This window comes from Caretta caretta, chromosome 4, assembly GCF_965140235.1.
Source record: "Caretta caretta isolate rCarCar2 chromosome 4, rCarCar1.hap1, whole genome shotgun sequence".
Taxonomy (NCBI): domain Eukaryota; kingdom Metazoa; phylum Chordata; order Testudines; family Cheloniidae; genus Caretta; species Caretta caretta.
In genome coordinates, this window is record NC_134209.1 from 123630029 (window position 1) to 123774207 (window position 144179).

The 144179-nt window shown below is 44.0% G+C and overlaps 1 protein-coding gene across 2 annotated transcripts; it reads right to left on the bottom strand.

Annotated features, from left to right (window-relative positions):
* Positions 1 to 1715: 1715 nt before the first annotated feature.
* Positions 1716 to 60720, bottom strand: C1QTNF7 (C1q and TNF related 7). 2 transcript variants are annotated; one of them, XM_048848834.2, is made up of 4 exons: positions 60482 to 60720; positions 8418 to 8751; positions 6158 to 6403; positions 1716 to 2947 (listed from the first exon to the last, which is right to left on the bottom strand). In XM_048848834.2, exons 3-4 carry the CDS (start codon positions 6393 to 6395, stop codon positions 2316 to 2318), a joined length of 870 nt encoding a protein of 289 aa, XP_048704791.1. In that variant the 5' UTR covers positions 6396 to 6403; positions 8418 to 8751; positions 60482 to 60720; the 3' UTR covers positions 1716 to 2315. The 2 variants fall into 2 exon arrangements, with proteins under 2 accessions (XP_048704791.1, XP_074984128.1); XM_075128027.1 differs by lacking the exon at positions 60482 to 60720 and adding an exon at positions 10258 to 10630.
* Positions 60721 to 144179: the final 83459 nt, after the last annotated feature.

The following is a 144179-nucleotide window of genomic DNA, read 5'->3' on the forward strand; positions in this document are numbered from 1 at the left end:
AGTGTCCATGCACTGGGTGTGTGATCGCTGACTAATTAGAGTCCCAGAAACCTTGTCTACCTAGGAGCTCTTCTGATCTTCTAGCTGTTCAACCAGCCCATTCATCCCACAAGCATTCCAGGAGGGAGGGGGAAGGCCACTTCACAGGTATTCAAAGAGGGAGCGGAGAGAAAATGGGGGGGAAGTGTAGCAGACTTTTTGGGCATACAGGTTATACATAGCATAGTCATACAGAGCATACAGATCACTGCTGCTCCTACAGTATTACTGTCATAAATATAAAGGGAAGGGTAAACACCTTTAAAATCCCTCCTGGCCAGAGGAAAAACCCTTTCACCTGTAAAGGATTAAGAAGCTAGGATAACCTCACTGGCACCTGACAAAAATGACAAATGAGGAGACAAGATACTTTCAAAAGCTGGGGAGAAGGAGAAACAAAGCCTCTCTCTCTGTCTGTGTGATGCTTTTGCCGGGGACAGAACAGGAATGGAGTCTTAGAACTTAGTAAGCTAGCTAGATATGCGGTAGATTCTGTTTGTTTAAATGGCTGAGAAAATAAGCTGTGCTGAATGGAATGGATATTCCAGTTTTTGTGTCTTTTTGTAACTTAAAGTTTTGCCTAGAGGGATTCTCTATGTTTTGAATCTAATTACCCGGTAAGGTATTTACCATCCTGATTTTACAGAGGTGATTCTTTTTACTTTCTTCTATTAAAATTCTTCTTTTAAGAAACTGAATGCTTTTTCATTGTTCTTAAGATCCAAGGGTTTGGGTCTGTGTTCACCTATGCAAATTGGTGAGGATTTTTATCAAACCTTCCCCAGGAAAGGGGGGGTAACGTTTGGGAGGATTTTGGGGGGAAAGACGTTTCCAAACGGACTCTTTCTTAATAAAATAATACCGGTTAGATGTTTAGTGGTGGCAGCGAAAGTCCAAGGGCAAAAGGTAAAATAGTTTGTACCTTGGGGAAGTTTTAAACTAAGCTGGTAAAAGTAAGCTTAGGAGGTTTTCATGCAGGTCCCCACATCTGTACCCTAGCGTTCAGAGTGGGGAAGGAACCTTGACAATTACCAATATCTTATTTTGAAGTGTTGACACAAGAACTGGACACAGTATTCAAGAAATGGTTTCATCGGCATACAGAAGTACTACAACCTTCCTACTCCTATTTGATATTCCCCTGCTTATACATCCCAAGATCACATTAGCCCTCTTAGTCACAGCATTGCCCTGGGAGCTCATGTTCAGTTGATTATCCATCGTAGCCCAAAGTCCTTTTCAGAGTCACTACTTTCCAGGAGACAGTTCCCCATCCTACAAATGTGACCGACCTTCACACACACACACCACCGCCCCAATTTATGACACTGCATTTGTCTGTATTAAAATGTATATTGTTCAGGTAAGCCCAACTTATCATTGGATCCAAATTGCTCTGTAGAACTATCCTAATCATTATTTTTACTGTACTGATTTTTGTGTCATCTGCACACTTTGCCAGGGGTGATTTTATATCTTACATTTGGAAAGAACAGATCCCTGTGGGCCTGAACTAGAAACACCCACACTGGATGACGAGTCCCCATTTACAATTACTTTTTGAGTTCACTAAGTTAGTCAATTTTTAATCAATTTATTGAATACAGACCCTTGGTTCTGGTCTCCTTTTAATTAATGTAATTGAGCCAGATTCTCAGCTGGTGTAAATCTGCCTGGCTCCATTCAGAAGTCACCTGGCTCTATATGTCTTTTGTTAGTGTTGGTATGTGACTGAAGTGAAGTAATGGTCTTTCCAAGGTCCATCACTCTCAAATGGCCATTACTGTATTATTTCATTCTACTTTCTAAATTTCTTATCACATGTATCTCTTAAATAGTTACCTCCCTAGAATGACCAAGGCTGTTAGTGATGTCAGGCATTCAATTTTCCTTTAATAACAAATACAAAGTATCCAGAGGTTTAATAAGTCAATATCACTCTATCAGTCACTTCACAACTCAATATATTTTTATATAAAATTTGATGTACATTATCTTAAATTTGTTTAAATATTATTATAAACATAATCTTTAAGAGGATGCAGGTCTGGAGTGACAGTCATTCATTAGTATATTATTAATTTTATTATCCCTGCTCTTTGGTAAAATGTCCTGCATAGAGGCTGGAAACCTTCTTCCACATTCGATTTGTGGTCCCATCAAAACAAAAATAAAATTGCAGTTCATATCATTATTGTTTTGTCTCCTATACACTCCAAATCAAATCCTGTGTCAGATTGTCTAGTTTGTTTGGAGAAGTTTTGACATCTCCCATATCACAGTTCATCGTCATCAGATAAGGCATCGAGATAATCTGTATCAACATATAAGAGAAATCCAGAAAACAAACTGTCTGACCAAGTGGGATCTGCAAAGAGACCATTTTGGTCAGTGTAGAAGATCTCAAGCCACACTTCATCTTCTGCCTGAAGATAGATCACCGTGGATCCAGAAGCTACGTCATGGTTTCCTGTGTTAGCGTCAAATGTCTTTATTCGGTATTTCCCATTATGAACCAGCCCAATTGCAAGATGCTTATTTGCTAAGGTGATCTCATAAGAGAAGTAATAAATCCCTGGAAAAGCACATATAAATTTCCCCGTGGAAGGACTGTAATGCTCACCCTCATTGAAAAGGACTTTATTGAATATGATTGGTAATCTTTCTTCTGGGTAGCTCGTGGTGATGCCAACAGAAAAGGCAGATTTCAGCACTATCCTTCCACACTTACAGATCCCTGGTACACCTCGTTCTCCTCGTTCTCCTTTATCTCCCTTAGGCCCAGGTGGTCCAGCGGGACCCACTTCGCCTTTGGCACCAACCAATCCTGTAGGTCCTTTTTTACCAGACTGTCCTGGGTCTCCTTTATCTCCAGTTGTTCCTAAAGGTCCAGTCTTGCCTCTTAAACCTTGAAAAACATTTTATATTAGTTAATTATTACATACACAATCTCTTTTGTAGGTGGCAAAGCAAATGATTCCATGAGCTCCTGGATATGTTTGAACAAAATTAAATATATAATTAAACTGGTTTGGTGTAATCCTTGTCAGATTTTCAAAAACACCCCACACTTAGAATGGAATTTGAGATTTAAAAAACATGTCTATTTTTGTTTTTGTGTGCACTGACAATGCATAAAATTCATCACATGTCAAACAAGGGTGAGACGTTATATTAATACTAAGGACCTTAATCTGGCATTTATTTATTTAAAGGTAAAACTCCATTTATTCTTAATGGAAGTTCTGTGTGCAGAACAATGACAGGATATAGCCATAAGAGCTTGAAAATTCTATTAGTAAGTTATGTCACTATTGACAAGAAATAGCTTATATTTTTTAGACTGGAAATTCTTTAAAACTTCCAGTTACTGTATGGCAGAGGTCCCGGCGTGCCCCCAGCAGGGAGTGGAGGAACATCTGAGATGGCATGGCGGGACCCAGGCCAGCCCCCACGAGATGGGAGGAAGGAGGGAGCACCACCCAGCCTCCTCCCCGCCTCCAGCTCTGTTCTGGTCCCATCTCCAGACACATTGATGGCTCCTGGCCTGGTGCCCAGTCCAGTCCTCAGCATGGCTCTGCTCCCAGCTCCATTCCAGCCCACAGCCTAGGCTGTTGGCCACGGCTCCATTCCTGGCCTGGGGCTGAGGCTGGGGGCCAGGCCAGGAGCAGAGCTGCATCTGGCCATGGGCCCGGCTGCCGGCCCTCACCATAGCCTGGCTGCAGCTCTACTCCAGCCTCTCCCACCCTGCCCCCAAGCCACGGCTCCGCTCCTGGCTCTGGGGTGGGTATGGGGGGTGTGACCCTCAAAAGTCTGGGGACCGCTGCTATATGGCATAGACATTTGACAACCAAAGTATTAAACAGTACCTCTCAACTGAACTCAATCTATTAAACTGTACTTTTCTTATGTCTATATAATATTATACGTATTATACTATAATAGTTACCTATGTTTTCAAAGATGCCAGAAGGGACCACTGCGATCATCTATTCTGACCCCCTGTATAGCACAGGCCATAAAAAAAAACAAATTCCTAGAACAGATCTTTTAGAAAAACATCCAATTTTGATTTAAAAATTGTCAGTGAGGAAGAATCCACCACAACCCTTGGTATATTGTTCCAATGGTTAATTACTTTCATTGTTAAAGTATTATGCCTTATTTCCAGTCTGAATTTATCTCGCTTCAACTTCCAGCCATTGGATCATGTTATACCTTTCTCTGCTAGATTGAAGAGCTCATTATCAAATATTTGTTTCCCATGTAGATACTTAGAGTCTGTAATCAAGTCATCCCTTAACCTTCTGTTAAGCAAATAGATTGGGCTACAGAGTCTATCGCTATAAGGGATGTTTTTTAACCCTTTAATCCTGGTGACTCTTCTCTGCACCAGAATTTATCAGCATCCTTCTTGAATTGTGGGCATCAGAACTGGACACAATATTCCAACAGCACTTACACCAGGGTCAAATATCGAGATAAAAATAACCTCTCTACTTCTACTCGAGAGTCTCCTATTTATGCATTCCACTATCGCATTAGCCCTTTTGGAAACAGCACCTCAGTGAGAGCTCATGTTCAACTGATTTTCCACCATGACCCCCCAAATCTTTTTTAGAGTCACTGCTTCCCAGGACAGAGTTCTCCATCCTGCAAGAATGGTCTACATTCTTTGTTACTAGATTTACATTTAGCCATATTAAAAATACATATTGTTTGCTTGCACCCAGCTTACTAAATGATCTAGATCACTCTATATCAGTGACCTGTCCTCTTTCTTGTTTACCATTCCCTCAACTTGTGTCACTGCAAACTTTATCAGTGATGATTTTGTTTTCGTCTAGAACATTGACAAAAATATTAAATAGTGTAAGGCCAAGAACCAATCCCTTCAGGACCCCATTAGAAACACATCTGCTCATTGATGAATTTTTAATCCATTTAATGTGTGCCTCGTTAATTTTATATTGTTCCATTTTTTAAAATCAAAATCTCATGAGGGATGTCTCCAAAACAAAGGATGACCTTATGTAACAAATAAGAAGCAATACCACCACAAATGTGGTGAGATTTTATATCAAAATTTAAAAAACAAATATTGAAAAATGATTTAAAGCAACAAGAAAAGGGGTAATGGTGGGACAAGTTTTGGAGTGATTCAGTAATAAAGAAAATTGTACATTAATATTGACCATGTCCTTTGGCTGACCAGGGATGTTTTAGAAACAAATAGGGTAGGAAGTTTTTAAAAGGGTGCATGCATTTTGAGGAACATGAATTACACATAATAATTTACTATTTGTAACTATGAAAACTTTTTTTTCTCACACACACACACACTCTCCTTTCCTCTTATCTTCCACACATTGTTTGCCCCTATTACTTATTGTGTTGTGTGTTCATTTAGGCCCGGATCTTGCAAACAGTCCATCCACATGAGTAACTTTATACAGGTGAGTGGACCCCCCAAAATTAAACATGTTAAGGTCTGGAAGTACTTAATTAGGGCGCACACACACAAAAAACCCAGAATATCTAATGTGTCTTTAACATTCAGTTTAATCTAATCTGGAACTACAAAACTATGATACGCTAATCTTAATTGAATGGTTATTAAATGGTATCATTTCAGGATGAAGTTAATGTCGCTTGGGTGCACTAACTATTTATTTTCTTAACTTGTTTGGATTTCTTTTAAGTTTCACCTTAAGTCTGAATTTCCTGTGCTTATAATTGTTTTTGGGATAATTACAACATCTGTAATGTTTTAACTTTAAGTTACTGATAGATAATCTCAACCTTAACTCCACCTTAACATTTTTAATTTTTTTTCAGCTAAATGAATAATAAATTGTAAATTATAATAAATAATAATAATGAAGTTTCACCCTGGAGATTCAGTGTTCTTGTTTTATGAGTTTAAATCTGATATAAGTTGTCATTTTTTGTTACATACATACATAACAGTATCTTACATTTATATTTGCTAGTATTTTATACTCAGGAAGTCACTGATAAATAAAATTTAAAAAAATACAGTAAGTTCCAGGAGAAGATCCTGGTTGTTGGTTTCTTTGTTTTGTTTTTTCCATTAGTTAGCACAAATATTCAATACCTGCATTCCCTTTTTCACCCCTTTCTCCTTTCCTGCCATCTCTACCATCTCTTCCTGGAAGACCAATACGCCCATGGGGCCCTGGTGATCCAATAGCTCCAGGGAGACCTGCAGGGCCCGGCAAGCCAGGAATGCTACAAATATATCTCGTGTAGTAATTTTCTCCTTTGAGCTGGTTGTGAAGAGATTGTCCGCTTGTATAGATGGCAAAACTTGTAATGTAAAGCAATGCAAACATCCTTGGCTCTGGAAAAAATACATATGTACAGACCATGAATGCATATCTTGTCATTAAAGCCTTCAGATGGTTTTGATTTAGACTATAGGCATATATACTTCACACTTTTAAAATCCTAAACATAATATGGATTGAGCCAATACAGGGCAGCACACTGAACTAGCAATGCTGTAGTGGCCCCACCAGTTTCTGAAGAATTTAAAGATTTCATTTAATTTTCAAGCCTTCTTTATGTAAAGAAAAATCTTCCACATCTGAATGATGCAGTGTGTCACACTGAGACTACAGACAGATAAAAACAATATCCTTAAAAGAGGTGTGAAGTCAGTTAAGAAAATGGGAATTTAACTCTGAATCCTCATGTTTACAGTACAGTTAACTATTTCACTGTGGTAACTGAGGAAGAATCAGCCAGCTACTCTGGGATTGTGAGTCAAGTCTGAATAGAATAGACTGTTCACACTTTTCTCCAGTCTGCTTCTGAATGGGATACAAACTGATCTACATTGCATAGTCTCCCAACATGCTTTCACAAGAGTATTCTGGTTTTTATTAGTTGTCGGTCTTCATGATTAAATAATCAGAGATTTTTAAATTTGTGCCTTTTGGTTTTATAATATACCATATGATGAAAGAAGAAACAGCTTACAATAGTAACCTGCTGCCAAGAACTTGCAGTTCCTTACATACAACAATGTCCTAAATCAGTGTTACCCACGATTGACTGGCCTGAAACTAGTGTGAGTTGTGATTCTGGAAATAGAGTTGTATTTTTTCTATTTCAGTGTCCAGATCAGAGTATTTATGTGGAATTATCTATCTCTGCAGTGCTAATTTATAGCTTATAAGAAAATCACAGTTTCTGGCAAAAAAAGGAAATGGAATGACGGAATCAAAGAAATCCATTTATATGCTATCTATGGCTTTATTATAATGAAACACTCAGGCAAATTGCACAAAGAATCAGACTACTTCCCCAGAGAATCCACATCTCACTCACTTCTCTCCACAATATCTAGGCACCCTATTGGTCATACTAGTTCGTCATGTGATAATTTATTTGTAAAACCAGAGCCATTTACAGTCCTTTATAATTCATGAGTTTCCATTTGGTGTATAGCAGGCCCGTATCAGCTCCTTTGGGAAAAAAACTTTTTCACTGAGTCACCAGATAAATACAAATTTTACTATGCATCTTAGTTATTTTACCAAATATAAATGAAATGGAATGGCAATGGAGAGAGAGAGAGAGAGAATTTGGTCAGGTGGTAGTGGAGACTGACAAAAGAACCAAATACAATGTGTTTTGAGCAAAAGAGAAATGCTCCAGATCCTTTAGGGCTATTGTGTCACTTGATTGTCATACACAATCCCGTACCAAAAATGACAAGGAGACTGTACTAATAACTTTATTGAAATTTGATAGGCACCTACAGTATGGGTCAGCCATTGCAGACACAATTGATCTCTAACAATTGGGTTAAGAGATAGGTGCTTATTGCAAGAGCAATAAGTGACAACTGCTGATGGTAGTTAGCAACCAACACTTGAGACTTTGGATGAAATTTTGTTCTGATTTCTACCACTTGCAGCCCTACTGAAGTTACCAGAACCATACAGGGTCTAAATCAGGGAAGAATATGACCCTTTGCATTTAAGAGCAAGGTATAAATATGAGCGGGCTTTCTTTTATGTTTGAGAGCAGCTGGATAAAAAGGAACAACTTTGCTTGTCCAATTCCCAGAGCTACATGACCAATGCATCCTCAGCATGTAGAACTAAAGAAGCCCATGAGACGACAGAGTGGCGGCTTTGGGAGTGCACGCACAGCATCTCTAGAGGGCGAGGGTAAAAAAAAGCAGTTACAGAATGGCAAATGAGTATTTGGGGACAGTACAAATAAACGTGTGTGTAACGAATTGGCGAGAATGTATGTATGCTACTGCTCTGTACTGGATGGAATCAGAACTGGCTAACTGTGCTTTAGTCCCTTTACTGTTGACAGCTAATAGAGAGACTCACCTTTAGTTTAAGTGATTGGTTCTTGTAATTTTGGAAGGAACACAGGACGACTAGAGTGTTTGATCACAGCTGTTTTACTAGAGTACTAAAATTGGAACTAAATCCGTGAGTTAGAAGATGCACTTTGCTTTTCATATCTGGTATCCCTCTTCCAAAGAACACATATTTGTTAATAATTTAGATTAGGAAATGATGTCAGTCATCTGTGCCAAATAATTTCTGTTCCATCAAGGAAACAAACTTCAGGAGTCCACTCTTTCTGCATATCTTCGAAGCCAGAACAAGTGTAACGTTTGGGTGGGCTAGAGTTCACTTCATTTCCCGTCTCCAGTACCTTAAACAAAACAAAACAAAAACAAAACAAAACCAACTTCCACAGAAAGTAGCTAGAGACCCAGAGTTCAGTCTCTAAGGATTTTCAGCAAGGATCGTACAGGGTCAACCTTCCAACATCCAGGTCCCAAAAGGAACTAAAGAAATGAATTTAATTAAATACCTTTATAAAATCTTATGATAAAGAATAATAACCTAATTTTTATAGCATGACATGGCTATTTTATAATCTACAGACATTACCTTCACAGTTATACATAAACATAAATTAAAAAAAACAAATTTAAATCTGAACAGTTCAGTCCCCACAGAAATACAGCGAGAAGAAATTGAAAGTTCCTGAAAGCTTAGGTTTTGTTCATCTAAGTCTCAGGGCTTGGTTACACTTGTGAGTTAGAGCACATTAAAGCAGCCCCAGGCGCCCTAGCTCACTACCTGTCCACACTGGCAAGGCACATAGAACGTGCTGACTCCACGGCTACAGCGCTCCTGGTACTCCACCTTGATGAGAAGATTAACGTTTGTTGCGCCTTGGCTGAAATGCCTGAGCATCAGTGTGAACGAGGTGTTGCATTACTGAGCTCTGATCAGCCTCTGGAAACATCCCATAATCCCCTTAAGTCAAGTGGCCACTCTTGTCATTGTTTTGAACTTGCTGTAGGAATGTGGATATGCCCTTTGAAAGCTCCGTTTCTGACAGCCGGCTGCTTATCTGCTCCGAGACAAGCAACCATTACTGTGAAATGCTGTGTGTGTGAGAGAGAGGCGGGGGAGGAGGGGAGTCTGCTGCTGTCTGAACTTACAAGACAGTAAGCTGACATGCTCTTAGCCCCCCAAAAACCCACTCTCTCTCCCCCCACATACACACAACATACTCCCTGTCACACTCCACTCCACCCCCCCCCCATTTGAAAAACACGTGGCAGCCACTTGCATGCTGGGATAGCTATCACAATGCACTGCTCTCTGTGGCTGTTGCAAGGACTGCTGATGTGGCCACACCAATGCTCCTGTAGCTGTCAGTGTGGGCAGACTGCAGCGCTTTCCCTACTGCGCTCTCCGAAGGCTAGTTTAACTCAAAGTGCTCTACATCTGCAAGTGTTGGCATGCCCTCAGTTAGAGTCTTTGATCAACAAATCTACACAGTCTGCTGAGTCTAAAACAACATCTTTCCTCCACGTGCTTGTAGGAATCTCTTCCGCTGCTGAAACCACTGATAGCCAGTCAGCTAACTGATTAAATCTATACACTTAAGTGAGTGCTTGGTTAAAGAAAACCCTGTTACAAAAAAATAGAAAACTGAGAATAGCAAAACTGAAATGACTTTTTCCCCATTTCTACATTTAAAGAAAAGTTGGTGATTCAGACTAGTTGAGACAATTTAACTAGAACAGTTTGGCTAAAATCAAGACATTCAAAGCATACAATTAAAATAGAAGTTATTTTTCCCTCCCTATAATTAGCATTGCCCATGCTTCCCTGTTAGAGGGTTAACAATATCACTAACCTGCTGCAAAATGCTTCAGAGTTAGGGACAACAGCCGGCTTCCTGCTCCTGGGCTTAGCTTCTCCCAACTCACCCAGGGCACATAGCCTTTTGCAAAGCAGCTGCCCCTACTGCTTGCCCTCATGGAGTCTGACCCCAGCAACAGGGAACCTATTGGAGCATACCCAAAACTACCGCACCCAATTCCAGAAGCTTCTGGATGTGGAGTGCTTAATCTGCCTAGCAACAATGACCTAGACACAGCTCACTCCCACCTCCCCACCGAAAGGGTCTCTTAAAGAGATATCTCCATATTAGGCACATGGGTTACACAAGCACACAGTGTTAATGATAACCCCTTTCATCCCAATGTGGGGTTCATATACCCCATCATACAGACACAGGAACAGACAAACTGAAGCAAGACTTAGAGATGGACACTCTGGACAAGCATGGTGTATGACCCTGGAAAAATCTAGAGAGGGGGCTTCTGGGTCTCGTGCTGGCTGAAAAGGGGTTGTAAGGAAAGAAATTCTCTCCTTTTGGCTTTGGTTTCTCCTGCATTTGGAGAAGCAGAACTTTGTACATTCCTAGTAAATAAACAAGACTGTATCAAAGAAAATACCAGACTCTATTGTCAATTTATACTCTCAACTGGAACACCCTCAGGGTTCCGAACACTGACTATTCGCTCAGGTCAAAAGGGATTAACAGTATTTTACACTACTCACAAATTGTGTCACAAAAATTTTGCATAGGCATCGCTGTTCTACATTATAGAATATGTTGGAATAGAAAGTTGGAGGTTTGCACAGGATGCAGTTGAGGCTTCTGGCAGTTTAGCATTCTAGCTTGCAAGAGGCAGCAGAAGTGTGATGATCTCTATCCATGCACTGACAATTGAACCAGGGACCTCCGCTGCTGAAAGCATGAGACTCTACAGCTATAGGATCCAGACTCCAGAGCTGGGCACTGTAACAGACTTGCATGCTCTATGAATCAGACACAGTGGGAAATGTGCAATACACACAGACCAGTAGATTACAGAAGCTCTGCATTTTCTCTTTACTTCCGCCTTGTGTAATAAGGGGAGAGGTGACCTGAAACTTTTTGGATAGAATGAACTTTTGTTTCCCACCCCAATAATGCCCCAATATCCCCAAAGATATCTGCCACTAAAGATAACAGATAGGCACAGTAGGTAAATCTTTCTGAGAAAGTGATCCGTAATGGCAGTTAACAATGCTGACATTTAAACTCTCATCCATGCTTCAGTACACTTTTTTTTTAAAAAGAATGAAAGTGTATTCTGCAGCCAGATTCCGTGACTGTGTGTCCAATTCCATGGCCATGGACACATGGAAAACATGGAACATAAAATCAATTTGCCCATGGTTTCACTGTGCGTGGTTTGAGGAGCATCAAGGTGGGGTTCATTTTAGTTTTCAGTCTGACTCCAAACAATCTGGCTCTTTCTGGTCCCAGCTATTTTGCTAAAAGCTGCCCGACAAGCTGTTCTGGATCCCTGCTGTGAGCTAGGCTGACTCTCTATGTTGGCCTCGATTGCCTCGTGTATTTGTAATATTTGGGCCGGCACACATGGACAGTTATTTTACTGCCAACACATACAAAAAATTAAATCATGCTGTCTTTTTGTGCTTTTTTGTTCCTGACACCAAAAAGCTCAGAATCTAGGAAAGTCACTCATGCAATTTGCAGCAGCCTTGTGGGGAAAATGAAAGTGTCTTACAAAAAAGAATGTTCATTATCTAACACTAGACAACTCATGACACAAGTATGTGTCTGAAAAGAGCTGCTTCTGAAGGGTTTCCTTCACCTTTCCAAAAACAGAGATAGTGCAGATCGCCAGAGCAGAGCTCTAGGATGCCCCTCAGTTTGCAGGTTTAATGACATATCTGGGGCCCAGGTTTACAAAGGTGTTTAGGTACCAAAAGATACAGACAGGCACCTAATGGAATTTACAAAAGTGAGTTAGGCAGATAACTCCCATTGCCTTCTTTTACTTCAGACTGGCTTGATCCTTTCAGGTTTCCCATAATCACTTTTCTATACTCTTGCCAGAGTCCATCAGATTGAGGGCCCCTGCACTAGAACATTCTTCCTTACCAAACAAGATACATTTATAATCCTAGCCATAATGTCACAAATGGGGCAGAAGGGGATAATACGGTCAAGGAAAGGGAAGGGGAGCAAGGGAGATAGAGGTAGAGGGCAGGAAAGAGAACGTGGCAGAGCCTGAAAGGCATAGGAAGAGACAAAAGACCAAAAGTAATAGAAAATGCATGTGTGTGAGTGTGAGTCACTCACACACAAGGGCTGACTTTCCACTGCTTTACTTCTTGTGCCACAGTACCACACCCGTGCATAACAAGAGCAAATACGTGTGTATGTAACCCTTCTGCCCGTCAGAGTTGGGAGCAACAAGGGCCGGGTTCAGTATCTAGGGGTTCCATTTCAATAACATAATGCAAAACCAGCTCGAGCCCCCACCCAGTGACTTGGGACAATTACATACCATCCCCCTGCGCGCCTCTTAAGAGGCAATACTTCCCCTCTTGCAAGCGCAGAGTCTGAGTGTAGCAAAAGCCTTTTAATAAAGGAGGTAAACAATACGGCATTATGTTGGAGAAACACCACAAACAGGATTCATAACACAAACCATGAGCAAAAGACCCATCCCCAATTAAGTTTGGCACTATCCTTTTCCCCTCAGAGTCTTAAGTCCAGCAACCCAAAAGTCACCCCTCCCACAGTTCCTATTCTAGGTCAGTGCAGCCCCAAAAGTTTAGAAGTTCATCTGCAGAGTTTACCTCCGAGCCTGGGTGGAAGTAGGGGGAGGTATGGTGGCATCTTACATGCTCTAGTGCTTGGGTCAATGACTAATTGCCATGCCTCTCCATGGGGTTCTGCTGCAGTCTTCATCACCAGCTACGCCTCTCCACCAGCCACCCTGCTGGCTACTCCTCTCCGCCAGTCATCCTGCTAGCCACTCACCAATATGCCTTCAACCCCTCCACTTAACACAGCAATTTCAGCTCTGAGTAACTTCAGCTCTTTAGTGATTTCAGCTGCTAGTAGGGGAGGGCCCAGTACTAGCACAAGCAGAACCATAGCCCAAAGTAGATCTAATGCTTAGACCTAGGAATCAGTGATTCCAGCTCTACAGCATAGGACAAGACTTCTAATTGAGTCAAACACAGCTCTGTTATTACACAGTGGAAAGACAGAAAGGAGTCAAAATAGTGTTTGGGGCCCTCAGGAGGAACCCCACACTACCAAGTACATATACCTGTTCCCAGTCTCTCTGAGTTCACTGGGCTTTGGAACCCAAGCCCCTTGCCTAGCGAGTGCTACTTAGTTGAGGGTGAGTCCCTCCACCATAAAATGCCAAGTACATTTCTACCGTCCTTGATTCCATAACCAGGATAACAACACTTTATTACTCCTACCCCAATAACAAAGAGACTGGGGATCCTACAGCAGCCAAACTGACTATTTAGGCAAGCAGTCCCATCATGCTAGGTGGGTGGGTGTGCCCATGCAAATGAGATCACCCCCTGAAGTCCTTTTCCACAACTCACCACCAGATGTCAGGGTAGAGCTCATTCTGACTCTGCTTACATGTAAGATGCTTCTCTAACAACCGGGTTGCATTTTGTACTCACTTTGCATAGGTACAAATGCGGCAGGGCAGAAAGGGAAGCAGGCTGTGCATATAAGGCAGGGAGGAAGTGGGGGATTTCCTTGCTGAATGTATCCCTATCTCCAATATTGCTCACCTCCTATTCCTGTCATGATGGAGGTTATTAGAATGTAGAGACTTCTGAAGAGTTATTTTTTCCCCATTTGCCTTTGGAAGGCACCAAATACCAACATTTTAAAATAAAAAAATACCAGGAAAGGATACTCCCAGACCCCATAGAAGGGATTTATTCTCCCCCTTACAAATTATTCAGTTCTGGAGGCTGATCAAATGGTATCACCCAGGCCACTATGTGTGTGCTAAAAAATCTCTCAAAAATGAACATCTAGCCAGAGACCTATGCCCTCATTTCAGCCACAGCAAAGATGGAAGGGGATAGGAAACCATTCTGATGAAGTATGTTGATAAATTGGAGAGTGTTCAGCGAAGAGTCACAAGAATGATTAAAGAATTCGAAAACATGTTTTATAGTGACAGACTCAAGGAGCTCAATCTATTTAGCTTAACAAAGAGAAGGCTAAAGGTTGACTTGATCACAGTCTACAAGTATCTACATGGGGAACAAATATTTAATAATGGGCTCTTCAATCTAGCAAAGGAAGGTATAATACAATCCAGTGGCTGGAAGTTGAAGTAGACAAATTCAGACTGGAAATAAGGCATGGCTTTTTAACGGTGAGAGTAGTTAACCACTGGAACAATTTGCGAAGGGTCATGATGGATTCTCCATCACTGACAATTTTTAAAGGAAAATTGGATGGCTTTTCTAAAAGATCAGCTCTAGGAATTATTTTGAGGAAGTTCTATGGTCTGTGTGATACAGGAGATCAGATTATATTATCACAATTGTCCCTTCTGGTCTTAGAATTTATGAATCTATGATTAAACTGAGAAGTGTTTGACTAAGGAAGAGGTCACCCCCAGGTTTAAGACCTTTGAGAATCATTGGTCTGGTGAACTCAGTATGGAACTAGGAGCCAGAAACAGCTACTGACTGGCTCTTTGGCCACTTACCTTCTCTGACCCACACTAGGGCTTTGTCTACACTAGAAAGGATTTCCTGGTATAACTACGGTGCAACCCCTCCTAGTGGAGACATACCTTATACAGGCAAAACAGTTCCCCAAGCAAAAGCATTTATACAAAAGAACTTTTTTGCTGGTATAACTGGTACAATACTGGGGCTTTTGTTGGTATCATTATGTCAGCTAGGAGTGTGATTTTTTCCAAACAGGTCCCTGACATAGCTATCTGCTGCCAAAACTGTTTAAGTGTAGACCCGGCCGAGGGACTCTTTATGCTTCTCTGGTATCATAAAAAAGCTGTAAATCTGACCCAAAGGGATAGCTGGAGATTTTTCTGCATTGGCAAATTCACAACTAATGTAGAGTTGGCATAGCTGGCCCTTGAGGGTATGTGCACACTGCAATTAAAAACCCACAGCTGGCCTTTGCCTGCTGATTCAGGTTTGGGAGGCTTGGGCTAAGGGGCTGTTTAATTCTGGTGTAGATGTTTGGGCTTGGGCTGGAAGCTGGGCTCTGAGACCCTATGAGGGAAGAAGAGTCCCAGAGCCCAGGCTCCAGCCTGAATGTCTACACCAAAATTAAAAATTTCCTTAGCTTGAGCCCCATGAGCCTGAGTCAGCTGCCATGGGCTATCCTCAGGGGTCTAATAGCAATGTAGACACACCCTTAGTTCCCTAGTTCAGGGGGAGGTTGCAAATAGATGCATTTCAGCCCCAGGCAGATTGGGAGCCCCAGGCAGCTGCACCACATGGACCTTTAAACACAGCTGAGGATCTAGTCCGCTATGCCTTAGTTTACCTAGCTACAGAACTAGGACAAATACTTGTGTAACCCAAGGCTGTTGTAGGTTAACTCATTAATATTTGTGCAACACTTTGAAGATATAAAACACTCTACAACTGATAAGTAATATTCTTACTGATTAATCTGATGGTATCATCTTAAACCAAGCTTGATTTTTTTAAATCTTTCCCTCAGGTTGACATTTTATGTCAGAATTGAATGGTGGGAATTTTCAAAAGTGCTTGACACTGGACTTACCTATGCTTCCAAGAATGGCAAAGCTTCCTTTGACATCAATGAGAAGAGAGAGTTAGACCAGTACTGAGGACTTTTTAAATCCCATTCTAAGCAAAGACTATCCAATTGTCTTGCTGAAACTCCCAGAACTCTGTATGAGAACTCTCAAAATGTGTATTACAAAACGCATGACAATGCATTTCAAAACAGATATTGCCAAAGAAAATGGGTGTTGTGGAAGAAAAAATTTCTGGGTAAGAAGGAATCTTTACACTGTTAAGAGTTGTGGATAAAATTTTATGAAGAGCCTAAAGGGAGCCGAAGTCCCCATTTTCAAACATGATTTAGACACTTAGAAGCCTACGTTTTATTGCTAGTCTTAAGTGCCAAAGTCACTTTATAAATTGGGACTTAGGCTCCCAAGTCATTTAGGTGCTTTTGAAAATTTTACCCTGTAACACTAACTGAAGTGTTCTGAGATGTTGATCTCAGATGTCCCAGTCACAATACCCACCTGCGGAAGTGAAGAAACAGATTGATAGAGCCAGAAGAGTTCCCAGAAGTCTCCTACTACAGGACAGGCCTAACAAAGAAAATAACAGAACGCCACTAGCCGTCACCTTCAGCCCCCAACTAAAACCCCTCCAACACATTATTAAGGATCTACAACCTATCCTGAAGGATGACCCAACACTCTCACAAATCTTGGGAGACAGGCCAGTCCTTGCCTACAGACAGCCCCCCAACCTGAAGCAAATACTCACCAGCAACCACCCACCACACAACAAAAACACTAACCCAGGAACCTATCCTTGCAAAAAAGCCCGTTGCCAACTGTGCCCACACATCTATTCAGGGAACACCATCACAGGGCCTAATAACATCAGCCACACTATCAGAAGCTCGTTCACCTGCACATCCACCAATGTGATATATGCCATCATGTGCCAGCAATGCCCCTCTGCCATGTACATTGGTCAAACTGGACAGTCTCTACGTAAAAGAATAAATGGACACAAATCAGATGTCAAGAATTATAACATTCATAAACCAGTCAGAGAACACTTCAATCTCTCTGGTCACGTGATTACAGACATGAAAGTTGTGATATTACAACAAAAAAACTTCAAATCCAGACTCCAGCGAGAAACTGTTGAATTGGAATTAATTTGCAAATTGGATACAATCAACTTAGGCTTGAATAGAGACTGGGAGTGGCTAAGTCATTATGCAAGGTAACCTATTTCTCCTTTTTTTTCCTACCCCCCCTAGACGTTCTTGTTAAACCCTGGATTTGTGCTGGAAATGGCCCACCTTGATTATCATGCACATTGTAAGGAGAGTGATCACTTTAGATAAGCTATTAGCAGCAGGAGAGTGGGGTGGGAGGAGGTATTTTTTCATGCTTTGTGTGTATATAAAAAGATCTTCTACACTTTCCACAGTATGCATCTGATGAAGCGAGCTGTAGCTCACGGAAGCTTATGCTCAAATAAATTGGTTAGTGTCTAAGGTGCCACAAGTCCTCCTTTTCTTTTTGTGAATACAGACTAACACGGCTGTTACTCTGAAACCAGTCACAAGTCTGTTACAGATCAAGGGTTAGAGCCTGATCTTATTTAGACAAGTGTAACTGTAATAGCTCTATTAACTTCAATAGTGTTTTTCTGGATTTGCAGCTGTGTCACTAAGGAGATAAAAATCTAGCCCCAAAGCTTTATGTATAGTTCCCAGATTGTCTGGTATAGTGGACATTCTGGGTCAAATTCTACATACTCTTAAACACCAGAGACAAAGTAGTACATCAGTACAAGTCTGGAGTAACTCCATTTATTTCAGTAGAATCACCCCAGATTTACCCTGGTATAATAGAGAACAGAATCTGGCCTGGTACATGCTGTATGTAATCGTTATGGCTCATGTCAAATTCTTAAGGTAACAGCCAGAAAGATATAAAAATAGAATTAAATCTACGTAATGTCTGCTTTTTGATAATAGCAGGATTTTTAACTACGTCAGCTTTAACAAGCTGCTTAAATAATGCATCTTCCTGAATGAAATCATACCTTTGAATAACATCATGACTTTCAATGAGGCTGACCTCTGTGTCTATGAAACTGAAGTTAAAGAACACTTGTGTTTGACAAAGATCTAGAAGCCATTTGGACTCAAACTACAATTAAAAGCTTGGAGGTGGAGGGAGGAAATATTTTTATTCAAATGAAAGACTTGAGTTTCCACATGAAAGTCAAAAGGATGATGTCTCTGCTTTTATCACACTTCTTAGAAAATCCAGCTGCACCTAGGCCTACCCTCAATTATCTCCATTTGTAGTAGGGTCTGGTCCACGTTCCAGCAGCCCAGAAGAAGAGCAATGAGCTAAGTGTGTTAGCAGGCACAATGGAATATTCCTTCTTTTTCAGGAAACCTGTCCACCTAGCTACAGCAAGCCATTCTCCAGCAGTCTCTGACTTATTACGCATTCCCTGACACAGATTTCTTAATATTAAGTAAATATATTAATTTATAATAAACACTAGTTTGTGTGTTTCTAGTTTATGGGGCCGATTTTCCATTACCTTATACTTTGTGCAGATGTTTATTCTTGTCCAAAGTGGGAGTAAAACTATACCATCCTGATCTGGGAGTGTTTTACATCCATTTTACAATGGTGGGAATAACTACATAAAGTACAAGGCAGTCTAGTCTAGTTAGGTTCTTATTCTGAACTCAGCATCATAGTATTAGCACACCTTCCAGTAGTGCACTAAGTGACATGACTGACATTTGTCATATGTGGTTTGTTCTTTTTTTCATCCACTCTCAAGGGGAGAAATGCATGTGCACTGGTGTGTTTTGTTTTAGTAGAGTTTTGGTTTGGGGGATTTTGTTTTAAATGTATATACTATGGATAATAAAACCCTAAATAGCTAACTTGCTTCTTTGACCAAGCATAAGAAGTGTTCTTGAATACTGTAGTGGTTCTGTGGCTGTCCCTCCCCATCAGGCTCAGAAGGAGGCAGGCTCAGAAGGAGGCCACCCCACCTCACTACATTTTACAATACTCAAGAGAGGAATTAGCAATCTAAGAGCTCTGGTCCTCTGGGCATAGCAGATCAATAAACCATCTAAGGGCTCTGGCCTTCTTGGCAGGGAGGAGGAATAAGCCATCTAAGGCCCAGTTCTCTGGCTGTGGAAGACAGCAGACAAATGCAGGCCATCCGGCCTATGTTAGATAGGCTGCCACCACAGGGGTGGGGCTGGCAGCAGGGGGTAGAGGGACCCACGTCTACCCTACTCCACAGGGTCCCAGCCCAGACCTAGACTTTGGCAATACAACCAGACTAATGTCTGGTATCCTAGGGCTACTTCCTATTACCCCTTCTGAGTGTACCTCTGTCTCCCCAGGGTACACAGCCAGTGACAGACCCAGTAGCTCCTCTGGGTACTGACCGACTGGCAGTCCCAGCACCTCCACTGTGTCCTTGACACTGTAGAGCTCAGTCTCTAGCACAAAGCTTGGCAAGGGACATCTGCTTCCTTCCCTGGCTGTCACACAATTGAGCTGTAGGGCCAGCCTTTTAAACTTTCTGTCCTACCCCTCTGCTTCAGGCATGGGGGGCATGGCTTGCCTGGCTCCACCCACTAGGGGCTGGAGAGTGGTTCCTTCCTGTCAGGCTCAGAGGGAGGTCACACGACCTCACTATAAGTACACATTTTAAAACTTAAAAGCCAGTTTAAAAGAGCTCCTCATTTATTCAAGCTCCTCAGTCTGGAGTTCATCTTTTCTGTGTGTGTTTATAATGTACAGACTTGGACAGAAGATAGCATTTCAAATAGACAGTGTGGCAGGGTGCTGCTAGAGAGGCCTTAATTAGCTCCTGCCACTCCAGCCCCAATCAGGGGGATTGTATTGGGGATGGGTAGATAGCCTGATGCTTGCCTCGTTAGTAGGAGCTATAAGGCTGGGAAGAAGTGAGAGCAAGGGCGGGGGCAGGTCAGAGTCTCCTAGTCTGTTGCTGGCCTGCTCTGTGGTAGGCCAAGCTGTTGTAAAAAGCCCATATATAGTTGGAAACTGGTAGTGGGGACTCGATCACAAATAAAGAGCATGGGTGTTGCACCAGCCTGTGGTGTCTCTGAGAAGAGAGGGAGAAGGGCTGAACCGAAGGGGCACGGTGTGTGCCCCGTTACATATGGGAGCTTGTCTGGGATCACAAAGCCACCGCCAGCTACCTGAGGATGGAGGGAACTGAGCAATGGCTAGCTAAACGGGAAGAGGAGCTGCAGAAAACCCTGCAGCCCTTCCAGCAGTCCCACCAGGCAGAGCGGCAGGCCTTATGCCTGGCAGGCTGAACAACAGAAGATTCTCCAGGAGTTCATCATGGAGCAGGCCAGTGTACAGCAGCAGCTCCTGCTCTGTTGGGTGAGTCCCCCGGGAGGTGATGGCAACTGTGTGCCAGGGTTGGGACTCTGTAAGATGGGCCCCGCAAATGACCCCAGCGCCTTCCTGTGTACATTTGAGGGGGTGGCCACGGGTGCAAGCAACCTGGACCCTAAGACTGGCCCCCTATCTGTCCGGCGAGGCACAGGCTACCTGTATGGCCTTAAGTGATGAACAGGCCAAAGATTATGATGCAGTGAAGGCGGCCATCCTAGACTGGATGGGACTGTCCGCGGAAAAGTACCAACAGAAATTTCGGGTGCCTGGTGGACAGGGTGTTTGCGGCCCCAAGTTTTTGCCCAGAAACTCATGGACCTGGCCATTTGGTGGCTGAGGCTGGACACTCAGACAGTGGGAGAGATTATGGACAGGGTGATCCTGGAACAATTTGTGTAGGGCCTCCGGGAGTCTGGCTCTGGAGGCACCAGCCGAATACGGTAGAGGTAGCTGTCAAACTGACTGAGGAATACACAGAGGCAGATGTTCCTCGAAAGGAGGGTCAGACAGGCTGGGACCTGGACTGGGTGAAGAAACCCCGAGAACCACCATCCCCAGGAGAAGCCTGGAGAAAAGAAAGGAGAAGAACAAGGCAGCCCCTAGTCCCCCAGGACAGTTGGTCTGCTGGTGATGTGGGCGGCCGGGACACAAAAGGTGGTAGAATCTCCTTCCTTAGAGGTTTTTAAGGTCAGGCTTGACAAAGCCCTGGCTGGGATGATTTAACTGGGAATTGGTCCTGCTTCGAGCAGGGGGTTGGACTAGATGACCTTCAGGGGTCCCTTCCAACCCTGATATTCTATGATTCTATGATTCTATGAAATGCAGAGATTGTCCAGAAATGGAGTGTGGGCTAACTGAGTTTTGTGGTTGGACGAATGGTGGAGGGAATGAGCAGGGGCAAGGACTGGCCACCATCCCCGTGCAGGTCAGGAGGAAGCCCCAGAGGGGCTTAGTGGACACGGCCTGAGACCGTTCCCTCACTCAGAGAGGGCTGGTGAAGCCCCAGTGGTTTATCCCCAGGGCAAGAATGATGCTTGAGTGCATCCACAGAGACTGGAGACCCTGTCCTGTGGCCCAGGTGCTCCTGGAGGTCGGTGGCTGGTTTGCCTGTCAATGGGTGGGGGTGATAGCGGGGTAGTGGGGACAGATTGGGGCCCCATCCCAAAGGGGAAAGGAGGCTGTGGAAGGGGACCCCCAGCAAGAAGGAAGGGGAAACCCCTATGCCCAGTGGCCCCAGGGAGACGGAGGACCCAGATCTACACAGGACAGGAGAGAAAGACCTTAGACAACCCATCGAGAGCAGGAGAGGGTGAGGGACCGAAGGAGTGTCCTATTATAGAACCCAAGGGGAAGGAGCCTGAGGACAAAAGGGGGGAGGGCCGCAAGGAATGCCTGAAGGTGGAGCCTCCAGGCAGGGAGAGCCAGACCCCCCTGGGCAGGGTAACTGCACCTGTGGCCCTGGGTGGCCAGGGCAACCCGGCTCCCCTGCCAGCCAAAAAGGGGGAGCAGCAGGGAAGATGACCATGAGGCTGCAACTGGTGTGAGGACCTGTGGATAGCAGTATACTTGTGGGGAGGTCCGTCTCAACTCAGTGCACCTTTTATGGCTGGGGGATAGATTGACCCTGGTGACCACCGAATGGGCGGCAGCGGGCCTACCCCAAGCAGCCTCCCAGGCAGGGGGAGAACGGGCTGGATCAGGCCCCCCCGGTGGTGGCTTAAGGTGGGAGGTGTGTAGCAGGGTGCTGCTAGAGAGACCTTAATCAGCTCCTGCCACTCCAGCCCCAATCTAATCCCCCTGATTGGGGCTGGATAGATAGCCTGCTGCTTTCCTGGTAACTGACCACGCCTGCCAGCCTCGTTAGCAGGAGCTATAAGGCTGGGAGGAAGTGAGAGTGGGGTAGAGCTGGAGACCGGGAGGGGAAGGTCAGGTCAGGTCAGGTCAGGTCAGGACTGGACTGGACTGGACTGAGGTGGGGGTCTCCTAGTCTGTTGCTGGCCAGGCCTGAGGTAGGCCAAGCTGCTGTAAAAAGCCTGTATATAGTTGGAAACTTGTGGTGGAGACTTGATCACAAATAAAGAGCACAGGTGTTGCACCATCCTGAGGTGTCCCTAAGTCTCTGAGAAGAGGGGGAAAAGGGCCGAACCAGAGAGGCATTGTGTGCACTCCGTTACAGACAGATTTAAATCTCAGAGAAAGAGAAGTCCAGGAAAAACGAAAAAGCTGTATCTCGCTTACATAATTATTTCTTTTCTTTTCGCACAAACATTGGAAGAAACAAAACCACATTGCTACATACAGCTCCTACAAGTCTGTAAATCTATTTGGCCATCTACCATAGTTGCAATATATCCCAAAAACTTTCACAAATCGAAGTCTGAGTGTATTAGCTTAGAAAAACAGAGTGCAAAATGGAAAGCTAAGGAAGCCATATTGAGAAGAGCACTAGTTGCCCCTGCTATATCATAACTCTAACTTTGGACATGTAATTATTATTGCATATTAGGCCTGATCCTGCACACATTTAAGTCCTATGCATAGCTCCCATTGACTTCAGTGTTGCAGGAGAAGGCTTATCCAGAGGCAAAAAGACAGTCCTGTAGTTAAAGCAAAACAGTTGATGTCGGGGCTTTGAGTTCTATTCCCAGTTCTGTCAGATGCTATTTTTTTCGTGACAATCACTTAACCTTGCCGTGCCTCAGCTTCCTCATCTGTAAGAGGATGATAACAATAATAATAATTAGTGCTGATATTACTCTGCTAATGGAGAAAAGGTGTCTTATTTCCCAAGCAGCTTTCAGATGCTCTTTGTTCTTCACTCATTGAAAGCAGCATTCAGCAACAGTTACTGCACAGTTATTCCCTATATGTAGGGCTCTGTGTTTGTCACGGAGGTCAAGGATTCTGTGACTTCCTGCAACCTCTGTGACTTCCGAGGCAGTCAGTATGGCTGACCCCAGGGCCGCCCGAGCAGTGGGGCCAGCTGCTCGGGCAGCTCTGCAGCCAGCCACACCAGCTGCTGCTGGAGCGTCCCCAGGGTTAGCCTCATCGGTCACTGTTCTCGTGGCCCCAGGCAGCTGGCCCTGGGGACTGCCCAACCAGCAGCCGATGCAGCTGGCCCCAGGGACTGCCTAAGCAGCAATCCTGGGGGTGGTGGGAGCAGCCACAGCTCCTGGCAGCAGTCCCGGGGCGGCCGAAGCAGCAGCTGGCCCTGGGGCTCCACCCCCAGTGGCGGCTGGAGTATCTGCTGGCCCTCCGGGGCTCCCTCCCCAGCTGCTAGTGCTGCGAGCTCCCCCTGGCAGTGCCCTCCCCTAAGGTTCAATCAGGGGTATTTATGGTACAAGTCATAGACAGGTCACGGGCTGTAATTTTTTTTTTCTTGCCCATGGCCTGTCCATTATTTTTACTAAAAAATACCCATGATTAAATCATAGCCTTACCAGTACATAAAGCATGAGAGGTCATGTGTAACAGCTGACAGATTTTGACTTTCTAATGGCATCACTTGTGTCAGAGTACACTGCTGAAAGCTAAACGCAGTCCTAATGCAAGTGGGCACAGCGTCACTGCAATTAAGTGATGTGCAACTCCTTACACCACGGCTGAATTTCACCTTGAAAAAGGTTTAGCTGACTTGCTGTAGTAATACTGTGGTTGTCATTTGTCATGCAGTCTAACTTGTATGAATATCTGGCTAGAATTTGTTGTGTCAGGTTCCCAATATTTCTTTATACAGGGCATCAATATTTGGTCCAGTTGACTTAACAGTTTTCAATAATCGTGTTCTGGCGCTCAAGCACACTGAGGAAGGGGTCTTTGCTGACATTTATTTGATGGTTTGGATTGATTCCCAGTAAGGCCATCATGTTGGAATGACTGTGTAGTGTCTGGAAGATTAGCAGTGTCAAAGTCTACAAATTCCTTCGAGGAAAACAGGGATTCATAGGTAAAACTCCCACAGATTCCACCAGTGGTCAATATGACTGTCAGATGGTGGATTATTGTAGTATCTTGGGTACCTACTGCAGTAATCCACAGCAGTGATAAAGTCTGTGTTAAAAAAACAAATCAGTGCCAGCTGACTGCCATGGTTTTTTTTCTTAGAAAGACAAGTAGGTGAGGTAATATCTTTCATTAGACCAACTTCTGTTGAGAGAGACAATTTTTCGAGCTTACACAAAACTCTTGGAAACCAGTTTCCCAGACTTGATGAAGAGCTCTGAATAAGTTCGAAAGCTTGTCTTTCTCACCAACAGAAGTTGGTCCAATTAAAGATATTATCTCATCCACCTTATCTCTCTAATATCCTCGTACCAACATGACTACAACAACACTGCATACAACCATGGGTCTTTTTAGGTATTTCAGTAAAACCATGAAAAGAGAGGTTAGCCCTTACAAGTTTCTTTGCACAGTTATACACACAATTAAAGGATGAAAAGAGAGGAATCAAGGCACATACAGGTTCAAGGCACATACACCTCAAGATTCCAAGCTGAGAAAAGATTTTTGCAATTTCCACTTCGATGAAAATCTACAGTGAGTGGAAAAATGTATGGACTTGCAAATGTGGCAAAAAATACTAAAAGCACTAAATAACTTTCTACTGCGTTTGTTAGAAACATCCTTTCCAGTCATAAACCTGAAGTTATAAGAAGATGAATCAAAAATATAAACCTGACAAAAAGTGAATTTCTTTACATTTGAATTCTTTCAAACCTGCCCAAGCAGCTATTCCGCCCCACCCCAAGTGCATATTTTTGTCTGGATATTTAAATTTTCACCAAGTCAAAGGTTTCCTGATTCTCACTTAGTGCCTCTTTAAAACCCTGAAGCTCATTTGGATGTGTTTTCCATCAAAGGTATTATTAAAGATTCTAAAGATCTGACTATGAATAATAGAGTTAATTTGCTCCAATATAAATTTATTCTCTGATGGCCTAAATAAACTATCGACTTAGATTTGTTCTCTAGCTGATTAGCTTTTTTCTTTGTTTTATCTTTGTCAGATATTTGCATTCCATATTGCAGAATATGGTATCTTTTGTGATTTTATTTATTGCTTTAAATACAGATTATGTACTGAATGGGATAATTACATTTATTGATGGAGAACTCTCCCCTACTCAAACCTAATAGAGGGCTTACTATTATCCTGCATATCTATTTTGCTTAGAAGTCTCATTTTCTTTCTGTAAGATACAGTGATTTATTGTGTGAGTTCTATTTTCTCTTCTTTCCTTTGAGAAAATTTAAATATATATAAACTAAAAAGTTAAAAAATAAACTAAAGTTTTATAGACCCACTAATACCTAATGGGGGGGGGGCACCGTAAAACCACATTCTATTAGGAGACAGTTCTGTTTATACAGAATCTCTCCCATGTATTTTCCTTATTCTGTTTGTTTTATTACTGGAATATTTTCATGAAAATAGGTCTAGGCAAAAGTTCATCTGTTCCTGTTGCCTATTCCTCACCTAAACCCATCGATTCCTGTGACATCATAATTGGGATGGTTGTGATGCCACAAACAGAATAATGCCATCAAATAAAATAATAGTTCTACTTTGCCTCATTTTTATATTAATCGTCCATGTTTGAAAATGTTTCTCTTCTGAAAACTGGCATTGAAGGGCTCCATGCTGTTGGCACAAATATTTCCAACATAATACATCAGACACACTCAATATACTAATAAAAAAAATTTTTTTCTAAATACTTCAAGGTCAACCCTAATTCCGAGTGTAAACTGTGCTCTTTCTACCATGTAGCATCATCACCAATAATGAAGGTTCTGCAGATCTCTGTAACCCCATTGTCTTCAGATTATGTTCCCATTTACACCTCTGCAAACCCATGTGCATTCTCATTGAAACCAAAGTATAGCAGATTAGGATTCTGTTGATGATGTGCGAGATGGAATAGAATCCAGTTGCCTCAGTCCTCATCTTTATTCTGCAGCGTTAACGTGAGTGATAAGCAGGGGAAACTTATTTTTATCACTAAAATAAGCAAGTATTACTCTGAATAAGAAAAAGAATCGATCTGTTGGGCAAAAAGCTACCATTTATATAGTTACTTTCTAGAGTAAAACTGCACTTTAAGTTAGGAGATATAGATGAAATGAGTTGGTGCTCTCATCTCACCCCATTCGTGGTGCGTACCAGTCCACATCACAAAAATCACTAATTGCAAGTAATACAACAAAAGGCATTCCCAGCTGACGACTGTCCTAAGAGAATGGAATAGGCATGGAGCTTGTTATGCTACTCCTTAGTGTATGCACAATGTGCCTCGGGTGGCCTGTGACCAGGATTCATCACTGAATTTGGTCCATTGGTTGGATCATTAGTTTGCCAGGCCAGGCACTAATGGGGAGCATGACATGAACATGGATCCGTGCCCTCCGTTACGCCACTATGTGTCGGGGCTGTCAATCCTACACCTTTCGCAAGTGGACGCCGTCCAGGTTTCTCTGCTCAGTGTCCCTATCTATATCCTCTGTTATAAACCTATGACCCTCACTCTCATTCCTGTTTTATTGTTTGTTGCCCTAGTAATTCTGTTGTCTTCCAAATTCTATAACCCTACAGCCCAGTTGAGAGGTTACTTACTGTAAAAAATCAAGCTGTGACAAGCCTCCTAGGATTCAAATAGGCCTGCAACTTTCCAGGGTTTTCTACTAGGGAGTCCCCTCTGGTCTGATTCCCTCCTTTTGACTCTATAATCTTCACTCCCATTCCCATTTTTTTCATTTTTTCTCCCCACATTTGGTTAAGTCCTGAGTCCTATGGCCCCTTTCTCATCTGAGGCAGTAGGCCATTTGTTGTAAGAGGGCTCTGCTCACCATCCCAGGATTTAAATAGGTTTGCATTCAATGAACAATGAATTAACTTAAAAAATCTTTCTAAACTTCCCAGGAGAAAACAGCACACTCAGATTTGTTTCTAAATAAAATGTTTTCCAGGAGACATGAGTGACTTTTAAAGGCAGACTTCCTTTAGCTGATAAGAGCTGTGTGAATACCCATGGTTGCTCTGGATCACTGAAATGGAAGTTCAGACATTCTGTAGCACTTTGCTTTAACGAGTACATTTCTGACAGCATAATTCAGGCTTCAATTCCCCATTAAAGTAGTGGTTAATCCGTTCAAAACTAATTTGACATTTTTCACAGCAGATGGCCAAATGGTCTAGGTTCATCCTTCAGTCAGGATAAGTTGTCAACTGAACCCAGGTGCGTTACTGAATATCAGTGCCTTCCTGTTCTCCCACTTCTTCTGTACCAGGTAAGGTACTGTACTGTACAATACTGTAAAGAACCTCTGGGAGCATTGAGGCTGGGAGCATACTGGACAGCAGTGGCATCTGCTACACCCTTTTATAGGGTGCAGTATGTGCTTCCCTCATTCTCTGGTATCTGTCCAGTTCTGCCTCCTGATGCACAGCCCTCCAACTCTCTATCCTCTTAGCACTGTTGTCCTTCAAGAGCATCTTCCCAGGTCTTTGAGTGCCAGGAGGGCAATGACCAAGTCTTGCCCTGACCATGCATAGGGCAAAAGGTTGGGAAGGATCTTACCACCCGCTCTCCCCTGATCTATGTGCACATGTTTAGGTCTAGGCACAAACTAGCCTTATGAGCGACAGGAGCAGATGTCTTTCTGACAGATCATTAAAAAAGTATAGATTGGGTGAATGGACTATAAGGTGGATAGAAAGCTGGCTAGATTGTCAGGTTCAACAGGTAGGGATCAACGGCTCAATGTCTAGTTGGCAGCCAGTATCAAGCGGAGTGCCCCAGGGGTCGGTCCTGGGGCTGGTTTTGTTCAACATCTTTATCAGTGATCTGGATGATGGGATTAATTGCACCCTCAGCAAGTTCACAGAAAACACTTAGCTGGGGGAAAGGTAGATATACTGGATGGTAGGGATAGAGTCCAGAGTGACCTAGACAAATTGGAGGATTGGACCAAAAGAAATCTGAGGTTCAACAAGGACAAGTGCAGAGTCTTACACTTAGGAAGGAAGAACCCCATGCACCGCTTCAGGCTGGGGACCATCTGGCAAAGCAGCAGTTCTGCAGAAAAGGACCTTGGGATTACAGTGGACAAGAAGCTGGATATAAGCCAGCAGTGTGCCCTTGTTCCCAAGAAGGCCAATGGCATATTAGTAGAATATTGGGCTGTATTAGTAGAAGCATTGCCAGAAGATTGAGGGAAGTCATTATTCCCCTCTATTCAGCACTGGTGAGGCCACATCTGGACTATTGTGTCCAGTTTTGGTCCCCCCACTGCAGAAAGGATGTGGACAAATTGGAAAGAGTCCAGCAGAGGGCAACGGAAATGATTAGGGGGCTCGGACACATGATCTATGAGGAGAGGCTGAGGGAACTGGGGTCATTTAGTCTGCAGAAGAGAAGAGTGAGGAGGGATTTGATAGCAGCCTTCAACTCCCTGAAGGGGGGTTCCAAAGAGTATGGAGCTCGGCTGTTCTCAGTGGTGGCAGATGACAGAACAAGGAGCAATGGTCTCAAGTTGCAGTGGGGGAGGTCTAGGTTGGATATTAGGAAAAACTATTTCACTAGGAGGGTGGTGAAGCACTGGAATGGGTTATCTAGGGAGGTGGTGGAATCTTCATCCTTAAAAACCTCTAAGGCCCTGGCTGGGATGATTTAGTTGGGGTTGGTTCTGCTTTGAGCAGGGGGTTGGATTAGATGACCTCCTGAGGTCTCTTCCAACCCTAATCTTCTATGATTGTATGATTATACATCATAGGCACCGACTGTGCAGAGGCAGTTCTGGTAAAAGTTCTGGGATGGCTGGTTGAGTTGAAAGACCACTTACAAAAGCCACTAAATGAAAAAGTCTCATACGTGGAACCAGAGCCAACTTTATGGGTGGGCCACCTGGGCCATGGAACTATTTCTACAGGAAATATGTTAAAATGTGGTTTACTTACTGTAAAAAATCAAGCTGTGACAAGCTTGGATCTCATAGTGGATCCTCTGCATTTGGGGCCTATCCAGACTCCACAGTAGGCATGCAATATGCCAGCAGTTGCGCACCTCCCCCCCCCAACAAACAACAAAAAACCCACAACAATGAAAAGCAGCTATGGAACAAAACTACCACTCACATACTCTGTCCTGTCCACTCTGACAACTAACCTGTAAGAGACTAACTCTCTGTTGTAGACCAGACATGAAGTAAAGATTTTGCACTTGTACAGTTGTAATTGCAGCCAAAACAATCTCCTTTTCGGAGCCCCCAGCAGCGGAAGAAGGGTAGAGTAGCCAATAATGACTCATAGCGTAAAAGCAAGTGTAGTGGTTTTGGCAAAAACACAAAGCCCATAATGCAAAGAGATTGTTATATCGCATATTTTCATCTGTAAGCTGCAGGATTTTTTACTTTTCTCTCTCCACCTGGCTCTGTGCCCCATCCTCAAATCAGGGGACAGCAGGGCTAATATCCTAAAGCTTTTCTTCTTCGATGACCACCACAAATGCTCAGAGGCTGCTAAGCTGGTTAAGATCCGGCGCCTATGGAGAGCACACATGAGGAATGCAGCTGCCAGACATTTCTAAAAGCCGCAAAGAGTCTGTTTCACAAATAAGTCAGCACTTATGTATGTGTATTCAGGGAGGAAGGTCACTTTGGTATCTCTGAAAAGAGAGCTCCCCCTCATCCCTCTGGCTTGGGGGAGCTCTGCTTCCCCTCTCTCTTGGCTGATTAGGTGAGGATTTACCAGGTAGGGAAATCTAAACTGGGAGTACCACAAGGTGCTGGTTCCTGTCTGAGGACCTTCCACGGCCCCTCACCATTGGTAGCAGCTGCAACACTTGACAGGGAAAGAGGAGGTGACCCAGCTGGGAGTTCCTTATTTACCTTCTTTCATTTAAAGGTAGATCTGCTCTCTCTGCCCCTCCAATGGGAAAGGGAAGGAGGAGACCCATAGCTTCTAACTCCCTCCCTCACTCTTCCAGAGGAAAGACAAGTAATGAAAACACACTACAGAGATTCTGCATGAAATGTGTCTTTCAAAATGCCATTAAATCTTCAAAAAGGCAGAAAACTGTATTGGATATTTCCGACTGTTCAGAGAAGAACACACAGACCCCACTATTTGTGTGTGTACGCACATCTGTGTATTTACATGAAAACGGATTCACTCCCTGGTCAAATCTAAATGAAAGCATTTGTAGAAAAAGGGGTTAAGGAGCACCAGTGAGGAGAACTACCACTTCCAATACACACACACTTTTGGTTGCTGGGAGACACAAACTTATTCCATTCTTCCCCATTCTCTTTTCTGTGACCTATCAGTACAGAATGGTTCAACATGACATCACTAAACGGTGTGCTCCCCCTCTTCTTTGATTTATTTTCACCCCTGGAGAAGCTTATAAACCTGTGAGATTTAGGCCTAGCCTACACTAGGAAATTAGGTTGGTATAACTACGTCACTCAGGGGTAAGAAAAAAAATCGACACCTCTGAGCGACGCAGTTAAACCGACCTAACTCCCGACGTAGATAGTGCTAGACTGACGGGAGAATTCTCTCATCGAACTCACTACTGCTTCTCGGGGAAGGGGAGTATCTATGCTGACAGGAGAACCCCTCCCATTGACATAGGTAGTGTCTTCGCTGAAGTACTATTTCAGCATAGCTGCAGCTGTGCCATACTAGCTGTTTATATGTAGACAAACCTTCATTCATAAATAAATATTGTAACTACCACCAGGGAACATGAACAACCCTGTCTCTGAAAAATTTACAGCTGTCTCTTCACTAGGAAAAAAGGTGTATTTTCAACCCCTGTTAACTAACCCGTGAAGACATAGCAAGTTTACCTTGACTTACCAACAGTTAAAACTACAGTTTCCTTGACTTCACTAGGATTTTAACACAGTATAGTTAACATAGGCTAGGTTAAAACAGATTATAAATGTACCTTTTCCCCTAGTGAAGACAAGGCCTATGGGTGAGCCCATTAACCAACTGACTACTTAGCGAAGTTCAAAGCAGTGGTGAAAAAGTAAGTGGAAGTCTCTACCACAGTTATTATTTCTGAATTTATCTGGATGTTGTGTGTTTGTAAGGCCTTGCCTGCACACAAACTTGAGCTCATGTAATTTTAAACTCATGCTATGTCTACACTGCAGTCGGAGGCATGATTGCAGTTATGCAGGCATACAGACAGGAGCTTTAATTTCGCACAGCAGCACAGACTTCAGTGCAGAACCCTAGGTACATACTCACATTGCTAGTCCACACCAGGGTTTGTGCTGCCCTGTCTTCACAGCTATTTTTAGCTGTGCTAGCTAGATCAAAGCTAGCACAGGTATTCCTAAGCAAGCTGCAATCACCCTCCGATTTCAGTGTAGACATACCCTAATTTAGTTAAATCAGGGCAAACCCCTGTGTGGATACTCAAACTGTTTTTTTAGAAATGGCTTATTTTGGTTTAGTTTAATTCAGTAAGGGATTGATATAAGCTAAATCAGAGTGAGCTATTTCCAAACTGATTTAAGAGGGTCCACACAGAGGTATGTACTGGTTTAACTGAATAAGTTTAAAAAACACACCTTGTGCTAGACTGTGTGTAGACAAGATGGAGCATACTGGACTGGTTTGGGTTGCATAGTAAACAATCAGCTATTGAAACACATTCAACTAATGTGACTGGTTGCAGGAAAGGTGATTTTTACCAATGTGTTAGTGAGCACATTTTAATTAAAGACTGTTCCAAAGTGCCTTGTGTAGAACATAAGAATGGTCATACTAGGTCAGATCAATTGTCCATCTAGCCCGGTATCCTGTCTTCTGACAGTAGCCAATACCAGCTGATTCAGAGGGAATGAACAGAACAGGTAATCAACAAGTGATCCATCCCATATCGCCCATTCCCAGCTTCTGAGAAACAGAGGCAAGGGATACTTCAGAGCATGGTTTTGCATCCCTGCCCATCCTCGCTAATAGTGACTGATGGACCTATCCTTCATGAACTCATCTAGTTCTTTTTGAAACTATTACAGTCTTGGCCACCACAAAATCATCTGGCAGAGAGTTCCCCAGGTTAACTGTGCACTGTGTGAAGAAATACTCCCTTTTGTTTGTTTTAAACCTGCTGCCTATTACTTTCTTTGGGGGACCCCTAGTTCTTGTGTTCTGAAGAGTGTCACAACCTCAGGGGTTCCCCTGGGGAAAGCAGATCAGCACTGCATGTTGCTAACACTGTTGCAAGCATAGCAAAGCATTTTGGGGAGGGTCATAGGTGTGAGTGGGGAGTGGAAGATTCTTTTGCAAGCTCCAAGAGGCCAAAGGGGGAAGGAGAAAGTGAGCAGAGAACAGGTTAACTCAACACTGCAGCTAGCCAGCTCAGTCCAATGATAAGACACTGGCCCCAATCAAACTTCTCGTCTAGTGCTGTGACCTTGATCTCTCACCCAGCCACAGCCAGCCATGAGAAAACCAGGCTGCAGAGATGGAAAACACAGGTGAGACGATGGGGAGGGGCGGGAGCAGAGCTTTGCGTCCCTGGAGCCGTTGTGTTTTGGGAAAGAGAAGAAGACCACAGAAAGCTGGTTTGGACTGGCACAAAGAGCACCAGGAACAGAGGTTGCAGAATGGAACACCCCCAAAGGGACCCAGGACTTAAAGCCCTCCTGAGAGCTGGAGTAATTCGGAGATCACAGCAGACCCCGGATGACCTGGGCCCAGGACAGAACTCCCGTCCACCCTTCCCCCTCTCCTGCTTACGTTACACCCAAGCTTGGCCAGCCTCGGGTAGAATGTGTGTGAGTATGAAAGTGGGTTAGGGCTTGGGGCACGAATGCCTTCTTCCTTCCTCTGAGTGACGTGGGGACCCCCCCCCACCCGCCCTCAGCACTCTCCGCTGTTATTTTATTATTTTATCAATAAAGCTTTAAAACTTAGATACTTGATGTGTTTCATCATCTCCCCCCAAACAATCCTATGGCCTCAGCCTGATCACCTGACGCCCCAGGCAGATTGGTAACATAAATCTGTCACAGTTTTGGTGGAGAATGCAGTGGGGGAGGGGGGAGCCCTGCGGAGCGCACCAACTGTTCTGCCCTTGGTATTTCATGTTTGCTCTGTCTGGCACTGTTGCTATTTCATGTTGAGGATTTTATGATTACAGGTGTGCCCCACTCTCAGTCGTAGCATGGCTGAGAATCAGAGAGGGGTTTAGCATTCCTCTCTCCACCCTGGTTGATGGGGGAAGGGTGCAGGTGGGTCAACCCCCAGTCGTAGGAGTGCCAAGCAATAGGAGATGGGCTTAGAGACCGTCGCTCCACGTGACAGGTGTGCTCGGTGCATACTCTCTCAGTGTAGCATGACTGAGCAAAGGAGAAGAACTTAGGGTTTCTCGTTCTGCCCCTGTGAGGAGTTTTGTATTTGGTGTATGAACCTTTGGTGGTAGTAGGCCGAGTAATACAGAGGGCGGCTTAGCGTTCTTCCCTCTGGCCCAATGGGGTAACATGGTGAGCCCCGGTGCCAGTGTGGGCAGCATGACATCTCAAGTGATTAAAAGGGGATTGTGTCAGCATGTTCAGGAAACAGAAGAGTACAACTGCGGACTCAGGAGTACTCAGGAGTCCCGCAGTCATGGGCAACGGCATCAACAATGGGTTCAAGGCTGGACACACGGGCGTTAGGGAGTGTGGACGCAGAAGTCCAGCTGCCCAGCCCATTGGTGTCATGGGAGGCTGGTGGACCTGATGCCTGAGCCACGGGAGAGGCAGAAAAGAGGGATGGGACCCTGCTGCCTATTTCAAAGGGGGGTGAAGACCTTTCCTGGCTGGAGAAGGCTCTCACCAAAGTGGGATATAATCCCTGGGGTTCCATGGTGGAGCTTCAGAGAAGAGTGCAGACTTGGCAGACCTATGTGCCGAGTATGAAAAGCAGAAGGGTAAGAACCTAGGGGCAGCTGTGGGATTAATTTGGACTGCAGCAGCCATGTGGTATCAGATGTTGTCGGGACAGAAAGAGGAGTCGGGGGGAAAAGGGAAGAGGTGTGTACCCGACACCTGGTGGAAATGGAGCAACTGAAAGTACAGATTACTAATGAGGCTGCAACACAAACCTATACTCAGGACAAGTTGCAAGCCTTGAGACAGGACTTCCAGGTGGAAAAAGCGGAACGCACCCGCCAGGAAGCACCGGCTAAGCAAATACTGGGCCTTCAGGGGCTTGTCAAAGATTTGACTATTCGTGCTCAGCAACACCGCAGTGGCAGTGTGTCCACCAGGAAAAGGAAATTGAGCAGTTAAAACGTCAGTTAACCGTGTGTGTTCGGTTCAGGTGGTGACCCTCATGGGAGATGATTCGGGTGACCCTTGTGAGGGCTTTGATTTCTCCCTTTGTGAGGATCCTCAATTTTGGGCGGAACCTTGTTGCACCTCTATAGCGGCCCTCATTAAGACAGAGGAGAAGTCCAGTGGGTGAAGGGGGAGAAGGTTGTATGTACGGCACCCCCAACTACGTGGAGAGCACTCCGAGGGGTGATTATGAAGAGGAAAGGAACCAGGAGGGGTGGGAGCGAATTAAGGAGCCCACCTTCCTTGCTAAATTGGTAGTGGAACAAAGCCTGTACCCATGGAAAGGGACAGTGCAGCGAGAAAAAAAGCATCAGGCCCAGACAAGCAGGCAGTAGCAGATAAAGAAATTGGAAAACAGGTTGGAAGCCTTGAGGAGTAAAGCAGGAGTAAAGGAAGCAGTAAGTACAGGCATGGAAAATTCAGATCCCTGAAATAGTATTTGGAATGGTAAAATCTGAGTTGATGAAGGTGTCAGTTTGGGAGATAAGCAAGTGATTTAAGGAAAGAGAATGAGAAGTTAACTCTGCAGAGGCTGGAGGAAATTAAGCAGTTAAATGTTGTAACAGTGTTAAAAAGGAAACGTGTTATAGAAAGATAATTCTTGGTTTCTTTGCAGCCATTCTGAAGGACAAATGGGCCCTTTTCCAAAGAAATGTCTGTAAATAATCCAGGCAAAGAGACTATCTAATTGAAATCATTTGACTATGGACAATTTAGTCAAATTTGCTAAAAGAATATAAGGGGTTCTACTGGAACTTAACTGCCCCAAATGTATAAAGGGAATGTAATTTATATACAGCTATGTAAAAACAGAGCAGTGTATATTGTAAAAGGGGTAAAAGAAATGCAAACATACCATGCTACTTAATTAAAATACTATTAGGGCTCCAAAGGGAGCCACAATAGGTTGTGTTTTCTTTTTCAAATTTTTGTATGTTTTAAAAGCAGGAGTTGAAAGTGAACAGTAATCAGAACTCTGGTGAATGTTGATTGTGTCCCTTGTAAAACAGAGTCTCTGAGCTGCGAATGGCTTTGAATCCAAAAGCAAGCCAGAAAGCGTCTGCGTTAATGCAAATTACCTAATTGATAAAAGTACTGTAGAAGCCATTGAAACCTCGCCTACCTATAGAACAAACACAGGAAAATATGGGGGTAATTCCTCTGTTTTGTCTGCAACCAGTAAGGGTATTTGTAAAAGAAAGGAATATTTTAAGCAATAATCTGCCACCCCCAAAGGGGTAGAAATATATTTTTCTTTTATTTCAGAACAACAGGAAAAGCTGATGCCAGCTGAGGAGCAACCCAGAATACCATGAATCTATTGTCACAATAGAAATTGTGTTTTCTGTTCTATGTTTTGTTGTGTGTTGTTTGTCTTGTTGCTAGCACTGTTGTGTACCAAATGCTGCAGGGAAACTTCCTCAGGTAGCAGACACCATATTAGGAGAAATTGGTTTTGAAGCAGGGATTATAAATACTGTAGACCTGGAGATGATTAAGAATAAATTAAGCTCTCTGTCCCAGCTACAGGACAGCCTAACACAGAAACAAATGAAAATAAAAAATCATACTGCTATAGTTATGGGATGTTCTGAAATGCAGATACTTGCTTTGTTCACATTGAAACATAAAATGTTTTGGGAAATATCAGGAAACACTAAGGTTTTGATACACTTGCTAAAGCAAAGAAAAAGATCACTGTTTGATACTTATTAATACGAATGGATGCAGTATGTTTCTGGCATAGTAAGGCCAGACCTTTTAATTGGGAAAATTGTTAAAAACACACACCAAAAAGCTCTGGAAGCAAGGATATGGAAAGTTAATCCACTCCTCATATGGCACATGGAATCTTTCTGGCTAGCCCAGACCTCGAGCCAGTGGGCTGGGGAGGGAGGGAAGCTATTGGACACCAGAGGTTGTACCGAGTGGACTCCTCAAAAGTGGGTGTGCTTGTCCTTGCCTGTTGCTCCAGAGCCATGTAGTAAAGACATTTCACTAGAATTCTGTATGTGGGATAAATTGGATAATAAGACCAAAGTACTGTATAATGGGCAATGTGTATGTGTTAATTCCTGGGAAAAAGTATTTTGGGAGGATGGAAGTGTTAGCAACCCGCTAGTAGACAAATATAAATATAACGTACGTACTATGTTTACCAATAATCACATTTACTATTTGCCACAACCAAGAAAGTCTCAGCTTTGCCCAGTTGAGGGAGGAGCTATGTGAAACCTGCAAAGCCATAGAGACCACTTTAGATAAGGAAAAGGCCAAGCGTAAGGGGATCATCATTAAAGACATCAGGGATGGCAAATTGGAAACAAGGTAATGTTGCAAAAGCTGGGGAAGGAGGCCCACTCTCTGGATGCCAAGTGGGTGGGTCCATAAGCCATCGTAAACCGCATCTCCCTGGTAGTGTACCAGCTTCAGCTACCAGGCAAACTAAAATGGGGACATGCCAATTGGCTCAAAACATATGCTTCTCCCTAGGTTTCTGGTCATGGCGTCATGGGCCTTGGTTGTGGACCAACCACCTGCCTGGACCATCTGAGTTTTCAGCTGTCCGTAGGATTATCTGGATAATCGTAATTAGGAGGAGGAATAATACCTCCAAAGGCTCTCCCTAGCTCGAGCGGCCGAAGGGGCCCGAGCCACAGTGTGGCGGAAGGCAGGAGGGGAGGCACCTTGGACACAGTGCATAGTCCGGACAGACACAGCAGGGCCACAGCAAGATACCTGGTGGGTGGCCCCAAACCTCCCCTGGTCCCATGGGGACAAACTCTGTTCCTCCAGTGGTGGCCTGGAGTGGAAGTGGAATGGGAAGCCCTTGGGCAAGCAATAGCAATTACTGATCTCAGGATGTAATATTGTTGTTGTAACCTCCTAAACCAGGCAAACAACATCCATAATGAAAGCCAGGGAGGGCTGTAATGGGACAACTAATAATTTAGGGAGTTTTTAATCCGTGCCTCAGTTTCCCCAATAGGTGGATTTGTGTTGTTCTCTTTCTTTCTCTCTTGTTTTGTTAACAGGACAAGGCAGTAATAGCGAGAGCCCAGGGACACCCCAAACAGGAGTGGTGGGACCGCTTTTGCTGCTTTAAGCCTGCAAAATTCATCAGGGAAAAACAATCTATGTATGGTGGTATTTCTCTCTGGGAATCCTCGGGTTTGCGATGTTTTGGGCCTCCTTTGTTAATTTCACCACTGTTCAGAATTGACCATGGTGGGAAAAAAAAGGTCAATTATTCATTGGCGGGGGGGTCGGCAGGCAATTGTGGTTTAGCATCCTGGTAATGTGGCATCACATATTATCTGGGATTGGGTGGTCCATCGCAATGTGTGGGAGGTAGCTCCCCCAATAACACAATTAAGTGGTATGTGCTGACCACGGCCACTGACCATCAGCACGTACGGATTGCAGAGGGCAACACCTGGCAATTATGGCCTATGGAGCCCCCCAAAATGATCTGTAAAGAAAAGGTAATGCCAGGCCACTTTTACGAGGTGGGTTAACACATCTGCTGGGAAGGGGAGCTATCGGGATATGCCGCCACTAAGGCCCATGTGTTTACCAATACCTCTGCATGTGTTTGGAGAACCACCTACCCCTAATGTGCCCCTTGATTTGCTGTTACAGTCTCAGGCGCAAAATTTTTCGATGCATTGGCCCGCAGTTACGCAAAGTATGGTTAATATCTCTAACTATGGTGTGTTTAATTTTTCATGGATTGCACCCAATGTTTTCCTGCCCTTAAAGCACACCTGGGAACAACTGACTATATTCCAGACAGATGCCTTCTCCTTTACGGTGTTGTAATACGTTTAATCTGGAGAAAGCTGCCTTTGTCATAGCCATTCGGATGGGGCATTTATGTCAACCGGGGGATGTGTTATGCTATGTTACTACTGCAGCCAGAAGCCACTACGGGCTAGTATATGCAATTGTTGCCGCCCTGACAATCTTGTTTGTGCTACATTGCTGTTTAGGTAGGCAGCCAACCGTGACCCTAGCCACCATGTCAGAGGGAGGGTGGAAACCTAAGTGGTGACCCCTCACAACAAAATGTTGATTCAGGGTCAAGGGAGGGAAGGCAGATCAGCACTGCATGTTGCTAACACTGTTGCAAGCATTGCAAAGCATTTTGGGGAGGGTCAAAGGTGTGAGTGGGGAGTGGAAGATTCTTTTGCAGGCTGCAAGATGGCAAAGGGGGAAGGAGAAAGAGAGCAAGGAACGGGTTAACTCAACACTGAAGCTAGAAAGCTCAGTCCAACGATAAGACGCTGGCCCCAGTCCAAGGTCACGGCACTAGACGAGAAGTTTCTCTCTCACGCAGCAACAGCCAGCCATGAGAAAACTAGGGCTGAAGAGATGGAAACCACAGGTGAGACGACAAGCAGGGGAGCGGAGCTTTGCATCCCTGGAGCCGTTGTGTTTTGGGAAAGAGAAGACGACCACAGAAAGCCGGTTTGGACTGGCACAAAGAGCACCAGGAACAGAGGTTGCGGAATGGAACACCCCCAAAGGAACCCAGGCCTAAAAACCCTCCTGAGAGCTGGAGTAATTCGGAGATCACAGCAGACCCTGGATGACCTGGGCCCAGGACAGAACTCCCGTCCACCCTTCCCCCTCTCCTGCTTACGTTACACCCAGGCTTGGCCAGCCTCGGGTAGAATGTATGTGTGTGTGTGTGTATGAAAGTGGGCTAGGGCTTACGGGCACTAACGCTTTCTTCCTTCCTCTAAGTGACGTGGGGAATAAAGCTTTACAATTTAGACACTTGGTGTGTTTTGTCATCTCCCCCCGAAACGATCCTGTGGCCTCAGCCTGATCACCTGATGCCCCAGGCAGATTCGTTACATAAATCTATCACAGGAGTACATAACACTTCCTTATTTACTTTCTCCACACCAGTCACAAATTTATAGACCTCTATTATAACCCCCCTTAGTCATCTCTTTTTCAAGCTGAAAAGTCCCAGTCTTACTAATCAATCCTGATATGGAAGCTGTTCCGTACCCCTAATCATTTTTGTTGACCTTTTCTGTACCTTTTCCAATTCCAATATATCTTTTTTTGAGATGTGGCAACCAGATCTGCATGCAGTATTCAAGATGTGGGCATACCATGGATTTATATAGAGGCAATATGATATTTTCTGTCTTATTATTAATCCCTTTCCTAATGATTCCCAACATTCTATTAGCTTTTTTGACTGCCACTGCTATATTGAGTGCATGTTTTCAGAGAACTATCCACAATGACTCCACAAAAGATCTTTTTATTGAGTGGTAACAGCTAATTTAGACCCCATCATTTCATATGTATAGCTGGGATTATGTTTTCCAATGTGCATGACTTTGCATTTATCACCATTGAATTTCATCTGCCATTTTGTTGCCCAGTCACCCAGAGAGAGTTTAAAACCTTTAAAATCACTCAAGCTAGTTCTGGTCAACAAAAGGCTACCCAAATCCTTCGCTACACAACGCAACCAGCTAACAAGAGGTTGCTCCGCTCTGTCAACATTGAATGCTAACATGCTTTTAAACAGCACCAGGATTGGTGACCAGCTAACACATCTTTAAAGGTGTTAAACTCTCTACACTAGGAGCTATCATGTGAGACAACCCTTAATTAAAACATCATAATTAACATGGTGTGAAAAACCATTGTTTTTCCCCAGTCTGAAAAAGGCCTAACTGGGCCAGTGTCAGGAGCTGTATAATAGACATAAGAGGCTGTTAATGTTGTAGAGAGTCATTGGTCTTTAGACAAAACATAAGTAAGACCTGGTCTACACACAGTTTTTGTACTGGTATAATCATATTGGGCAGAGATGTGATTTTTTTTTTTTAAACCAATAGAATTATATTGGTACAACTCCTAGTGTAGACACAGATATATCATTATAAAGGTCCCTTTTACCACAATGGCTTAGTCCCCTTCCTGGATAAGAATAAGGGCTGGTCTACACAGAAAAGTAGGTACCAAAGGCCAGAGCAGGCTAAGCCTCACCTGACCCCGGCTGTGGCCCTGCACATGTTCTGCCAGGAGGCCCTGCCTCTAACCTGAAGCTGGTGGGGGGGGCTCAGCTCCAGCCGGCAGCTTGGAGCTTGGGCATGCCAGCAGCCAGGGGCAGTGCTCAGAGTGGCCTGGAGGGAGTGTGGGTGGGGGGGGTTGGGCCAGCGGCTCAGCCTGTCGCTGGGGCCGGCCCGGCACTGTGGAGGCTAGCCAGCGTGGCTGGGGTGGGCAGGCTGAGGTTCCTCTTGCCACAGGGAGTGGGTGTGCCTCAAGCCTTTGGCATACAGGGGGCAAAGGCCTTGGGCAGAAGAGGCAGGGCTGGTGGGCTAGCCTCCCTGAAGGGGGGGTTCACCCACCTCCCAGGCTTTCCAGGGTGTGAAAAATCCACCCACCCCAAGAGACATAGTTAAGCCAACCTAATCCCTAGTGTAGACAGCACTAGGTTGACAAAAGTCTGTCCTAGCTACCACCTCTAAGGGAGAGAGATTATCTATAGCAACAGTACCCCTCCCGTTGCTGCAGTAAGTGTCTACACTGAAGCGTTACAACTGTGCCACTGTAGCATTTCAAGCGTAGACATAGCCTAAGCTATACCAAAACAAGCACCTTTATACTATATAAGTAGGAGCATTGCCAGCAGATCGAGGGATGTGATCATTCCCCTCTATTCGGCATTGGTGAGGCCTCATCTGGAGTACTGTGTCCAGTTTTGGGGCCCCACACTACAAGAAGGATGTGGAAAAATTGGAGAGAGTCCAACGGAGGTCAAAAAAATGATTAGGGGGCTGGAGCACATGATTTATGAGAAGAAGCTGAGGAAACTGGGATTATTTAGTCTGCAGAAGAGAAGAATGAGGGGGGATTTGAAGGGGGGTTCCAAAGAGGATGGATCTAGACTGTTCTCACTGGTAGCAGATGACCGAACAAGGAGTAATGGTCTCAAGTTGCAGTGGGTGAGGTTTAGGTTGTATAATAGGAAAAAAAACTTTTTCACTAGGAGGGTGGTGAAGCACTGGAATGGGTTACCTAGGGAGGTGGTGGAATCTTCATCCTTAGAGGTTTTTAATGCCCGGCTTGACAAAGTCCTGGCTGGGATAATTTAGTTCGGGATTGGTCCTGCTTTGAGCAGGGGGTTGGACTAGATGACCTCCTGAGGTCCCTTTCAACCCTGATATTCTATGATTCTATACTGGTGTCATAAATATAAAGGGAAGAGTAACCACCTTTCTGTATACAGAACTATACAATCCCTCCTGGTCAGAGACAAAACCCTTTCATCTGTAAAGGGTTAAGAAGTTAAGATAACCTCTCTGGCACCTAACCAAAATGACCAATGAGGAGACAAGATACTTTCAAAGCTGGAGGGGGTGGGGGGAAACAAAGGGTCTGTCTGTCTGTGTGATGCTTTTGCCGGGAACAGATCAGGAATGCTCTTCAGAACTCCTGTAAAAAGTTAGTAAGCAATCTAGCTAGAAATGCATTAGATTTTCTTTTGTTTATTGGCTGGTAAAATAGCTGTGCTGAATGGAATGTATATTCTTGTTTTTATGTCTTTTTGTAACTTAAGGTTTTGCCTTGAGAGATTCTCTGTGTTCTGAATCTGATTACCTTGTAAGGTATTTACCATCCTGATTTTACAGAGATTTTACTTTTTCTTTAATTAAAATTCTTCTTTTAAGAACCTGATTGCTTTTTCATTGTTCTTAAGATCCAAGGGTTTGGGTCTGTGTTCACCTATGCAAATTGGTGAGGATTTTTATCAAGCCTTCCCCAGGAAAGGGGGTGTAGGGCTTGGGGGGATATTTTGGGGGGAAGACATCTCCAAGTGGGCTCTTTCCCTGTTCTTTGTTTAACACGCTTGGTGGTGGCAGCATAGGGTTCAAGGACAAGGCAAAGTTTGTACCTTGAAGAAGTTTTAACCTAAGCTGGTAAGAATAAGCTTAGGGGGTCTTTCATGCAGGTCCCCACATCTGTACCCTAGAGTTCAGAGTGGGGAAGGAACCTTGACAACTGGTATAACTACATCCATACTGGAGAGTTTGTATCACTTTAACTGTACCAGTATAGTTAAAGCAGTACAACTTTTATGTGTAGACAAGTCCAAAGAAACTAAAGAGATAGCTTATTCATAGTCTATGAATGAGGCATATGTAAGTAAACATTTTTTTCCTGATTTAACAAGTATTTCCACACATGAGAGAGAGTGTTGGTTAGTAGCCAACTAAATACTCCCTCAAAAAATGAGAAAACCAGGAGATCCAAGTTCTATTCCTGACTCCAAAACTAACTTGCTTTATGACCTTGCTTAACCTCTCAATTGCTCTGTGCCTCTGTTTCCCCACCTATAAAATGGAGACACTTACCGTTGAGGAATATTATGAGCCTTAATTCAATATTACATTTGTAAAGTGCTCTTAAAGTGTCCTGCACTATTGTGCTCCAGCCTGTATCTCCAATTATGGCTCACAAGGCATTTCCCTGTCTCCTACGCATGGAATCCCCTCCCCTTCACTGTCCATCAAGCCATCCCACTCACCCTGTTCCAGTTCTTCCTAAAATCTCTCTCTTTCTGGATGTGCAAGAAGGGAGCCAACAGTTATTAAAAATAACCTCCAAACCCCAAACTATTCCTGGGTCCTGGCTTTGTTGTGCCCGTGTCCTAGATGGTAAACTCATCAGGGCAGGACTGGTCTTCATTTTGTGTTTTGTACTGTGTCAAACACATAGCTGGCATTCAACAAATAAACCATAATACAAATCATTATAGTTGTGTAAAGTATTAATGATTTTATAATATTATTTAGTAGTAGTTTTTGGTAGCACCCACAATGTCATAGGCTCTTGCTAAACAGTAAAAAGAACAGTATTTATATAAGTGGAGAACACACCTCTCAATAGCCTCGTACTTTAGTCTGCTTTCAGAACACTTTTTTTATTGCCTCTTTCCAACATATAACAGCACAACAAGCAATTACCAGAGTAAAGGGAAAAGTTCAGCAAAGCCAAGTCAAAAGAAAGTAAGTCATGAACAGGCCAGTCCTGATCAAATCAGGAATCAGCAGAGCAAAATCTCGGCATGCAACAGTGCTTTATCATAAACTTAACTTTGAGCTTTATAAACATTTGCTATTTATACTCTCTTTTGACCACTAGATGGTATCACATATGCTGTTGTGTGCATGCTTTGCTCCTGAAAATGTATGCACTATTGGGGTTATACAGTTTAAAATGTACTTCTAACATTGCTTTTGTTCAGATGCATGAGGAGGGTAGGCATCTCTCGAAATGTTTGAGATGGTTCTCTTTACTGTCAGAATGAATCAATAGTATGCATTCCCACCGGTCAGAGATGAGCCTGAAATGCCAAATTGGGATTCAGAATCAAATGTTCCCAAAGGCTGATGGCATTCTGATCCTGCTTACAATTTGCACCCATCTCCACTTCAGAGGAGACAGAGAGGTGGGCAATATTAGTCAGAATACAGGACTAGGAGCTAAGAAATCATGAGTTCAAATTCTGACTTTGACAATGATTCACTCTGTGGTTTTGAGCAAATCATTTAGTTGGTCTCAGCTTCTTCATTTGTACATTTGAGATAATATTTCCCTCCTTCACAGGGGTGCTAAAAGAGTTAATAGTTGTAAAGCACCCTGTGGAGAAGAAAAGCACTATAAAAATACTAGACAGTACTGACAGATTACAGGCGGTAAACTCTTCAGGCAAGGACAGTCTCTTTGTTCTGTATTTGTACAGCAGATAGCACAAGGGGGCCATAATCCATGCCTAGGGCCCCAGATGCTACCACAATACAGATAATTATTGCTGCGACAATGTTTTATTTGTACTAAGATTGCAGATTATCGCTAAAGTTAAAATATGTTGGGTGACATTTTAAATAAATATAGTTCTGGATTTACACTTTGATTTTGCATATACAGTGGAATCCACGTGGATAAATTTTGAAATTGTGAGGTTCTTTTTAGAGTGAAGATGAATGAAAAGGCCTGCTGGTCTCAAGGCATTTCAGAGGGACAACTGAAATTCAAGTTGTTTGTGGGGCGAGGGGGGAATGGAATAACTTCAGTCTCAGATGGCGCAACTGATGTTAGATTTTATCCTAGCTTCACTTTTCAAAAACTATATTTATGCAGTACTCTCCAAACTGTTCCCCACACAAAACAATCACATTATTGTAGAACTGGGGTTAAAGGTACATCCCGGCTGTAGGAAGTAGAGATTTGAGGTGACAAACTCACATCTGGAGTTAAACTTCCCCAAAGTTTGGACTGTTCACACCTGAGGTTTTGGTTCATACACTCCCATATCTTGTTTGAAATTATGGGCCTGATCCAGAGAGATGTGGAGCACTCACACAACTCCCTTTGATTTTGAGGGGAGTTGAATGTTTTTAGGATTAGGATGTATGAATTTGCAGTTGAAACTTGGGGTCTGATTATTGAGTCCTTCTTGGTACTGTCAGATAACAAACCAGGATTTTCCTTTACATTCTTGGGAAAAAATGAAAAGGCAAAGGGTCCTTTGCAATTAACCAGTGACATGGAAAGTTTCCCAACAGCAATTTACATGAGTGTTGTGTTCATGGGCTGACATACTTCTCCTGCCATTATTATCATAACTGGGTATATTGTAATATGAATACTGTAAGGAAAGCCAAAAGATTTCATAGTGGATACCTGGAAGTTGCCATCATCATTTCAGATTCCTTTGTTAAAGAGAAGATTTATAGGCTCAGTTAATAAAAGTTTGGAAAAAAATGAATTTGGCATGACACTCCAGAAACAGAAGTATTATAACAATGAACAATGGTATTGAGGCATGTTTTATACTCCTGACTTTGCTGCTAGTGAAAGGACATTGAATGTGTGGATTTTTCCTTAATTATGAGGAGTTTTTACAGCACAGACAGCATATTTGGTTTAAATGAAACTGAGTTTTACCAGCTGCGCTTTTACCATCCACTGAAATCACACCAAATCAAAATCCAAAAACCGCAGATAAAAACAATCACCACTGATCATTTTTTACAAAAATTGAGAAAAATATTTTTTTAATAATGAAAGAAACTCAAGTGCCATAATCTGAATTCCAAAAAGATTTCCAGCTACCCACAAAAATATCAGCCTTGTTTTTCCAGTAATAAATTTAGTTTTTCCCTTGTCCCCATTGCACATTTCAGTGACGGTATTGGAGACTTTTCAATTTCCATTTAAGATTTTAAAAAGCAAATAAGGAATTCTTGGCAGCCTCTGGAAAGCAAACAACTAAGAAGATATTCTGCTGGAGAAAATGGCTTGGTTGAATGTTGGATTAAGAGACGCAGATGAATTAATGAGTTTTTCTCCCAACGACAACATACACACTGACAACAAAGCCCTCCACATCACTGCACTGCCTCAAACATCTAAGCATCACATTTTAAAAAAAGTTAATTATAAAACAACTTTTAAAAGTTTAAAATTGTTCAATTGTTTCCTTCTCCCCAGGTGCATGAGTCGCTGATGCTACCTCTCTCTGGCAAATTGCCTAGTTACGTAAGCGTTGGTTCTGCTTCAAGATTTTCATTCCTATATACACATCACCACCCTTGCCCTCCCTTTCCCCCCCACCTATTATTATTTGGAACAAGCACTACCAATCCTAAAGTACTGCCCAAGTCAAGACTCCAGCATTAATGTCTCTCCACTACTTACTTATCTTAGGGTACGTCTATACTACCCACCAGATTGGTGGGCAGTGATTGATCCAGCGGGGATTGATTTATTGCGTCTAGTCTAGATGTGATAAATCAACCCCCAAGTGCTCTCCCATTGACTCCTGTACTCCAGCTCCGCGAGAGGCGCAGGCGGAGTTGATGGGGGAGTGACAGCAGTCGACTCACCGCAGTGAAGACACCATGGTAAGTCGATCTAAGTACGTCGATTTCAGCTACGTTATTCACATAGCTGAAGTTGCGTAACTTAGATCGACTCTCCCCCCCCCCACCCCCCGTGTAGACCAGGGCTTAGATAATTATATGGCCCCATTACTATAACATCTGTATTTAACCCTCACAACACCCCTAGGAAGTAGGGAAGTATTATTATTCCCATTTTATAGAAGGGGAACTGAAGCACAGAGACTCAGTGGAGGGGATCTAGGTCACAAAGAAAGTCTGAGACAGACCAGGGAATTGAACCTGGTCTCCCAACTCCTAAAATAGCAGCCTAACCGCTGGACCATACTATCACAAGAAAATAGCTGCTAGGGCTTTCCCTGTTCTTGCAAAGCAGACATGCTTCCATGTGCATGTCTGAGACTGTGTAACCATATAGACTTCTGGAAGCCTGTGCAGTGGAGCCCTTCTGGAAGCGAGGGTAGGGGAGAAGCTGCTAAAAAGTACAAGAGGACAGAGTACGATAGAGATAAAGGTGAAATATTTCACCCAAGTATTGTGCTATTAGCGTTTGAGGGGATGGTCTGAGATTAGTTAATTTCTTAAGGGACACTTAGTCCCTGTAGTATGACAGACCACTGTGTAATGTTGTATACTACTATAATAAGATAGTGTTGTCTTGTGACAAGACCACAGTCCTGTGAGCAGAGCCGTTCCTAGAGGGGTACAGGGCCTGGGACATAGGCACTGAGTTTCTAATCTGCCTGGGGGTGCTCCCATGGGCCCTGCCCTGGCCCCACCCCCACTCCACCCCATCCTCCAAAGTCCCACCACCGCCCTGCTTCTTCCCACCCCTGCTTCGCCCCATGCCGTCCCTTCCCGTCCTGACCCCTTCTCGCCCTGCCCCTGCCCTGCTCAGTTCTGCCACCTCCCCAGAGCACACTGAGCCCTTGCTCCCCTCCCTTCCCCCTCAGCGCCTCCTGATGCCACAAAACACCTGATCCAAGGTAGACACTGAGAGGGAGGGGGAAGCGCTGAGAGGGAGGGGCCTGCCAGTGGGCAGGAGGCGCTGGGGGGAGGGGGAGGGTTTGGTAAAGGGGCTCCTCTCGCCCCCCCAGCCCTCCTGCCGCTTGCCTCCTCACCCCACTTGCCCGCCCACCTCCTGCCTCACCTCCCTGCCTGCCTCCTCAAAATTAACATGGGACCCCACACAGCACGGGGCCCGGGGTGGTCGCCCCGATTCACCATACCCAAGGGATGACTCTGCCTGTGAGACAAGGCTCTTAGGTTCTCATCTTGGACTCTGTCATTAAATTGTTTTGTGACCCTTTGATAGTAACTAGTGGCTCCTTGCCTCAGTTTGCCAAATGAGTATGATACTTTGCACAGATGTGCAAGCTTTGGTCATATAAGGTCTAATCCAAAGTGCACTGAAGTCTATGAGTGTCCTTCTACTGACTTCGGTAGACTTTGGATAATGGTTGTTCTTTTTGAGTCATCTTAAACAGCATGGATAGTATCCAAATAAGCCTAATCAACATCAACCCAGGGCATTTTTCCACATGATAATTTGTTACCTAAACAGTTGTCATATAGCTGATTTTTCAGTAAAACTACTTTTAATATTTAACTCGCCCCCATCTGCACATTTACTGTAACTCCTATTTTTTTTAAATATTATTAGCAAGTTGCCAAAATGGTTGATACATTATTACCAGCAGACCAGAGTTTTGTGTACATCAGTTTTGTAAGGACGATAGAATAGTTCACTTTTGGCTCTAAAGTGGTTCTCACCAAGAATTAAAAATAATCATGAAACTAATGCACATTGTGGAGTATTTTTTCAAAGTTTCTGTTTAAAATATTGCTGTACATAATAGCTTTTTTGAAGAAAATAAGACAAAATTAACAAAAGCTGAAAACAACAATAACAAATCTAAACTAAATGCAACCTCAAGCACAATTTTGACCCTGAAAAAGGAGAAGTGCCAGAGACTCCATGAAGTCCACTAGGGACTTCTCTGCAGTTATAGAATTTATGTGGAGGTGCGCAGATACTATGCTGCTGGGCAGCAGTATCAAACCTTAAGGTAATTATAGACAGACTTTTTCAAATAACTCTTGCTGAATGACAATATTACACAATTGACATTAAACATTCAAGTAGGTTATAGTACATACTATACCATATCCATGTCCACTGGGATATAATAAAATAAGTAATAATAAGAATTAATTAATACGACATTCTGCTTGGATGTAATAAAGTCAGTGGACCAAATTATGTTCTGGTATAAATCCAGAGTAACTCATCTGACTGCTATGGAATTATTCCAGATGTAGACTAGTGTAATGGAGTAGAAGTTGGCCCAATGTTTTTAAACTCCCTTCTCCACCCAGATATATTTTATAGGAACCTCTCATAAATAAATCCATGAAAATACCAGGCTGACTGCATCTGCATTTGAAGTCCTCCATTTGTCAATAGAACAAATGGTGCATGGGGAGCAGCAGTGCAAAATTTCCCCACCAATGTGCTTCAGATCTGTTCTTAAGAGATCTCCTCTGAGCATTTAGTTGGGGACCGGTCCTGCTTTGAGCAGGGGGTTGGACTAGATGACCTCCTGAGGTCCCTTCCAACCCTGATATTCTATGATTCTATGAGTCTATGATTCTATGGGAATACAGTGATTATTGTCAGTTAAGCACTGACAATGAAATCTTTGCTGTACAAGATATAAATACAGACATGGTCTCTTCCCAGAGGAACTTACAGTCTAAAGAAAGACAGATAGCAAAGGCACTGGTAAAAAAATAAATATATTGGCGTAGTTATGGTAATATCATGATATGGGTTAGTGTCCGTGGGGCACACACACTGTGAATAAAGAGACTTGAATAAAGACTGATAGGTTGCCTAGCTCACTGGGAGGCCACCCTAGGCATAGTGGGTAGCATGGAAGAAGACTCAAATCTGAGAGTGAGAGAAGAAAATGAAAGGAACAGTGAGAAGAAATGGGGAGAGGTAGGAAGTGATAAGAAACAAGGACAAGGATGATGTTGTCTTCAACTCTAAGACTCTGCACAAGAGTCTGAAAAAAAGATTTCAGTTACAGAAGATTTGTGTTGCTTGAAACTATTATTGTTCAAAAATACAAAAGGCCAACCCCTGCCCTGGTCAGGGCAGGAAAGGGGGACAGAGCTGTTTGTCTCCTTGAGGAATCCTGTTCGTGAAGGTGAGATTTCTCCAAGAGGCCTGGGACACAGGAATAAACAACATACATCTCCTTGCTTGTGCTTTACTCCTGCAGGGAGTGTATATGCTAGCTGGGCTGGGGACCAAGACACACCTCCTTAGCTATATACTTTACCCTTTTGTGGATTTGCTGTGCAGGCTGGTGCATTTCCTGGCTGCACTCCCCAGCACACACCTGTGCACTGTGGGTGCCATTCACTGTTGCCTGCCCCTTGTGTAGTCATTTATACCTGGGTGTGGCATGCGAGGCTAGTAGCATTTTGCACTCCCTTTGCATGGGTACAAGTGACACCACAGAATACAAGGCAGTGATGAATCAGGCTCTATGGAGGTGTCTTGCCTGACTGTTTGTAGGGGATGAAGAGGCTCCCTCACCTTTTTCCTTACACACCCACCCTGTAAGATAGGCCAGAGAAGGCAGGACATATGTACAATTAAGGACCTGACCTGGCATGATTTTCTCTTATTGTTAAATCAAAGGGCAAAACATAAAAACCATTGGCAATCTTCTCCTGCTCACAGCCTTGCCGAAGGTTTATTTTACTTGATGTATTAAAGCTATTCCAAAAGGGTTAATACTTTCATTTCTAGTGTACTGGCAATACATGATATCCATTGCCAAATGCACTGAGCTTGCTGTCATTTGTCTTATGCTCCAGTAAACAAAACAGCCATTTCCTCCCCCTGGCCTTGTCAGTGCAGTTCCTTCGGGTGCTTCTTGAATTATTGCTCCACCTGTGTCCGGCCATCCTGCTCATTTATCAGCAATGTTGTTTTCTCACTCCTTCTTTCTGTTCACTGCTTTCCACCAGTCAACCCCTTTCTTTGTCAATCTGTGACTTGGGAATTGTATCAGCAGTTGGCCTGGAAGTAACAGTCATCTCTGTTGGGTGACTTAGATTCAACTACTTGATCATTTATGCATGTCTTCTAGATGGATTGTCTGTTCTTACTCCAAGAACGCTTCACAAACACAGCCAACAAATTTAATCTAATCTCTTGAGCCCAGTTTACCTGGCATGTCTCTGAAACAGGGCTCAGATGAGAGGAGCTGAGTCCAGCACTGATTTGAAACCAATCCAAGATCCTGGTAGTGCTAACACTACATCTTGAGTAATCATCAGCATCTAGATGAATTAGGCTAATTGGTTTTAAAGTAAATCCAGTCTGAAGCAAAAGATACCTCACTGACTGCTGCAGCAAATGCTTGAACACGTCAGCAAATCAAAGAAACTTATCTAATCTCATAAAGGAAAGTCTTGTTTCACTCCTCTCTCCAGATGCAGAAGGCAGTGTAATTCCACTGCAAAAGCAAGGGGGCAGGATGTGGGGAGTCCACACTGAGCATTGGGGAGCACAGCTGATTGGGAGCCAGACAGGTGAATCCACTGCTGCAGAGAACCACTGGCCATTGCCTCCCATGTCGCAGGAGCTGTCGCAACCTCCAGTCTCCAGCAGCAGGTGTACAGTGGCTATGCAGCCTGAGATGAAGAATTCCTTCTCTCCAACCCCTGCAATTCAAAACTTTTTTGTGCATACTTCTGTCATTTGAAATGTGCATTTGGGGAAGCATTTTCCCTGTGTGGCCTAACAAGACAGAAACCTTGTTTCAACCATTTGCAGCAGGGCTGAACAGTTAATAAAACACACTAGAACCAGGTAATACCTAAGAACAGTAATACTGCAGGTAACCACCTACTCATGCAGTTGTTGGAAGAACCCAGATAAAACCTGAAAATTAGTAGAATCAGAGTTTTTTGTTTGTTTGCTGTAATGTGCTTTATGGTGGTTGTCCGAAAGTCTGCTCTTTGCCTACTGCTTTAGCTGCCTATTGTTGAGTGAACTGAGTTCAGCTTGTGGTTTAAATTTGGAAGCATTCAAGGGCTCAACCTTTAAGTATCTCACCAAACTTTAGGCACCCTACACTATGTTTCCTCTTAGGTTTGCAGATCCATTTTTGCAGAGGTCTAGCAAGATGAAGTGTTTGTACTTTTGCTCCTGTGTCTCTGATGCTCCTTCCTGACATTTGAAGAGTCTCAGGGCTGGCCTCTTTTAAGCAAGGTTTTAAAGTGTCAACCCTCCCCACCCCCAGAGGTCACACAGCTGGCTTTATGTTTTATCTGTGTAAGGTTTTTCATTATTCATTTATTTGGTACTTTCTGACATGGTTTGGCAACCCAGCCTCTCTGGAGAAACTCCAGGTGTCACATGGACTTGCTCCGTTCTTTATACTGCTCCATCCTTCATCCAGCCCTGCCCGCCTAAAAACTCCAATTTTCTTCTGTAGATAGCTCCTGCACCTCAAACTCCCACAGGCTCTTCTGTACCTTTTATCTAAATAGACAAGACAGTCAAAGAGTGGGAGAAAGGAGACATTGTTCCTCTACTGTTATTCACAGGGAACTGAGGAACAGAAAGATTAAGTGACTTTGCCCAAGGTCACAGAGAAAATCTGTGGCAGACATTGGAATTGACCCCTGGCTTCTTGAGTCCTAGCTCATTGCCATAACGACAAGGCCATCCTTCCTTTCTAGCATCTAGTATAGCATTTTAGTTTGTGAACTCCTCACATTATTTTAATGGCTGACAAGGCCAGAACAATTGAAAAGATCATTCACACCCTCTTATTAGCTGGAGCTCCATTCTTCATTGGTGCACTTACTTATTTATAAATATTTCTGTGGTGCTCATCTGAGCACATTGCTTAGTAGTACAGCATAAATCTTAGCCACCAACACAGCTGCCTGTTGAACACACCAGATTTACTCATTAGTGTTGTGGCATTGCTATTAATGGTGTAGCCCAATGTCCAGGGTTCTTCAGCAGCACGGGGAACTACAAGTTATGGACTACAAACTACTGCATGGTATGAGAGCTCCCTGGTTCCTGCCAGGAAGTCCCCTCTGCCCTTCCAGCAGAAAGTCTCAGCACTGACGGAAGCTGGGAGCATCAAGCAAGCAAGCAGAGAGGAAGCTGCTGGACTGTAATCCTATTCTGTGTTTCCTTACGCAGGACCGGCTCTAGCCACCAGCAAAGCAAGCACGTGCTTGGGGCGGCACATTTCCGGGCGCAGCATTCCGGCCAGCCTTTTTTCCCCCCCAGCCCCACTCAGTCAACCAATGAACCCCTGCGTGGGGTGGGGCGGCAGGCTCAGCGTGGGGGTCCCGGCCCCGGGGCAGTCCCTGCCCTGGCTTCCCACCACTGGGGGAGTGGACGATGCATCTCCTCCCTCCTTGTCCGCCCCTACCACACGTGTCACAAGCAGTAGAGGAGCCGGAGCCGAGCAGAGCCTGGGATCGGGGCAGGACCTGTGGCCAGTAAGGGACCCGCTGCCCCGGGCAGCTCGGCGCTGGGCAGGCGCCCCTGGTCCTCCCCCATCCCTGCGGCTGACCCGTCCCCCAGCAGCCCCTGGTCCGCCCCCCTCCCCGCGGCTGACCCGCCCCCCAGCAGCCCCGGTCCGCCCCCCTCCCCGCGGCTGACCCGCCCCCCAGCAGCCCCGGTCCGGCCCCCTCCGCACGGCTGACCCGCCCCCCAGCCGCTCTGGCGGTTAGTCCCCTCTGCAGAGGTGGGACCGGGTCTGAGATCGGGTTGGGGGCCCACCGGCAGGATGTACAGCCCTGAGCACCTCACTCCAAACACTGCTATTTGGAGCATTACGCATTCTTTTAACATGACCAGTATCAGTGGCTTCTGGTGAGCGCAGTTCCTCAAAACTGAAATTACTAAAAAATTATTTGAGGTCCACCATGTCTCAAAATCGTTTGTCAAGACTCGCATTAATTTCAGTTGAAAGTACCATTGCGCAAAATTTAGATTTCACTGAATTATGAAAAGACTACGCAAGTATAAAAACCAGAAAAATTCAGTTCATATAAATTCTTTTAATTTATGAGAAACTGGGAGCACCGGAAGACACTAACATTTTTCATTACAGTGTATAGTTGAACCCAAATTGTTTGTAATTGTGATTTTGTTAAAATTAAATGAATATACTAGTAGGAAATTGTTTTATTTCACTCAGTACAAATTTTCTGTTTTCATTTTTTTAATGTTAAACAGTCAAAAACCCAAAACAAAACAAAAAAAATTGCAAAGTGCAAACGTGTAAAAGCCAAAAAAAAAAAAAAGGGTGGGAGGTGGGGGACGGCCAAAATTTTTTTTGCTTGGGGCAGCAGAAAACCTAGAGCCGGCCCTGTCCTTATGGAATACAACTTTGTTCCTGGTGGTTTGTCTCAGTGGGTCCGGTCTGTGGTGAATACGCATTGACACATAACGCAGAGCACACTGGGGAGCCTCAGGCTTGGTTTCCCAAAGTTATGCAAAAAGCCACAAGGTTGGGTTGCCAACTTTCTGACCGAAGAAAACAAACACCCTTGCCACGCTCTCCGAGGCCCTGCCCTGCTCACTCCATCCCACCTCCCTCCGTTGCTCGCTCTCCCCCACCCTCGCTCATTTTCACTGGGCTCGGGAGGGTTCCTTATTGACTCGGTGTTCGGTTGAAAATGTTGAAATGTTGAAAAATCATGAGTCAGGCTCACCAAAAATTGTAAGATTGGCTTTAAAATCATGAGATCATGTAAAAATAATAGATCTGGTGTTCTTTTTGCCTTCTGCTGCTTGAGTCTTTAGGGTGCACTGGGTTCACATTCTGAAGCTTTCTCCACAGCCAGGAGAACTAGAAACTTACTTTTTCTTTAAGAAAGAAGGCTGAAATTGTCACATATCTACTTGACTCCAAGAGCTTGGACTTTAAGGAAAAGAATAATTATCATGAGACTCGTGACAAAATCATGAGAATTGGCAACACTGCTATCTTGAACAACCTCAAACTGGAATGGTGAAAAGAAGGGGGGGGCGGTTACACTTGGAAAAAGTCCGTGACAAAAAACAGCTGGAATAATCATAGTGAGAAACAAACAAGGTAATATATTCCAACACTCCAGCCTAATTGCGCTGCTCAGTGCATGTACTATGAATCCATGTAACAATTTACAAGATGAATCCTTATAAATGGAAAAAATCAGCTATGCTATGAAGCACAAATCAAAATAACTACTCAACGTTGGAAACGCAACTAATGGAATTAAGAGCCAAAGTACAGAAGTACTTTTATCCCTGCTAGTTTTCAGTTTGGGAAGGCTGCTGTGCTGTGAGGTTACACTAGTACATTATACCTTGTATCTGTGTATGCATGATTGGGGTAGGAGCATGTTCCTGGCTTTTTGCTAATTTTTGAATGGCCGCAGCATTTAAATTCTTCTTCCCTCTTGTCTTATTTCTTCAGTTGGGAACAAGGTCTACTGTCCCTCACTACATACTAGCACTTGTTTTCAAAGTGTTCTTTCCTTGTCTTCTTCAGTTATAGTTAAATGTTATAATTAGGTCTAGAAAAAATAGGGACAAAAGAGTGACAGTAATTTGAGACAAAGCAAATTCTCAGGGAGTGAACTGATTGAGCAAGAAACAATCTCCCTTCCTCTCCCCGCAGCATCTGAACAACACATGGCTGCTTTCCATAGTTTGTTTCAGTTTGGAAACTGAAGATGGAGCCATTAGATGCATCTGGTGTCCCTGTGGAGGTGATAGAAAACACTGGCAGCAATGTAGACAAGATGGTAGAAGCCATATGAAGCAAAAACTAGCCAAGCATGAAGTCTGCATTACCACGTGAACTTCCAGAGCAGTGCTAAACACCATCACAAAAGATACTGATTCTCAAAGCTACAGGGAAATGTTGCATGGCTATAATATGTAGTACACAGACACTTTAGGGAAAAGACACTAATAATCTAGAAAATACTCCAGCACCGCAAGAAGGAAATACCTAAAACCTAGCCGTAACAGAGGGCAGCAGGCTTATCTGAAGGTGAAACTCCACAAGGACAAGTTTTTAGTGTGATGTACATAGTGGCTTTGACTACACAAGCGAAGTTAATTAAAAGTTGGAAGAGTTCATGTGGCTAAATCTTACATTGAAAAGCTCCTTCTTAATGCTGAGATACCAGAGGGCCATCTTGCCCCTTCCATGGGAAAACCCACAGGAAGTGAAGTACCACACAGGGAGCAGATTCATGGGACTCTTTGTAGACCTGGTGGGACTTAATTGTCTTTCACACCAAGTTTGCAAAAAAGGGCATTTAGATTTATTATTAGATTTATTAGAAGTTCAAAGTAATCCAAAATTAAACTACAGCATTTGTATGAGAGCCCTCAGTCGACTTGAGAGCACCCCTGGGAGGCATCAGACTAGAGCGAGTGCAGGACAAATCTTGTCATAGCAGTATGGAGAAGTCAACAGGACCGTCTGTCACTCTGCCTACCACAGGGATCCCACTAACCACATCTCTCCCCAATTACTGTGGTGCCACATTGGGCCTCCACACGCCATCTGACAGCTTCTTCATGAGCCAAGATCCTCCAAAGACCATTAGATTCTGGGGGAGAATGATTTGTGTGATGACAACATTCACCATAGCAGAGAACTCTGCAGTTTTTCTTTGTGGAGGTGGACTCGTTTACACCAACTGAAGGGATGAATTTGGGGGGTATAATCTTCCCCAGAGGCAAACCCTTGGAATCCACTCCCTAAGAGAACAAAAGCAGATCCAAGATGCCCACCTGCAGCGCCATGCAAGTTACCCAGCTCTGCCTAGGGCCCCCTCTGTCTCACTTCAAGCTGGGCCCCAAAAATCAAGTGATAGTGCACTTGACTCCCACTGTGGTTATTGGTAGTTCCAATGATGCTCAGAGCATGCTATACCTAGAGGAAGAATGATCCAATGATTAGGGTGCTATCTGGGGATTCAGAAGACCCAGATTCAAATCCCTATTCCCCCAGAGAGTTCTTTGGCATAACAATTAGTCTTGCCTCAGTTCTCCCATCTGTAAACTCTGGGATGTTATATGAATAGATACATTAAAGATTATGAGGTGCTCAAATACTACAGAAATGGGAGTGGGGGTCATATGAGTACCTAAAATAGATACCTGTGCAGTAGGGCTCTACACGGGAAACAGAATTTTGACTTAATCTGTTAGAATGCAGACTGAAGTGAAAGAAGTTTGGCATGCCTCCAAAAGAGATTAACAGGATTTATTTAAAAGGTCCTTTCTGCAAACAATGTCGCTGTCAGGTAGCAGAGTGCCACCTGGAATGTTTAGTGCATTAACGTATTCACAGCCTTTAAACAGTCACAATTTAAAAGAGAAAAACATCCCAAGAGTCTCATATTTCAGCCAACTCTCTCCCACTTTTCAGAGTAACAGCCGTGTTAGTCTGTATTCACAAAAAGAAAAGGAGTACTTGTGGCACCTTAGAGACTAACCAATTTATTTGAGCATAAGTTTTCGTGAGCTACAGCTCACTTCATCGGATGCATACTGTGGAAAAGTACAGAAGATCTTTTTATACACACAAACCATGAAAAAATGGGTGTTTACCACTACAAAAGGTTTTCTCTCCCCCCACCCCACTCTCCTGCTGGTAATTTATATTTTTTCCCGACAGTATCAGACACAAAATAGATCTTAATGCTTCCAAAATAAAGACACAGGAATTGCCACACTGGGAAAAGCCAACGGTCGGTCTAGGCCAGTACCCTGTCTGAGACAATGGCCAGTCCCAGCTGTTCAAGAGAAAGATGCAAAAACCCCTGCAGGAAGCAATTATCAGCAATAGACTGTATCAGCTTTCCATTGTATGAAGTCCTGATGGCATTGTAATTGAAAAATTCCAAACCATTAATCAGAATGAGGTTCTTATACTGTAGCAGGTCAATGCTGGTGCTTTCCATGAGTATTAAATCCATGTTGGTAATAATTCTTATGTTATTTTTAATTTAAAAATGTACTGTACATATGCAATAATCTGTTTCTAAAATCAACTAATTCAGTTTTAAACAATATTCTCATGTCACAGGCTGTCTGCAGAGTTCCATAAAAAAAAAATAACAACCCTGTTTAAGTCTGAAAGTGGGGGAAGGGTGGGAAGGAGAAAGGACTTCAGTGGGGCCAGGATCTCACCCTTATATTTCCAACTTATGTTCCAAAATCTATTTCTAGGCTAAGATCTTACATTCTCAGATTACTCACAGAGCAGATTTCATAGATATCGCAGCTCTTGAAAATAAGGTTTTAGAATAAAAATGCAAACATCTTAGGTATTGCCACAGGCACTGCATTATTTTATCTAAGAAATTTTACCATAATAAAATTTCAGCCTTTTTACTATATATACACACATCAGAGTGAAAATTCAGTCTGCAGTTATACTGCTGCAACTCCACTCACTCCTCACTTTGATTGCTTGCATTGACTAAGCTTGCACCAGACTCGTGCATCTGAAAACAGCATTTGGCACTCAGTTTCTAACTTGAAAATGTTACACAGATTGAGTAATGGGGCAAAAATAGCCCACAACAAAACATCTTAGATGACATGCGGTTTATGAGTTTGTGGGCTAGGAAATGACATCATGCACCCAGACATAGATGCTCTTCATTCACTGGATCAATTCTGTATGGTGAGACCCCATACATTCCTGCTCATAGAAAAAATACACAGCAGAATATTTGAAGATGTTAAAAAAAATCCAAAGCTATAACCATCTGCTTATCATAGACATCTGCTGCATCAAAGCAACAGACTATGAAAGTTTCAGAAAGTTTTTCTGCTCAGAAGATGTATTTGCTGCCAAGAGACTAATAAAACACATGAACACACACAGATTCTGAAAATACAACCTATGTTCTTACTGGAGTAATACTTTTCTGACTAGGGATGAGTTGGCCATGAAACTGAGCAAGAAAGGGAAATAAAAGAATCTCATCTTCAATTTGAACCTGAATGTTTTTTCACACTCAGAACATTTCCCACTACTCCCTGAATGACTGAGACTTCTGCCTTTCCGGTGAATCTTCTGGCATCCCCACCTCTATCTAATAACTCCTTATTATCCCTATAACCTTCTAATATGCTACTGTTCCCACCCTGCAAGCCGGCTCACACTGAGCCGCATCCTGTTCCCACTCCAGTCAAAGAGAGTTTTACCTTCAGCTTAACTCTCCACAGCTTTACCTTCAACCTTAGCTCTCCAGTCAACCCATCCATACATTTGAAGCCCTGATTAAAACCTCAGTGAAGTCAGAGTGTCTTTCCATTGACTTCAGTATTCTTTGGATCAGGCCCTTGTACTTCCTTCACCCCCATAACTTCCCTGTCTCTAAAAGCAAAGAACAGTCATAGGGGGAGAGAAAGAAGAAACTAAGGTTTGTGGAAGGATTGGGAATGGCAACAAGCTCTTTGAAGCAGGGGCAATCTCTTTGCATCTGCAGAGCACTTGGCACAATGGGTTACTATGGTAACAAATGATAAATAATGATAACCAGTATCGCCAGGTGGGAAGATGCCAGATTTCCAGGGCCTTGTGCCTTTCAGAGTTTTGCATGAATGGAGGGAGAGGCCTCTCTCAAGGTACTGATGGACAGGCACTGGGAGGGAAGGAGAGATGAAAGTCGGAAGGACAGGGTGCTTTAGCAAACCTGCGGGGAGCTGGAAGTCTGAATGACAGCAGACATTGTGAAGTTTTGGACAGGCTTCTGCTGAACCACTGAACTTTTGATTTCACATGAAACTAAATCTGCCCTGCTTAATAAAGACATTTAGTTTTGGGAACCTTTGGACACAACAATGGTTCATCATTCACACTTCTTACTATCTGCAGGTATGAAATCAATACAAGAACAGGCCAGACCCTCTAGACCTTACTTTGGCATATTGATGTCAGCGGGATTTTGCCCTGAGTTAAGAATATGGAGGAACTGTGGGATCTGGCTCAATGTTAATAAAATATGTGACTGCACTACGCTGAATCTGGAAGAGCAACAAAAAAAACCAACCCCTCAAATGACTCCACAACGACTACTTCAGAACTTAAATACGAACAAGAAAAATGAGACGAGCTTTTATCAAGCATCCAAAAGTGTCTGATAATGCCTTTTCATGTTCTTTTTGCTGAACAGTCAGTGCCCACGCAAACCTAATGGCTACAACATGTAAGTCACACCAATAACCCTTGTTCAATGCAGTTCATACCATGCTACTGGACTCTGACATTTCTGTGAACACTGGCTTTCTACTAATCACTCTTATTTACACAGGTTTTACATTTTGCTGTCAGCTTCACGTTGTCCCTGAAAACATGGTATGGAATCAAAGAAACTGAATCATTCTCCATGCAGATCACAAATGGAGAACAGAACTCTCAGTGAACTTAAAAGCAAAGAGAGATTGATCAGCGTACAGACTCTGCTCCTATCACAGTTCACACACAATTCATTCTTAGAATATGCAAAGTTATTTATCATGCACACGGGCATGCATTATTCAGTGCAACACTGCTAGATAAAAACAGACATAGCATAACCAAACCCATTTGAAATTTGGGTTGCTTAAGCATCTTTATGAGGCAAGAGAATAAAGAAAGTTTGCTTCAGAGAAATGAAGTCCTTTACTTACATGCCTTGCAAGAGCTTCCAGCAGCTGGAGTCTCTGAATTATAGTGAATGCAGATGTTGTACTGAAAACCCCCTAACTTTGGCACCAAAGACTATACATAACTGTCTGGTGCTTCAGATTGATAAGTAATTTCCTGATTCCCCTTTAAAAATATTCTCACGTACTTTTTTTTTATTTTTATCAGTGGTGCACACTGACAGCAGAATGCAAAGCAGACAGTCTATCAGTTGTTACTGAGGAAAGAGTTCCCTGCTGGTTGAATAAAAAAAAAAGAATACTTGACCTTGGCAACTAGAATAAATCTACTATATCTGTTGGCCCACTCCTCAGTGCATATTTGAGCAGTAACATAAGAATGAACAATTTTAGCATAGGAACTGTGGTATGACATTTTAAACATTGGTAAGTTATATGAACACTACTTCCTGCAGAGACACACTGGGGTAACTGCATTGTGCATGTTTTCAGCTTTTATTTTGTTCACAAATGCAACAACCTCCTTTCTTTGATTTCACAAATACCCAAGCCTGAGGGTTTTCAGATTCTGCGCCTTCCGTTTATTCTCATTAATAGTCCTAAACAGGTTACTGTTGCTTTTCTGTTATAAACCTGGATTTTCTAGGAGTTTCAATATCTTAGCCGGTAAGTGCAACCCAGACTTAAACGTGGCATTCATGATATCACACATAGCCTGGGAGCAGTCTTTTACAGATTTCTCCCTTCTCCAAAAATGAGGTTTTTTTTCCCTTTTTTGTTTGTTTGCCATTTCAAAAATATCTATAGCTTTTGTAAAACAACAAGACAAGCATCTGGAGCAAGTGCCAGTGGAGCAAATGGTTAGCCTGTGTATCAAGCAAAAGACAATAATCCAGACCAAAATATTTAACTATAAGCTTTGAGCAGAAAGAAGATCCATGCTCTTCGAGGGAAGATCTGCAAAAAACAATGGGCAAATAGTATTAAAACATTCCAGGTCAGTTCCTCATTTTAAATGTTAGTCTTTCTGTTGCCTGTTCAGTGAGATTTTCCTTCCAGTATATAATAAATATAAATATTAATATAATATAATATAATATAATATAATATAATATAATATAAAGGAGTAAGGAAAACACCATTTCTGTAATAGTAATTGTTTTTATAAGCAAGAACCCATTCTGACTCTCCTTTTATATCTTTACTGTGGTGCTGAACAACACACCTGTTTTAGCCTCCCTCCTACAAACCCTAACTCATGTTAATAATTCTTAAGGTGAAACATGCCATTGTGCAAAAGGCGAATACAAGGCACAGGCAACACTTCAACTCCACTTATGCCCTATTTTGAGGTCTTAAGAGGGATGTACGTGGTCCCTCTTCTGCTGCTCTGTGCACAAGGGTGAATGTCACCCTCATCGGCTTTTATAGTATACAGAGTGAATGAAATCCTGTTTCCATTAAACTCAATGGGAATTCTGCCATTAAATTCAGCAGGGCCAGGATTCAGCCCACCATGCATTTCAAGCCGTATTTGGGCAGATGTAGAACAATTTACAGACCAGAGAATCTATTCTCTTTTCAAAGCACATGTACAGTTTCTATACCATGATCCACAGGACCGGTGCTATTCCCCCAGCTTTGGAACAGTCTCTCAGAGGAACCTCATGAGCTCTGTTTAGCAAGTCCAGATGAGACAGCACAGCCTACTGGTAGAGAGACTTGTATACGCTTCAGGATTAATGAACCTCACCAAGTATTCATGATGACACTCAAGGAGCATTTTCAAAACGGTAGGGTATATTAGTCAACTGGAACACAGCACAGGAAATCCTTAGGTTAGCATAGAGAAATGAAAGCTAAAGAATAGTCTATTCTGGTCATCCCAGAGCCCCAGCCAAGTTGTAGTGAACTCCATTTTCAGGGTCTCAGTCTCCCTCTGACCTCATTCCTTTGTCAGTTCCCAGGTGAGAGCTCCAAGTTCCTTCCAGAGTCAATTTATGCCCCACCTCACACCTTCCAGTCCTTTGTTCTCTAGCTGGGGTTTCTGCTCAGCTTCCCTGCTGAGAGTATCAATCCATGAGTCATTGGAGTTTGCATCTTCCCCCAGGAATCCTTGTTGATTTGGGTCAGTTTCAGCAAGTCCCTTAATGACTCTATTCATACCACCCAGACAGGAAGGTGACACACACACCTATATCTCTTAATCTGCCATGAGAGCAAACAATCCTTTTTCCTCCACTGGGTAGCCATGCAAAATATAGGGGGAAACTGTGGCACACATAGGTGTCATAAAAATGTTACAGAAAAGTCCCACTTCATCATATCCTATTAACATTGAAAATGACTGGAAGATCGAGAAGACAATGGGTGAAATCCTGGCCCCATTTAAGTTAATGGCAAAGCTCCCATTGACTTAGAGCCAGGGTTTTACCCAACATAACACAAACTGAAGTTGTTCTCATAGCCCATTGATTTTCTTTATTTTTATTCACTACATTTGATATATTTGATTCTCAAAGTGACCCCATCGGTAATAGTTTATCCAAGAGCAAGAGGGGGTCATATCAGTATCTTTCTTCATCCTTGACATTAGAGGCATCTTCCCCTTTGATGTAAGAAGAGAAGTCTCTTTATGTTAGCATTCTGATATCTTGTTTCACATAGCTACCATTCTGGTAGGGTACATAAGTAGAAGAGATGATATAGTAACGAAGTCTATAAAATAGATGTATTTGGTTGCAAAGTACCTGGTACATTTTTGGTATACACACACAAAATCACAAGAAGAACATTAAACTACAAAATTATTATACATGATATTTATTCATCTTTTCAAGGTTTTGGAAAAATCAATCAAAATGACAAGTCTCATCTGAAAGTAGAAGGAAGAGATCCTGCATTCACTGTACTGTAGAGCTGATCAAAAAAGGAAAAACTGTCTGACAAAGTTTTTTCAAAAATGTTAACAAAACCTTTTCAAATGTTGAAATGTTTAAGTTTTGTTTTTTGGTGTTTTCCGCCTTTTCATGTTACCAGTGAATACAACAGAATGAATGATACCCCAGGGTCTTTCCTCCCACTTCTTTTCCCTTTTGACACTCTGTAACTTTTCCAAAGTTGAGGAAGTTTTGATAAACTACAGAATAGCAAAAGAAAAGAAATGAAAAAAGAAAGAACAGCTGGTCCTCATTTATTCTACTGTATTCAGTGGCAAAAAAAGAGAAAGGGGAAAAACAAAAACAAACCCCAACATTTCAAAACATCAACATTTCAAATTTTCTGGTTTTAATGAAAAAAAATTTTTTTTTTAAAACTGCAAGCTTTTTATGGACATTTTCAGTTTCAGAAAAAGATCATGTTTTGTTGAGAAAAAAATTAAAATGAAAAATTACGAGGAGCTCAATCGTCCAGTACCTGACATCACTTTAATGTTGTCAAATGGTCTCCACAACTTTCTAAACATTTTAAATTTGGATTGTCAAGATCTTCTTTGAACTTCAGTCGTGGTCTCTTTTTTATTTGTAAACTTTATTGAAGGCATTAAAACACAGGCACAACTTCAAAGCCTGGTTTATTTGTAATTGAGATGCCGTTTCCAGTTATAGCTGGCTATTGAACAATGATATATTGAGTTGAACGAGAGAAGAGTTCTCACTCCCCAATATAGTTTCCATTTATATCCATTTCCTCTCTTAAATTTTGTAAATTTTAGGTTTTAAGCGTCTCCTCATTTCAACCCTTCCCCTTTCATCTCTTTCCACTGCTTCGTTCTTTCCCTTCTTATCTGCCTACTGGCTTTAAAAAGCAAAATGCAATACTTTACTGAATGTGTGTGTTGAAATGCAAATATACTTAAAACTGTTGGCTTTTTAGTCTAATCAATACTTCTTCAGCTAGGGGGCTACTTTAAAACTGGTATGGATACAAATAACTATCTCAATACAGGAAAATCATCTCAGAGGGTCCTGGTTCAAGTTGCACACTAAGAAGTGGGCTTATACCCAGCAGTGGTACCACAGTGCTGCACTAGAGGGATGAGACAAACAAACCACTGCCCTTTTCACCCTTTTCCATTGACTACTGAGGTACAAGTTGAAGGGCCAGGTTTTCAGATGGTGTAAATCAGCCTAATTTCTGTGAGATAAATAGAGTTACACCAGCTAAGAATCTGACCCGAAGATCCTCTGGCACTTTTCAAGAAGAGTAGGTGATAAACGTAATACTCCTGATAACCTTATTGCCTCATAGGGAAAGTCTTTTTATTACCAAACCTGCAACAGTTCCGTAATCAATTCATCATCCATGCCTTCATTAACTCTCACAGGGTCTATTGCAAATCCTCTCCCTGTGTGCTCCCACCTCACCTCTCCATTCACTACACTCCAGTTATATTGCCTAACCTGCTGTCTTCCTTCTTAGACATACAAAGAAGTACACCACCATCATAGAATCATAGAATATCAGGGTTGGAAGGGACCTCAGGAGGTCATCTAGTCCAACCCCCTGCTCAAAGCAGGACCAATCCCCAATTAAATCATCCCAGCCAGGGCTTTGTCAAGCCTGACCTTAAAAACTTCTAAGGAAGTAGATTCCACCACCTCCCTAGGCAACGCATTCCAGTGTTTCACCACCCTCCTAGTGAAAAAGTTTTTCCTAATATCCAACCTAAACCTCCCCCACTGCAACTTGAGACCATTACTCCTTGTCCTGTCCTCTTCTACATCATCCCTGTCCTCAAATTACCCCGCCGGTTGCCATTCATTTCAGGGTCCAGTTCAAATGTTCCGACTTTGTTTTTCACTTTTCGAGGGCTAGCCCTATACTACCTAATGGATCTTGTTTCAGAACTCCCCTTCACTCCCCTAGCTCTGCTCTCACTCCTCTCAGCCCCTTCACCTAGTTTTTCCACTGCTACTGCAAGAGCCTTCTCTTCTGCAGCTCCTGACATCTGGAACAGTCTTCCTGAGTCACTCTGCCTCAGACTCTTCCTCTTTATTAAGATCTGGTCTACACTAGAAAGTGAGGTTGATCCAGATACATCATTCAGGAGTGTGAAAAATCCACACTCCTGAACAGTACAGTAAAGATGACCTAAACCCTGGGGTAGATAGAACGAGGCTGATGGAAGAATTCTTCCGTTGACCTATCTGCCTCCTCTTGGGGCAGAGAACCTCTCCCGTCGGCCTAGGTAGTGTTGAAACTTAAGTGCTACAGCGGTGCAGCCTCAGTGCTGTGCCGCTGAAGTGTTTCAAGTGTACACAAGCCCTCCGTCATCAGCAAACATATCTTTTCTACCTTGTTCATGCATTGTAATTTAACTGTGCTATTATTTTTCATTCAGCTTCATAGCTGTACTTCTGTTTATTTTTAGTTTGTAGAGTGTTTGAGATGTAGTTTGTATGAACAATGTTAAGCAAAACAGGACTGCTTATGAATTCAGGTTTCAGGAACTGATCCTAATGTTGTAGTGTGCTGGCTTTAACATCCAGTGAAGTTTGTGCGCTAGTACTAAGTGGCAATTGTTTGTTTCGACAGTCGCTGCACTACCAATATCTTGTAAAGCACTTTGAGATTCTGAGAATAAAGCACTATTGAAAACTAAATCCGATTCTGTTCTATAATTACATTTTCAGTACAAATATCTGGAGCACACAACCAGTTTCAGAGCCAGCTAGCCACAAGCGTGCTTCTATTGTTAATCCAAGGATTCTGCTTTTAGTAAAGAGAAATGATTCAGTGTGCAATGCACCTTGAGCATGTGCGCACATGCTGTTAGTTTGTTCCCAGTACTCAAGTCTGCATCAGCCATAACACAGCTGTGTAAGCTGGAAAAAGCATTCTGCGGGCTTTGTTTTGCACTGTGATTGTACGTGATTGTCTCACTGTAGGAGCAGTATGCTGTGTCAGTCCCAGGATATTAGAGAGACGTGGTGGGTGAGATAATATCTTGTATTGGACCAACTACTGTTGGTAAGGGAGACAAACTTTTGGGCTTACACAGAGCTCTTCTTCAGGTCTGGGTAGGAACAGTAGACAGCAGACTGCATTTTATTGCTAGGTTTAAAGTGACAACTGTTTCACCAAGGATTATATGTGCATTCACAGATGTGTCAGGATTGTAGGTGGGTTCTTACAGCTTCAATATTTTTGATTGTTCTCTGGTAACATCGTGATGACTCCAGAGACCATTGGCCAAATACTCAGAAGTGAAGCAAAGGCTGAATGAAAGGAAGAAAAATGCATTGAAATGCAGCAGGGCTGGGGGAAGGCTTCCTCAACCTCACAGTTACTGCAGGGCCCAGAATGTGCAGAGTTGTCACACAGGCATTTTGCATAGCTCAGAGTCCCCCATACAGGTTATGACTTAGCTTTCCAGCTGAGTGAAATTGTGCCACTTCTACTGGAATCTCGCCTTATATACGCTCAGAACCTTGCTCAGGATTTGGTTGTATCTTAGTATCTGATATTTATGGAGGAAAACAAAACACCACCTTTTATTAAATGGATTTTTGAAACAGGGAGATGGAATAGGAGCTTGCTCCATCCACTCCATGCATCAACCTGGTATTACAGTGCAGATAGTGCACGTCCCATCTGGCAGAATATTCTGGTTAAAAGAAAGCGAAAAATAATTGTTGTGTTACTGTCTTGTTTGTAACGTTAATATATTTCTCATTTATTGTGGGTTAGTTATTTGTATTTTGTTCTTAGTGGAGTTGCTGGAGGGTGGGAGCTGCTTTTCTTAATTTTACTTTACTGTTGTTTACAGGCCATTTAAGTGACTCTTTTCTTAGTCTATTCTATGTAGGTGCTCTCACTGCTCTCATTAGTGTATCTTCCAAAAGTGTGTGGTTTGGATCAGTCTTTCCTCTGTAAAAAGAAAAGGAGTACTAGTGGCACCTTAGAGACTAACGACTAGTACTCCTTTTCTTTTTGCGAATACAGACTAACACAGCTGCTACTCTGAAATCTTTCATCTGTGTCTCCACAGAAGAGAATTTTTCCATCCCTTTCCCCTTGAGAAAATGTTACTGTTTTAGCTTAGGGAATAGTCTCTGTAAATGTTTTCCCCAGACGAGGAATAGTTTATGGAAGCAGAAGAGGAGGAAAGTTTGAAATACTTCTAAATTTTCTAAATGGACAACCTACCCTAAATTCTCAATGACTGAGGGACAATCTTCACTCATTGCTATATTTGCTTTCCACATCCAAATCTCTGTATAACTTTTCATGAGTGATGTACCAGAATACTTTGGATGCTAATATCTAAACTGTATTCTTAAATTTATTCACCTAAATTTGGGTTATTGCTGATTATGCATGCATAAACAAACTTTGTATTTGTGGATAATCTAAGCACTATATCCAGATGTACAGACACTCTTTTCTTAACCTGTATACTGTATACTTTTTTAACATTAGCTTTAGTAATTTTTTTAAATCTGATATTTATAGAGGAAAACAAAACAAAACCTTTCGTTACTCTCTCTCATGAGTAAACAATCAAATGTACTCAAATGACAATCAGCAGTGCCTTTTCTATAAGTCTCTATTTCTGAGCCCTGGTCTACACTATAAACTTATGTTGATATAACTTCATTGCTTAGTGGTCTGGATTTTCCACAGCCCTGTACACATAGTTATTTATACCAACCTAACCGCTGGTGTAGACAGTGCTTTGCTGACGGGAAGGCTTTTCTCATCAACCTCTCAGGGAAGTGGATTACTTATGCTGATGGGAGAAGCTCTCCCGTTGGCATAGGTAGCATCTCCACTAAGTGCTAAAGCTGCACTGCTTCAAGCTGCACTTGGAGTATAGACAAGCCCTGAGAAATAAAGAGCCTTGCACATAGGTTTCTCTAATAACCAGAATTCTTAGCCTTTTTTAATTCTTTTTTTCATTTTAGAATATACCAGCTATATTTTTGTTCAGATACACATATCAAGTTTGGCTCAGTTGAAAGGGTAGTTTAAGGTTTGTGCTGGCTGCTATTGTCTTGTCACAGTCCCCAATTGCAATATTAAATGCTGATGAAATGTTAAAGTAAACACTTGAGATAACAGTTTTAGTGACTGACTCATTTGTTGTAAAAAAAAAAAACCCCACATTTATTATCTTCCAGTACCAACCATTCATTATCATATTAGAAACTGGAGTATCATGTTTTGTGGCGCAAATGGAATACTTCAAAGATGACTTGACCATTATGGAAAGATACAATTGCCTTTGAGGAAGAATTCTGGCACTCTATCAAGCTTCTGAGTAGCAGCCATGTTAGTCTGTATCCGCAAAAAGAAAAGGAGGACTTGTGGCACCGTAGAGACTTTGTTAGTCTCTAAGGTGCCACAAGTCCTCCTTTTCTTTTTATCAAGCTTCTGTTACACACATAGAACCCTAAGTGACTTCAGTAGGAATTTAGGCATGCCAGAAATGTAAGATCAGGGTCTATGAGACTAGTATGTGACCAGGTGCCTAGATGGGCCACACTGAAAATGCCATACTCTGGGCAGACTGCAAGAAATAGGGCAGACAATCCCCCGAACCAGTGGTTTATTCTATAATTAAATTCACAAAGCCAGTAACAAAAGAGCTTTTGTAATACCACACTGGTTAACAAGAAGCCAAAGACAGTCCTCTTTAGCCATTCCAGTCGTTGGCTCCCATCTAGACAACCAAGTCTAATGTAGTGTGAGGTTACTGAAAACCTGATTCACCATACTTAAGGTTCACCAATCCCAAAGGATCAGACACTTATCCCCAGCTCAATATGAATCTCAGATCTTACCCAAATATCATATTGTCAGCCAATTCTTAATAACTAAATCTAAAGATTTATTAAAAAAAGGAAAAAGAAAGAAGAGAGTTATAAATTAAGAGATCAATATACATACAGCTGTGGGTAAAGTCCATAGATCCGTTTCATAGCAGAGATGGTCAGGCTGCTGATTTGTAAAAAGTCTGTCTAGAATCAATTCAAAGGGTTATAGTCCTCTAGGCAGTTCAGGTGTAGAGTCTGTTAGAGTTTTCCCCTGAGAATTCCAGGATAATCCAGGTATCTACCTGGAGACCTTGGTCCTATGGCTTAAACCTTTCCTGTTAAAGTTTAAGCAAACCTGAGATGAAAGGATCAGGCCTCAGGCTTCTCTTTTTTAGCTCTTCTAGCAGGCTGACAAGCCTCTTCACAGAAATTGTAACAGCAGGGCTTCTCTCCCAGTAGGAATAGACCATGCAGATAGTTTACAGACCATTTCCTATGCACACACAGGTAAACTGGTTACACTTATTTACATAAGACTATTAACTGGCCCTCCATTATAACAGAGATAGTTAAACTGAAGACAATGTAGATAATACTATTAGTGTCCTGCAATATCTCACGTCTTTGATTTTAAAGTTAACTAATATAATGCAATTAAGACATGAAAGGAAATTAGCCTCTAACAGCTAATTGGGTTACATTGGTACACTTCTAACAAGATACAGGTAAACAGACAAATACACTTAGCAACAACTATTCTTTGATTCTTATCAGTATAAAGCGAATGATTTGGAGATTGCTAGCCTAATTAACATTTCTTTGGTACCTATTTCATACGCGGGTTTAAAGTAGCAGCCGTGTTACTCTGTATCCACAAAAAGAACAAGAGTACTTGTGGCACCTTCGAGACAAACAAATGTATTAAAGCATAAGCTTTTGTGGGCTACAGCCCACTTCATCGGATGCATAGAATGGAACATATAGTAGGAAGATATATATATATATATATATATATATATATATACACACACACACACACATACAGAGAAAGTGGAAGTTGCCATACAAACTGTAAGAGGCTAATTAATTAAGATGAGCTCTTATCAGAAGGAGAAAAAAACTTTTGTAGTGATAATCAATGCCTCTTGTTAAATTGTTATGGATCATACACTGGTTGGCTGGGCTGTCAGTGTGACAGCTATGTATAATTTGTATAATAAAATAAAGTGTGATGGCTATTTCTGATAATAGCTGCAAAATATTACAGTCTGGAAAATAAAAGTTATGTCTGTGAAATGATGTGTGAGGCTAAACATACGATATATTGTGTAGAGGTCAATTTGAAATGGGAAAATATTATGCAAGCTAGAAAAAGTTTGGGTTCAGAGGGGAAACAACAACTAGAAGTGGAATTTTCAAAGCAAGCCACGATGGCTGCCTACAATGGCACGTAGCCGATTTGCGACTGCTAGTAGCAAATATCCCCAATGGCCAGTGATGGGACAGAAAATGGGGAGGACTATAAGTTGCTATAGAAAACTCTGTCCCAGGTGTATGACTGGTGGGTCTTGCCGACATGATCAGGGTCAAAGTGATCGCCATATTTGGAAGTAATTTTCCCCCGGGCCAGATTGGCAGAAACCCTGGGGTTTTTTTGCCTTCCTCTGCAATATAGGGCAGGGGTCACTTGCAGGTTTAAACTAGAGTTAATGGTGGATTTTCTGTGATTTGAAGTCTTTTAGTCATGATTGGAGGACTTCAGAAACTCAGCCAGAGGTTACAGGAGTGTGTGGGTGAGGTAGGTTCTGTGGCCTTCAATGTGCAGGAGGTCGGACTAGATGATCACAATGGTCCCTTCTGGCCTTAGCATCTTGAAGTCTAAGGCACTTTTGAAAATCCCATGCTACAATATATCTTTAATGGTGCAACTACAACAGTATGGTACAATATAAGGTAGAAACAATAGAAACTGTGAAGTATGGTTTCATGTCACATGTGATGACTGAGCCAGTAATACTGACACATTTATTCCTGTGGATGAAAGAATACATGGCAGGGAAGTATCATTTGGAAAATATGTTTCTTAATATTATACAATTGTTATGTTTCACAAAAATTTGGCCTGCCATCTATTTTAGGTACATGTATGCTCACCATTACCATAGTATCTCAACACCAACCTTTGTAATATATCTATCCTCACAACACCCCTTGAGGTAGGGAAGTGCTGCTATTATCCCATTTTACAGATGAGGAATGGAGGAACAGAGAGTCTAAATTATTTGTCCAAGATGACACCTGCAGTCTGTGGCAGAGCAAGCAATTGAACCCAGCTCTCGAAAGTCTCAAGCTAGCACCCTAGCCACTGAGGCGAACTTCAACTCCTCAATGCAGTTGTGTACTTGAGATACTGATAGATAGATTGCAAGTTATCCTACTTCTACAGGTTTCCGAGTAGCAGCCGTGTTAGTCTGTATTCAAAAAAAAGAAAAGGAGTACGTGTGGCACCTTAGAGACTAACCAATTCATTTGAGCATGAGCTTTCGTGAGCTACAGCTCACTTCATCGGATGCATACAATGAAGTGAGCTGTAGCTCACAAAAGCTTATGCTCAAATAAATTGGTTAGTCTCTAAGGTGCCTACTTCTACAATTCATTTCTGAGGAGAAAAGTAGCCACTTGTAAGATACTAGCATTGGAACGGTTTCCAGAGCTGAAACCTAAAAGGGAAAAAATGAAGATATTTGCAGCATTCATTCAGACTGCACTTTGTGCTGCTCATTATGCTGCCGCTGTACACATGCCAGGCAGCTGGATTATGGATCACTCCTTGAACGATTCCTTTTAAAATACCACTTTTCCAACCAATTGAAAAATCTATTAATATAAAAGGTGGAGGAAAACATGAAAGATCACGATCAATCGCATTTAATAGTCATTGAGAATCAATGTTAAAGTTACCCAAAAATTGCATTAAGGTAAAATGTCACTAGCTAGTTTAGCTTGTGGTTCTGGAATAGTAAACGCAAGACATCTGGAATCTATTTTTGTTTTCAAATTCAAACTGTAACTGAAAAGCAGATCCTGTGAAGCAATAAAGGACTAAGCAAAGACAGCTACAGAACTAAAGACAGCTACAAGACAGCTACAGAACTAAAATCTGAGCCTCCTAATCAGGGCTTTGGAGCGGAACCCGGAGCTGGAGCGAGGAGCAGCTCCGGAGCAGCGAAGCTGCAGGTTTTTGTCTGGAGCTGGAGCGGAGCTGGAGCACAGCTCCAAAGCCCTGCTCCTAATACAGCTAGTGCCTTAGATGCATGACCCAGGTACTCTGGCCTCACTGTTTAGCTTCTGCTGAGTGACAGTATTTTGTGCATGCTCTAGGCAAGACCTACAAATGATGTGGAACAAGACAATCAGCTCACTGGAGCAAAAATACAGGGGGAAAGAAAAAAATACAACCCTGCTTAGAGGCCCAGCCCTGGCTCACTTTGCCTCACATGACACTCCAGTTTGGTCTTCTTTTTTCATACCCCTGTAGAAGGTCAGTAAGATAAAGCACCATCTTGAAAATGTGCCAGAATGTGTCCTCTTAGGTGGGCCTGACTACGTATTTCCAGGCAGATGCTGTGCCTCACTGTATTTTATTGACATTTGTTCAAATGCTCTGTTTTAATGGATGGATAAGTGAATAATGGGCAGGGTCTGTGTGGCCTCACATTCATAGTGGTGCTTGAAATTACACTTCAGTGCAAAAGAATTTTCTTCAGAATAAAGCTAGCCAATATGGCTCTTTTCAAATGTATAGTACACAATGAACTGTCTCTTCAATTTCCCACTCTCAAAAATCGAAGGCCAGATCTTCATCAGGCATGAATCATAGAATATTAGGGTTGGAAGAGACCTCAGGAGGTCATCTAGTCCAATCCCCTGCTCAAAGCAGGGCCAACACCAACTAAATCATCTCAGCCAAGGCTTTGTCCAGCCGGGCCTTAAAAACCTCTAAGGATGGAGATTCCACCACCTCCCTAGGTAACCCATTCCAGTGCTTCACCACCCTCCTAGTGAAATAGTGTTTCCTAATATCCCACCTAGACCGCCCCCACTGCAACTTGAGACCATTGCTCCTTGTTCTGTCATCTGCCACCACTGAGAACAGCCGAGCCCCATCCTCTTTGGAACCCCCCTTCAGGGAGTTGAAGGCTGCTATCAAATCCTCCCTCACTCTTCTCTTCTGCAGACTAAATGACCCCAGTTCCCTCAGCCTCTCCTTGTAAGTCATGTGCCCAAGCCCCCTAATAATTTTTGTTGCCCTCCACTGGACTCTTTCCAATTTGTCCACATCCCTTCTGTAGTGGGACAAAACTGGACATAATACTCCAGGTGTGGCCTCACCAGTGCTGAATAGAGGGAAATAATCACTTCCCTTAATATGCTGGCAATGCTTCTACTAATACAGCCCAATATTCTACTAATATGCCATTGGCCTTCTTGGGAACAAGGGCACACTGCTGGCTTATATCCAGCTTCTTGTCCACAGTAATCCCAAAGTCCTTTTCTGCAGAACTGCTGCTTAGCCAGTCAGTCCCCAGCCTGTAGCGGTGCATGGGATTCTTCCTTCCTAAATGCAAGACTCTGCACTTGTCCTTGTTGAACCTCATCAGATTTCTTTTGGTCCAATCCTCCAATTTGTCTAGGTCACTCTGGACCCTATCCCTACCATCCAGTATATCTACTTTCCCCCCCGCTAAGTGTTTTCTGTGAACTTGCTGAGGGTGCAATTAATCCCATCATCCAGATCACTGATAAAGATGTTGAACAAAACTGGCCCCAGGACCGACCCCTGGGGCACTCCGCTTGATACCGGCTGCCAACTAGACATTGAGCCATTGATCACTACCTGTTGAGCCTGACCATCTAGCCAGCTTTCTATCCTCCTTTATAGTCCATTCATGCAATCCATACTACCTTAACTTGCTAGCAAGAATACTGTGGGAGAGTGTATCAAAAGCTTTGCTAAATTCAAGATCTATCCTGTCCACCACTTTCCCCATAATCACAGAGCCAGTTATCTCATCATAGAAGGCAATCAGGTTGGTCAGGAATGACTTGCCCTTGGTGAATCCATGTTGTCTGTTCCTGATCCCCTTCCTCTCCTCCAAGTGCTTCAAAATGGATTCCTTGAGGATTCCTTGAGGAGGCACAGCTCCATTGACTGTCAAGGTATGTTGATTTACACCAGCTGAGTATGTGGCCCACCACGTACCATGGCATTTTTATCATGTAGGCATCATCAGAATATTGCCTGCACTGCAACCTGACAACTACTGTAGTTACGTATCCACATCAAAGACAATGTTCAGGCTCCATATCATGGCCACATATGCTTTTAATATTTGATTTTAAATGGTTCACTGAGCAGAATAATTTGTGAACACCCACATGTAGCAATAAAACTAATCTTAAAAACTAAAACTATGTACAAATAAAATATGTATGAATGCTCTTTGAAAAGTAGTCAGGACTTCCTACCATGAGCTAGGAAAACCCATCTAAGGTAGGAATGCTTAGTGTCTTGGGTGTAAAAATACTCCCATGGATGAGCTGTGAGCAGGCTTTAAGCCAGAAGACCTGCTCATCCCCCCAGTATGGGGTTTTTCTTCTCCCAGTCAACAGACTCAGGTTTCAGTTACTACTCAGCAAAGCTGAGCAGGCTCCTTGGAAATTGGAGAATGAGCCTGTTTTATCTTGGTAATCCATGTGGCTTTCCATTGAATAACTAGTGCAACTGAAGAGTCTACCTCAAAACATGGCATCTTCATTTTATCTCTAGCTAGCTAGATAAGCACCTATTCCAGGTGTAACACCAACAGACCCCGGTCGTCAGCAGGCGGGATTGAACCTGGGACCTCTGGAGCTAAATGCATGAGCCTTTACTGCATGAGCTAAAAACCATATCGCTCTTAGCTAAGGCTGTAGCAGACTCATTAATCTCTAAGTGGTCTTGGTGCCACTGCATGGGACAGAGCACCACACCCAGGAGGTGTGTGGGTTACACAGGTTCTAGGCAACTTTGCAAAGATTACAAATACAACCACAGAGAAGATAAAATCAGAAACACTAAAAGGTAACCAGCCAGAAATAAAAATATCAACCCAAACAATACCCAGCTCACCCACAAATACCAGTGTCACAGATCCACAGGATCGGTGCTATGCCCCAGCTTTTAAACAGTCTCTTCAAGGAAGCTTTTTCACTGTGCCAGGATCCCAAAGGATCTCAGTCTTCCTTCAGGATAGACCATCCAGCCTCACCAACCCTGGTGAGTGGCTGCAGATCTCCTGCTTCACACTGTGAGCTCTGCCCAGCACATCCGACTAAGACAGACTCCTAGTCAGAGACTTTTACATTCTTCAGGGACTAATGCACCTTAGCAAGGATTTGCAGTGACACCAGGCAGCATTTTCAAAACAACAGGTTTATTAGTTAACTGGAACACAGACTTGGAAGTCCTTAGGTTTGCCCAGAGAAAGTTAAGACACAGTTCATCTGGCTAAGCCACAGCAATCCACCAGCCAAGCTGCTGTCGACCCCATTTCAGGCTCTGTCTCTCTCTGATCCTTTGTCAGTGCCACGTGAGAGCAGCCAGCCTCTTCCAGAAGCCAACTCTTTAAAGGACAGAGAGATGACAAGCAGGGGATAGTCTTGAGCTGGCCTCTGCTCAGCTTCCCAGCTGAGAAATGGGGGGGAAACTCCTTCCTCTTAGTCATTGATTGCTAGGTGTCAATTATCTGGTCATTGGGGTTTCTCTTGTCTCTGTGGGATGCTGCATTGATATGGATCACTTTCAGCAGGTTCCAGCCAGTTCCTTAATGACCCATTTTATATAAAATCTATCCATGCAGTTCTGGTCACTCCATCTCAAAAAAGATATATTAGAAATAGAAATGGTACAGAAAAGGACAATAAAAATTATTAGGGGCATGGAACAGCTTCATATGAGAAGAGATTAGAAAGACTGGAACTGTTCAGCTCAGACAAGAATCGAGTAAGGGGGGATATAATAGAGGGCTATAAAACTATGAATGGTCTGAAGACAATGAGTAGGGAAGTGTTATTTACCCCTTCACATAACACAAGAAGAGATGGTTACTCACCCTGTGCAGTAACTGAGGTTCTTTGAGATGTGTGTCCTTATGGGTGTGCCACTCTAGGCGCAGCAGTGCCCCCTGTGCAAGGGATCGGAGATCTTCGCCAGCTGTGTCCGTCAGACCACACATGAGCACCTCCTCGCTCTTGCAGGACATATATATATAGCACTGTGCGGTCCCACTGCCCCCTGGTTCCTTCTCTGCCGCAGAGCTTATATTTCAGCTCCGAAGCCCAGGGAAGGAGGGTGGGTAATGGTGCACCCATAGAGACACACATCTCGAAGAACCTCAGTTACTGCACAGGGTGAGTAACCTTCTCTTCTTCTTTGAGTGATGCCCCTATGGGTGCTCCATTGCAGGTGACAAGGAAGCAGTGCCCCTTATCGGAAGCCTGGGGCTTCAGAGCGGCATTTACTGCCGATGATAGGACAGTGTGTCCGAGGAGAGTATCAGCTGCTGTGTCATGAGTGATGGCATAGTCACGGGGGAAAGTGTCTGCTGATGTCCACGTGGCTGTTTTGCAAATGTCAGCAAATGGGGACATGACTGAGAAAAGCAATGGAGGTGGAAAGCAAGTGAGTGGAATGTGCTCTAATTCCAGTAGGAGGTTGTCAATTGTGTCGTTGGTAGGACAAATGTATATACTGCGAGATCCACTTGGAAAGGCATTGCTTAGAGATGGCTGAGCCCTTGGATCTTTCAGCCACTGAAAGGAATAATCGTGGTGATTTTTTTGAAAGGTTTAATTCTGTCCAAGTAGAAAGCTAATTGTCGGCTGATGTCCAGGGTGTGTAGAACTGCTTCCTGTTGATTGCTGTGAGGCTTCAGAAAGAAGCAAGAAAGGTGGATAGGTTGATTGAGATGGAAAGAGGATGGTATCTTGGGTAAAAATATTTGGGATGTGGATGTAACGTAACTTTGTCTTTATGAAAGAACGTGTACAGGGGAGAGGCCATAAAGGCCCCAATTTTATCTACCCATTGGGCAGAGGTGATAAATGAACGTAGGATCATGTTGCCATTGATTCGAACGGAGGTCTAGTAAGGGAGTATAGGACGAGGCCGTGGTCCCAGGCCGGGGTTGGATCCTGTATGTGAGTGTAAAGATTTTGGAGGCCCTTCAGGAAACGTTTCGTGACTAGGTATGTGAGGACAGAGTGGCTGTCTATGTGGCAGTAGAAGGTCATGATGGCTGCCAAATGGACACAAATGGAACTGGTGGATAATCCCAATTGTTTAAAGTGTAAAATATAGTCGAGTATAAGTGGTAGTGGAGTGCTCATTGCGTCAACCTGATGGGAGGCGCACCAGCACTGGAATCTAGATGCAACACAGAGGTCAGTGCATCTAGCTGTGTTGCGTCTGCTATTCAAGAGTATCTGTTTAGCTGCTTCCAAAGAGAGGGTATTCAGGGAACAAAGCTTTAGCTCCTTTTGAAATATGTGGGTTTTGATTAACTGTTTTCAAAGTACAGACTGAGAAAATGATACCATTTCTACTAAGCATATAACCAATCCTTCTAAACAGGGAGAACTGTCATGCATGTTGTTTTTGGGAAGGGAGCGTGTCTAGTGGTTTCAGCTCAGCACTGAGGGTCAGGACTCCTGGATTCTTCTCTCAGCCCTGCAATTCACTCAGATCTCCTTTCTCCTCTCTTACCCCCTTCTGCTTCCTTTTTGCCTTTCTTGCTCTCCTACCTTTATTCCACTTGTATACTCATTTTTTATGGGAGGCTCTTTGGCTTTTCATATAGTAGAAAAAAGTTTAAATCAGATTCCTCTGTTTAGCAGGAAAGCAGAGGAGAATCAGGCCTCCCACTGTTCCAAAGACCTGGGTATGCTGCACTGAGCAGCTGCGGTTTTTCAAAAGAAAAACAATTATTAAGAGGGAAGTGCTGTTTTATCAGTACAGGGTCTCACAGCCTTGCTCCTACTCCATTGTGGGGCTTGATTTTCCATGCCCTCAATAACTAGCTGAATTCCAAGTATTTTATTACAACTTATAACTAACACAGCTAAAAGGCCTAAAGGGCCAAACTTTCAAAACAGACCACCAAAATTGTAGCTGCAATATTTTTTCACGCACCCATTGTACAGGCAGAATGGGTAATTACATGACTGAGAGTGCCTGTTTCCATGTGCTACTACCCATTTTGCACTTACAAATATGATTTTTGCATGTCCACATATAGATTTTGTGAATGAAATTTAAGGAGCCTATCTATAAATATGCCCCCGAAAGAGGGGAAGCCTCACAGACACAGGAGAGAGAGCCATGGGAAGTAGAAATGCAAAAGAGACTTTCAGCTTTCATTTAAAAAAAGGAAGTTTCCACTCTTTTTGTGCTGACAGCTTTGAAATCCTGTACACAGGGCAATAGGGTTAAAAGGAACAAGCAGACTTCACTTCTGCAGCCAGATAGATGACCCCTCCTTTCCTGTCCCAAGTTTCATGTAAAGGAGTCAAATACATTTGAGGGGTTTGTATCAAAGACTCATTTTCCTAGCCTTCCCCAAGTCCCCAAGCTGGCCCTTTGGTGTGACAATGGTAAATGAATAAATATTTTAAAATAGCTATTAACTTTTTAGGCCAAATTCTGTCCAAGACTTCAGTGGGGCATGATGGTTGTAAATGAGGGCAGAACTTGCTCCTCCCTTACAACCTGCCCACACTCTAGTTTAAAGAAAGCCCGGTCAGCCACGTATGGCCACCAGAACAGGAAAATGTAACAACCACAGACTTACAACCTCTAGACTTTGAGCTATGCCAAAGGATTTACAGAAATGATAGGAAGGATGCAGCTGGTGACAGTATCAAACATGCCTTTATTTCCTTCATTGACAAATTTACATTAATTACCCAATTTGTAATTCAGTTTTAACAGGAGGCCCCTGAACACTGCATATTTGGGGGATTAAGTGGTTTGTTTTTAACGATAAATTAGGAACATATGTGTCTGCTGACTCAATGGAAAAAGGGAAGAGTACAAACTGAGTTTTTCAGTTGTTCATAATGGGGCTGGTACTGCATTCGTTACACAGTCTTGCTGAGTTCTGAATGTGATGACTGAGAAGACTGGGCTCACTCTTGTGTTTGTAACAATCAGTGGAGGAACTGCATGGATTCATTTAAGCTGTAGTTAGATTGATTTTTGAAGAAGGTCAGAATAGCAATGAATGTTTTGAATAGCATGCATTAGGCAGATCCTTCCTTTTAAGGGCATCCTGGCAGTTTTTCTGTCTAAACAAAACTGTTTCAGTTATGGGATCCTCTAGCCTTAATTTCAAAGAATCCAAAGCTTGTTCCAGAGTAACCACAAAGGTCAGTTCAACATGAGAAACAAAGGCATTTATTCTTGAATGCAAAAAGAACAGTCCAGCTAATTCTTCCAGTGAAGTAAACACTGCTTATCTTGGGAAATTAATGTTCCATGCCATACAACTTTAGGCAGTTCTACTGGAAGGGTGACACAAAGCTCCAAAGTGAAAGTGTCCCAGAGATGGTGTGTGTCAAATTCACTTCACGTTCATTGTCACATTCACCGTCACGTCATGCAGGAGGTATGAAAACAAACCTCTGTGCTTCAAGGCAATATTTGCAAAAGTGGAACACACACACTGAACCCTGCCAGACACAGTGATCTAAATGACAGGTTTTAGAGTAACAGCCGTGTGAGTCTGTATTCGCAAAAAGAAAAGGAGTACTTGTGGCACCTTAGAGACTAACCAATTTATTTGAGCATAAGCTTTCATGAGCTACAGCTCACTTCATCGGATGCATACTGTGGAAAGTGTAGAAGATCTTTTTATACACACAAATCATGACTTCCTGAGGAAACTACAATCCATCGGTGATCTTCCTGATAACACCATCCTGGCCACTATGGATGTAGAAGCCCTCTACACCAACATTCCACACAAAGATGGACTACAAGCCCTCAAGAACACTATCCCCGATAATGTCACGGCTAACCTGGTGGCTGAACTTTGTGACTTTGTCCTTACCCATAACTATTTTACATTTGGGAACAATGTATACCTTCAGATCAGCGGCACTGCTATGGGTACCTGCATGGCCCCACAGTATGCCAACATTTTTATGGCTGACTTAGAACAACGCTTCCTCAGCTCTCGTCCCCTAAAGCCCCTACTCTACTTGCGCTATATTGGTGACATCTTCATCATCTGGACCCATGGAAAAGAAGTCCTTGAGGAATTCCACCATGATTTCAACAATTTCCATCCCACCATCAACCTCAGCCTGGTCCAGTCCACACAAGAGATCCACTTCCTGGACACTACAGTGCTAATAAATGATGGTCACAAACACCACCCTATACTGGAAACCTACTGACTGCTATTCCTACCTACATGCCTCCAGCTTTCACCCTGACCACACCACACGATCCATCGTCTACTGCCAAGCTCTGCGATACAACCGCATTTGCTCCAACCCCTCAGACAGAGACAAACACCTACAAGATCTCTAACAAGCATTCTTACAACTGTAATACCCACCTGCGGAAGTGAAGAAACAGATTGATAGAGCCAGAAGAGTTCCCAGAAGTCACCTACTACAGGACAGGCCTAACAAAGAAAATAACAGAAAGCCACTAGCCGTCACCTTCAGCCCCCAACTAAAACCCCTCCAATGCATTATTAAGGATCTACAACCTATCCTGAAGGATGACCCAACACTCTCACAAATCTTGGGAGACAGGCCAGTCCTTGCCTACAGACAGCCCCCCAACCTGAAGCAAATACTCACCAGCAACCACCCACCACACAACAAAAACACTAACCCAGGAACCTATCCTTGCAAAAAAGCCCGTTGCCAACTGTGCCCACATATCTATTCAGGGGACACCATCACAGGGCCTAATAACATCAGCCACGCTATCAGAGGCTCATTCACCTGCACATCCACAAATGTGATATATGCCATCATGTGCCAGCAATGCCCCTCTGCCATGTACATTGGTCAAACTGGACAGTCTCTACGTAAAAGAATAAATGGACACAAATCAGATATCAAGAATTATAACATTCATAAACCAGTCGGAGAACACTTCAATCTCTCTGGTCATGTGATTAAAGACATGAAAGTTGTAATATTACAACAAAAAACTTCAAATCCAGACTCCAGCGAGAAACTGTTGAATTGGAATTCATTTGCAAATTGGATACAATTAACTTAGGCTTGAATAGAGACTGGGAGTGGCTAAGTCATTATGCAAGGTAACCTATTTCCCCTTGTTTTTTCCTACCGCCCCTCCCCCAGACGCTCTTGTTAAACCCTGGATTTGTGCTGGAAATGGCCCACCTTGATTATCATGCACATTGTAAGGAGAGTGATCACTTTAGATAAGCTATTACCAGCAGGAGAGTGGGGTGGGGGGAGGAATTTTTTCATGCTTTGTGTGTATAAAAAGATCTTCTACACTTTCCACAGTATGCATCCGATGAAGTGAGCTGTAGCTCACGAAAGCTTATGCTCAAATAAATTGGTTAGTCTCTAAGGTGCCACAAGTACTCCTTTTCTTTTAGTGATCTAAATGTGTCCCTGATTTCAATGGAGTTACACCAAAGATGAAATTGGCCCATTATTTTCACCTTGGGTGAAATCCATACCCCAATGACGTCAATAGCAAAACTCCTATGGACTTCACTGGGGCCTAGGTTTCATCTCTAAAGCTTTGATGTGTTTTGCTTCAGTGTATTGGGATATACTAAGGGCTTGTCTACATGGTGAAGCAGCCCACAGTAGCTGGCATGCACTAGCTACTCTGAACTAACTCCTCGTGTGGACTCTTACTGAGCACTGAAGGCTTGTCTGCATGGCCCCGCAGTCTGGACTTCAAGGTTGTGAATTGCAGTGCGCACTAAGGGACTGTGCAGTAACTCCCCCAGGTGGATGCTGCGAGTGCCCACTAACAGATACTTAGTTTGTGTTTATTCAGTCCTATTTGAAAGATGAGTGCATTAACATGAACTAGGTAATCTTTTAGCTGGGGCCTGCGGCATCCACATCAGGGAGTTACAGCGCAGCACTTGAGTACATGCTGCAGTTCCCACACCCATAGTCCAAACTACAGGGCCAATGCCCTCTGGCAGTTAGGTTAATACATTTCCAAAGTATGTTAAACTGATGCGCATGAGGACACTCTTTCTGCACAGTAAGATTGTCCACGTGGGGAGTTAGTGCATGCCAGCTACTGTGGGCTTTTTTCTTTGTGTAGATAAGCCCTTGGTTCATATTATCCAGTGGTTCTTAAATGTGGCCCACAGGCACAAGGAGAGAACATGTTTGGAGAAGGTGAGGACTGGACAGGACCATCACTGGTGAGTTGCATTGGGGTTAGAACATAATGGCCATACCAAGGGTCCATCTAGGCCAGTATCCTGTCTTCCAACAGTAGACAATATCAGGTGCTTCAGAGGGAATAAACAGAACAGGTAATCACCAAGTGGTCCATTCCCATTCCCAGCTTCTGGCAAACAGAGGCTAGGGACACCATCCCTACCCATCCTGGCTAATACTCATTGATGGACCTATCCTCCATGAATTTATCTAGTTCTTTTTTGAACCCTGTTACAGTCTTGGCCTTCACAACATCCTCTGGCAAGGAGTTCCACAGGTTGATTGGGTGTTGTGTGAAGAAATGCTTCCTTTTGTTTGTTTTAAACCTGTTGCTTATTAATTTCATTTGGTGACCCCCTCGTTCTTGAGTTTTGAGGAGTAACTAACTTCCTTATTTACTTTCTACACACCTGTCATGATTCTATATACCTCTATCATATCCCCTGCCTCCTGTTAATAGACATAGCGATCCAAATGTATCTCTTGCTTCAGCTTTTGAGCTCCTTTGTAAAGGAGAATCTGCTTTCATTTACAGATTAAAGTCAGTCTCTAGCCCTTCTCCTTGAGAATGTAGCCTTGAAAACCATACACTGATGTCAACCAATTGTGAAGGTTAAAAGGAATGTACAGCTGGGCTCCATTCCTGCAGCAGAAGGCTGGGGGGACCTAAAGAAAACCCTCTCCCTCCCACACGCGTACACACAGACACACATTCATAAAGTAGAATAAATCAGTTAAGTTTGCGGTATATCTCCAAGAATCATCTCCCTAACACTGCCCCCATATCCTTAGACCAACCTGGGCATAGCACTGTGATTATCAAGGACAGAAATGAGCTATCCGCTGTTGTACTATATGTGGGGTGGGAAGGGAGTGGGGAGGCGGAGTGTAGGTGGCAAAAATTGTTTTTGTAACTCTGCTGCTTAAAATAGTCCGCCCCCTTAAGTGTACCCGACATCCCTGTGACTGCAGCAGGAACTCATGTTTCCAACTAGGGCCTCTAGGGTGCTCATAGGTAATAGGGAAACAGTAGGAAAGCGCTGCTTACCCAAGCCAGGGAGAGGAGGGGAACCCCCTGCCCCCCAGCTTTTAGCAGAGGAAGGGGAGTTCTACTCCCCAACACTGCCCCTTATTTTAACTGCTGTTTATACGGGTGCACCACTTTGTCCCCACAATTCCAGGAGTAGGATTCCTATAGTCACTACAACCCATTTGTTTCTGGTGGTGCTTGTCTGTCCCACCCCAACAGAGAATCTGAAGAAGTCATATTAGAAGAGAGCCTGAAGCCCTGTATCCCCACTCATTGGCCAGAGGCAATTTGTTCCCCTTGATCTGCCACACTAACTTGGGGAGAATTGCTCGCCCAAGCCCTGCACACCAGCAAGAGGAGATCTCCCAGCAACAAGAAGAGACCAATTCACCACAAGAACCAAAGGGGATTAATTTTCTAATCAACTTCCAGCCCATGAGCAGGGGGACCCTCCCCCCCAGCTAGACAGCAGCGGATTTGCCCGCTACCACTGCTGCTTCTGCTGAAGGAACAGGGAAGACTGATGGACTTAGGACAGGGAAGGAAGGGCTTAGCTGAAGAGAGGGAACATGTATAGAAAATGAATGGACTTGGGTGGGAGAGTGTGGAACTGGCGGGATTTTGTAACAGGGAAGAGTATTTTACTCAGAGATTGTTGCATGTATCGCTGACTGGGGCCAAGAGTTTGAAGGAACCCATAGTTAACTTTTGGCAGCACATCACTGTGTAGAGGCAGGACTGGAGACAACCCCTGAAGAACCAGATGCTCTGTAATAAAACACTGACACTGTTTATCTCTCAGACAGTAAATAATGGACTTGACAAATATAGACTTTTCTTTTTTTAGGCACAAGAGGGACATGTCCACTATCTCAATAGGGTAAAAATGTGAAAAAAATTAGGTTAGCCATAACATTGTTTCTGACGTGACAGACAGATATTCGGTCCACACGTGATTAAGGGCTTTAACCAACTCCCACTGAAGTAAATGGGAGTCTTCAGTGGGAGCTGGATCAGGATCCTGTTGACCTCATACTGCAAACACTCCATATGCAGAGTGCCTATTGATTTCCAGCTTGCAGGATCAGTCCCCAGCTTTGCTAGAGGACAACAAACCAGAGCAGTGTAAGAGTATTAATGCAATGCTACCACAGCTGGTGTAAAAATCAAGTGTTCATAGTCTAATGAAAAAGAAAGGAATTTTGGTTCTTGTTTCTAATTATTACTGAGAACAAGAGACCCATTCAAGCAGAGAATTTTTACATTTCTCTCCAGTAAACTCTATCCATGAGCAAGTCACACCAATTCCACATTTCCCCAAGAGCGTGACAGGAATGGAAGGTCCCCGATCTGAACAGTTTATGGCCTAATCCTGTGATCCTGCAACAAGCTCGGTGAGGTCAGACTCCCTCCAACCGGTCCAAAGCCCCAGTGAAGTCAATGGGCTCTGTCTTGATGCAGAGGTCTGCCCATGCAGAGCTCCTTGCAGGATTCAGTCCTACACTACAGCGGATCAAAACATTTTTGAGGAGGCAGTTTTCCCGTCAATAAATGCAGTTCCTTCTAAATCAAAATGTTTTGTAGGAACACGCTGATTTTGACAAAAATATTCCCACAGGAAAAGTCAGAAAGTTTTGTTTCAAAAGTATTGTTTTGATCCATTTAGACGTATACTAAAATATTTTATTATATGTATTGAATATATATGATAAATATATTTAATATTTTAAAATAATTAATCAAAATAACAATCAACACATGGGGCCGGGGGGGGGGGGGGGCAGGGGGTGCCATGTGCAAAGGAAAGTGAAGGAGTAACTAAATTCCAGGCCCCTCCTCTGCACTAGTTCTTTTTCCTAAAAGAGAAGTATATTTATTGAAGGAATGGCATGAAGAAGGTGAGAAATAGAACAGAAGACAGAAATTACAATCTAGCCTAGCAGAGGGAGCGTTTCCTGCAGAGAGGCAAGGTTTGTTAAGTGTCCCAATGTAGAACAATACCCCCTGGTTTTAATTCCAGACTCTCAACAGATGTTTTAGTTTATGGAATGCTCTGATTTTGAGTTTGGGGTCTTTCTAAATGGGGGCATGAGATGAAAATAGCATTGTGGTCTGATGGAGTTTGAACTCAAGCAAATATCTTTGTTAAATCTTATTAGAGAGTTGAAATCAGTTTTATTACACAGCCCAGCTTTAAAGTCTGAGAAGCGCAGTACTTACAGATGAGGAAGACCTAGTGGCTAAACTAAAGGCAAACCCAATATACAGTATTTAAACCAATACAACAGAGACCTCCAGTCCATCTCTCTACTCTGTTCACCAGTACTAATACAGACCTAGTAGGTAAAGTATCCATTCCATTTGTGTGTCTCCACTCACCCACTATCGTGTGCTATTCCTTTGTGAATAGTGGATCTAAGAGTGTTCAGTGAAACAGGGGCTGAGCACTCCAGAGGGACAGAGGAGCAGGAGTTGGTATATGCCTATTGCTAACCTGTACAAAGACACTGAGGCCGTGCTTGGGTTGCCAGAGGCTGGTGGTTTCAGGGCACTGATCCACAGCAGGTACAGACAAGACTTTCTCACACTACAGGCAGGTGGTGGTGAGGTGCCTCACAGCCTTTGGTGCCCTGGGAATTGTCACAGTGGACTAGTTAACAGGATTTACGCCCAGTTTTCTGGTTAGCTAAGGATCATGCTCCATGCACTGAAATACCAGATAATACAGTTACTCAGCAAATCACAAGTGAGAAGTTTAGGAACAGGTAAAGGAAAGGTTACAGTCTATTGTCTTGTGTTTATTTCTAATAGGGAATTGAGCAGCAGAAAAGGCAGGATGAGCAAAGAAGCATCTGTTAAGCATGCCAAAAAGCAGCTTGAAGAGTTGTGTACAGAGTGCTACTTACCTGCTAGCAGAAAAAAAAAAAAATTGAAGACTTAAAAGGCCTACTAGTGGACAAGTGACATAAGGGACAACTGGATTCCCTGACAATGCCTAAAGATTTAGTATGTGTCTTCACTACCAACGTTCAAGTGCTGTCACGGCAGTGCTTTAACATGGCTGTGTAGTCACAGCACCAGCGCTGGGGGAGAGAGCTCTCCCAGCACTGTAAAAAAACAAAAGACACCTCCCGAGAGGAGGAGCACCCAGCACTGGTGCAGTGTCTACACTGGTGCTTTACAGCGCTGAAACTCGCATCACTCAGGGAGGTGTTTTTTCACACCCCTGAGCGGGAAAGTTTCAGCGCTGTAAAGTGGCAGTGTAGACAAGGCCTCAGAAAGCCAGCAGGGCACAGCCAACAGCGAAACAGCCCAGCAGACAGAGCTGGCCAGACTGGAGATGGACAGAGTGGAAAAGGAATGACGGCACCAGAGTTGGGGAGCTACAGAGAGAGAGACAAAGAGCAAGAAGTAGAGAGAGCTGCCCTAGAAGCCGCCCAAAGAGCATTGGTGCTAGAAAACACAAAGCACGAAGCCTGAGAAGTAAAAGCCCTAGGAAAAGAGAGAGGCAGCACACCCTGAACATATCAGACCTACAAAAACTGATTTAGCACACATGTAACACTCACCAGGGATCACACAGCTGGCACAAGCTGGTGCCCAGGTTACAGAGAGACCAACTGCATTGAAAAATATCTAACCACCTTTGAAAGAATATATGTAACACCCAGGGCTGGCTCTAGGATTTTTGCCGCCCCAAGCAAAAAAAATTTTGGCCACCCCCGCTTTTTTTTTGTGCCCCCGCCCCTGGCTCTGCCCCAACTCCGCCCCTTTCCAACCGTTTCCCCAAATCCCCAGCCCCACCTCCTCCCCCCGGGCGTGCTGCATTCCCCCCCCCCCACAATTGCTTCCTGCGGCTCCCCCCCACAACCTCCCACCCTAGCTCACCTCCGCTCCGCCTGCCCTCCCCCACCTGCACGCTGCCGCTCCACTTCTCCCCCCTCCCTCTCAGGCGAGGGAGAGGCAGCACATTCAGGGGAGCAGGCGGTGTGGAGGTGAGCGCAGGAAGTAATGGGGTGGGGGGTAGAGGAACCGCTTCCTGCCCCAGCTTGCCTCTGCTCCACCACCGCCACCTCCCCTGAGTGCGCCGCTGCTCGGCTTCTCCTCCCTCCCAGGCTTGCTGCGCCAAACAGCTGTTTCACGCGCTGCAAGCCTGGGAGGGAGGGAGGGGGGAGAAGCAGGAAGCAATTGGGGGGAGCAGGGGCGGCGGAGCAGAGGCGAGCTGGGGCGGCGGGGGCACATTTCTAGGGGCGGCATGGCCGGCGCCAGAATGCCGCCCCAAGCACCTGCTTGTTTTGCTGGTGCCTAGAGCCGGCCCTGGTAACATCAACAGACACTGGTCGTTGGCAGGCGGGATCGAACCTGGGATCTCTGGAGCTTAGTGTATGAGCCTCTACAGCATGAGCTAAAAGCCAACTGGCTGGTAGCTAAGGCTGTAGAGCAGACTCATTTTCTCTCTCTCTAAGTGGTCTCGGTGCCACTAGATGGGACAGAACACCACACCCAGAAGTTGTGTGGGTTACATATGCACTATACATAAAATTCCTGATGAACAGAGAATGACTTTCCTACTCCCTAAATTGACTAGTAAATCTTTACAAGTATTTAATAATATGGATGCTGATGAGGCTATGAAATATGTTCAGTTCAAAGAGGCTGTGTTAAAAAGGTTTCAGATTACTTCAGAAGCATATTGCCTCAAATTCAGAAATCTCAAAAAAGCTGATAAGTTAAGACATGGCAAATATGTGCATAAAACGGTGGATTATTAGAGAAAATGGATAAAGAGTAAAGGGACAGAAGCTCATAACAAGTTGGGAGACCTGACTGCTCAGGAGCAATTCTTTGAGGTCTGCTCTGAGGAAGTGTGAGCCACTGGATGGGAGAAAACTCCAACATCAGTGGAAGCAGTTGCTGAAGTGGGTGACTTGTACATACAGACAAGACAATTCAGGATCTGCAACTCCAAAGGAAAAGGCATAAAAGTGGGTTCCCAGTTTGTCCCTGGGAATAAGGGAGTGAAGTCCACACCACCCTAGTACTGGTCTCCTCCTCATAGCCCGAACTATTGGACTGCAGCCCAAAAAGAGGGCTCCTAAAGGATTACTCATGTGAGTCTCTTGATCACATGAAAAGGCAATGCCCTAAGTGTGGGGGATCCAAATTCACTCCCCAGTCTATTCAGGTTAATGCAGGTACATTGGAGACAGACTTCAGTGGTGATAGAGGGAGCCCTGGTTAACTTTGTCAGGCCTGACCTCCTGGGAATAGACAAAGAGTTTACAGAAATGACCAAAATAAATGGTAGCAGGAGTGGTGAGAAACTGGCACTCAGATTTCCCTTGTCCAGAGGGATATGATTCAGGAAAGCTCTACCCTCTCTGGGGAGGAGTTGAAACTACTAGCTTTAAGACAATTTAAAACCATGGTGCCTTTGTCCTGCATCAATTGGAATGGGAAGGTTTAAGGGGTACTTTGAAAGTGGGAGTTCTTAAGAATTTACCAGCTGCTGTTCTGGTTGGGAATGACAATACCACTGCCCAAGGCCTTTAATACAGTGACCTTTAGTAGAGTGAAATGTATCCCTGATTCACAGAGGTAACCAGCAAGGAAGGAAAAGCAGCTGAGGAGGGGAGGAGACGCCTCTGCACCCTTGTCAGCAGAGAAGGGCAATGTGTCTCAAGGGAAAAGGTTGGGGGATTCTTACCTGCTGCCTGCACCAGATCTCCAGGCAAGCAGAAGCCAAATGGAGTTTGCTGCAGAACAGAGTACAGATCTAGAAAGCATAAAGACAGCCATCCTCAGTAATGCCCCATATAAAGAGAACAGGGGAAAGTTCTTTACAGAAAGGGAAGGGTATATAGGGAGGCCCCAGTGGGGGGGGGGTAGTCCTGGGAAACCTATAAGCCATTGATTGATCTCTTAAAACATTGTGCAGAGTTAATGTTACTAGCCCCAAACTGTGCTTTTGCAGGCCACTGGGGAACACACAGATATATGAAAAATTAAAGAAAAATTGTTATTGGCCCAATATCCGAAATTAGGTAAAGGATTACTGCAGGACTTGTGACTTATGTCAGAAGTGGGAAAAGGCTATAGGACACTGCAAGGCACCCTTGCCAATAATCAAGGAAGGGTTTTATAGGGCTGCCATGGACATTATAGGCCCACTAGCGAAGCCTCCACAGAGAGGAAAAAATTATATTGGTGGCAGCGGATTTCACCACTAGGTATCTGGAGGCAGTTGCTCTTCTAATAATACAGAGGCTGAAACAATTGCTAAGGCCCTGTTCACTGTATGCAGCCAAGTAGGTTTTCCAAAGGAGATTTTATCACATTGTGGGTCAAATTTCACTTCCCAGCTATTTAGTGGGTTATGGAGGATGTGTGGGGTAAAACAACGGAGATCTGCCCCCACAGCATCCAGAGACAAATGATTTAGTTGAAAGGGTCAATGGGACCCTACAACCTATTCTGGGAACGCATGCAACCAAGAGGGCAAGTGACTGAGACGTAATATTGTCCTACCTAGCTGTTATTTGTTTACAGGGAGGTACCCCAAGAGTCCACAGGATTCAGCCCATTTAATCTCTTGTATGGGCAAAAAGTTAGGAGGGCCCTGGATCTCACCCGAGGATGAGGATGGATCTCTGGGAGGATGGCTGTGAGGTAGAGGGGGAGCCAGTGGCTGAATATATGCAGAGGTTTAGAGAAGATTTAAAAACTATGATGGTAATGGCTCAGCAAAACTTCACAAAAAGCCACGCTGCCCAGAAAATATGCTCTGACCACAGTACCTATAAGCAATCATTTGATGTAGGTGATTTGGTGCCAGTGTTACGCCCTGTAAAAAAGGGGACAAAACACACGCCTCATGGGAGGGGCCTTTTGAGGTTGTGGAAAGGGTTAACAATGTTATCTACAATATACAAAAGCCCCACAACAAGGCTGGTCCGCAGACTGCGCATGTAAACAGTTTAAAAGCATGTCACAATCGAGAAGCCATCATAAACGTGATATGCTGTGCAGAGGGGGATTCTCAGACTGCGGCTTCCATTGATTGGATGGCTGAATGCCATAGTGACACGTCACTAGAAAGCATTGTGGTACGTGAAGAGTTAACCTCTGCCTTTTCAGCTGGGGTTATGAGTATGTTGCAGTCCCCCGGCGGGTATTTTCCAACAGACCAGGTCTGACCTATAAAATGGTCCACAAGATTAACACTATGGGGCCACAATCTGCCCCCAGCAGAGCATATTGGACCACTGGAAAGACGCAGGAGAAAATTTGAAAGGAGATAAAAAGCGTGCTGGACATGGGGATAATTAAAGGACTAAAGAGCTCTGGGTTTCTCCAGTTGTTATAGCTCTCCAAAAAAGAATGGGGCCATAAGGTTTTGGTGTTGATTACAGAAGCTTAACGCTGTCATGTTTCATGATGCATACCCTATGCCCAGAATTGAGGACGTTGGACACTCTAGGTCGGACAAAATACCCCAACACCCTAGACCTAACAAAAGGGTATTGGCAGATCTCCTTAGACTGTGAAGAGCAGACAAAAAAATCTGCCTTTATTACTGATTTGGGACGTTCTGAGTTCACAGTGTTCCCTTTTAGATTAATTATGCAGGAGCCACATTTCAGAGGCTTGTTAATCGGGTGTTAACTGGACTGCAGGACTTGTCTCTGGCCTACATTAATTATATTGCAATTTTCAGCAATTCCTAGTCAGACCACAAAAATCACTTGGGAATTGTGCTGATCAGACTCAAAGATGCAGGGCTCACAGTAAAAGTGTCCAAGTGTAAAACAGGCAGTAAGAGTCCCTTATCTAGCACATTGGGGACTCTTGTAAAGAGCCATGTTGACTCTTATAAAAGGAAATCATGCCCACCAATCTATTAGAATTCTTTTAGGGGGTCAAAAACATGTGACCAGGGTGATCCAATGGATATAGTGTACTTAGTCTTTTAGAAAACTTTTGACAAGGTCCCTCACCAAAGGCTCTTAAGCAAAGTAAGATGTCATGGGATAAGAGGGAAGGGCCTCTCATGGATGAGTAACTGGTTAAACGATAGGAAACAGAGTAGGAATAAATGCTCAGTTTTCATAGTGGACAGGTATAAATAGTGGTGTGCCCCAGTGGTCTGTACTGGGACTGGTGCTGTTCAACATATTCATAAATGAGCTGGAAAAAGGGACAAACAGTTAGGTTGGAAAATTTATGATACAAAATTACTCAAAATAGTTAAGTCCAAAGCAGACTGTGAAGAGCTACAAAAGGATCTCACAAAACTGGACAAAATGGCAAATGAAATTTAATGTGGATAAATGTAAAGTAATGCACATTGGAAAACATAATCTCAACTATACATACAAAACGATGGGGTTTAAATTAGCTGTTACCATTCAAGAAAGTGATATTGGTGTCACTGTGGATAGTTCTCTGAAAGCATCAACTTAATGTGCAGTAGCAGTCAAAAAAGCTAACAATGTTAGGAACCATTAGTAAAGGGATAGGTAATAAGACTGCCCTCTATGTAAATCCATGGTACGACCACATCTTGAATACTGCGTGCAGATGTGGTCACCCTATGTAAAAAAAAAAAAATATATATATATATATATATATTGGAATTGGAAAAGGCACAAAGAAAGGCAAGAAAATGATTAGGGGTATAGAACAGCTTCGATATGGAGAGAGATTAAAAAGCCTGGGACTTTTCAGCTTGAAAAAGAGACAACTAAGGGGAGATATAATAGAAGTCTATAAAATCAGGAACAATGTGTAGCAAGTGAATAAGGAAGTGTTTTTTACTCCTTTGCATAACACAAGAACGAAGGGTCACCCAATGAAATTAATAGGCAATCTATTTCAAACAAACAAAAGGAAGTATTTCTTCGCACAACACAGACTCAACCTGTGAAACTCCTTGCCAGGGAATGTTGTGAAGGCCAAAACTATAACAAGGTTAAAAAAAGAACTAGATAGTTTTCTGGAGGATAGGTCCATCAATGCCTATGAGTCAGGATGGGCAGGGATGAAACTCCATGCTCTGAGTGTCCCTAGCCTCTGTTTACCATTAGGCAGGATGCTGGGCTAGATGGACCATTGGTCTGACCCAGTATGAGCCATTCTTATGTTCTTACATTTTAAAGGTAGAGAAAAGATAGTGGCATATGCACTGTCCAGGCAAAAGGGTTCTGAAGTGATGTCTACGGATCAGCCAGTGGCGGACCTTACTGCATCAAAGTAAGAGAGGAGGTATGACCAAAGGACCTCCTGATGCCAACTGCCAGAGGGCACAGGGGGTACATAAGGGTACAGGGATCCCATGAGTTCACCAAAAGAAGTTATATAAGGTTTCTATGAAAACTTGTGTTACATTGCTCATCATAATCATTAAGACATGCATGTACAGAAAACAAATGAGTTATGTCTATATACTGAAAGTTATGTTCTCAAGGTCTGTAGTTAAAAGCATGTCACTCATGAGATAAACTTCTCTAGACAGGGGGCAGGAGACACTTATCACCATGGTGGACTATTGAGTATTGTATATTATACAATAAGAGTCTGTTAGCAGGCCCAGCCTTAGGGGAAATGGCGCCTCTGGGCAAACTTTATTTTGGTTCCCCTGGCCCCTGCAGGGATGCCCCCATTGCTCCTGGCCCCTATGAGCTCCCTAGGCTTCCTTCCTCCCCATCACTCCCAGACCCTGCTGCCCCCTCTCTGCAGGCTTAATTTGAATTGAAAGAGTGCCGGGGCTCAGCCCCAGCACAAATTAAGCACTGACTGGATGGTGAGAGAGCAGAGGCTTCTAGCCGGCTACCCAACTCTGAAGGCAATGCCTCCGCCAGCAGTGCAGAAGTAAGGACAGCATGGTATATGGTGTGTTGCCAGTTTGACTTCTGGGCTGCTGCTGCTTTTAGAGCTGGGTGCCCGGCCGGCAGCCGCTGCTCTCTGGCCACCCAGCTCTGAAGGCAAAAAAACCGGAGATACTGCTAAGTTACAAGAAATTTGTCATACTATGTCACATCATGTGATTGGGGGGAAAAATCAACTTCAAAACACTATACAGAACAACAGATCTTTCTGTACATCGTAAAAGACATCACTTCCTATAGTTTGTCTCTTATATCTGCTCTATCCGACTGGTTTAATACAATGCCCTAAGAAAGGCTCATTTATAGATCGGCTTTCCTTCTTTGGTCTGTTATTGCAGAATTAATATTTTAAAACAAACAGGATAAAGACTTTTTTACCCATTTTGTTTTTGTATCTTTAATTTATAAAAAAAGTAGGAGGTAAGTAATCTAAAACTGAAGCACACTCTTTCATGCATTGCACTGAAATAGGATGGACACTGCATCATCTACTACAGGAATTTCCACTGCCTATGGCTGTGGAATTGGAGTCTCAAGACATTAAGGCTTAAAAAACATATTCCTGATAGCCAGTCAAACAGAATACACAGCGCTTGCATCACCAAGGCTCTATTGTTATAATTGTATAATTTAGCAACTTCTACATTTGCTAAAACAGTAAAAGTAATAATAAAAATATATAAAGTGCAAAAACCATGGCATAAGGGGTATACATTTTGGACTTGGACACATTGTCTGCTATTAAACAGTCTTTACAAAAATAATAATTTGATTAGGCTACTCATTATTGCAACAGTTGATTGCAGTGCTTATCTGAAGAAATTATCTTTATTAGGAATTAATTTGTAGGGAAGTTCATCCTGTGCAAACCCATACATTCTAGCTTTAACAACATTACACATCTGCAATGTCTGTCTCAAAATCAGCAAGAAAACATGCTTTATCTCTCACAAACACATGCTATATATAGCCAACAGGAGTCTGCCATATGCTTTAAAAAACGTTAATTAAGGGATAGGTTTGTCCCAGAAAGATGTCTATCTGAATAGGGTGTGTGCCCAAGGAGAAGTGCAGTCCCTTCCTAACCTCTTCAGCATCATTTAGGATTGTCCAGCCGGCTCCCAAGGTCCCACATCTCCCAAACCCTTTGCACAACCCGAGGGCACATGAAGGAAGCAGACAGGGCCTGCTACTGTCTTTGTCCTTTACAAAGGGAACGGTTATGTATCAGTCCTTGGCAGAGCACCCCCTTTTAAGAATTACATGTGGAATGGATGATTTTAGATTAAGCATTTACCCTAAGACATTAGTGCAACATGATGTGCAGAAGGGAGACTTATTTTTGAATGGCACCAGATTGTGAAATGAAACTCAGTGGGTAAGAAAAGTCAGCAGGTCATTCACCCACGCTCCGGCGGCAGGGTTCTTCCTCCACAGAATCGCCCAGGTTGCCTGGTATTTGGCCTATAGCTCAAGGCATGCTCCACACTATCGCCAGAGGGCTGCATCTTGCCAGAGCCCATGGCAATCCAGCAGCCCTCTGGCCACTTCTGGCTCACTGGGGCACATTTCAGTTTGGGGAGGAGGCATTTTTAACCGTGATTCCACGGGCTACTTAGGCACCTGAAAACTCTAGGGTTTTTTTTGCGGATAATAACTTAGAAATTAGCTATTGATTTCACCTTACACACACAAACCCACAAAAATATTTCCATCAATAATAATTGAAATTTACAGATCAGGAAAGAAAGAAAAATGCTGCTTTAGAACTTGCTAGAGTCAAAATCCAGTGATTTAGACTTCTGAATTAGGGTTGTTACAAATGGACTAGTGAACGAAGAGTTAAAATCAACAAATCATTTCTGGGGTTTAGGATATTTATTTTGTATATCTTGACATGGGATATTCACACACTGTGATTTTTGCAGGTTTGTTGTAGCCATGCTGGTCCCAGGATATGAGAGCCACAAGGTGGGTGAGGTAATACCAGGGGTGAAAGTAAGGCAGTACGGCGTACCGGTAAAGAGTGGCCGCCGGTACCAGCCTGTACAGCGGACGTTAAAGCGCTGCTGCGGCGCACCCCCCCGTCGGCGGCCCTGCCGGGTCCCGAACGTTAAAGCTTAATGTTGTTGCCCCATTTGCCCCCCACTGGGCTGCTGATGTGGGGGGGGGGGCGCAAAAGGAGCAGCTGCCCCGGGGCCAGTGATTTAAAAGGGCCCGGGGCTGCAGCCGCTGTTGCTGCTACCGCAGCAGTGACCGGAGCCCCGGGCCCTTTAAATCACCGCTGGAGTCCCAGGTGGCACAGGCCAGGCAGTCCGGATGGGCTAACTGGGGGATGCTGACCCCCCAGCCCCGCCCCTTCCAGGCTAAGAGTTCCATTTTACTTTCACCCCTGGGTAATACCTTTCATTGGACCAACTTCTGTTGGTGAAAGAGATGCGCTTTCAAGCTGCACAGAGCTCTTCTCCAGGTCTGTGAGCCCATGAGCTCTGTGGAGCTCAAAAGCTTGTCTCTTTCACCAACTAAGATTGGGCAAAAAAGGTATTACCTCACCCACCTTGTCTCTCTCAGTTTGTGTTTTAAACAGCTTTAAAGCTTGAACTCTTTGAATATCAACTTCTACTGTCAGATAGTTATCTAACCTCCCCCTGATTATTTCCCACAACTGTGAAAATTTAAATTGATTAAAAATACAAAAATGTTTAAAAATAAACAAAATTACCCAAAGTTAAAAACAAATAAAAGTTGAATTCTACCAAGCCTATTTATAAGCCACCAGAGCAGCAGGGTTGAAGCGTGTGTGTGGGAGGGCAGAATCTATCCCCACTAGAGAGAGATCTCAGTTTAAGAGCCTGATACTTTAAGTCACAATCACACATTGCCCTCACACTAACAGCAGGAGCCACATCGACTTCCAGAGGATGAGCGAGGCTTGCAGGATAAGGGAAGAAGAGGTGTGGTTTTGTGGCTTGTGGAGGAGGTTGCTCTTTCTCCAACCTGTTGCTGAGTCAATATCCTCAACTTGCACAGCTCAGAGGGCTACTGATTGTTCTGAATTCACACCCATATTTTCGTAGAACTTCAGTTTGAAAAGTAAGAATCAATCACATCATCACAAGTGGGAGGACTGTAGAATCTATACACTGCCACGAATATCTTATTTTGTGCACTTGGCAGGCAGACAGATGTTGTCTCATAGACATCCAAATAATGGTAACTGGAGACTTAAAGGAAAGAAAGCATCAGCTCATTGCTCATACATTTGCTCTCTCACCTACGCAGAACAGGTTCGTGTGCAACAGCTGACATCAAACACTTGTAGAATGAGAATAATGTGCAGTCTCTTCCCAGATTGCATACAGCACACTGCCCACATGCCAAGACAACACAGTAGATTAGTAACTTTGATTTTTTTTTTAAGACTATCTTGTCAGCTAATATTGAATGACTTCTTTTTGCTGGAAAAAATTAGGAATTTCTTTAATTTTGCAAGGGTGTGACCCTGAAGCAAAATGATTTAATATTTACAGAATCTTTTGCAAAACACATTTGCAGGAAACCACAGCAGCAAAGCTTAAGTGAATTTATGAAATGATGTTGGAATCTTTCATAAGAAAAAAACCTCTCAATTTCTGCATTGGGCTGATGGAATGAAAGCTTGAAGCTAAATATGTAGAACTATGTCTACAGATGAAAGACAATAAATTAGTGCCCAAACCTGACAAAAATAGATTTTTAGAAATAATTTTGGTCAGATGTGTGTATCTTGGATTTTAAAAAACCTGTCAGTAAACTTTCTAAGAGCAATGTTAAGTTCATAAATGCCATGGTGCCTTATTCTTGTGTTATAAGACAGAACATATAAATAGATTTAGCAGCAGCCCTACAGCTGTGGATTTTTAATGTAATCATATGTGGTCTAATAATAATAAAAAAATCTACATTTTCCAAAGGCACTTCATTTTTGTTCCTTTGATTAAATGCTTTCAAATAAGTCAGAACAACAAAACAAAACCAGTTACAGCTTACCTTACACTTTGGAGCAGATTATATCAAATCTTCCACAACAACAAGCAGCTTCCTTAAGGGTGTCCCATAAATTTTGCAACTTCAGACAAATAGATACAGGTTGGTGATTCAAAGTCTTTCAGAGAAAAAAGTAAAATGCCTTGATAACAAATAATGCACTTCTCTGAACATGAAAACTTATTTAAAGCTTGATTCTCTTATATTAAGTCTTGCAACTGTCTTTCTCAGCTAAACAAATTCCCACCCCTTTTCTCAGACACTTGCCAACTCCTCTAATTTAAGGCTTGCTATAAAACTGCCATTGGAAAGAGCTCAGTATGGAGGAATGAGCAAGTGCTAACTCCAGGCTGAAGCAGCATGACACAGTTCTACCAGCAGATATAGACTCCCCAAGGTAATGTGATATAATATTTGGAAAAAACATTTACGGCCAAGTTGTCCCCTTCTACACAAAGACACAGGGAAGGGACAAGACTCAAGCTGTTCCTAGCACATACTCCCCTTAATATAGCATTTGGGAGAAGGAGTATTGGCCTCAAAGTGAAGGGAGAGGGCATGGCCTTGAATACACACTGAATGCAAGGATCCACAGTAGTGGCCTAATCCAAAGCCCACTGAAGTTAATCGAAAGACTTCCATTGATTTCAGTTGGCTTTGGAGCAGGCCCTGAATCCTTGCCCTTCCCGTACCGATCTCAGAATATCTACTTTCTGTGGATTTCCTAGTCCTCTATGCTTTTTTCCTGGGTTTCCCACATTTCTCCCAGCAGCATGACTGGCTTATTGATTGTCTGGCCAATCCAATGTTATGTACTCCCTCCCCAGGAAGGGGAGATACAAGTCCCGAGTTGGATTTTACTGCTGCTCACTTGTCTGAATGTTTCTCTGCAGGAATATTGATGGGTTTCAGTAGGGAGCCCGCTACACTCAATACAGGTGGCTTTGCCCTTGGAGATCCTGCAGATCCCTAGCCACAAAAGCCAAGATTTTCAAAAAAATGCATTCTGCATCCGATGAAGTGAGCTGTAGCTCACAAAAGCTTATGCTCAGATAAATTGGTTAGTCTCTAAGGTGCCACAAGTACTCCTTTTCTTCTTGGGAATACAGATTAACACGGCTGCTACTCTGAAACCTGTCATTTTCCCCAAAGTATGGTTAGAGTATTTTTTTGTTTTGTGAACCGGCCAGCACACTTTACTTGGTTGAATAGTGTCACCACAATTCAACAACTCTTTGAAACCAGTGGAAGATACAAATGCTAATGCAAACCATCTGCTTCAGTGGATCAAGTGTGGCAAAAACAATTTATGGCATTTGTGTAGCTTAATCCTCACTTTGGAATGAGATGCCAGAATCTACTGTTTTGTCAGGCATCCACAGCTGTGGATACTTGGTTTGATTTAAACCAAAACTGAGATGCTTACCTGAAATAGCTGAAAAACCCTCCTTAAGGTGGCATCCCTTCTACTGATCCCCCCCCACAACCCAGGCAACCCTGTTTTCCTCCCCAATTCTCATCTCCAGTTTCCCCCATTATGATTATTTTTAAGTGGGATTAGGGAAACTTGAGATGCCCTTCCCAACTGATCCTCCTTAGAGGAGAGGAGGAAACATAAGGTCTTTTTACGGACATGCAAAAAAATGTGTACACTCTAATGGTCTACACACTAGGACTCCAGCAAGTTCCTAATTCTAGTCTTGGCTCTGCAACTAAGTTTTTCAATGGCTTTGGGCAGACCACTTAATATCTCAGCCTCAGTTTCTCCATCAGTAAAATGTGTATTGATAGTTATTTACCTACCATGCAGTGTGACTAAGGATTAATTAGTTATTTGTGAAGTTCTAAGTATTCTTTACTATGCCTTGTTATAACAGCAGTGATGTGAGTCCAGCACTTCATCTGCTCCACTATTGCCGATTCTAAATTTAACACTCTCCATGGCTATCCTGACGGCCTTTCGTGATCTACAGCACAAGATTTAGGTTAAGCAGCAGCAGCTGCAGCTCAGCAGAGAGGTCGCCAAAGGTTCTGGGTCCTGCATCCCAATAAAAGAAAAGTAAGGCAGCAATGCTATGGAGAAAGGCACTTAAAGATGGTCACAGAAAGAGTTCATCAGGGAGGGGGTGAAGCTAGCCAGGGCTTAATAGAGGATGTCAGTGATAGTGCAAATTGGAGACATTTCCTGTACCCACTGACCTTTCCATGGGCATTGAGGGGATAAACTGGAGGAGGGATTTAACAAAAAACTTTGCAAATCTTACAGGTTTGATTTGGTTTGAGGGATTGAAGATTTGGGCCAATTCTATTTTTAACCAAACAGGTTTGCCCAGTTGTAATTCCAATAGGTTTGTTTTTATCCTTGTAAAGTTATAGGCATCTGTTTCCTTCTTTAGCACTTCATTAAAAGACTATGGGTTTCCCCTCTTTTGACTTTGTTAAGACTCAGATGTGGCGTGACTCAAAACACCTGCTATCTGAAGTCTTACTAAATAATAATTGGTAGTTGGTAGGTATCCCTTCTCCATGCAGTCACAATACGCTAGTTAAGAACAATGGGATAATTCACTCCTCTGAAAAATCACAGACATAAAATGAATGTGTCTTATTCTCCCACCTCTGAGGCTTCCAGTGTTTCTCCTTTTATAGTTTTTTAGGTGTGGATATTAATTGTTTAAATATATCTAGTATGCTAACAAAATAAATCCATATAACACATACACAAGAGCACTCTGGAGTGTATGCATTATGGATTCCAAGCCATCACCACACTCTTGAGAAAGAGCAGTCTTTAATCCACTCATATGGTGAGCAGCTGGGGAGTTTTTGGAGATGTACTTAACCCCTCTCTCTGTCAAAAGAGTTTGAGATTCAGCAGGTTCTGATAATTACTATGGATGTTACTTCCAACACACATGGCCATACTGGAAATCAAGCTATCATCTTTCATGTGCAGAGAATCTCTAAGCAGTTATTTTGTTGGCAGGAAAGAATGAGACTGTCTCATAACCCTTTAATGTCAGGATCTGGGATTTTCCAGTACTAGGGCTGAATGCATTTGTGCCCAGAAGATATCAACTCAGCTCTCAAAAGGTTAATGCAACTACTCTGGTCAGGCCTTAATTTCATGCTGAAGTAGGTGTGACACTTGTAGCAGACAGCAAGTGTGAAAAACCGGGAAGGGGGTTGAGGGTAATAGGGACCTATATAAGAAAAAAACCCAAATATTGGGACTGTCCCTATGAAATCAGGACATCTGGTCACCCTATGCTGAAGGAGGCTTGGAGGCTGGGTCTCAATAGAAGACAGTAGACTCCCGCAGACTACCATAATTGCTGTACTAGAACCCGAGGGCCTGATTCTCCGCTCATTTATAGTGGTGTAAATCAGGGATAATTTCACTGAGGTCAGTGGAGTTACACTGGCGTAAGTGAAAAGGAAATCAGTCTCCAGATCCCAACCTGATGTCAAAATCTGGGGGAACAGAACTCCTCATGACTACTCCCTCGGCCAAAAAAGGGCAAGCTCAGCTATCAGAACTGTCACACCAGAGTGCTGGGAGGTGGCAGTCCTTTCAAGGCAAGCGTTTGTCAAGGATACCCAAGATGATTACTGTTCAGTCAGAAAGAGGCTGAGAATTATAGGCCTGGTCTACACTATGAGTTTATGTTGGATTTAGCAGCGTTACATCGAATTAACCCTGCACCCGTCCACACAACGAAGCAATTTTTTTCAACATAAAGGCTCTTAAAACCAATTTCTGTACTCCTCCCCAACGAGTGATTAGCACTGAAATCGACATCGCCATTTCGAATTAGGGTTAGTGTGGACACAATTCAAAAGGTATTGGCCTCCAGGAGCTATCCCACAGTGCACCATTGTGACCGCTCTGGACAGTGCTCTGAACTCAGAAAAGCGCCAGGAACTTTTGAATCTCATTTCCTGTTTGGCCAGGCGAGCTCATCAGCACAGGTGACCATGGAGTCCCAGAATTGAAAAAGAGCTCCAGCATGGACTGAACGGGAGGTACTGGATCTGATCGCTGTATGGGGAGAGGAATCCGTGCTACCAGAACTACGTTCCAAAAGACGAAATGCCAAAACATTTAAAAAATCTCCGAGGCCATGAGGGACAGAGGCTACAGCAGGGACGCATGAAACTTAAGGAGCTCAGACAAGCGTACCAGAAAACCAAAGAATCAAACAGACGCTCTGGGACAGAGCCCCAGACATGCTGCTTCTACGCTGAGCTGCATGCAGTTCTAGGGGGGGCCACCACTACCATCTCACCCCTGCCCGTGGACTCCGATGAGGGGGCACTTTCCGCCATGCCTGAGGATTTTGCGGATGGGGAAGATGAGGAGGAGGAGGACGAGCTTGAGGAGAGCACACAGCACACCGTTTTCCCCGACAGCCAGGATCTTTGTCTCACCCTGACTGAAATACCCTCCCAACCCAACGAAGCCAGAGAAGGGACCTCTGGTGAGTGTACCTTTTTAAATAGAATACACTTTATAAAAGCAAATGTTTTTAAATGATTAAGTAGCCTGAGGACTTGGGCTGTATTCGTGGCCAGTACAGCTACTGGAAAAGTCCGTTAACGTGTCTGGGATGGAGCGGAAATCCTTCACGGACATCTGCATGAAGCTCTCCTGGAGGTACTCTAAAAGCCTTTGCAGAAGGTTTCTGGGGAGAGCAGCCTTTTTCCATCCTCCATGGTAGGACACTTTACCATGCCATGCTAGTAGCAAGTAATCTGGTATCATTGCATGACAAAGCCTGGCAGTGTATGGTCCCAGTGTTTGCTGGCATTCAAGCAACATCCGTCCTTTATCTTTCTGTGTTATCCTCAGGAGAGTGATATTGTTCATGGTAACCAGGTTGAAATAGGGGAATTTAATTAAGGGGACATTCAGAGGTGGCTGTTCCTACTGGGCTGTTTGCCTGTGGCTGAAAAGAAATCCTCCCCGCAGTTAGCCACGCGGTGGAGGTAGTAAGGGGGGGATTGGCGCTGAGCTGTTCGCATTTGGCTAGCAGGGATCATCCCGGATACCAGCCATGCGGTGGGGGGAGGGGTAAAGTGATCATCCCAGAGAATTGGATGTTGGGGGGTTGGTTTGGTTTCTGCTGCTGCACGTTAACAGGAAAACTGCAGCACTAAATGGCCAACTCAACGTGCTTTCCTTGGTAAGGGAGAGGAGGGCACTGCTGTTATGAAAGTTGCAGAAGCTGAAAGACTATGGCTTACCATGGCCGCCTGCGAGCCGAATTCTGTTGCCCGGCACTGCGTGCGTGATCTCTAACACCAAAGCCGCAGAACTCAATATAAGATGCAAAATGCGACTTTGTACCAAAATCACATGTGCTATGTAATGTGAATAGTGTTGTTCACCGTGAAAGAGTATAGCCATTGTTCTGTAAAATGTATCTTTTAAAATACTTCACTCCCTTTTTTTCCTCCAGCAGCTGCAAATGTTTCAAGCCTCCCTCCTCCGTCCCAAAGGCTATCTCAGACAAGGCGGCGAAAAAAACGCACGTGCGATGAAATGTTCTCTGAGCTCATGCAATCGTCCAGCACTGACAGAGCTCAGCAGAATGCGTGGAGGGACACAATAGCAGAGTACAGGAAAGTGGCTGATGAACGTGAGGAGAAGTGGTGGCAGGAAGATCAGAGGAGGCATGAGGCAACGCTGGACCTGCTGCGGGATCAAACAGACATGCTCCGGCGTCTGGTGGAGGTTCATGAACAGCAGCAGGATCACAGACTGCTGCTGCAGCCCCTGTTTAACTGCCCTCCCACCTCCCCAAGTTCCTTAGCCTTCTCATCCAGACGCCCAAGAACGCGGGGGGGGGGGGGTGCTCCGGGCACCCAACCACTCCACCCCAGTGGACAGCCCAAGCAACAGAAGGCTGTCATTCAAGAAGTTTTAAAGTGGCCTTTTCCTTCCCTCCTACCCTCCTCCCACACCCCACCCAGGCAACCTTGTGAGTTATCTCCCTATTTTTATAATCAATTAATAAAGAATACTTGTTTTTTAAATGATAGTGACTTTATTTCCTTTGCAAGCAAGCTGTGATAGAAGGCGGGAGGGTGGGTGGCTTACAGGGAATTTAGAGGCAACCAAGGGGGCGGGTTTTCATCAAGGAGAAACAAACAGAAGCATCATGACCAGTCATGAAACTGTTTTTCAAAGCTTCTCTGATGCGCAGCGCTTCCTGCTGTGCTCTTCTAACCGCCCTGATGTCTGGTTGCGCATATTCAGCAGCCAGGAGATTTGCATCAACCTCCCACCCCGCCATAAACATCTCCCCCTTACTCTCACAGAGACTGTGGAGCACACAGCAAGCAGCAATAACAATGGGAATATTGGTTTCTCTGAGGTCTGACCAAGTCAGTAAACTGCGCCAGCTACCCTTTAAACGTCCAAACGCACGCTCTACCACCATTCTGCACTTGCTCAGCCTATAGTTGAACTGCTCCTAACTACTGTCCAGCGTGCCTGTGTATGGCTTCATGAACCAGGGCATTAAGGGGTAGGCTGGGTCCCCAAGGATAACTATAGATATTTCAAACATCCACAACAGTTATTTTCTAGTCTGGAAAGTAAATCCCTTCCTGCAGCCATTTAAACAGACCAGAGTTCCTGAAGAAGTGAGCATCATGAACCTTTCCCGGCCATCCCACATTGACATCGGTGAAACGTCCCCTGTGATCCACCAGTGCTTGCAGCACCATTGAAAAGTACCCCTTGCGGTTTATGTACTGGCCGCCCTGGTGGTCCAGTCCCAAGATAGGGATATGCGTTCCGTCTATAGCCCCACCCCAGTTAGGGAATCCCATTGCAGCAAAGGCATCTAGTATGACCTGCACATTTCCCAGAGTCACTACCTTTGATAGCAGCAGCTGAATGATTGTGTTGGCTACTTGCATCACAGCAACCCCCACAGTAGATTTGCCCACTCCAAATTGATTATCTACTGACCGGAAGCAGTCTGGCGTTGCAAGTTTCCACAGGGCTATTGCCACTGACTTGTGAACTATGAGGGCTGCTCTCATCTTGGTATTCTTGTGCTTCAGGGCAGGGGAAAGCAAGTCACAAAGTTCCATAAAAGTGCCCTTACGCATGCGAAAGTTTCGGAGCAACTGGGAATCATCCCAAACCGGCAACACTATGCGGTCCCACCACTCTGTGCTTGTTTCCCGGGCCTAAAATCGGCGTTCCATGACATGAGCCTGCCCCAGTAACACCATGATCTCCAAATTGCTGGGGACCGTGGTTTTAGAGAAGTCTGTGTTCATGTCCTCACCACCGCGCTGCCATCGCCTCCTCGCCTGGTTTTTCAGGTGCTGGTTCTGCATAAACTGCATGATAATGCACGAGGTGTTTACAATGGTCATAACTGCTGTGGTGAGCTGAACGGGCTCCATGCTTGCTGTGCTATGGTGTCTGCTCGGGCAATCCAGGGAAAAGGGTGTGAAACGACTGTCTGCCGTTGCTCTGACGGAGGGAGGGGCGACTGACAACATGGCTTACAGGGTTGGCTTACAGGGAATTAAAATCAACAAATGGGGTGGCTTTGCATCAAGGAGAAACAGAATGGTCCCCTCAAGGCTAGAACTCAAAACCCTGGGTTTAGCAGACTGTTGATTTCACGGAGGAAGGGAGGAGAAAATGAATACAGAACAAATCTGGTCTATTTCTTGTTTTGATCCACTTCATCTATCTTTATACATCTTGCTGGCAGCAGACTGTGCAGTACGACTGCTGGCCATCGTCATCTCCTGGGTGCTCAGCAGAAGACGGTGCAGTATGACTGCTGGCCATCATCGTCTCCTGGCTACTCATTAAAAGATGGTGCAGTAGGACTGCCAGCAGGATTGAATTGCCATGAGATTAAACTTAAAAGGGTGATGACCTGGCTGAGTCACTCCCATGTTTGCCCAGGCACTCCTGACCTCACCAGGGTCAGTTAAAAGAGCACCCTGGAGTACGTCAACGATGGCTACCAGTCATACTGCACTGTCTGCTGCCAAAAGGCAATGAGAGGCTGCTGTGTAGCAATGCAGTACCATGTCTGCCAACACCCAGGAGACATAGGGTGACGGTGAGCTGAGCGGGCTCCATGCTTGCCGTGATATGGTGTCTGCTCGGGTAACCCAGGAGAAAAGGCATGAAACGATTGTCTCCCATTGCTTTCACAGAGGGAGGGAAGGGGGGCCTGACGATATGTACCCAGAACCACACGCAACAATGTTTTTGCCCCATCAGGCTTTGGGATTTCTACCCAGAATTCAAATGGGCAGTGGAGACTGCAGGAACTGTGGGATAGCTACCCACAGTGCAACGCTCCGGAAGTTGATGGTTACCTCAGTCCTGTGGACGCACTCCATTGACTAAATGCACTTAGAACTTTTGTGTGGGGACACACACAATCAAGTGTATTAAAATGCTTTCTACAAAACCAAATTCCATAAATTCGACCTAATTTCGTAGTGTAGACATGGCCATATTAGACTGAGTTGCAAGCAGCGTAAGCAACAGCTGAGGCAGAGAGAGGTGAGAGAACTATAGCAGGTGTAGACCTCTGCTCATGGGGAAGGACGGACAATGGGTGGCTGTTCTGTTTAAGAGATGGTGCTCTCATCATCCACAGCTACTGCACACATCTGGAGATACCCAAAAAGCTAAGGAATTTGGGAAAGGAATTCTCTCAATAATGAATGGGTTATGTACCGATGATTGAGCAGCTGCAACAGCCTCAGATTTTGGGCAGGCATCTGAGTATCAAAGATTGACTCCACATGTAGCTTCATATCTACAACAGATGTAAAGTTTGGTTTCACAGAACATCTGACCTTCCAAAAATTTATTCCAGGTCTAAATATGCTTGAAAGCAAAAAAAAAAAAAAATGCATATCAATTATTTAAAGCCCACTTGTTCAATTACATTGTCTAACCAAAGTCACCTTTCCCCTGCCCCTGCTTTAAAGTATTACCTAATAGTATAGGAACAGAAACAGACAGAGTTTGGATCTTCATGGCTGGAACTATTTGAGGACAACTCTGTCATACATATATTTGTTTTTAAAAGGGGAAGTAACAATTAAATAACTTTTAAAAACCCTAAAACACTAAGTAATATTTCTTCACCTCCTAGCATGTCTGATCACTCAATACAAGGAGGAGGATCAGGAACCTTGGGTGGTGTAAGGCAGTGCAGTTCCACTGACTTCAATAGAACTATGCAGATTTACATTACCTGAAGATTTAGGCCTCACTGTTAAGTTTTAAGAAAGGAAATAAAACTAAAGTTAAAGTTTCACTTGATCTGGCCCTCTCCTCCCCACATCAAGGGCCTGATCCTGCTGATTTCTTGGGCCCTCCAAATGCTCACTTATGTCAATAGGAGTTTTCTACATAAGGGGCCAGATCTCAAATGTATGTCAGTGCTTATAGATGCAAATAGATGTTTTGTAAACCCCAATATTTGCCTTAGTGAGGTAGGAGCCTAACTCCTATTTTACTTTCAATGGGAGATAGATGCCAAACTGCTTAGGTGCTTTTGAAAATCCCACCAGTCAATACCTTTGCTGCTGAAATACCTTTGTAAATCAGACCTAGATCTGCAGGGCCCAAATGCTTAATCACCACCAATGCTTTACATTTTATTTGTTTTCAACCTCATTTCTGAACAGAGATTTTCGGTCACATTTGGAGTTCTAGACCCTGCCTTTCCAGCCTTACCTGGTATTAGCTTCTGTTTGGAAAAAAAAAGTTCATAAACTGTACTTTAAAAGGTTATTTTAAAAGAATGTACAATAGATTCAAGAGTGTGACAATTCTAGGTGGAGAAGGGGAACTGCAAACTTAAAGCCAGAGCATAGGGTTGCCAACTTTCTACTTGCACAAAAACTGAACACCCGTACCCTGCTTCCTGCCCCGCCCCTCATCCAAGGCTCCACCCCTGCCCCACCCCTTTTATGAGGCCCCACCACCATTCACTCCATCCCCTCCTCCCTCTGCCACTCGCTCTCCCCACCCTCATTTGCTCATTTTCACCGGGTTGGGGCAGGGAGTGCTGTGGGTGCAGGCTCTGGTGTGGGGCTGGGGATGAGGGACTTGGGGTGCAGGAGGAGGCTTGGCTGGGGAAGGAGGTTGGGATACAGGAGAGGGTCGGAGTGCAGGCTTTGGGCGGCGCTTACCTCAGGCAACTCCCGGAAACAGCGGCATGTCCTCCCTCTGGCTCCTACGCGGAAGTGCAGCCAGGCGGCTCTTCATGCTGCCCCATCCGCAGGTGCCACCCCTGCACGGTTCCCAGCCACGGTTCCACGTATGGTTCCCAGGCAATGGGAGCTGTAGAACCAGCTGCATACGGGGTTGGGGCGGAGGCAGTGTGCAGAGCCCCCTGGCTGCTCCTACGTGTAGGAGTTGGAGCGGGGACACGCCGCTGCTTCTGGGAGCCAACAGCAGGCAGGGAGCCTGCCTTAGCCCTGCTGCCCCACCAACCAGACTTTTAATGGCCCTGTCAGCGGTGCTGACCAGAGCCATCAGGGGCCCTTTTCGACAGGCATTCCGGTTGAAAACCGGACACCTGGAAATCCTACCAGAGCATGAGGGAAAATATCCCTGGCATTTTGTGTCTGAGGAGGTCTAATACTGCTTTAGAATAAACTTTTCATAAAAATAACTGTGGCTCCACAAACCAACACATTACGTAATCAAACCATGCTGGACTTCCAATACAAACTGCCTTCTCAGTTTTTTCTGCCCTCCCAACATCAAGGCCTTTTCCTTCTATAAATAGGAGATCAGCAAGCAGGTTAACCTACCAAATACTTCAGAACAAATATTTGCTTCAGGAATCTGTCATTTCAAGTCTGCTCATCTTGAGCACAACCCTAAGCATTCATTACAAGTATAATGGACAACTCCCACAGGCCTCGCTCAGAACTCTGCACTGCTCCACTTTGTAGTAAAGATGTGAAAAAGTTTTGTTTTGTTTTTTAAAAAAGGACTATGGCCTTCATATGTTTAGTCCACATGTGAGCTGTGTAGGTTAAAGCACACCAGGCCATCCAGTCATGAGATATAAATGTTTGTTGTAACTGGCAGTAGGGGCCTGGCTACTCGCTGAGGAGATGAACACCTGAAAATACTGGGCCAGATTGTGATACCCTGGCTCATACTGAGTACTACATTACTAGAGCCCTGCGCAGATACACAACCTAGCTACTGCCTCTCAAGTTGTGGATTACCTACGCTGGTGGGAGAACTCCTCCCATTGGTATAGGAAGTGTCTACAACGAAGCTATATGTGAAAAAAAGCATAGGTAACAAAATGGCAGTTGGAATTAAACAGTGATACATACAAAGTAATGCACATTGTAAAACATAATTCCAACCATACATACAAAGTGATGGGGTCTAACTTAGCTCTTATCACTCAAGAAAGAGATCTTGGAGTCAGCATGGATAGTTCTCTGAAAACATCTGCTCAATGTGCAGGATCAGTCAAAAAAGCTAACAACGTTAAGAACCATTAGGAAAGGGTGGGGATAGATAAAAAGACAGTAAATGTCATAACGCTCCTATATAAATCCATGGTATGCCCATAGTGCATGCAGTTCTGATCTCCCCATCTCAAAAAAAGATGTATTGGAATTGGGAAAGGTACAGAGATGGGCAACAAAAATAATTAGGGGTATGGAACAGCTTCTGCCTGAGGAGAGATTCAAAGATTGCTACGGTTCAGCTTAGAAAAGAGACGAGTAAGGGGGATATGATAAAGGTCTATAAAATCATGCATAGTGAAAATGAATATGGAAGTGTTTTTTATCCCCTCAGGTAACATAAGAACCAGGAGTCACCCAATGAAATTAATAGGCAGCAGATTTGAAAGAAACATAAGCAAGTATTCCTTCAGACAGTGCACTGTCAACCTGTGCAACTTGTTGCTGGGGATATTGTGAAGGTCAAAAGTATAATTAGGCAGCAAAAAGATATACCAATGCCACTGTAAAGGCTCTATTTAGTTGTTAATCAACATGTTTTAATGGTTATATCAACCAACAACAATCACCTTTCTTTAGAAAATAACTGAAGTACAAATGGAAAAGCTGATTAAAACTGATTATTTAAATCATGGGGTTCCTCTTGGTGATTTAAACTGCTGCTTTAAATAGTCTTGATTTAAATCAATCCCCCCTGCCCACCAACTACTTCAACTTAATGTGGCTAAAACAGAACTCAATATTTTTCCCTACTGAGTCATTTCTATTTTTCCCTAATTTGTTATATTTAACAACTGCATTCTCACCCCCCAACCCCCGAACCCATTGCCCAAAGACATAGAGAGGCAAAGTGACTTGTCCAAGGTCACCCAGCACAGAAGGCCAATGAATGGATGATGGTATCTGCAAATCAGAAAGATACATGCAGTCATGCTCGCTACAATCTGCATGCAAAGCTTTATATTAAGTACTGTGTCTGTTGAAAGCCCAGAGAAATTTTCAGACGGTATCTCTAGCCTCAGGAAATTTGATGAGAAGCAAATGACTTACTGTAAATAATAAACATATGGAATTCAGTTATTTTTGTATTGAATTAATCTTGTCAAGCCAGCTAACATATAACTGAGGCCACAACCTAGCTTCTTTGTAAACTTTAACTAACAAAGTTAAGGAATTTACTTTATATGCTCATATGGATTAAGTGTCAAATATTCAAGTATTTTAATTTAGTCTTAACACACTAGGAAGCAGAATGTGAAATCATATAACTTAAGCCTTGCAAAGCAAATAACAGAAGCCATTAATTTAAATATATTCACTTTCACCAAGCTCATGACCCTTTTGTGTTTGCTTTAAACAAACATTTGAACAACTAGTTTTACTCAAAATGCTCCCAGTGGGTAGAATTCAGAGGGTGAGTACATGTCCTAGGCACTACTTAAGTGTCTCAAAATAGAGCTTATGTAAGCATTTCATAAGTCCTGTGCTGGCTCCTTGCATGGAGGAGAATCACAACCTAAAATAAATTCAAATATGAGTAGTCAGGAAAACTGAATTTTAAATTTGCACTCATGAGCATTTTTGCAAAATGCATACATCCTTATGTAAAAACGGGAAATAGAAATAATATCATCTTGTGATTTGTATAAACAATCACAGCACATATGTTGAGTATTAAAAATTCAATGAATTGTTAGTGTTCAGTCCAGAGTAAAAACAACTTGGCAAGAAAAACTTGACAAGAAAAGTGAAATTCAAATCACTACTCCATTTCAGTAAATTATGATCATTTTGCAGATACTGCAATAGTAGAAAGAGGCTACATTTGACAGACAGAGCAATTATGTATTTGACACATGGTTTGATTGAGAAAGTCTTATCTGTGCATGCTACAGACAGTACATATTCAGCACACATGGGCATTTTGCCATATATTTGTAGGAGGAGGGGGTGATTGGATCATCCATCCAGTAAGGCGTTGGCCCTTATTCTATGTGCCAAAGGTTCAGTAATTAAGACTGAAGCAGAGCTATCAGGCCATGCTGAATAGTGTCTGTCCTTGATACAAGAGGATCATACAGAAATCAGTTTTTCTGTATCTTAATAATCCTGTAAATATCAACTTTGGGTATAAGGCCACACATGGTTCTTCAGAACAGTCTATGCAGCTCACATAGGTTTGAGGAAGGGAGAACGTGACATCCACCTATGAATGATTCAAAGATTGCCCCAGAATAAAATGGCAAGTTATAAAGAAAACCAAGCAGCATAGACACACTCTTATGTGGTTCTCCCTCCAGCTGTTTGATGGAGTGTCTTGCAGGCTTCTAAAGTTTTAGTGCTATTATGGGGAGGAGGCAGTTTAGCAGTCTTTCATTTTGGGGGATTTTATAATTAATGATACTGTCTCTCCAAGTTAAGACAAAACAAATGTAGGAGGGACTGAACCGCAATTGATTACAGATGGCTCCATTGTACAGTAGCAGAATGCTGTAGTAGAAGCATACTTAAACAAGTATGAAGACTTGGTATCAAGAATGACCTCTGGAGTTTAGTCTCCGAGCCAAGAATGCCCATTAAGGTCAATTACTGTTCATAAAACTCTACTGTCCTTGTGTATTTCTCCAAGTAAAGGGTGTTGACTAAGTTACAATAAACACATTTCATCACTTATATAATTGCTATGGCATTGGAGGTAAGAAAATGAAGCTGATAACTTACTCAAATAAAATATCTGGTCTGGAATCAGAACAGGTGAGCTACTGCCGGCGCAACCAGAACATTTCTATAAAAGGTCCTTGGGTATGGTACTACCACGGGGCTCTACTCACTACAGGATGGCATGTCCTCCTGGCTGCTCTGGGGATTAGCTCTGTGTGGCCAACACCTCTTCCTACAGTTGTGCACTGCCTCTCTCTCTCACTCTAAGAGCTGTTGCTGACTCTTTGTCACTCAGCCCTCCTGGCCAGGTCACTCACCATTCTCTAGTAGAGTCCTTTGAAGTCTCTTCTCTTCAAGCGGCATCCGGCAGTCTTCATGCCCACTGCCATGACCTTGTCACTCTTGAAGTGACCCAGGCAGTCTTCCAGTTCACTGCCCAGTCAGTGCCACTTCCCCAGTGGCAGAGAGGGGATCCTGGACCCCATCTACTCCAGGTTCTAGCCCTGGGACCCTACAACACCTAGCCAAGGTCTGTTCAGTCCCCAACCTTGCTTCTTACTCTCTAGGCTGCTCCTACACTGCACCCCACAGGCTCTCTTCTCCACCCTGCTCCTTCCAAGTACACAGTTCCCTCAGGGCCAGGCTACCAGGGTCCTATTCTTTTGCTGGATTCCCTCCCTATTAAACAGAGGGTGACCACAAACTTCCTCCCAGAAGGCTTTTCTGTCACCAGCTTCCTGGGTTAATACTAACCCAGCCCACCTCTGCTCAGGTAAGCTTCCTCCTAATTGGGGCTTTCCTCTCACACTTAATTCTTCCAGCTTGCAGCCTAATTGGCTGATTGGGCCCACCTGGCCCAACTCAGCCATCTCAGAGTCAGTGTGGGGAGCACACACCATCACAGGTACCTACACATTAATTCACAGAAGCATGTTATCTTAAACATTAGAAGTGCTTGTTTGAATTTGTATAGTGGCTTCCTTTGGTCAGTCAGGGATGCCCCAGTTAACCTAGCAACTTGCAGGGTTAGTGGCTTGGAATGATACATATGCCTGAGGACCAGGTCAAACACAAAAGTACCTGGGTGGGGCGGGAAGAAACTGGACACAGGCACACATCAGGACTTGGGGTACAAGATGTTTTATGGGTGCCTAGAAGAAGCTACTGATGGCTGAAGGTTTTGAGACCTGTCTAGAGTCTGAAAGTTGAATTATCCATGTGAAGCTTTGCTGTTGCCATCTTTGCTAAAAAGCCAGTGTAAATATGCATGAATAAAAAGACAGGTCAAATTTTCAAAGGTGTGTAAGTGACTTAGCAGCTGAAGCCCAATTTTCAAAGGTGACTTAGGTTTTTAGAAGCCTAAATCAATAGTGAACTATACAATGCTTCTAACAGCCAGATATTTGGAAAACCCTGTAATACAGAGCTACAGGACTTGAAATGGCCCTAACAAGCACGTACTTTTGGAAAGTGTGAGATCCTGAGAGGGCTAGAGCCCAGGTCTGTGGGATGGCAAAAGCTAACTGGCAGCCGTGATTGAGTCGTGTGTATTACCATATAAACCCTGTGGTGGTGGTGCTGGAACAATTTTTATAGGGGGCAGTGCTGAAGGTGGAAACCATATATTTGGGTTGTTATTACTTCAAGCTAGGGAATCACAGCAGCATCCCTAGTTCCAGCACCTATGCCCTGTGGAGATAAACACACAGGAAAATCTCCTCTGAAGGCAGACTGACAGCTTTCCTCATGGCCGCTGATTGGTCCAGGCACCCTATTTGAACCTAGGAGACATTTCTGACCCCTGTCTCTGATGACTGGTTCCTGCCTCCATCTTTGACCCTGGGCTCTGACTCCTTGTTCCTGACACTTAGCTCTGACTTTCAGCGCTGTTCCTGGCCTCTGACTACTACTGCTCTGACCACTAGGCATGACCGCCTAAGCCCCAGTCATGATAGAAAGTTGCAAAGAAAACTGGACTGATCAGTGAGACATGACTGATCAAATTCTCCATGTGAACACTCTGGGCAACTGCACCTGTATTCCCCCTCTATGAACCAGCAACGACAGTCACTCTCAGGCTTCCAGCTGGCATCTTTCTTGGGTGGAGATGTGCGTCTCACTCCCTTCTGACCAGCTGCACAGTTCCATGCTTTTGCTGTGTTATTCCCAAGCACACCTGCTTGCTTTCTCTTCAGAGACTGTTAACAGTGGGACTGCCCACAGTTATAAATACCAGATCTTTGTTATGCAACCCTATTTTAGTCTTAATGTAAAAGCATTACAGAGAAAACACTAAAAACAAAAAAAAAAACCAGACACCTGCTAACAAGCTTACCAATCATGGGCTATGGCAGGAAGAGTCCTTCAAAACCCCATAAAGAAGTCTCTTCTATGGTCACAAGTTCATAAAAGCCTCAGCTCAGAACTAGCATCCAGTCTAACGGGCCTCAGCAGGCCCAGTCCTTCTAACCATTCTCAAAGGATTGGGGCTCTCCATGGACCAGGGTCCTGTCCATCTGCTGGATCAGGAAGAAGGTCCTGAGCCAGTTTAAAACCATGCTGTTTATCCAAAAATCCTTTCTTTCTGTTGGTCCCTGGTAAATCCAGTTTTGAACTTGAAGATGCGAACCACTACAGGAAGGTGGCTTCCAAGGGCTGATAATACTGGAGTTATATTAGCATACCCCTCCTACTAGAGAAGGCACATAAAATTCCACAATAACATACACAATTGCATTTTTAATACAATGAACCCCAAAGGTATTAACTTAATTCAGTAACTTTTTCTTAATTTCATAAGGTTTGTCCAGGTTATTACAAGATATATCAGTCCGTTACGCTTCCTTCCAATGCACTTAACAATTCGTTTCAAACATGCTCAAAACAACAAGACTGAACATTTCAACTTAAGATATTTTCATCCCTAACCCCTCCTTTAAAATATAAATATATATATACATATATATATAATATACATATATATAATACACACACACACAAGTTTAAAATATCCATTCCTTTTTCAAATGAGCATTTCCTTACTGATTACTAGTGCATTCTAATCTAGATAAAATAAACAAGCCATAGTTCTGAAATCTGGGTTTAATTACTGTGGTCCTTTTTTATAATGAGAAATGACGATATCCTGATCTTTTTTTTCATGTGCATGGCTTGCTTGCTATAAGATTCCTATTAAAAAAAAATGCAGAGATTTTTTTTCTTCTGGTTCGAGAATCTTCCCTCCCCATATTTCCTGGCAAATATTTTAGTTCCCCAGTAACATGTCACATGTGAAAAACACAAACACATTTGTACGGTGCATATATTTATCCTTGCATATTTGAGTGAGACTTATAATTGTTACAGCACTATGCTTTCCAAAGAAGTCCCATGAAGCTTCTCAAGTAACTCCAACCAACCAACCAGGGAGAAATAATACATAAAAATCAAGAAAAGTACATTGTTAGGAATAGTTTAGAAACAATGGGATGGATTCTCTTTTTCCTCTAACATCCCTTTATTCTATTCGGGCAGCATAAAGGAGCTACAAGGAGGGCCCATTAGGGAGTTACTCTGCCAATACAGAACCACCAGAGAAGCCCAACATTAGCTTCACTCCCAGCACCCTGAGGCTGGTCTAACTGAGGCCTGAGGCAGGGCTACTCTAGTTCCTGAATGGACCCAGAATACAGGGAGCACAAATGTGGCTTAAAGCTGTCTTTGCCCTCACCTCTATTCCTGCACTCAGTGCAGGGATAGAGCAACTGAGAATTGGGGCCATTTTTCTAAATTCTTCACTATTGCCAAGTGCAGACTTTTCTCAAATCAAAGGGAGCCTCTCAAATTACCGTACTCCTTCCAAGCAGTGTGGTTACAGATAGTTTTTAAATTACATTTGCATATTACGTGACTGAAAATGTAGCACTCAGAGATGTCCACTGGGCCAATGATGCCTGCAGTGTGTCTTCCCACTCATGCTCCACCCATGTCTGGGGGAGTGGGAAATGTAAAGGAGACTCTGGATTTTTCTTATTTTAAAAGTAAGTTTCCATTAGACTCCAGGGGGTGCTATGTGACATGGAGGAGAAGATCCCTTGAGCTCCAGAACCATCCTCTAATATCCATTTCTGTCCAGGCCAACCCCACCCCCCAAAATAAAGGGACAGGTACCCTAAAATCTCTGGAATGTCAGCAGGCACAGATTTGTCTACTGGGAGCTCTACAAGCAGCTGAAAATGTGGAGAACAGAGGCTTCCTATGCTCTATACAAGATGGCTGCTGCTGAGGGCTTACAGGATGGATGATTGAAACAGAAGAGAGAATATCATCAGTGGAAGTTCAGATACAAAGGCTCCATTGCACAGGTGCAGAGAAGACTCACAGACTTATCTTCTCTTCACTCTGAAGTGGCAGACCTTGAGGGAAGGTCTCACCACAATAATTTGAGAATTATAGGAGTACCCAAAGGAGCAGAAAAAGGTGGCCCCTTAGAATTAGTTCCCTGGTCCCTTTCAGAAGTGCCCAGCCTTCCAGATTACTTTAAATTTGATTTAGAGAGAACCTGTAGGTCCCTGGCTCTTAAATCAGTCTCAAATGCCAAACTTCATACACTAAATGTCACATTTCTCAGATTTAATGTGTTTTTTTTTTAAAAGTAATGCATCTAGCTCATGGGGAAAATTACTTTTTGGGGGCATGTGGCAGATGCCAGAAAATAATAGAATGATTTTTCAAGATTTTGCAAAAGATGGGGTTCGACAGAGATTAGTCTTGAGAAGAGTAAGGTGTAACCCTTCTTTCAGGTGGAGTCGGCAGCCACAAAAGCTGGGTTCAATATCTAGGGGTTGCTTTTGACAATACAACACAGAACTGTCTTGAGCCCCAACCCAGTTATCTGGGAAACCTACACATCACCCCTGGGTGCCTCGAAGAGGCAATACTTCCCCTCTCGCAAGCACTGAGTCTGTGTAGGAAAAGAAAACTTTTAATAAAAGGGGAAAGGAACCCAGCATTAATTTGGGAAACCACCACAAGCATGATTTGAAAATATAGGACCATGAACAAAACACCCATCCAAGAGGACCCTGCCAGTGTCCTTTTCTGCAGTCTCTCACCTTGTGGTGTGAAATGCCAATCCACAAATATGCATTTAACACGCCACTCCCCTCTCCCTCCACTGCACCCCAGTCACAGTTGTTGTCCATGGTCAGCAACAACCCAGAGTTCAGAGGTGCAGTCACCTCTCACCCTGGGGGTGGGAGGGAGGCGTCAAGGAATGCCTCAGCTACTGCTGCCAAGCCAGTTGCTCCACGGCTGGCTGCTCCGCCGCCAGCCGTTCACGTTGCCACTGCCCTCTCTACTGCAGCCTCTAGGTCTGGATGTCCTCCCACTTCACACAACTCTAAATGATTTCAGCTGTTGGTGGGGGAGCCTCACTGCTAGTTCAGGCTGGGGAGTCTCTTTCACAAGAGGAACTGCCCCATAAGGAGGTCTAAGGCTATGGCTACACTTGCAGATGTAGAGCGCTGGGAGTTAAACCAGCCCTTGGAGACAGCAGCATGGAAAGCAGTCTTTAATTAATGGTAGATGTGGCATATCATGCAATTTCGTCACAAGCTTTGCTTTTGTTCCTCTCTGCAAACACTGGGCAGAGCACTACTGCAGCGAACCAGTAACCAGAGAACCGTGGAAGAGCAGTAGATTTAAGTGTCCCTGAAATAATATGCGTGGTGGAATTAAGTTGTACGTTGATCATCTCTGTGTGAGACAAGCGAGCCCATATTGAAGCACAATACTCCGCTGCTGACTAATAAAGTGCCAAAGATGAAGTGCTTTACGTTTGGGCATTGGCACCCCATGTTGTCGTTCCAGTCAGTTTTTCAAGCAGGTGGTTGCGTATTTTGACCTTAGTCGCAGTCTTTGTAAGATGGTCATGATAGGTAAGAGTTCTATCCAACGTGATGCCTAGACAGACCGGGTGTGAATCATGCTTTATTCACTGACCATTGAGAACTACGTTCAGCTCTCTGCCCACTTATGCAAGATGGAAGTGGAAGACACTAGACACAGTCTTACCTCCACCTGGTATCAGGCGCCACCGATGGCAACAATTGGCCATAGCCACCATATTCCGAACACTCACAAGTGTGTCAAAGGAGTGTGCCTGGGTGCTGAGGCATATGTTGTCTGCATAAACAAACTTGAAAGACCCAGTATAAGGTAGGTCATTTGAATGTAAGTTGAACAACACTGGAGAGAATACTGATCCTTGAGGGAGGCTTAGAACTTAGACCTAGCTATCCGTGATTTCAGCTCTAGTGAGCCACAACAAAAAAGACTCTTAATTGAGTCAATCAGCTCTGTACTTAAACAGCGGAGAGGAGGGTCAAATGGTGTCTAGGGCCCTTAGGCCTCTCCTTGGGTCACTACCTTGTTGTGGTGGAGAGGCTTGTCATCCAGAGTCTTGTACTCCTGGTAGGGTCACCCGTGGTGAACAATTCTGAGGTTAGGTTCCAGACGAAGCACAGTCCGAACTTCTCAAGACCCCAACAGCACAACAGGTGTATTGTTAGTTCTCTGCGACTGTGAAGGCAGATTAGGGCTGCAGCAGAACAGAGACTTCCGATTGTCTTGGACTCCCCTGCCACTGGGTCCAGGGCTCCTTCCTGTCAAGTTTCTTGAGGTTGCTGCCTCCGCACTGGCTCCCCCACATTCAAAGATTTCACATGCAGGCCTCTACTAAGGTGTTAACATTTCCCACTAACAAAGTCCTGCGGCAATGGATGAGTGGTGGCGGGGACAGGAGCAGTGGTCTCTGGGAGTCCCCAGTCACAAACCTGCACGCAGGCAGCGGTCGTGTGTCAGTCATCTTGCGCTTGGACTTGTGAGACAGAAGTGCAATTTCAGCAGCTGCTGCCACAACTGAGCAGTCCTTTTCAGGATCCCCTCTGCTCACCCTGAATGGGGAAGGATATAGAAAAGGTGCCCTAAACAAACAAAGGCTGTCTGAATGCTCCCCCCAGCTGAATGGCTGTGTCCAATGGGATCACTCTACCTACGTTCAGAAAAGGCAAAGCAAAATAATGAAGTTTGCCACTTGGAATGTTCACATTCTCATGGGTTCCCCAAACACTGGCATCTTCTTGACTATGTCATTGTCAGAGCCCATGATCGTACTGATGTCCATATTACACGAGCTATGAGAGGTACAGATGACTGCTGGACAGACCATTGTTTAGTCAGATCGATCATGAACATGCAGCTTGCACCATAATACCATAAACAACCAAAAGGAATGAGAAAGAGATTTAACATCAAAGCACTTCAAAAGCACACTAGTCGCGAGACTTTTCAGCAATGCCTGATTGAGAGGCTCTCTGACCTACCTGACAACATCAGTGACATCCAAACACATCGGGAAGAGTTCAAGACCATTATTCACAAGGCATGTGCTGAATTGATTGGATGTTCCACTCACCACCATTAGCACTGGTTTGATGAGAACAAGGAAATCCTAGCACTTATTCATCAGAAGAGAAGAGCATTTTGCACTTGGCAAAATGAACCCTCTAATCAGCAAAAACAAGACTTATCATTGGCTTAAAGCGTGGTTCAAAGAAGGCTGTGTGACATCAAGAATCAATGGTGGCAAGCAAAGATCCAGAGTTTCACTGATCAACATGACATGGGAAGCCTTTTTCAAGAAACAAAAGCCACCTACGGGCCAAGTTCAAACAACACAATTCTGCTGCAATCCCAGGACAACTCCACCCCTCTTAAGGGGAATATGGCCCTCAAACAATGTTGGAAGGAGCATTTTGAGACGCTATTGAACCACAAATCTGAAGTCTCAGCTGCCTCCACTGAGTCCATTCCTCAGCATCCAGTAGTAGAACCTCTAGCTGATCCCCCTTGCCCCATCTTCTGACGAAGTTTGGCAAGCCATCAGTCAGTCTAGAAACAATAAGGTGCCAGACCAAGATGGCATCCCTGTGGAGGTCTTCAAAGCTGGTGGAATAGCACTCATGCAAAAACTTCATCAACTTCTTGTTAAAATTTGGGTTACTGAGGAAATTTCACCCAACCTAAAGAATGCCAATATTGTGACCATTTTTAAGAAAGGGGACAAGTCAATGTGTTGGAATTACCGAGGCATTGCCCTTATCTACATTGCTGGGTAAATCCTTGCTCATATCCTTTAACAGTCTCCTCCCTCTTGCCAAAGACATCCTTCTGGAATTCCATTGTGGTTTCAGACCATCTCAGGGCACCACCGACATGATTTTTGTTGCACGACAGATTCACGAGAAGTGTAGACAAACAACACCAGCCATTGTTTATGGCATTTATTGACTTAAGACCGTTGATTCCATGAATCGTGAAGCATTATGGAAGGTGCTGTCTAGGTTTGTTGTTCATTCATGTTCTCAGGCTACTTCATGATGGGATGACTGCCAATGTAATGAGTTGGAGATGGACCCATTCACCATTCGTACTGGTGTTAAACAGGGCTGTGTTATTGCCCCAACCCTTTTTTCTATTTATCTTTCCGTAATCTTGATTCTTATTCATGATTGCCTTTCTTCTGGAATTGGGATTGAGTATTGCATGGACAGCCAGCTCTTCAATCTGCAACATCTTCATTCTAAAACTAAGGTCACCAGGACTGTTATTACTGACCTTCAGTATGCTAACGACAATGCTATCCTCGTGCACACAAGGTTGACTTGCAGTCCACCCTAGATCTCTTCTCGGGTGCCTATCATAGCCTGGGACTTTCCCTCAACATTGATAAAACTAAGGTGCTCCACCAGCCTGCCCCAGCACAAGTTTCCCCAATTTTCCCACAAATTGTCATCCGTGGTGAACCCCTGGAAAACGTTGAGCATTTCCCATGCCTGAGTAGCCAACTCTCCCAGACATCCAATCTTGATATGGAGATTGAACATAGGATCTGTTGTGCCAACGCATCCTTCATAAAGTTGCTCCATCATGTCTTTATTGACAGAGATCTGCGGATGGAAACTAAGATCCTGGTCTACAATGCAGTAGTCTTCCCCACTCTTCTTTATCAGTGTGAGACATGGGGTGACATACTGAAGCCATCTTAAGCATCTGGAGGTGCCAACAGTGCCTTAGGAAGCCTTGCCTTAGGAAATTTCTCTGTATCAGACAGGAAGACCATCGCACCAATGCCATACACAAAAGACCAAAGACCAGATTTCACAGTCTGTGATGCATTTTTCATAGCCGCAAATTTGGTTGGGCCTTAACTATAGCTGTACTAACAACTCACTTAACCACTACAGATATATTAGAAAAGCTGAAGCACGCTCAAGGCAGACATGCTAGGACTCTATCTCAGGCCGAGGTGGTTGAGAAGGAACCTGTGTATCCGTTTACAGTTTCACGTATCTGGCATGAGAAGGCATAGGGCGCATGTGCGGGCTGAATGGACTCTGTTAACTGATGTAGCCTACTATTTTATGTAAACTGAATTTTGCAATATTGTATACACCACCGTGGATTTGGCTCTGGTGGCTATAGCCACTTATTTCAGATTTAGAGCCTCTAGGAACGCATAAAGACTGAGGAAAATAACACATACATCCACAAATACAATGTCTAGTCTGCCTTATGAATTTTATTAAAAATCACAAGCAAAGTTATGATTTCCAAGCTTATATAAATCTTACAATTACCCATGGACAAATTACAAGTATACATCCTCAAACATATTCTTAAGATCTGATGGACTCCTCACCAATTGATCAACAGAGGAATGGTTCCTGAAGGAATTTTCCCTAAGGTAACTCATTTTATCCAGTCCAGGCACTCTCTTTTATCATGTGATTGTGATACACTCTGTGCATATGCATGAAGGTGTCAAACTCTCTTTTTCCTTATCTGTATTGTGCCCTCCAAGAATACTGGGGTGCCACATTTCTCATAGGTTATTTATAGTTCCTTTTATTCTCATTAGCATCTATGCACAACATGTACCCTATAGTCAGGACATGTTTTAGAAAAAATGCTACAACAGGGTATCCCATGATCTTGAACTGTACATTGCAGTCAGTGTTTTGTAATATCACTTGTTGGCACATTCTTCTCATGATCTTGTGGCATTGGGTTACTCATTGGTCACTTACTTATGTCAAGCATGCCTTAGGCCTATGGCCTAGTATAGCTAAGCTGACATTTTACAGGCGGGTTTGGGGTGAAGGCTGACAGCTCGCAACCCGTCATGTAATAACTTCATGACCCCCCGAGGCATCCCAACCACTGTTCCCTCTAAGCTGCGCGTGTGTGCGAAACACCGTGCACATAGAAATTTGCACAGAAGCACAACAATTTGCACAGAAGAAATTTTTTGCGCACATGGCCTGTCAAAAATTAGAGGGAACATTGGTCCCAACCCCCAGTTTGAGAACCCCTGAGCTAAAGGGACACTTATCAAAGAAGGGAAAGACTGGAGCGTGCTCACCTCGCCAATAAAGAGGGTGGGGGGGGCGCTGAGCCCGGTCACTGGGTGAACTCTAGGGGACAGAAGGCTGACTAAGCCAGTTGGACGGAAGGATGAGAGGAGGATGGCTGTGCCTCAGGGAGTGTGGGCAATCCCCAATTGTCTCAGCCTGCCTGAGAGGTTGCTTATTTTGCTCTGAAAGGGGTTTGTCAATGTACTCTGGGAGAGACAAACACTGAAGAGGCCTCTTACATTGTGGGGACTTTTCCACTGTAATGCCCATTGCTGCAACAGAGAGGTGAGGCCCCTGGACAAACTGACACCCTCATCACCTTATTGCACTCAAACACCTTTAGGCCTGCAATGACTCATCTAGGTTCACGTGGAATCAGTGTACTCGTGAAAGTATACCTTGATTGTTGGTTTATCTGTTATGGAGGTGTCAGAAGAGTACATATATGAGGTATCATATATGGATAAGCACCAGGTCAGAATAGTCGAAACCACATAGGGAGCTAAAGGTTCCTGACTACCCTAAACAGTCAGGTAGAGGCACCACCAGTTAATGGCTAAGAACCCAGGTTGCTGAAACCCACTACCACTGAAGGAAAGGGACACCAGGTAAGGGCCCCTGTTGATGATTAGCTGCCCTTAGGGATATGACAATTCATAAAACCCCCTTACAGTACATTTCATGTTACCTGTGTGTCTTACTTATCACCTACAAAAACAGATATATATATAATATTGGTGATAAAGCTGATAGGTATAGGACCATTGTTTTACAGACAGAAAGGACAATTGGGTTGGATAAAAGACAGGTACCTCTATGTTAATTGCAGACTGTATGGAATAGAGACAGGCCTGATCCCTTAAAGTGTGACTCCTGATCCAAACTTTCCCTAGTTTCAGGGGTACCTGGCCAATGTAGAAGTGGGGACAGCCATGAAGTTTGGATCCTACTTCTGCAAAATGTTGGGTTGTTTGAATTAGACCCATTTGTACTACAGAATTTTTATTTCCTTTAAGTCTTTGAGCCATCGTCTGGCCATTCCCACAGTCCAATATTCTCATTGTATAGGTTCTTTTTTCTTTATTTTGGGCTACCATGTGAGGGTAGCAATTGACACATCACAAGAATGGAGTTTGCATCCATTCTTCTGGATTTTTGTTTTCAAACACTGAAGTGTCTGGTGTCTGCAAACCTGAAGGATAATATTTTTAGGCCACACATTATTTCATGGTCCCTAGCCGCTGTTTGTCAGACGGTGGAGAAGGATGGCAGGAGAGAGATCACTTGATCATTACCTGTTAAGTTCACTCCTCTGGGGCACTTGGCATTGGCCACTGTCAGTAGACAGGATACTGGGCTGGATGGACCTTTGGTCTGACCCAGTATGGTCATTCTTATGTTCTTATGTCCATTTACCTGGGCTTTGTTTCTGGCTGGAAGAAGGGAGTTCCCAATGTTAACTCTGTCTGGGAATTTGAGCACCTTGTGTACAATTGCAGAGAGAGAGAGAGAGAGAGAGATAGGGCAAGATTCTCCAGTCAGATCCACAGCTGTGATACTCTTCTTTCCCTACAGAGCGTTATCAATGGCAGATCAGTGCACATAGGGTAAACAGAGTCTAGATCCACCAGCATACCTTAGACAAGAACTTGCTCCATAAAAACTGAGATTCTTTTGGGCGTAGTGATGCAGATTTAGGACTCAACCCTGTTTTCACTGAAACCACAGACTAAAGATCAGAGAGAGAAACTTTCTTCACTGTTGATAACTGTAACAGAGTTCCTGCAGGGCCCTCCTGGCTCCTGCCCCCACTGGGCTGAGAAAGTCACACAGAGACCTGCTGGTGCAGTGCATACCTGGCGCTTTTATTTACAGGCTGTGCTCCCATCATCTTTCCACCACACAGGTAGTCCCCTTCTTGCAGTCCCCTGGCAGGAGAGAGGGGGCAAGCGTGCTCGTGCTCGTGCTCTCTCTCTCTCTCTCTCTCTCTCTCTCCCCTTCCCCTCACTGCCCTTCCTCTACTGCAGCTTTCCAGCTTCCCCCCCCCCCCCACAGCTTCCTTCCCCTGGTGCTCTTATCCAGCCCCAGCCTGATGAGGCAGCTGCTGTTCAAGCTTCCCCAGTCAGCGCCAGGTGGGCTACCAAGCTTCAATTCACCTCCCTTAATTGGAGCTGGAATGACAGAGGCTTGGCGAAGCAGTTTTCTGCTTAGCACTCTGTCACAATAACCAAGAGCTATCCCTGCAGAGACACGAGGCTGCTGTGAAAGTAAACATCTCAATACACATGATGGTACCACAAAAGTCACAGGACTTTAAAAAGGATAACAGAACAAAACAGCTTAAGGAACCAGAGATGGGTCCAAGTGCTCTGGATCCTCCTTTGTGCATCAAAACCCCTGATATGAAAATACAAAATAAGGAACAAACATAAAAGGCAAATTTTGCTTGGACAAGATGTTTTCTTTGTCCCTGATCCATCTCCCATTAAAGTAAACGAAGAGACTCCCACTGAAATCAGGAACTTGGATTGGAACTTTTATGAACAAGGAGAAAGAAGTATATCACTAACAGACCATGTTAACAGAGCAGAAACATAAATAATGGCTATTGTCTCAGGCAGTGTAAGCATGGTGCCCCCTTGTGTTTCAGCGTTAGTTAAAAGAAAAGGAGTACTTGTGGCACCTTAGAGACTAACAAATTTATTTGAGCACAAGCTTTCATGAGCTACAGCTCACTTCATCGGATGCAATGAGGGTGCCGGGCTGCCACAGGGACCGGTGCACTATATCTATACAGAGATTGACCGATGATGTAGTTGACAGGGCATAGGTGCCAGGAGAAAAATACTTGTAGCCCCAAAACAAAGATGTAGCCAAAGCAGAGATGAACCATAAAGGTCATCTTTGCATTCCCAGGTATTGTGAAGAAGCATGCACCACTACGGGGGAGAAATCAAGTGGATAACAATCTGCTTTAAAACAGTGTATCAAAGGTCCAGCCATTACTCTAAAGCAAGACACAAGACAAGCACTGCCTGACACCTATGGATATCATTCCAGCATCAAATTAGCACTGTTTTCTGCCTATTACTACCCTCTTGTGGCACTTCTGAAAACAGCAGCTTCATTTCCATTTACTATCACAAGAGAATAGTGGAAGGATTTCCCCGAATTTTATCCCCCAAAGACATTTATATTCTTGTTTGCTTTTAATGTGTTTGGCCACGTGTCCAGCTTTACTAGCACCAGGGCAGACTGTGGTCATAGGTGAAAGCTAACCAAGCATGAGACATGTCTCTGTGGTTGCATAGTTGCCTTGTATAAAGCTGTTTGAAAAGCTACAACTCATTATTAGAATGTTTATTTAACCTATTAACATTATGACCATGTAGCACTCCCGGTCTGCAGCTCTGAACTCAAGTGATGGGAGAGGGAGAGACCTGATATGCTTCCTTGCACACCAAGATTTTGAATGCTCTTCCAATTCACAGCTGCCTCCAGCAGAACTGGAGTTTGAGCTTGTGTACATGCTTTTCGATAGTGTACCTTGCAAGTGAAATTTAAAGATCCCCTCATTTTAGCCCTATACCATTTTTGTTTGGTTGTTTTTGAAATGTTGAGTTCTCCTTTGTGGTGGTATCTCCGCAGGGTCCCCTCGGGTAGTCGTGTGATTAGCCACACAGCCATGTTTTTGAGCAGTGGGGAAGGTGCACCCTTCATCCCAACATTCCACAGCATGTCCCCTCTCTTCCTCTCTCCCCACTTGCCAATGCAGTCACAAAAACAGCCCCTCCCTTTCCCTCTGCCTGCTAAAAATAACAATCAGCTCTGAAAAAAGAAAAGAAGTACTTGTGGCACCTTAGAGACTAACCAATTTATTTGAGCATAAGCTTTCATGAGCTACAGCTCACTTCATCGGATGCATACTGTGGAAAGTGTAGAAGATCTTTTTATATACACACGAAGCATGAAAAAATACCTCCTCACACCCCACTCTCCTGCTGGTAGTAGCTTATCTAAAGTGACCACTCTCCTTACAATGTGTATGATAATCAAGGTGGGCCATTTCCAGCACAAATCCAGGGTTTAACAAGAACGTCTGAGGGAGGCAGGGGGGTAGGAAAAAACAAGGGGAAATAGGTTACCTTGCATAATGACTTAGCCACTCCCAGTCTCTATTCAAGCCTAAGTTAATTGTATCCAGTTTGCAAATTAATTCCAATTCAACAATTTCTCGCTGGAGTCTGGATTTGAAGTTTTTTTGTTGTAATATCACAACTTTCATGTCTGTAATCGCGTGACCAGAGAGATTGAAGTGTTCTCCGACTGGTTTATGAATGTTATAATTCTTGACATCTGATTTGTGTCCATTTATTCTTTTACGTAGAGACTGTCCAGTTTGACCAATGTACATGGCAGAGGGGCATTGCTGGCACATGATGGCATATATCACATTGGTGGATGTGCAGGTGAACGAGCCTCTGATAGTGTGGCTGATGTTATTAGGCCCTGTGATGGTGTCCCCTGAATAGATATGTGGGCACAGTTGGCAACGGGCTTTGTTGCAAGGATAGGTTCCTGGGTTAGTGGTTCTGTTGTGTGGTATGTGAATTCCACCATGATTTCAACAATTTCCATCCCACTATCAGCCTCAGCCTGGTCCAGTCCACACAAGAGATCCACTTCCTGGACACTACAATGCTAATAAACGATGGTCACATAAACACCACCCTATACCGGAAACCTACTGACCGGTATTCCTACCTACATGCCTCCAGCTTGTAGGTAGGCCTAGGGTAGGTTAGGAATGTTTCTGAAAGCATTTGCCAGTTTGCTGAATTTCAAAGAGCAAAAAAGTTTGCCCTTCAAACATATTCTTATGAAACAAAGATAAAAATTAATCAGAGGCTGCATCACACTAATGAGGAAAGGGCATTGGACTCCACTAGAAGACAGATTCTCAGCTGTGGGGGAGGGCAGGATTGGCTAACAGCTGTCAGGAGACCACAGCCATCCCACCGTGACCATGTTACAAGGTGGGGTCGGGCTAGATGGGAAGGTGGTCTTGATATGGAAGAGGGGTACCTGATATGGAAATGAATAAGTACCATTGCACCAGAGGCACAGAAATCCGCTCTCGCCCCCCACATTTTCTTTCAAACACTGAGGACACAGGTGTTTGCAATAGGCAATTGCATTGCTCCTTACCAGCCAAGGAAGTTCAATCATTCAGGAAAAAACAGACTACTTAGAAAAGGGATGTCAGTGTTTCTAAATAGCCTTTTTTTTTAAAAGTTTTTTGGGACCTAGTTATTGATTTATTGCAGTTTTTTGCTTTCGGCAGTTAGTGTCAAAAAGCTTACATAAATATTGTCAATGGTAGGAAACACAGGCATAGGCCAGAGAATATTAAGTATGTGACAAGAGTAGGTGCTAAGACTCACCAGGTCTCATACAGAGGGGGCAGGGATGCTACCAAGAGCACAATTTGTCCCATTGGCTGTTCAGCTTATCTATGATGTGTTATTTAAATAGAGTGAAAAATGTCTGGTACTTGTATAAATAAGACATTTTCTCTTGTAAATTATCACCACCTAAGATTCTGTATTTTGCTTTCCCACTGAATGACTTACTGGAGCTTATTAGCACCTCCGCAGAGTTACTTTAGAAGTATAGCTTTAATTTTCCAGTGTGAATGTTTTGCATGGTTTTAGTGCAATCAGGTCCCTGAATTAGGAGGCCCTCACACTTCTGCCAAGTCTTTAGAATTACAGGGCCAAAGACCTGGTGAGCAAGGGTTGCCTCAGAGCACAGTCTGAGTCAGTCAGGCACAGGGCAGAGGAGTGCTGCCAGAGTGGAAGGAAGCTATAGTTGGTTCCTGGGAGAAGCCTGAAGGCAGGGGAGCAGCAGAGGGAGTTGTGTGCTGACATCTAAGCTGGAAAGCCAAAGCCAAGGCCTGAAGGTGGGGGAGCAGTGGAGGGGTTTACCTGCTGATGTCTCCATGCTGGAGAGTTGGACCAGGGAAACTGTGAAAGGGCCAGGAGGAGTGAGAGATGCTCCCTGGTGAGGATGATCTCCCAGCAGAGAGACTGTGGGGCTGGAGTGGCAGGCCTGGCAGAGGGACAGAAAAGGACCAACATGGAACCTCAGTGTGGCAGAAGACACTGGCTTATGGTATGGAAGGTCTCCCAACCATGAGGCTCATGGGTGTGCCTGCTAGGATGAGTGAGGTTTTAAAGACTATATCCACTGGGTGTGGGAAATTGACTGCGTTTCGGACTTTTTGCTGGGGATTAATTGATGTATGTTTTGGTATTAAACTCGGGCCCAAGGAGAAATATTATTATGGAAAAAGAGACATCATGCGGTTACTGGGGTCTTTGATAGGGGACACCGAGGTAGGCATGCTAGTTCGGCTGCAGGAGGAGCCATCCTATGACAACATCAATATTCTGTAAGGTTACTGAATGCTGGGATACTAATTCACATGGCACCCTTATGCAACAGTGATGCACTGATGGTGCAGTTTGTAGGTAGTGGGGACAAATCAATGATTTCAGTGGGACTATTAGTGGTGTAGGTTGCCGCTCAGTGTACGGAAGAATATCAAGAGCTGGTCCATAGAAACACACGTATGCATGGAGTTTTACAAGCAGATAGAGCCTTTACCCCTTGGTGCTCCCAACTTAATGCTTCAAAAGGAGTCTTTGCTGATGAACTGTAGGATCAGGCTCAAAGTTTGAAACTTGGAAATTTTATACTGTATCTTTTTCTAAAACAAGGGGGAGGGGGGACCCAGATTGCCCAGCCTGTTTTCAAAAACTACCTGGTCAAAGGCATACATTCTTTTCTAATTCTCTTGATACCTCTGACTTAGTTTTTGACAATCTGAGATTTTAATCCCCCTTGGTATTTTCAAAAGCAGCAATGTGGCACACCTCTTTCCTGCTGATGAAGGCTAAGATGCAATCTGGCTTGTCGTTTCACTCCAAGAATGGTCCTAGTGTCTCACAGAGTTCTCTCTGTATTGTTGGTTATACAGTATGTGAATTCAGTGCTGTTCAAGATCCCTGCCAGCATCTAAAAGTCTCCTGAGTAGGGTCAAATAAAACACTTTACTTCATTAATATCAAGCTCTCGGAATTCTGTAGCAGTTTCTTCTTATCCAAATTCAAATTAGTAATATAATACAGAGAAACCAATAATAAATTTGTTTTTGAAAATGTAATTTAACATTCTTATTGTAGCTAATCACTGAAAAGCAACAATCTGACTTCAAAGTACATAATTAAAAACTCTAAATGCAGGACAGTGATGTTATCTGTATTGAACTGGTAAGATTGAAGTCTAAAATGGCTTTTCAGTTATTTCTATCCAGTAACGGATTCCAGGCCAGTAATGTATAGCCACACTGCATTTCAAATTGCGGCCACAGTGAGTGTCAGCAGCCTTTTCCTTGTAGTATAGCTGGCTGATAGGTGCCTTTTTAAACTACTTATATGTAGATACAGGTTAGAGGTAGGCAGGGCCGGCTCCAGGCACCAGCGTTCCAAGCAGGTGCTTGGGGCGGCAGTCAGAAAAGGGTGGCAGAGTTTCCATGGTGGTGGCAATTCGGCAGAACTGCACTGGGCAGGAGAAGCTGAGAGTAAGGGAAAAAGAGGTGAGAATGGGAGAAACAAGATTTGCTTTTAAATCTGCGCAATATTTAAGGGATCTACGTTCAGGCACTGGACATTATCTTTTTAAAAGTACTTATATGGCTCCTTAACTGTAGGTCTGAGCACCTCACAATTTTTAACGTATTTATCTATCACAATGCTCAGTGATGGACTGCTAAACTGTATCATACTGTTCAGCCACTAGGTGGTGCAGTGTGTAAAATACCTTTGAACCTCAGTCAGAGCATTAAAGGCTTTCATGATTAACACAGCTGATGTAGATAAGCAAGCTCTGTAGCCAGCCCATATCTGGTAAAGAAGTACATGACACACCCCTGTGAGATAAGGAAGCATTATCCCTATTTTAAACATGATGAACTGAAGGTCTAAGTGACTTGCCTAGGTCACACAGGAAGACTATGGCACAACAGGGCCTTATATTGAGGTCTTCCAAATCCCAAGCTAGAGACCTAACCACTGGACCACCCTGTGGATCACAAAGCAATAACTGACCTTTGTGATTGGTTCAATGCCCAAGTGAAACTTAATAGCCAATAAACACAAAAAATTTGTATTGTGCACAAAGTCCAGGGCCAAGAACATTAATTGTTATTTTTATTGTTGGACAATAACAAGTTGGTGGCTTCAGTCAAATCCTAGTGGACAATTGTTCCTGTGACAAAACTCTTTATCACTACTGGCATCCTTTGAGCCGCTTAATGGCCAGCTCCTAAATCCTAGAGAATCCTTGTCAAGAATAAACTTGAGACACATTGGCAGGGTTGGGTGCCAATACCACTGCCAATATTGGACTTCTTCTGTTGATAGACTACTTCAGTCTCTAGGATTATCAACTGGGCAACATTCATATATGTACATGTATTTAACAGTCTGTGAACTGCGAGTGCATTTGAATATGTATTCTAGTTTGCCTTACACTATTTCTATGCTTTCTATGGTAGGTTCACATTAGTAAAACAGGTGAAAAGTATAAAAGCCCTGTAATTATTGTATGCCCTTTATCTAGTTTCTAGATCTAGTATCCAGATTTAGTTTCAAATCGTTATAGGATCATTTACAACAATATGTAAAAATCACGTAGTTAACACAAAAGATCCACAACAAAATAGCCCTTACACATCCTGGAGAGATTTTTTTAGCTACCAGAAGTATGCAAATTCAAGCACCTTAGTTTCTGAAGGTGACACTATAAATGACTGAATATGATCTTTTCCTCAAAAAAATAAATAAAAACCAGAACTGCACAGATGAGAGAGATCTGAGTTGACTGGCATGTATCTAGAGACCTGCTGCATTTACTGAGCTATGCGTAGCTCAGAATCTTGGAAAATTTAAAGAAGGTGTTTTTATTATGATTCATAATCCAATATTGTTTTTTTCGCTTGAGCCCTCCAGCTGCAAGTAGTTTTAGCAAAGAGTGGATGATTGTCAGAGAGTTGCCTTTGTAATTTTTGTTACTAGATGCTGAGATCTGTATTGTGTTTCGTTTCTGTACCAGGGTTTATTATAATTACTTTAGTGGGACATGCTTGGAATATATAATTAAACTGTTTGCATTTACAGCCACATCAGTCTGAGTTTATTTTGCACTGTGCATTTCTCCCTCTCTCTCACTGGTACACATCTGAAGATTTTATTTGGATATGTATAACTAGTTTAAGTCTTTTGCTTGTCTGACAGTTCTAGAAAATGTATGACTATAATAGCATGCATGTGATTTAGAGAGGAAAAGACCCACCATTGTTCTGTAATCCAGTATTGTGGATTTTAAACACAATGATCCTTGATTGTCATTAGTTATTAATACCAGTATTACCACAAGTATTCAAAAATCATGAGCCAGCCCCCCAAATCATGAGATTTTAAATAAATAATAATAAATATGGGGTTAAGATGAACATCAAATATCAAAAAGAAAAGGAGGACTTGTGGCACCTTAGAGACTAACAAGTTTATTTGAGCTTAAGCTTTCGTGAGCTACAGCTCACTTCATCGGATGCATTCAGTGGAAAATTGGTATTTTCCACTGAATGCATCCGATGAAGTGAGCTGTAGCTCACGAAAGCTTAAGCTCAAATAAATTTCCACTGAATGCATCCGATGAAGTGAGCTGTAGCTCACGAAAGCCTAACCTCAAATAAAATTTGTTAGTCTCTCAGGTGCCACAAGTCCTCCTTTTCTTTTTGCGGATACAGACTAACACGGCTGCTACTCTGAAACCTATCAAATATCAAGAGACTCGCAATAAAATTGCAAGTTGCCAACATTGTGAAGTTTCTTTTTAATAAGAATAATGCTTTGTTCATAAAGCACCATCTGCAACGCAATGCACCAACCTAAGCATTAGATCAACCCTTTTTGTCACATGGAACCAAGGGGAAAAAAAACCAAAAAACTTCCAGCCCCCGCAACAGGGGTGCCGTTTCAGATTTTGGTAATGGAGGCAACTTTAATTGTGGTTCCAGGGACTACTTAGGCATTTGAAAACTTCATTTCTTTATTGACCAGTTCAGCTAATTTAGATCCCATAATTTTATATATATAGTTAGGATTATATTTTGCCATGTGCATTACTTTGCATTTATCAACATTGAATTTCTTCTACCATTGTGTTGCCCAGTCACCCAGTTTTGTGAGATCCCTTTGTAATTTTTCAGTCTTCTTTGGACTCAACTATCTTCAGTAGTTTTGTACCCTCTGCAGATTTTGCCACCTCACTGCGTACAGTACTCCTTTTTCCAGATCATTTATGAATATGTTGAACAGCACTGGTCCCAGTACAGATCCCTGGGGGACACCACTATTTACCTTTCTCCACTCTCACCATTTATTCCTGCGCTTTGTTTCATATCTTTTAACTGGAGTGCCTGGCAATGCTTTCAGGATCACCTAACCATCAGATCCTTAATTTACTTTTAATGACAAGCCTTTTGTTATCTTAATCACCCTGCCTCTGTTTATAAACAAAATCCCTGTCCCAAAGGCAAAGAGGGAGTTCCACACAGCCTTACCCATCATTATGCCCCGTGAATTTGCCACTCTCCTCTAATAGCTGGATTTAACATAAAATTTTACTATGAGTGGTGTAACTTGAAAACAAGATGCTGAAATGAGGAAAATAAGACGTGATTACTGCATATGAGCAGGCTGACACATTCACACAGGCTGCTCTAGAGTGCTGAGAAATTCAGTGCCTTCATTTTGCAACTCACAAATTTAACTGTGGAACATTTCAACAAAATGGGTATTTTTGCATTAAAAATGTGCGAAAACTATGAATTTCTGCATGAAGTTGAGCCCTGCCGGTAGGCTACAAAGCTTCTAACTCAGGTTCCACTGGGTGAGTGTACAGTATCTCACTGCCCTTAGTGGGTAGTTGTGTGTGTGGAGTTTATATTAAACCGATTCAAAGTTGAATTAGCTATCTCTGCCTGCTCACAGAGTTTCACTGACATAACAGAATTAAGCTCTTAGTAAACTCAGTTATTTTTTCAAATTCAGTCCTGGTCTCTTCACAAACAAAAACAAGTTACATATTTGCTGTCTATTATATGCACGGCACAATAAGAATTCAAAAGCAGCAGTATTACTTCTTGAGCTGAAGGTGAATCTTTATGAGCAGTCTGTATGGTAGTAGAAGCTCTGATACTGTTCTTGGCCTCCAGACACTATACGGGAGGGACCTGTAAATGCTGTTACTAAATAACAGGGTGAAGGTTAGAAGCTGTGTGAAAATATTCACACCCCAAAGCCAAACACACTAAACTCCTGGCTTTTCACTATTCTGTTTAAGTAGAGAAATTTCTGGCATCTTTAGAGAAAAGTAGCTTTGGCATCAAAAAACTGCTTTGCCAAACTAAATCCTTTCCTGCCTGCTAGAAAATTATTTGAGGTTGTGCATTGCAGGTGTTACAGCTGCAGCTTCAATAAATTAAACAAGCTATCCAGTTAAAACAAAGCACATTCAGTCTTCCATAGCAGAGGCTAACAGGAACTGTAGTGAATTGCATTTCTAAATTCTGTCTCATGCAAACCCAAAATGGACAAATACCTAGAATGGACAACTTGAGGCCCCTGAAATGCTGGTCACAGCAGGAGAGACGCAGGCACCGTGAAGTGCCGGAGTTAGTGGAAGGCAAGGAAGGGGAAAAGAGATGATACAATGGAATGTCTATTCTCCCTCACTTCTCTTGATTTGGCTTTAACTGTGGACATTCTAGAAGTAGGAATGATTATGATGTGTATTAAAACAGACATGAATTCTTAAAGATTCCACACCGACTGTTTCTACCAAATAAATCAAAGTCTTCATTATTAGTGCCTAGGGGTCCCAATCAATGACCATGGCCATTTTGCGCTAGATACAGTACAGACAAATAAAGAGGAGAGTCCCTGCTCCAAAGATCTCACAAATTAGAATTATGATGGGGTATGCCAGCGGTTCTCATACTCAAAGTGGGTCACAACCCTGTTTTAATGGAGTCGCCAGGGCTGGCGTTAAATTTGCTGGGGCCTGGGGCTGAAACCTAAGTCAGAGCCGCAACACCCAGGGCTGAAGCCGAAATCCAAGGGCTTCAGCCCTGGGCAGCGAGACTCAAGTTACAGCCCCCCTGCCCAAGGCTGAAGCCATCAAGCTTTGGCTTCGTCCTCCCCAACCCAGGTGGCAGGGCTCAGACTTTGGGTCTGGCCCCTCTGCCCAGGACAGTGGGGCTCAGGCTTCGGTCCCCCTACCTGGGATTGTGTAGTAATTTTTGTTGTCAGAAGGGGGTCATGATGCAATGAAGTCTGAGAAACCCGGAAGTATGCTGATGGCAGAGATTGAACTGGGGATCTCCAGAGCTACAGGCATAAGTTTCTACAGCTTGAACTAAACAGCCAGGCTGAGAGCTCTAACAGACCCATATCCTCTGTGGACTGGGCACATAAGGGGACACTTAACATTTCCTGACTAGTGTGTTACAATGACAAGATGCAATCGGTGGATGAAACAGGCCTATGGATACGTGACTTGTGTGGAGGGAAATAAAAGCAAAATGAGCATGTTTTGCATAAATAAGCATTAGCCTCAGCTTGCCACCATTGGCAAATGGCCGTGTTCAGTAAGTATCAGGGCAGTGGCCAGTTTTAAGAAGGAATTTAGAGGAAGACAAAGTAGCTTGGTGAAAGTAGCATTGCCAATCTTAAGAATAAAAAAGTCATCAGTAAGAATCCAAAAATACAATGCGAGTGGCGTAAAAATCATAAGATTCTGAAAAATAATAAACCTCATTTTTTTGTCTGTATTCTAATGTGAGTCTTTAGAAGGAAGTCGCCCTCGCCCCAAAAGTTGCAAATTCAAAGTTGGAGGTACAGAAAAGGCATGCACAAAATGTAAGGTCTTCCCCATAGCTCCTCAGGGCGTGTCTAGACTTCAGAAAAATCCACAGCAGCGAGTCTCAGAAGTCAGGTCAACTGACTCAGGCTTGCAGGGCTCATGCTATGGGGCTAAAAAGAGCAGTGCAGATGTTCTTGCCCAGGCTGGAGCCTGGACTCGGAGATCCTCTGACCTCACCGGGTTTTATTTTGACCCTGGGCTCAGCCCAAGCAGCCATGTCTGCACTATTTTTAGAACCATAGCAGGAGCCCTGCCAGCCTGAGTCATTTGCCCTGCACTCAGACTCACTGCCACAGAGGTTTTTTGCATCGTAGACGTACCCTCAGAGGGGTACTCCCCTTACCCATTCCTAACCAGTAGAATGTGGGAGCTGCCATTCCTTTCTTCTCTATCCTCCCCCATTTTCCTTCTTCTGACTCCTACCCCATCCTCTCAGACCATAGGCACCGACTCCGTGGGTGCTCTGGGGCTGGAGCACCCAGGGGGAAAAAGTGCAGCCCCCCAATCAACGCCTTTCCCTCCCCAGTGCCTCCTGCCCTCCGGCAGGCCCTGCTGATCAACGCCTTTCCCTCCCAGAGCCTCCTGCCTTCCGCAGATCAGCTGTTTTGTGGCATCAGGAGGCATGGGGGGGGGGAGAGAAGAGTGAGGGCACAGTGCGCTCAGGGGAGGGGGCAGAACGGGGACTGGGAAGAGGTGAAATGGAAGTGGGAAGAAGCAGGGCGGGGTTGGGGGAAGGAGTGGAGTGTGGGCAGGGCCTGGGCGGAGCACCCCCCTGCAGATTAGAAACTCGGCCCCTATGTCTCAGACACTGTCCTATGGGACTTTTTGTGCCTCTAACACAACACAAAGACTTATTTTTCCAGGATATTCTATAAGATGTATATCTTTAGCTGAACCCAGGAGTAAACCCTACTGTAAAATGGAATGAACGACACAAAATATACCAAAGCATTTTCTGTGCCAAAATAAATAAGTTTAGACTCCTGAAACATTCATATATGGAAGAGAAAATATGTATAGAAAAGGATTTTACTGGTTTTCTTTAAAGGAGCACATGTCCACATTTACGCCTCTCTAATTATTATAAATGGTGCTGTGAATGAACTGTGGCACTAATTGATACATCTGTAGTATCTGTGCTTGTGTTATCACTATATTAATTGAATTAACTCTCTCTAAGAGCAGTATAGAATGTACCTTAATATCATTCCAATCTGACTATTCTCTGTTTTGCTGGGAGATTAAAAATAAACTACTCATTTATGTGGGACCCTAAAGTATTTTTGTTTTGCTGTTTCAAAAGCCAGCTACGCACACCCACATGTTTCTCCACTACTTTGCACCTTGTGGAGTCAACTACACCTGTGCAAAATAAATCAGAAGGGGGTGGAAACACTAGCAAGTCAGAAAGGTAGCACTTTGATTAGCTTTGTAGAGATAAATGATTCCACAAGGTGCAGGCAATGGGGAATCAGGCCTATAATGGTTATAAATGAAAGTGGAGGAAACACCTTCCTTTCCCTATAGGCTCTACCCAACTTCAAACACCTTCTCCCTCTCACACACATAAGGACATTTTAAAGTTGCTCAGAAGTTGGTAGGAAATGAATCCAGCACCTGTTCTGAGGCAGCAGCTGGCGATGGCAGGCAGTGGGGATCTGGTGCTTTAGCACCAGGAACGCATAGCAGTTTTCAACTGCCCCTTAATCAAACAAATACATGCCTTCCAGGGGATAAAAATATTAAATACTTTGTTTAGTAGAAGTATCCATAACTACAACATTTTGGTTGAAATTAATGAATCAAATCATTCACCAAAAGCCTGACCCATGCTTGTATGTACACTATACCTCATGATTCCATGCAGGTGAAAATGATGAATGCTGGAAGAAAATCCTCCTTACCTGCTAACTTTTCTGTACCACTTACACAGGGTATTAAAGCCAAAGAATCCTGCACTCCTGGCTGTCATGTCCAATCCACTGGCCCATCTCCAGCCCAACTCCAACACCTCCCTCAATGCTGGTCTTTGCCAGAGCAGCAGTCTTCTTCAAACTGTAAGGGCTACATGGCTCCCCTGCATAGTTACTCCCGAGTCCAGCAGCTTCTCCAAATCAGATATACAGTGGGGCATAAATTGTAGGAAGAGCTTTTAAAACACAAAGCACTTTGGGGGTGAATTTTATCCTCAGGGACAGTTCACCCTTTAGTTAAAGTGTGTATTAGTAAATCTAGTTCCTGCTTCACAGAGCACTCAATTCCTCCCTGGTGTAATAACACTGATGAAGTGAGCTGTAGCTCACGAAAGCTTACGCTCAAATAAATTGGTGCCAAATTTAAGGTGTCACAAGTACTCCTTTTCTTTTTACTGACTTCAGTGGAATAACAAAGGGAATGAATTTGGCCAATTTACTTTATTTCCGAGGTATTCAGAGACAAGTGCTCTTTGGTCATATGGAGACATAAACCCTTTGAAAAGCCAGTGAAGTCTGAGCCAGACAGGCCAAGGGGAAGAGTCACTAAATGGTTAACCCAGATGGACATTCTAACCCCATTAAATCCCTTCCCTTAAATCCAATGGGAAAGGCAGAGAAGGAAGCCAACCAGAGCTGCACACTGCAAAATGGTTTCCCCCACTCTCCTGCCCCTTCTGTTACAGCAGTACCCTGGGCGTTCTTACCTGAAGGACACACCTTATGTGCCTCCTCTGACACAGCAGAAGCCAGTGCTAATCACTACAGGATGCTGTCTTGGAAGCAGATCTGTGGGTTTGAGAGTGCTCCTGCCTTTTAGCTTCCCACAGCACCACATGGTGGCAGAAATGCACTATTGCCCCTTTGCATAGAGTTGAATGGGGAAAATGCCAGCCTTGCGTATGTTTTTTTCTCTTTCTCTCCCTCTCTCTTTGTTTTAATCATTTTATCTTTGAATGGGTGGCTGGTATTGGACCCTTCCCACTCCTCCACCTGCCTTACTCCTGCTGACCAGGAGAGGCTAAAGTGGCAGACAGATGTAATTGTTAAAAGCAAACACACACAGGCACTCACAAACCTATGGAGAATAAAAACAACATGGAAAGGACTGGGCCCAAAGGCAAGTGCAACCAGCAGGGGTGTGGGAGGGACTGCCAGAGGGCTAAAATGCTGGTCACCAGAATTTAGGCCAGATTGTAGGTTACTCCGGAGTTTTGCTAAGAGCCAGGGCTTCTTAACAAAATGAGACCATGGAGAGGACTACTGTTCCCTGGTCTTAACGGAAAATGATTCAATCCACTTTGTAATGGAGTTTTCAACAAAAACATATTTCTTAAAAGATTTGATGGGATCCTGACTGATCTTTTTCATTCTTTAACTCCCTGAATGAAAGCCTGTCTGTAGTGTCACTGGATACTGTACCCTCTGGCATGGGTATTAACCTTTGATTAGCCTGAACTATGTCATGTTACTTGGGATGGGTCATTGGTCTCCTACCAGTACTCCTGTGTCACACATTTCTTACACATGTGATTCTCACATTGCAACTGTAATGTGACAAAGTTAATGGGAGTTGTGCCCAGTTGCACCAGAGCTGGACTTGACCCTGCATATCTAATTCAATGTAGTGGGAGGAAATGATTCAGGCTGTGATGCTGGCAGGCCAGATGGCAGCTTTTCCCCAGGCTGCAGACATTAGCTAATAATTGACAGTCTCATAGCTGGAGACCAAACCAGTTCACCTGTATGTTAGATTTGCTCAGAATCGGTATTCGTCTTATAAGAATGCCGTTAGTGCTTCAACTCTAGGAAATGCTCATAAGTTGCTGCCTGCATTAATCTCACTCATAATGTCAGTGTTCCAGGCTATGAGACAATATGTAAGTTTTACTTTATAACTTTTGAAAATGTTTGCTCTGAACTTGTGAACCCAGGCACCAGAATCATTCCCCCCGCCCACCCAGAAGGACTATCAAAAGCCACCAAGGAATATTGCAATACAAAGGGTTGGTTAATGGCCCTATCACACCTAGGAAACGCTATGTGCAAGGAAGCTTGTCCTATGGACTTGAAAGCTGAATGAAGGAAATAAAACAAAATCACAGGAAAAATTTTCATCTCTTCACTGTTTGAACTTGGAGTCACCAACCTAAAGCCAGAGAACCCCAGGGGCTACCCCCCTGAAAGACACTTTGAATTGACAAATCAGTACAACTCTTGTCACTCTTAGGATTTAGGTTACAACTCATTTGTGTATATGTTTGCTTGCTTTAACCTGTAAATAACTCTCTTGCTTCTTTTTCATACTTAATAAACCTTTAGATAATTACAGGATTGGCTGCAAGCATCATCTTCCATGTAAGATCTTGGGTACCAATTGATCTGGGGTAAGTGACTTGTCTCTTGGGACTAGAAGCAACCTAAATCTGGTGTGACTTTGTGTGTAAATGGCCATTGATCACTAAGTCCAATTTTGTCTGGGTGGCAAGATAGAGTCTAAGGCAGAGGTGGGCAAACTACAGCCAGCCGGGACTGCCCTGCCCGGCCCCTGAGCTCCTGGCCCTGGAGGCTAGGCCCCGGCCCCTCCCCTGCTGTCTCCCCCTCCCACGCAGCCACGGCGCCGTGTGGGCAGCGCTTTGGCAGGCGGGGCTGCGCGCTCATGCAGGGCAGCGCAGCAGCATGTCTGGCTCTGGAGCGGCTCCCAGACATGCTGCTCTGAGCGGCATGGTAAGGGGGTCGGGGCCAGGGGGTTGGATAAAGGGAAGGGGGTCCTGGGGGGCAGTCAGGGAGCAGGGGGCAGTTGGATAGGGGGTGGAGTCCCAGGGGGGGCAGTTAGGGGCGGGGAGTCCCGGGAGGGGGCGGTTGGATAGGGCAGAGGTTCAGGGGGGCAGCCAGGGGATGGGGAGTGGAGGGGTTAGATGGGGGTGGAGTTCCGGGAGGCGGTTAGGGGCAGGGGTCCTGGGAGGGGGCGGTCAGGGGACAAGGAGCAGGAGGCGGGTGGATGGGTGGGGGGCTCTGAGGGGACGGGAAATGGGAGGGGGTGTATAGGGGGTGGGGGCCAGGCTGTTTGGGGAGGCACAGCCTTCCCTACTTGGCCCTCCATACAGTTTTGCACCCCAATATGGCCCTCGGGCCAAAAAGTTTGCCCACCCCTGGTCTAAGGGGACTGTCTGTGAGCCCATGGGAAGACTGTTATAGTGATTCAGGAGTTCATGTTTGTTACTGGCTTGGTGATATCTAATTATAGAACACACCACCAGTTTGGGGTATCTGCCCTGTTTCTGACAGTCTGCCCTGAGGGTGCACTCTCGGTCATGAGCCACTCCAGACAGTGTGACACAAACTACCGACCTAATGTACTTACATGGTCCCTATCATCGTTCTCTAAGCGCCTTACCATGTTTAATGTATTTGTTTCACAATACCCTAGTGAGGAAGGGGATTTTACAAATGGGGAAGTGAGGCAAAGAGAGTTTAAGTGACTCCCCTAGCGTCATCCAGGAAGCCTGTGATAAGAACAGGAACTTAAACTCAGGTCCTCCAAGTCCCAGGCTAGTGCCCTAACCAGCAGGCCATCCATCCTTTACTATGCACACAATTTACTGGGGGATAATGGTGCCCACATCATTCCAGAACCATCCACTTGGTTTGAGGTAATCAGGGCCCACAAAGATCATTCTCTGCTTGGAGTGCAGGGGGTGGTAGGAGCCCCCCACCACACGCACAGACACACAGACACACACACACACACACATACACACACACACACAGAGTTCTCTGCTTAGGTTTGGGTCGCCAGTGGCAGCGCCCATGTCCCTCTGTTTGAGTGGGATGATGGTGGCACTGGGGCCACAATCTTTCTCGACTAGAATCCAGCCCAGCCAGCCCAAAGGCTGGAGCAGCACATGGGAGGAAGGCCCCTTTCCACTCCAAAGTGAAGGCAATAACACCGCTAACCCAAGAGGCAGAGATGTGCCTGGCCTCCTTTCTGGACTACGTAAAGAGGCGCAGCAAGCTGGGGAGAAGGCAGACCCTAGCCCACCTGAAGAGGGATAGGTGAGGCCTGGGAGAGAGAGTGAGGAAGAGCTGCCATACCACAGTGATGGGCTAAGAACCCCTTCCATCCCTGATCTGCCTGAAGGCCAACAGCACCCCGGAGGTACCTGTAGCTGTACACTGTTGTGGGAAAGCTGGTGAGGAAGCCAGCCAGTGTTCTTTTGGAGCAGATTGTCTGCTCCGGCCATACTGCAGGCAGGCTGCTACCCATGGATTCCAGGCAGTATGTCATTACATCACTGTGACATAGTCACATACATTACATGGTCCCTGAGCCAAGGCTCCTAAACAAAACTTCTAATGGTTAATCCATAGGGTTGCCAGGTGTACAGTTTTTGACCAGAATGCCCGGTCAAAAAGGGACCCTGGTGGCTCCAGTCAGCACCGCTGACCTGGCCATCAAAAGTCCAGTTGGCAGTGCAGCAAGGCTAAGGCTAAGGCAGGCTCCCTGCCTGCCCTGGCTCCATGCGGCTCCCGGAAGTGGCTATCATGTCCATGTGGCCTGCTGCCCCCGTCTGCAGATGCCACCCCTGCAGCTTCCATCGGCCATGGTTCCCAGCCAATGGAAGCTGCGGAGCCAGCACTCAGGGCGGAGGCAGCGTGTGGAGCCTCCGTGGTTGCCCCTGCACCTGTGGGCCAAAGGAACATGCCAGCCATTTCTGGAAGCCATCTGAGGTAAGCGCCGCCCAGAGCCTGCACCGCGAACCCTCCTCCCACACCCTAAACCCCTGCCTGGCAATGAGAACCCAGCCCTGAGCCCCCTCCCAAATCCCCTCCCAGAGCCCGCACCTTGCACTCCCTCCCACACTCCAAATCCTTTGTCCCCACACCCCAGGCAGGAGTCACCTCCTGCACCCCAAGCCCCTCATTCCCAGCCCCCAAGAGCCTGCACCCCCAGCCAGAGGCCTCACCCCCTCCTGAATCCCAACCTCCTGCCCATGGGTGGTGGGTGGAGTCCCCCTTTGGGGAGGCTAGCCCCCGGCCCCACCCCTTCTGTCCACGCCATGTCTCCCCCACAGTCGGAGCCCTGAGACCCCCCCCGCCCTCCTCCACAGCTGGAGCCAAAAGCTCTTCCCACCACCACCTGGAGGAGCCCTGGGCTAGCCAGAGGTGCAAAAGCCCCCCTTTCAGCCAGAAAAGCCCCAGGCTAGTTAGATGCCTGAGCACCCCACCCCTTGGCCAGATGTCTGAGTGCCCCCAAACCTCAGCTGGAGCAGCTATGGGCTGAACAAAGCCCCAAGCCCTCTCCCCACCACCTGCCCAGCGGTGCCCAACCTCCCCCTCCCCTGCCCAGGGAAGCCCTGGGGCAGCCACAGCTGCACCGTACCTCCCCTCCCCAGATCTCAAGCAGCCCTGGGGAATAGCTCAAGATGCTTTTGATATGTCCCATTCAGGTTTCAGGGTAGCTGAGGCAGCGGTATTTGCTACTCAGCTTCCTGGGTTCATCAGTAATCTCTCTGGAGTCTAGGGAGATTACTGATGAACCCAGGAAGCTGAATAGTACATACCACCTCCCCAGCCACTAGGGTTGCCAACTGTCTAATCACACAAACACATGCACCCTTGCCTCCACTTCCTCGAGGCCCTGCCCTGCCTCTGCCCTGAGGCCCCTGTCCCACTCACTCCCTTCCCCCCTCCCTCCGTCACTCGCTTTCCCTCACCCTCGCTCACTTTCACTTGGCTGGGGCAGGGGGTTGGGGTGCAGGAGGGGGTGTGGGCTCTGGCCTGGGGAGTGGGGCCAATGGGTTCGGAGTGTGGGAGGGGGCTCCAGGCTGATCCTAGGTCAGGGGGTTGTGGTGCAGGATGGGGTGTGGGGTGCAAGCTCCGGGAGGGAGTTTGGGTTGCAGGAGGGGGCTTAGGGTTGGGGCAGGAGGTTGGGGTGCAGGAGGGGGTGAGGGCTCTGGGAGGGAGTTTGGGTGTAGGAGGGGGCTCCAGGCTGGCATAGAGGGTTGGGGTGCAGGACGGGGTGCCGGGTGCGGGCTCCGGCCAGGCGGTGCTTACCTCGGGCAGCAGCGCAGCAGGTCTAAGGTAGGCTCCCTGCCTGCCCTGGCTCTGTGCCACTCCTGGAAGTGGCTGGCACATCCCTGTGGCCCCTGGTGGGGGAGGGGGGTCTCCACTTACCACCCGCGCCTGCAAGCACTGCCCCCGCAGCTCCCATTGGCCTCAGTTCCCAGCCAATGGGGGCTGCAGAGTCAGTCCTGGGGACGGCGGCAGCACACGGAGCCTCCTTGCCCCCCCCGCCCAGGGGCTGCAGGGACGTGCCAGCCACTCCCGGGAGCGGCGTGGATCCAGGGCAGGCAGGAAGCCTGCCTTAGCCCTGCTGTGCTGCCGGATTTTCAGCACCTAAAATCTCCCAGTTTGGCTTCAGTAATAGGGTTTCCAACTTTCTCATTGCAAAGAACAGAACACCTTTGCCCTGCCCCCTGCCTCGCTCCTTCCCCGCCCCTTCTCAGAGGCCTCCCCCCTCCCTCTATCGCCTGCTCTCCCCCACCCTCGCTCACTCTCTCATTTTCAACAGGCTAGGGCAGGGGCATAGGTGGAGGGTATAATAGGCTGAACCCCGGTTGCGGGGTTTGGTTGGGGAAGTTTTTGCTTATTATGGCCCATGCAGGTTCCACAGTGGCTGATAGGGTTGCCAACCCTCCCGGTTTTGCTGGGAGTCTCTTGGAATCATGCCCTATCTCCCGGAGGGCGCCAGCCATGTTTTCTTTTGAACTCATACTCAGAAGTCTGAACAGTGGAAGAATACTAGGATAACTATCACTCATAGTGTAATGGG

Bases quoted from the DNA above. Each gene is read 5' to 3' on its own strand.
- C1QTNF7 (XM_048848834.2), bottom strand. From the start codon at position 6,395: ATGTTTGCATTGCTTTACATTACAAGTTTTGCCATCTATACAAGCGGA. The intron at 2,948-6,157 runs GTATTGAATATT...ATGTTTTTCAAG, and splicing joins GGGTGAAAAAGGGAATGCAG to GTTTAAGAGGCAAGACTGGA.